The 102048-nt window shown below is 36.6% G+C and overlaps 7 protein-coding genes across 13 annotated transcripts; 6 read left to right on the top strand and 1 right to left on the bottom strand.

Annotated features, from left to right (window-relative positions):
- The first annotated feature begins 2492 nt into the window (after positions 1 to 2492).
- LOC135155241 (uncharacterized) lies at positions 2493 to 3428 on the top strand. Its single transcript, XM_064104150.1, has one exon. The coding sequence runs from the start codon at positions 2493 to 2495 to the stop codon at positions 3426 to 3428; it is 936 nt and encodes a 311-aa protein (XP_063960220.1).
- A 577-nt stretch (positions 3429 to 4005) lies between these two features.
- On the top strand, positions 4006 to 19437 carry LOC135155094 (uncharacterized). Of its 3 annotated transcripts, none has more exons than XR_010294440.1 (3): positions 4006 to 4242; positions 9841 to 10221; positions 15822 to 19437. XR_010294440.1 is itself a non-coding variant. In XM_064103721.1 (3 exons), the coding sequence occupies exons 1-3, from the start codon at positions 4209 to 4211 to the stop codon at positions 16088 to 16090; spliced, it is 516 nt and encodes a 171-aa protein (XP_063959791.1). In that variant the 5' UTR covers positions 4006 to 4208; the 3' UTR covers positions 16091 to 19437. The 3 variants fall into 3 exon arrangements, 2 of the variants coding, with proteins under 2 accessions (XP_063959791.1, XP_063959790.1); XM_064103721.1 differs by having other exon boundaries at positions 9841 to 10053; XM_064103720.1 differs by having other exon boundaries at positions 9841 to 19437.
- A 1131-nt stretch (positions 19438 to 20568) lies between these two features.
- LOC129266737 (transmembrane protein 218-like) lies at positions 20569 to 29738 on the top strand. Its single transcript, XM_054904553.2, has 4 exons — positions 20569 to 20687; positions 24726 to 24865; positions 25971 to 26070; positions 27458 to 29738. Exons 2-4 carry the CDS (start codon positions 24762 to 24764, stop codon positions 27596 to 27598), a joined length of 345 nt encoding a protein of 114 aa, XP_054760528.1. The 5' UTR covers positions 20569 to 20687; positions 24726 to 24761; the 3' UTR covers positions 27599 to 29738.
- A 1429-nt stretch (positions 29739 to 31167) lies between these two features.
- On the top strand, positions 31168 to 43767 carry LOC129267075 (succinate dehydrogenase cytochrome b560 subunit, mitochondrial-like). The gene is made up of 6 exons (XM_064103719.1): positions 31168 to 31271; positions 36072 to 36128; positions 36720 to 36818; positions 37010 to 37071; positions 39203 to 39366; positions 41946 to 43767. The coding sequence occupies exons 1-6, from the start codon at positions 31255 to 31257 to the stop codon at positions 42048 to 42050; spliced, it is 504 nt and encodes a 167-aa protein (XP_063959789.1). The 5' UTR covers positions 31168 to 31254; the 3' UTR covers positions 42051 to 43767.
- A 1987-nt stretch (positions 43768 to 45754) lies between these two features.
- LOC129266255 (cyclin-dependent kinases regulatory subunit-like) lies at positions 45755 to 54117 on the top strand. The gene is made up of 4 exons (XM_064103718.1): positions 45755 to 45904; positions 50059 to 50179; positions 51816 to 51943; positions 52718 to 54117. The coding sequence occupies exons 2-4, from the start codon at positions 50109 to 50111 to the stop codon at positions 52753 to 52755; spliced, it is 237 nt and encodes a 78-aa protein (XP_063959788.1). The 5' UTR covers positions 45755 to 45904; positions 50059 to 50108; the 3' UTR covers positions 52756 to 54117.
- Positions 54118 to 56702: 2585 nt separating this feature from the next.
- LOC129266254 (cilia- and flagella-associated protein 91-like) lies at positions 56703 to 89834 on the bottom strand. 4 transcript variants are annotated; one of them, XM_064103716.1, is made up of 21 exons: positions 89559 to 89818; positions 86456 to 86532; positions 85487 to 85644; positions 84039 to 84182; positions 83212 to 83399; positions 82695 to 82872; positions 81880 to 82037; positions 81147 to 81329; positions 80403 to 80543; positions 79916 to 79942; positions 78031 to 78057; positions 76187 to 76302; positions 75781 to 75852; positions 74865 to 75011; positions 73453 to 73674; positions 72377 to 72525; positions 71153 to 71235; positions 70313 to 70444; positions 64980 to 65155; positions 62755 to 62819; positions 56703 to 61109 (listed from the first exon to the last, which is right to left on the bottom strand). In XM_064103716.1, the coding sequence occupies exons 1-20, from the start codon at positions 89623 to 89625 to the stop codon at positions 62796 to 62798; spliced, it is 2469 nt and encodes an 822-aa protein (XP_063959786.1). In that variant the 5' UTR covers positions 89626 to 89818; the 3' UTR covers positions 56703 to 61109; positions 62755 to 62795. The 4 variants fall into 4 exon arrangements, with proteins under 4 accessions (XP_063959786.1, XP_063959783.1, XP_063959787.1 ...); XM_064103713.1 differs by lacking the exon at positions 62755 to 62819; XM_064103717.1 differs by lacking the exons at positions 78031 to 78057; positions 79916 to 79942 and having other exon boundaries at positions 89559 to 89834.
- A 171-nt stretch (positions 89835 to 90005) lies between these two features.
- Positions 90006 to 99204, top strand: LOC129266738 (uncharacterized). 2 transcript variants are annotated; one of them, XM_054904554.2, is made up of 2 exons: positions 90006 to 90142; positions 96204 to 99204. In XM_054904554.2, the coding sequence occupies exon 2, from the start codon at positions 96290 to 96292 to the stop codon at positions 96848 to 96850; it is 561 nt and encodes a 186-aa protein (XP_054760529.1). In that variant the 5' UTR covers positions 90006 to 90142; positions 96204 to 96289; the 3' UTR covers positions 96851 to 99204. The 2 variants fall into 2 exon arrangements, with proteins under 2 accessions (XP_054760529.1, XP_063959782.1); XM_064103712.1 differs by lacking the exon at positions 90006 to 90142 and adding an exon at positions 92679 to 92700.
- The last annotated feature ends 2844 nt before the right edge of the window (positions 99205 to 102048 follow it).

The raw sequence follows: 102048 nt of genomic DNA, 5'->3' as shown, positions 1-102048 counted from the left end.
TCATTTTGAGGGGGCAGATATAATTATGCATGGCGCATAAATTGGGCAAAATTTATAAAAAGTTACGATCGAGCGAAGCAAACTTCAAATTTTGGCATTAAATTTTTCAAATACAAAATATCAAATTTTGTGATAGATTTTGACACATTAAATAATATATTTCACCCTTCTCTCTTTTTTCTTGGTCGTGAAAAAATAGGGGCGGGGGAGAAGCCCCTCAACTGTACGTACGCCACTGATCCTGGGGATAAAATGGTTTTAGTACTGAAAGCAGAGAAGATTAGAGAAAAAATATTGGTTGAGGCCCGGGGTTGAGGTTAGATTCCCGGGGGGGGGGCCACTTCCATTGACGAATGGATACCATGCGCGACCATGGGGTCTCGAAAAGCACCCTAAACACGTATTTTCCATATTCTGAAAATGCACCCCTTAACAAGTATTGGCGTCTGAAACCCTCCCCCTAATAAGTATTGGAACCAAAACGATACTCTATTCCCTGAAATGAGCCCCTAAACAAGTACAGCGATATTTTATTGTTATGTCACGGGTCCGTCGGTCGTCGGATTTACCTTTACACACCATTTGGTTTAGTACGGCCCCACCTTCCACACCTCGCGCAAATTGCATGGACTCTATACACACGTAGTGTTGGGGCAAAAAGGATATCCCACTGATTCCATTTTTTTCTGACTTATGATCTTATGATTTTCATTACAGATCGAGCATACTGATCTTAAACAAATAGGAGTAATGTCGAAATTTGTTAACAAATTATAATTTCCTCCTATAAAAAGCCTCTTAATTTACTATCTATTGTCCACGGCGGACGGCATTTGAATATTAATGAGTCAGAAAGAAGAGGATCGATGGTATTTGAATTCCAGTTCTTCGTGGCTTAGCCGTGAACCAGAATAGCCTGGTGGTTGAGTCGCTGCCCGGAAAGCAGTAGATGGCAGGTTCGAATCCCACTGATTCCAATTTTTTCTGACTTATGATCTTCTGATTTCCATTTACAGATCGAGCATACTGATCTTATGATTTTCATTACAGATCGAGCATACTGATCTTAAACAAATAGGAGTAATGCCGAAATTTGTTAACAAATTATAATTTCCTCCTATAAAAGCCTCTTAATTTACTAAAAAGCATATCCTTTATAAAACATTTTAATTTTGTTTTATCATCCCCGCAAATTTGACCTTAAGCACGTAGCTTTCCTAGTGAAATAGATACCCTTTTTTCATTATTTTTGTGTTTTTGACACCCTTAACACGTTCACACGTTACGTACGTAACGTGCCCTATCTTGAAAAAGACATCCTTTTTACGTGTTTTTTTTTGGTCGCGCATGGTATCCATTCGTCAATGTAAGTGGCCCCCCGGGGTTAGATTAAAAAATAAAACTCACTATTCCAATACTAATAGGCCCAGTGTGTGGAATTCACATGTATACAACGTCGCTGGTGCAAATGTCCTGAAATTAATCATCTTGAACTGTGGAGGCTCTTATAACCAGGCATAATGAATTATTATAATAGGCTTACCTGCTGCGGTGGTATATACAAGAATTTAATAGTGAAAACGATCTTTGACCTCGCAATTTCCTTCGGGGATCTCCTGCCAAGAGTCCGAGTAATTTATGTCGTTAAACAGCCAGCCATTTAATATAGTCGCAAAATATTTCATATGTCATTGGTAATCAGGGCCTACATATACTCCAGTTCCTACGTACCCCAACAAAAACAGAATAAAGAAGATCTGAAGAAAGCTACCTAGGCAACACCGAGTTCGCCATTAAACGGCGACAGGCTCATCCTGTTTGTATAATTTATGTTCAAGATCAGTGTACGTCCACTAACTGTACCGTGGACCCTAGGGTCAATATAATATAGCAGTTCACCAGGGTCTAATCAGAGAGCTAATAGCTCTTTGGTCTAATTTAGACGCACTAAGTATACCATGTATACAGGTCTCTAGAAACTGCATGCAGAAAAGACAACCGCGTGCATGGCCAGGATATAATTTTTGGTTACACTTCGTAATTCCGAAGGTTCGTAATTCCGAAGGTTCTTTATTCCGAAGGTTCGTAATTCCGAAACACGTAAATTGCCTATATACCTCGATGTTCGTTAATCCGAAAACGTAAAAGGGTTCGTTAATCCGAACATTTGTGGCGTTATTCCGAAGGTTCGTTAATCCGAAAACGAAATGAGGTTCGTTTTTCCGAAGGTTCGTTAATCCGAAAACGAAATAAGGTTCGTTGTTCCGAAGGTTCGTTAGTCCGAAAACGAAATAAGGTTCGTTAATCATTTCGTTTTCGGACTAACGAACCTTCGGAATTTATTACGAACCTCACTCAGACCTATTGTGTCTACTAGAGGATCTCCCACGTACGCACTGGCTCAGCATTTGACTTACATCTTACAGCCTCTTGTTGGTCAGGGCGTGCATCACGTGAGAAACTCTAAACATTTCGTTGAGCATATCTGTCAGATGAACGTCTCTAACAATGACCTCCTCATCAGCTTTGATGTTGAGTCATTGTTCACAAGTGTACCAGTTAAGGATGCTTGCGCCATCATCCTTGAGAGATTGAAATTTGACAGAACTCTCCCTGACAGGACACAGTTGTCTCCTCTAGAGATCCATGACCTGCTTGAGATGTGCCTCAATTCCACCTCTTTCAGATGGAGAGACACATTCTACAGGCAAACGGAAGGGGGTGCCATGGGGTCTCCCCTGTCCCCAGTGGTAGCCAACATGTTCATGGAACATTTCGAGGAGACGGCTCTCCAGTCAGCAACCCACAAACCCAAAGTGTGGCTTAGATATGTGGACGACACTTTTGTGGTTTGGCAACACGGTGCTGAGGAAACTAGCAATTTCCTACAGCACCTCAACTCTCAACACGAGTGTATCAAGTTCACCATGGAAATGGAGAATGAGGGATCTATCCCCTTTCTTGATACAAAGATTACGAGGACGGCACAGGGATCCCTATCCCATCAGGTTTATCGGAAACCTACTCACACTGATCGGTACTTGAACTATCGTTCATTCCACCACCCATCAGTGCTAAGATCCATCAACAAGACGTTAGTCAAACGAGCGCATGAGGTTAGTGACCAGATCCACCTGAGAGGTGAGCTTGAGCATATCAAACGTGTTTTGAAATGTAACAACTACCCCTCACATAAGATCTGCACTGAGCTTCCCCCCTCGCGGAACCCTCGTGCAGGACAACCCAAGGCGAGAGTCGTTCTTCCATATCTGGGAGCAGCCTCTCACAAAATTCAGAGGATTTTGAGAGAAGCCGACATTGAGGTTCGTCATAGTTCCTCAAATAAGCTTCAATCTGCCCTCACTACACATAAGGACAAGCGCAACTCCAAGGACGTACCTCCCTGGAGTTTACCGAATTCCTTGTGAATGCGGTAAGGTTTACATCGGAGAGACGGGTCGTTCCTTCAACACTCGGATTAAGGAACACAAGGCCCATGGTAGGAGAGACGAGAGGGAAAAATCTGCAATCATCGATCATGCCCATACGCATGATCACCGGATTCTTTGGGATGAGAGTAGACTGGTCACCCGTGTCCCTTACTCGTATCAACGGAGAGTCAGAGAAGCGTTGGAGATTGAGGAACATAACACTGTTCCTCAAGACAGCGGCCTCCAACTCAGCAATATCTGGCTTACCGTTCTAGACAAAGAGGCTAATTTGCCTAATTAGCCTACCCGGACGTTCCACACACGTGTGAGCACTGCAGTGTATGGGCGGAAGTGGTGACTTTTGTCATTCATGCTAATCCTAGCGGGAATGATAACTGACAGCAATTTCCGGTCGTCGCTGGTTTTGCGCGCCCAATTTGTGTGTTGTCACCCACGTCCGCATATGTGGATGTCATGTGACCTATCTAGCCAATCAGAGACATGTACCCTGCGAGATACCCTGCATACGGCACTTCGACAGAGTATATAAGGCCTGCTTTTACAAACTTGACTCAGTACAGATATAGATCAGAGCTAGCCAGAAGAGTAGCGAGCTCTCCGATCCGGTGACTGAGCTGCACTGATCTGCACTGATCTGAGCTTTATTTTCTGTGGATTTATATGATTTCGGAACTACTCTTTCAGCAAAAGCGAAAGTCTTATAGATTTTTATCCAACAAGTGTCATTATATTTGAAAACGAGACTCTGAGAAGCTTATGAACCAACTCTTTCGATTCGGACAGCGGATTGGTAAGCCTGTCAGCGAAATTCAAAAGCACATTTACAGTAAACTAACCAACATACTAACAAAACCCAATGCTAACAGTACTTCTAATAATATTCAAACTATCCAAAAAGGGATAATGGAAACGGAAGAAACAGATATTTCTTCGGGAGAAGATGCATATTATCAAGCCGCAATTGGTAATGTAATGATGACCCCGAGCAGTAATAGAAAACATGGTATATTCCAAGCTCATCTCAATAAATCAAATGATAGAGAGAGTTCTACAGAAGTTGAGAGTGAAATGGAGTGGCGAAAAGTGGAGAGAAAAAAGAGAAAAGCAAGTACAAGAACTATAAATGAAGACGACAAGAGAGTTAGGAAAGGAAGTTTCGAAAACAAAGAAGGGTCGAGTTCAAATCGTAAAAAGCAGAATATCAGACATGTCAGAAGTGAGAATAAATCTATGATAGTAGAAATAAGAGATGTAGGCGAGAATTCAAGCATAAGCAAAATAAGCCCAGCAAAACTCATTAAAGAAATCAACTCAAAGTATGGTGAGGTGAGTAAAATTATGAAAGAAAAGGGAGGCCTGAAAGTTACTTGTATTGATGAAACACAGATGAAAAAGATTTTAGAAATGACTGAATTAATTCACACCCCTGTCAAGGTTGCACAATATATACCCATTACTCAAATCCGTGGTGTTATTCATAAAGTAGATACACTAATCACGGAGGAAGAACTCAATGAACTCTTGAAAGAACAAGGTGTGACGTATGTAAAGAGATTCAATAAAAGAATAAACGGTGTATTATCACCAACCCCTTCTGTTCTTTTAGTATTCAAAGGACCAAATCTTCCACACCATGTCTCCTTTCTATACCAAAAATATGTAGTTGATGAGTTTGTCCCTACTGTAACAAGATGCCATAAATGCCAGCAATTTGGGCACATCCAGAAGAATTGTAAGGGTCATTTAAGATGTGTAAGATGTGGTGAGGCCCACACTTTTGAAATGTGCCCCAATAAAGATAGCCCAAAATGCTTGAGATGTAACCTTAATCATTCAGCGGCCTATCAAGGATGTACCTATTATAAGGAAGCAAAAAATATTCAAAATGTCAGCCTGCAAAATAATTTAACTTATGCTCAAGCAACAAAAATATACCATCAAGAAAAAAGAGAAGAAAATCACTCGAAAGATCGTGAATCATCAAACAAGAATATTATCAAACCCCCCAAAGGAAAGAAAATCCCAGATCAACCGAATATTTTGGAAGCTAAAGTAGATCAAATACCAACGGTAAAGAGGTCGACAATAAAAACGGCGACCATATCCACTCAAACAGAAACGGCGGAAAAGTCTGTACAGACAGATGCGCAAGAATTCACTTGTAAAGAGAATAATCATAGGCCTAATGAAGCAGAAGAGTCTGGACCTGTAATTCCCGCATCCACAGAAAATGCTAGAGTCGACTTTTTGGCATTCATCACTTTTATAGTTAACAACCTTGACAAAGAAACTTCTCATTCAAACAGAATTAGATTAGTGGTTGAGGCAGCCAAGCGATGCTTAGACATCAACGAGGTGTCTCCAGAGATGATCCACGATCGTCTTCAGTAATAAAGACAGCTCAAATACAATTAACGCTCGGCCTTTAAATATTTTACAATGGAATGCCCAAAGCATGAATGCTCACGGTCCAGACTTTTACAAAGAGCTAATAGAAAATGTAGAATTAAACTCCATCCCTGCCTTGATATGTTTACAAGAAACATGGTTCACTGATTTTAATATATTAGCAATTCCAGATTTCATCCCAGTAATAAAAAATAGAGGCCAAGGAGGAAGAGGAGGAATTGCAATATATGTGCATAAAACAGTTACTTTCAAAGAAGTCAATTTGCCTCAAATCAAGGAATATCAAAGAATTGACATTTTCACTTATGACAAGGTCATTTCATTAATCAATTATTATAATCCTTGTCAAAAGATAGAATTGCGAGATTTAGAAAATTTGATTGAAAATTGTTCAAAAAACATAATAATTACAGGTGATTTCAATTCACACAACCCTCTGTGGGGTAGCATAAAGCGAGATAGTAATGGGACATTAGTTGAAAACTTTATAACAAAACATGATTTAGTAGTGTTGAACGATGGGACGCCTACAAGAATGGACATCCATACAGGGACAAGGTCTTGCCTAGACTTAACAATTGCTTCGAAGGAAATCGCCAGCAAACTAAAATGGAACGTGCTAGGAAATTTCGGGAGCGATCACAATGTTATCAAGTGCTCACTGCACGAAATAGAATTTGTAGACGATAACATCAATCCTCATGAAAAGAATTGGTCCTTCAAGCACGTAAACTGGGAAATATATCGGGAAAGATTGAAGCATAAATTTAGTAAAATAAAGATATTACATTTTTCACATGATCTGAATATTCAAGATAAGTACAATTTGATTTTGCAGATTATTAACGAAGTGGCAGAAGAAACCCTTCGCAAAGCAGGCAGAAATCGAAAAGCAAAAAACCCAGTACCTTGGTGGACACTAGAATACCAAGAAGCAATCAAAGAAAGAAATAAATATAGAAATCGATTAAATAGACATTTTAGAAAGGATGACTTGGAAATGTACAGGAAAAAGAAAGCATATGCTCAAAAAATAAAGAGACGAACACAAAAGGAATACTGGTTAAACTACTGTCAGTCTTTGAGGAGAACATCCAACTTAGGCAAAGTATGGGATATGGTGAAAGGACTACGAAATGGTTCTGTCTCCAAACATATATTTCCCAATTTATTAACAGGAAACAATACACCAATAGCTAATGCTCAAGAAAAGGCAGAATTGATTGCTAAGGCTTTTAAAACGATCGACAATCGATTAGACAATGACGAGATTATTAGAAGAAATTCATTTGAAAATTTGATACGAAATACGATCGAAGAAAGCTACTCCTCTGAAACACCTCTTAATGATGAATTCACATATAATGAATTAACAAGCGCTGTTAAGGATATGAAAAATTCTGCAGCAGGTACAGATGGTATCAAGTCAATTATGATACAACACCTACCAAAAATAGCTCTTCAGTTCATATTAGTTTTAATAAACAGTATTTGGAATTCCTCAATTCTACCCACAGATTGGCATTATTCTACCCAGATCCCTGTACTTAAACCAGGTAAAGATCCAACGAACCCTTCTTCATATCGACCCATTTCCTTGACATCAACTCTCTCCAAACTGATGGAAAGAATGGTTAAAAATAGACTCGTATGGTTCATGGAGCGATGCAGTATCCTGACACCAACACAGGCTGGATTTAGAAAAAATAGAAGTTCTTTAGATCAGCTCCTTAGATTAGAAACAGATATACAGAAAGGATTAGCTAACAAAGAGTATGTTCTAGTTATTTTCATTGACCTTGAAAAAGCATATGACCTTTTATGGAGAAAGGGAATAGTATTTAAATGTCATCAAGCTGGTATAAAAGGAAAAATGTTACAGTGGATTAATTCATTTTTACAAGATCGATATTGCAAGGTAAAAGTTGATGGTCAGTTATCTTCACAGTTTGTTCTGGAAAATGGAACGCCCCAAGGTAGTGTGATTAGTCCAATTTTGTTCAATTTAATGTTGAATGATCTAAAACTGAAAGAAAAATCTGTAAAAATCTCTATGTATGCCGATGATATTGCCATATGGTGTTCAGGCAGAAATCTTGACTTTCTACAAAAGAAAATTAAGAAAGCTTTAAAAGAGATTGAACAATGGTGCTCAACCTGGAGTATGATTATATCTCCTCAAAAGTCTGCTGTTATGATTTTTACCAATAGGCAGCAAATAGAGGTAAATATTGAGATTAAAGATAAATCTATACCACAATACAAAGAATATAAGTTTCTGGGCATTTGGTTTGATGTGAAACTCACCTGGAAAAAGCACATAGATTATATAAAACTCAAATGTTCAAAAAGAATCAATTTGTTACGGTGTATAGCAGGAACGAGTTGGGGAAATAATAAAACGATTCTTTATATTATATACAAAGGTCTTATTAGATCCATATTAGACTACGGATGTGAGTTATACGATTCGGCTAGCCTTTCACTAAAACAAGAATTAGATTCAGTCCAATATAAGTCACTGAAAATAATAACTGGTGCAGTATATAACCCTGCCCTTGAAGCACTGCAGGTTGAATGTGGTGAACGACCTTTACAACTAAGAAGAGAACTGTATGTTGATAAATACATGTTTTATCTTTTAACAAATAGAGATACTCATCATCCTACTTTAGAAATTATTGAACCTTCCTGGTATATTGATCAATTTACTTGGAAAGTAGGTCATGGACCCTTTGTAGTTAGAGCATGTAAGCCAAATGAAGAAATCCAAATTGAACAACTAAGCCAAAGAATATTACGAGAACCTTTTTGGTCATATGAAATACCAAATATATCTTACTATATCCATAATGTTATCAACAAACAACGTAACTTAGTACAAGATATGAAAAACTGTGTCTTAGAAAGGACACATACAAGATGGAAAGGTTACTTAAAGATCTACACTGATGGATCAAAACAAGAAGACAAGAGAACCGGCTCTGCTTTTTATATACCAGAACTGGACATTAAAAAATACTATAGATTAAATTCTGTAAGTATAATGAGAGCCGAATTAACAGCAATTGTAATGGCACTTGATTGGCTAGGAGATAACAAAGGAATGTCCATCATAATTTTTACAGATTCATTGTCAGCTCTTCAAGCACTCGAAAGCAATCGAATTCAAAACAATCTTATTGTTGATATCTTATATAAAATCAAAGTTTTACAATCATCAGATATTTATGTCAACTTTGAATGGATACCATCCCATTGCGGTATTCACGGGAACGAAGTGGCAGACCAATTAGCAAAAAAAGGAGCATCAAAAGAAGAAGTTGAATTACACATTCCATATATCAAAGAGGAATGGAAAAACCACATGTCTTTGATTTATAAAGAAATCTGGCAGGCTCAATGGGCATCCTCATCTAAAGGAAGACATTTATTTAGCATCCAACCCAACGTGGCAGAAACAATTAGTTATCAAGGTCTCATTCGATTTGAAGAGACTATGATTCACCGGCTAAGACTTGGAAAATGTAAATTGAATTATTATCAGTATAAATGTAATCAACATGAAAATGGTCTATGTTCACATTGTCAGGTTCCTGAGACAATAGAACATTTTTTACTACATTGTAATAAATATGAAAGAGAAAGAAGAACTATGCAAAGAAGCCTGAAATTAAATACGCCAATATCAGACCTAGCAACATTATTGGGAAGAAATGCAGATTATAAAGTAATCCTGAATTATGTGAAAAAAACAAAGAGATTCGAATAAGAATATTCCACTGATCTCTCTCCATCTCTCCCTCTCGCTTCCTTTTGTTCTGAGGATTATATTTAGTGATGTTAATTCTTATAGACTACTAAAATTGTGTTTCGACATAGCTTCTTATAAAAGTTTGCATACTATGAAGTACAAAAATGCACAATTTAATGGTGGAGGTAACTAATCTTAATTATATTGCACCTCGCTGTATGACAGGTCAGACTAGTCTAACGCCGGCCGAGGACATTGAAGCGGGAATTAAGCAACATGGAAACGACCTGGCGCAGATAATCTACCAGATTGAAGAGCGCCAACTAAACTCCAACACCAACCAACTTGATTTTAGCGCCACGTTTCTGCGACGAGAAAAGGGTCTCGGAAAGGGTGGTGCCAAGCGTCATCGCAAGGTTCTCCGAGACAACATCCAAGGTATCATTGGATCTGAGCTTTATTTTCTGTGGATTTATATGATTTCGGAACTACTCTTTCAGCAAAAGCGAAAGTCTTATAGATTTTTATCCAACAAGTGTCATTATATTTGAAAACGAGACTCTGAGAAGCTTATGAACCAACTCTTTCGATTCGGACAGCGGATTGGTAAGCCTGTCAGCGAAATTCAAAAGCACATTTACAGTAAACTAACCAACATACTAACAAAACCCAATGCTAACAGTACTTCTAATAATATTCAAACTATCCAAAAAGGGATAATGGAAACGGAAGAAACAGATATTTCTTCGGGAGAAGATGCATATTATCAAGCCGCAATTGGTAATGTAATGATGACCCCGAGCAGTAATAGAAAACACGGTATATTCCAAGCTCATCTCAATAAATCAAATGATAGAGAGAGTTCTACAGAAGTTGAGAGTGAAATGGAGTGGCGAAAAGTGGAGAGAAAAAAGAGAAAAGCAAGTACAAGAACTATAAATGAAGACGACAAGAGAGTTAGGAAAGGAAGTTTCGAAAACAAAGAAGGGTCGAGTTCAAATCGTAAAAAGCAGAATATCAGACATGTCAGAAGTGAGAATAAATCTATGATAGTAGAAATAAGAGATGTAGGCGAGAATTCAAGCATAAGCAAAATAAGCCCAGCAAAACTCATTAAAGAAATCAACTCAAAGTATGGTGAGGTGAGTAAAATTATGAAAGAAAAGGGAGGCCTGAAAGTTACTTGTATTGATGAAACACAGATGAAAAAGATTTTAGAAATGACTGAATTAATTCACACCCCTGTCAAGGTTGCACAATATATACCCATTACTCAAATCCGTGGTGTTATTCATAAAGTAGATACACTAATCACGGAGGAAGAACTCAATGAACTCTTGAAAGAACAAGGTGTGACGTATGTAAAGAGATTCAATAAAAGAATAAACGGTGAATTATCACCAACCCCTTCTGTTCTTTTAGTATTCAAAGGACCAAATCTTCCACACCATGTCTCCTTTCTATACCAAAAATATGTAGTTGATGAGTTTGTCCCTACTGTAACAAGATGCCATAAATGCCAGCAATTTGGGCACATCCAAAAGAATTGTAAGGGTCATTTAAGATGTGTAAGATGTGGTGAGACCCACACTTTTGAAATGTGCCCCAATAAAGATAGCCCAAAATGCTTGAGATGTAACCTTAATCATTCAGCGGCCTATCAAGGATGTACCTATTATAAGGAAGCAAAAAATATTCAAAATGTCAGCCTGCAAAATAATTTAACTTATGCTCAAGCAACAAAAATATACCATCAAGAAAAAAAAGAAGAAAATCACTCGAAAGATCGTGAATCATCAAACAAGAATATTATCAAACCCCCCAAAGGAAAGAAAATCCCAGATCAACCGAATATTTTGGAAGCTAAAGTAGATCAAATACCAACGGTAAAGAGGTCGACAATAAAAACGGCGACCATATCCACTCAAACAGAAACGGCGGAAAAGTCTGTACAGACAGATGCGCAAGAATTCACTTGTAAAGAGAATAATCGTAGGCCTAATGAAGCAGAAGAGTCTGGACCTGTAATTCCCGCATCCACAGAAAATGCTAGAGTCGACTTTTTGGCATTCATCACTTTTATAGTTAACAACCTTGACAAAGAAACTTCTCATTCAAACAGAATTAGATTAGTGGTTGAGGCAGCCAAGCGATGCTTAGACATCAACGAGGTGTCTCCAGAGATGATCCACGATCGTCTTTAGTAATAAAGACAGCTCAAATACAATTAACGCTCGGCCTTTAAATATTTTACAATGGAATGCCCAAAGCATGAATGCTCACGGTCCAGACTTTTACAAAGAGCTAATAGAAAATGTAGAATTAAACTCCATCCCTGCCTTGATATGTTTACAAGAAACATGGTTCACTGATTTTAATATATTAGCAATTCCAGATTTCATCCCAGTAATAAAAAATAGAGGCCAAGGAGGAAGAGGAGGAATTGCAATATATGTGCATAAAACAGTTACTTTCAAAGAAGTCAATTTGCCTCAAATCAAGGAATATCAAAGAATTGACATTTTCACTTATGACAAGGTCATTTCATTAATCAATTATTATAATCCTTGTCAAAAGATAGAATTGCGAGATTTAGAAAATTTGATTGAAAATTGTTCAAAAAACATAATAATTACAGGTGATTTCAATTCACACAACCCTCTGTGGGGTAGCATAAAGCGAGATAGTAATGGGACATTAGTTGAAAACTTTATAACAAAACATGATTTAGTAGTGTTGAACGATGGGACGCCTACAAGAATGGACATCCATACAGGGACAAGGTCTTGCCTAGACTTAACAATTGCTTCGAAGGAAATCGCCAGCAAACTAAAATGGAACGTGCTAGGAAATTTCGGGAGCGATCACAATGTTATCAAGTGCTCACTGCACGAAATAGAATTTGTAGATGATAACATCAATCCTCATGAAAAGAATTGGTCCTTCAAGCACGTAAACTGGGAAATATATCGGGAAAGATTGAAGCATAAATTTAGTAAAATAAAGATATTACATTTTTCACATGATCTGAATATTCAAGATAAGTACAATTTGATTTTGCAGATTATTAACGAAGTGGCAGAAGAAACCCTTCGCAAAGCAGGCAGAAATCGAAAAGCAAAAAAACCCAGTACCTTGGTGGACACTAGAATACCAAGAAGCAATCAAAGAAAGAAATAAATATAGAAATCGATTAAATAGACATTTTAGAAAGGATGACTTGGAAATGTACAGGAAAAAGAAAGCATATGCTCAAAAAATAAAGAGACGAACACAAAAGGAATACTGGTTAAACTACTGTCAGTCTTTGAGGAGAACATCCAACTTAGGCAAAGTATGGGATATGGTGAAAGGACTACGAAATGGTTCTGTCTCCAAACATATATTTCCCAATTTATTAACAGGAAACAATACACCAATAGCTAATGCTCAAGAAAAGGCAGAATTGATTGCTAAGGCTTTTAAAACGATCGACAATCGATTAGACAATGACGAGATTATTAGAAGAAATTCATTTGAAAATTTGATACGAAATACGATCGAAGAAAGCTACTCCTCTGAAACACCTCTTAATGATGAATTCACATATAATGAATTAACAAGCGCTGTTAAGGATATGAAAAATTCTGCAGCAGGTACAGATGGTATCAAGTCAATTATGATACAACACCTACCAAAAATAGCTCTTCAGTTCATATTAGTTTTAATAAACAGTATTTGGAATTCCTCAATTCTACCCACAGATTGGCATTATTCTACCCAGATCCCTGTACTTAAACCAGGTAAAGATCCAACGAACCCTTCTTCATATCGACCCATTTCCTTGACATCAACTCTCTCCAAACTGATGGAAAGAATGGTTAAAAATAGACTCGTATGGTTCATGGAGCGATGCAGTATCCTGACACCAACACAGGCTGGATTTAGAAAAAATAGAAGTTCTTTAGATCAGCTCCTTAGATTAGAAACAGATATACAGAAAGGATTAGCTAACAAAGAGTATGTTCTAGTTATTTTCATTGACCTTGAAAAAGCATATGACCTTTTATGGAGAAAGGGAATAGTATTTAAATGTCATCAAGCTGGTATAAAAGGAAAAATGTTACAGTGGATTAATTCATTTTTACAAGATCGATATTGCAAGGTAAAAGTTGATGGTCAGTTATCTTCACAGTTTGTTCTGGAAAATGGAACGCCCCAAGGTAGTGTGATTAGTCCAATTTTGTTCAATTTAATGTTGAATGATCTAAAACTGAAAGAAAAATCTGTAAAAAATCTCTATGTATGCCGATGATATTGCCATATGGTGTTCAGGCAGAAATCTTGACTTTCTACAAAAGAAAATTAAGAAAGCTTTAAAAGAGATTGAACAATGGTGCTCAACCTGGAGTATGATTATATCTCCTCAAAAGTCTGCTGTTATGATTTTTACCAATAGGCAGCAAATAGAGGTAAATATTGAGATTAAAGATAAATCTATACCACAATACAAAGAATATAAGTTTCTGGGCATTTGGTTTGATGTGAAACTCACCTGGAAAAAGCACATAGATTATATAAAACTCAAATGTTCAAAAAGAATCAATTTGTTACGGTGTATAGCAGGAACGAGTTGGGGAAATAATAAAACGATTCTTTATATTATATACAAAGGTCTTATTAGATCCATATTAGACTACGGATGTGAGTTATACGATTCGGCTAGCCTTTCACTAAAACAAGAATTAGATTCAGTCCAATATCAGTCACTGAAAATAATAACTGGTGCAGTATATAACCCTGCCCTTGAAGCACTGCAGGTTGAATGTGGTGAACGACCTTTACAACTAAGAAGAGAACTGTATGTTGATAAATACATGTTTTATCTTTTAACAAATAGAGATACTCATCATCCTACTTTAGAAATTATTGAACCTTCCTGGTATATTGATCAATTTACTTGGAAAGTAGGTCATGGACCCTTTGTAGTTAGAGCATGTAAGCCAAATGAAGAAATCCAAATTGAACAACTAAGCCAAAGAATATTACGAGAACCTTTTTGGTCATATGAAATACCAAATATATCTTACTATATCCATAATGTTATCAACAAACAACGTAACTTAGTACAAGATATGAAAAACTGTGTCTTAGAAAGGACACATACAAGATGGAAAGGTTACTTAAAGATCTACACTGATGGATCAAAACAAGAAGACAAGAGAACCGGCTCTGCTTTTTATATACCAGAACTGGACATTAAAAAATACTATAGATTAAATTCTGTAAGTATAATGAGAGCCGAATTAACAGCAATTGTAATGGCACTTGATTGGCTAGGAGATAACAAAGGAATGTCCATCATAATTTTTACAGATTCATTGTCAGCTCTTCAAGCACTCGAAAGCAATCGAATTCAAAACAATCTTATTGTTGATATCTTATATAAAATCAAAGTTTTACAATCATCAGATATTTATGTCAACTTTGAATGGATACCATCCCATTGCGGTATTCACGGGAACGAAGTGGCAGACCAATTAGCAAAAAAAGGAGCATCAAAAGAAGAAGTTGAATTACACATTCCATATATCAAAGAGGAATGGAAAAACCACATGTCTTTGATTTATAAAGAAATCTGGCAGGCTCAATGGGCATCCTCATCTAAAGGAAGACATTTATTTAGCATCCAACCCAACGTGGCAGAAACAATTAGTTATCAAGGTCTCATTCGATTTGAAGAGACTATGATTCACCGGCTAAGACTTGGAAAATGTAAATTGAATTATTATCAGTATAAATGTAATCAACATGAAAATGGTCTATGTTCACATTGTCAGGTTCCTGAGACAATAGAACATTTTTTACTACATTGTAATAAATATGAAAGAGAAAGAAGAACTATGCAAAGAAGCCTGAAATTAAATACGCCAATATCAGACCTAGCAACATTATTGGGAAGAAATGCAGATTATAAAGTAATCCTGAATTATGTGAAAAAAACAAAGAGATTCGAATAAGAATATTCCACTGATCTCTCTCCATCTCTCCCTCTCGCTTCCTTTTGTTCTGAGGATTATATTTAGTGATGTTAATTCTTATAGACTACTAAAATTGTGTTTCGACATAGCTTCTTATAAAAGTTTGCATACTATGAAGTACAAAAATGCACAATTTAATGGTGGAGGTAACTAATCTTAATTATATTGCACCTCGCTATATGACAGGTCAGACTAGTCTAACGCCGGCCGAGGACATTGAAGCGGGAATTAAGCAACATGGAAACGACCTGGCGCAGATAATCTACCAGATTGAAGAGCGCCAACTAAACTCCAACACCAACCAACCTTTGCTCATTCTCCTGAGGACGACAAGAACACACTTGTCGAAACGTCGAGATTGGGTGGTCCTTTTCAGGACCAACATATGCCCAAGAAAGAATACATGGTGTACCGTGAAACCTACTACACTGAACCTCATTTTGTTTTCGGACTAATGTACCTTCGGAATTACGAACCTTCGGAATAAGGAACCTTCGGAATATCCGAACCTTCGGAATAACGAAGCTTCGGAATTACGAATGTATGCGTAATTTTTGAGGGGCGGTAACGGCACGCAAAGCGTGCCAACAATTAGACAGCACGCTCCCTAGGGGGAAGGGATGACTTTTTGATATCTCATCACATTTAAATCAAAAGACAGATATTTCTTGCGTCTATACCCTTATCAACTCGAACTCAATTGACTTGCTGTGATTATAAAAACTTGTTTTCGAAAGAAATATGAGCTCCCCAAAATGGGAAAAGATTGAGGAATTTGAAATAATTCCTCTTACCGCGCGAAACGCGGAAGATAAAACCTTTTATAAAAATTGAGAACAGAAGTGGTATGAAATTCCCAGCTTGGTCACATCAGATCTGATTGCAAAAACTTTAGCCAAATTAAATTTCTTTAACTCGCAAAACAGAGTAGAAGACAGGAATATATGCAGGGATGAAATATTCCTTCCCGCGAATATGGCGTTCAAGCTCAAGTAGTAGTAGGTCCATGATGATATTAATCTAGAAGCAGCCACCCTTATTAAACAAAATCTTACTTCCCATATAACTCTGGTGGATGAGACAGCCATTAATGAAGCAATGATTTCTATTAATAATTAGATTCAGCCAAAATTACGAAATGCTATACCCATCTACTAATAATAAGCCCAGAAAAACAAAGCAGTTTTTATGAAACCATGGTACAACCACAGCTGCTATAGATTGAGAAACAGGTATCGAAATGTAAACAAAAATCCTTTAAAAAAAACAGACTGACTACAATAGGCAAAACATGATTCAATGTGGGAAAAGGTATAAAATTATAAGTATCTCAATAACAAACTATACGAACTTTGAGACCTACTAAACCGAGGGATTTTTGGAAAATTCTCCAAAGCAATAGTGTAAATAAAAATATAAAGATAGAGGCTAATTTTGCTGATCTATAGTTGACCACTTTGAGGATTTAAATCAATCTTACGATAACTTCCCCTCTCCTACAATCCAACATTTTGATAATCCGGCCATCAATGATGAATTTACTCTAAAAAATGAAAAGGATCAAAGATTATAATAGATGGAACTATAAATGAGTTCTTAACAGATACTTCGGCGGTTATTATTCCAATCCTTACTAGGTTATTCAACATTGTAATCAATAGTGGTAAAGTTCCTGATGTTTGGGGTATTGGTGTTATAACTCCTATCTTTAAAAAATAATGGTCCTGTTAAAAATACTGGAAAATTATCGAGGGGTCTCGATCCTTAGCTGCATTGGCAAACTGTTTACTTTACTTCTAAATGAGAGATTAACAAAATATATTGACGTTGGTATCTTAGGGGAGAATCAAGCAGGATTCATGCACAAATACTCAACCATTGACCATATATTCTGTTTAAAATGCATTGTTGATATTTATACAAGATTCCTAAATAAGAAACTTTTTGGTGTTTTTATTGACTAGTAATGACATTAATGGTAAAATTCTTTCTGATGTTTCGAAAGTATCCAAGTGGTTTATATCTGAAATATTCCCCATACAGGTGATAATTTGTCGTCTCTCCTCTTCTTTCTTTATCTAAAGGATCTTGAAACTGAGCTTAGTAGAAAATATAAAGGCACCTCGAACCTCTCGGACCTGATTGAGAATAAAATAGTTCATACTGTTATTCAAGGAGACTGTATAAGTTCTTCAAAAATTAATGTCAAAATTGTAAATCCGAGTATAGGCGGATTGGAAATAAAAAACACAGCACAGAGTACAGCTTTGTCGCAAAGCTGAAACAGGAGAAATACTAATTTTGAACATTAAAATCTATCCAATATTTTTATTCACGAAATGAATTCACAGCGAAAGGCTGAACTACATGAATGTGTACAGAGTAAAAAATCAGTAGGCCTAGGCCTAAACAAACAAGTAATACAAATGCCTAATATCCATTAAGTTAGGCATGGATATACAGAGAAGGTAAATTAAAGGGAATAAATTGAAAGAGGGAACATGTCTTTCGTCCAAAGGATATCTTAATAAAACATTAATTCGGGATTTGATAAGTTTGTTAACAAAGTAAGGAAATGTTGAATTTGTCCGAAAAGTGGCATTTTTTTTATTAGACAAAGCTTTCATTTCCCAATCTTTAAAAAGTAATATCACTGTATTCGGAGGAGAATTCATGAGTTAAAAGCACACTGTTAAGTGTTTTACTGCAGTCGTCAATTTAAAGAGAGTAGGTACATATCAATTATTTAACATGTTTAAAGTATAGATACAGAACCCAAATAGAAATTGGTGTATAGTTCTACAGTTAGGGTGAAGCCACAACAACCTTAAAAACAGTCAAAACGTTCCTCATAAATAATAGCAAGTGGAAAATGTAATGCAAATGAGTCAAGCATTGTCATGTGGGGCTAGTCTTGTTAAATGTTAAATGAAGTATTAAAATCCTTGCACCAGTCAAGTGCATAAGCTTTGATGAAGAAAAAACAATGCTGCAATTGTATGTGTTACAATTGTCCCACAGGCATGTTACAATAACCCCATGTTGTGGGGCAATTGTAACACTTGACCTCTTATTTTCAAATGATAGTAGCTTCTAAATTAAAGGGGAATCCAACCCAAATAAAAACTTGTTTTTATGAGAAAAAGAAAAATCAGACAAGTTGATAAGTGAAAGTTTGAACGGTATTGGACAAACAACAAGAAAGTTATGAATTTTTAAAAGTTGTAGATATTGGTAATCACTATACTCATGGCGACTTCAAATTGGCCGCATATGGGATGTCATAGTGATGTAAGGCAAGGACTACTCTTCCATGTGCTCCAATACATATTATGGCTAAAATGTCATTTTTCCCCAAAGTTTTATTTCAAATTATATTTTTCTTTCATGAGGACATTAAACAAAATACTACCTGGGTTATATTTAGATTACTGCCCCAGGGGAATGGGTACTTAGGAGAAAACCACAAATCCCTGATAATAAAGTACATGGCCTATGGAAAAGTTGTCCTTGCCCCTTGTCATAATTTACTTACCCAGTTGCCAATTTGAAATCTACATACTATTAGTGATCTCAATTTTAAAGCAGCTATAACTTTCTTATTGCTTGTCCGATTTCTTTCAAACTTTCACCATCCTGTTTAATTTATTTTTCTCCTTCCCAACACAATATTTTATGGCAAAGGTTGGATTCCCCTTTAATTGTTTAACTTAATCCAAACCTATTCGTGGTGTCAAGCCAAGATATGCATCTTCGTTTTATTTAGGTTTTTTAGCAGGCATTTAGCTTTAATAAGGTGTATGTGTGGGAGTATATATATATATATATATATAATATATATATATATATATATATATATATATATATATATATATATATATATAACGCGCTTTTGGGTAAAAGATCATTAATGACGTAAGTTACGTAATAATAAAAGAGTATGATTTAAGTTTCGTAACTCTTATTATTACGAAATCTTTTTATTGTTACGAAACTGAAATCTCACTATATATATATATATATATATATAAATACATATGTTTTGTTTATTTCTTTATTTTATCTTATCTTTTATTCATAAAATGTAAAGGAGGCCTTCACCCTACAAGCTCTGCTTTTTAATTGGTCTCCTTCCCTTTCGATTTCATGGTATTATTGTATTATAAAAAATGATTTAGATGTTATATTTTGTAAATATGTATATTGAACTATCAGTGTAAATGTAAAAAGACTGAAAGAGAAAATAAATGAATTGAATTGAATTTAGTAAATTTTGTTACAATTGTCCCCGCGGTCCCTTTACAAAATGAAGGTCATTTTGGTACCGATATTTGTTTTATAAGCCAAAAGGGGGGGGGGGTCACGGTAAATTGAAGGTAATCCTGGGTTGGCTCCAAAATGTAGGTCGTTATTTTTTTTTTACTTGGCAGCCCCAGGGGGGGGGGGTTAAACCGTTGATCCGCCTCTGCCAGCTAGAGTTTTTCTTCTTCTTTGGGTGTACTGCCCAACGCCCCGGGAGCCACTTCAACCGCGCGGGAGTTGTGAGAAGTTTCATGGTTTCCTCAGGAAACGAGATATTTCAAGTTTGCTCAAAATTTCTTTATAAAGTTAGATCATTTTTGTTGTGACATATACATGTAAATACAAAAACTTGGAAAATTTACCGCTTCCAATAGGGGCCGGGTGCTGATGGGTTATCTTGAAAAAATATATGTTTTTTTCTTTATTCATTTTCAATCCAGATACACTTACAAATAAGCTTTCGTAAAATATTATTTACAAACGGTTCATTGAACTTTAACATGATCAGTGTAAAAATGAATGATAACATTGACGACGTTAGGCAGGCCTGAATCTCGTACCCATATACCCCCATCCACTCACTTTCCCCTTCTGCTCGACGTCATAATCTCGCTTGGAAATATACGAGATCGATATCCGGATCCGAACTCTCATCTCCAGATCGGATACCGGTTTCCGTAAACAGTATAAATTTTCTGAAATTACGATTTTCTCCTGTAATTTTGCTGTTCAAATCATAATTGTAATATGGTGAGTTGGTAAATGTTTGTCGCTATTGAATAGATGATTTGAATACGAATTTTCATTCAAATGATAGTATAATACCTATTTTTCAAGATGATTGCGTTGCTGCATTTATATACAAAAATGTGTGTTTAGTCCCATTGTATGTTATGCGTGTTTGTTGTGATAGATCTAACATAACAAGTTGATTGTATTAAGTTCGAATTCGATGTTAGTCTACTCTTGCTATCCGCTTCCTTCATAGGTTCTACGATAGGGCATAGGCCTACAAATAGATCTATACTCTATACAAGTTGTATGTTACTAAATAAAGTTAAAAGAGATCAACTAAGTGTAAAATTGCAACTGAATATCCAGAGGCAGAGCTACGTCTAATTTTAAATTTGTACAAAAAATTGTAGATTTATATTTATATGAAGTTTTTTAATTTATTTTTCATAATAAATACATCTGACGCCTTGTGCGCAAACTAACACTGGCTACGAGGTGGGCGTGGCCCACTCACACTAGTACGAGGTTAGTATATATAGCCTATATACTAACCTCGTACACCGAACCGTGTTTGACCCTTGATTTCGAAGTAGTCGGCAAACATCGCTTCATTGCTGAAGTAATATTTGCCGAAACTCCTTCTCGCTACTCACCGGGGCTCTTTCCGGTAAGTAGCAATACATTAAAAAATAAAAAATGTAATTTGAATATAATAATCGGTCAAAAAGAGCAAATTTCGCTTACCTCGGCCTGGAAAGTAACTTCGCTTGTCTCTTCTACGGAAATACAAGGAGGCCCGTTGGTGGCGCTAATAAATTTCACAACCTTGATTCAGCTCCTCTGTAATTTTATAACTGTGTCTAAATCCTTTGAATGCGCAATTCTTATGATTAATTTACTAATTATGGGCACCAATAAATGAAATACCTTCAAACATGTCAAAAACATAATTCAAGATTATTATTGGCGATGATAACACTTTTCTGCAATTAATTTAAAACGATGACTAATAAAGAAAGATTGAAAAAAATATACGTGCCTGGAACAAAACCAGCAGTACAGGCTTTAACGAACATCAATAATACGGTATACCAAAGTCTTTACAATGAAAAGATTGGACACTTCACGGACTTTGCGTAATGACCTGCGTCAATTTGCGTGTAAAATAGTGTAGGTGCCTAGTCTTTCCCTTGTCGTGTCTTTGATATGAATATAAATCGCGCGCCCTCTTTAGACGAAAATTGATATCGGCGCTGACCAAATTTTATCTCCGTGAAATCTTCACTAAAGATCAAGAAAATATACATATTTTTTAGAAGAAACTTCAAGGAGAAGTCACGGAAAGATCTAAATGATTGGGTAAGTGTCATAGCAGAATGTGAAATCCCTAATTATGTGTGATGTTTTATGTGAGCGAAAGCCCAGTAGTATATTGATGTGTCGTGTGTGTCGCGTTATTATGAATGATATTCCTTCGCACGCGAGATGATATGAGCCCATGGGTGGGCGTGGCCTAGCATTTGACTGGGCTCGAGCGGCAAATTTGAATTCGAATAATAATGAGCAAAAGGTCACGCACGATCCTTGAACTTTCGACGTTTAAAAATGATCAACGACCACAATCAGCGACAATTAGCTACGGGAGAGTTACAGGGATTAAGCGGCTTATCGTTTCCTGACAAAGGCCATAGTTTGACACTTAATAATAATATCTTCACTTTTAGGAAACCTTTGGAACTGGGAGTTGGTATGTTTGTTTTGGTTTGGTTTTCTCTTTCTATTCATTGTTTATTTAAATGTAAAGACGTTCAAATAAAAATTCTAGGATTTTATTTTGTCCACCCTACTACCAAGTCTCACGCATTGTGCGTGAGACTCACGCATCCAGGGTCCGTCTCACGATCTCACGCATGGCGCCCATTTTTCTCACGCATCGGGACCCGACAGAAAAAAAAGAGAAAAAGTAGCATTATTCGTTAGATTATGCGCACTGGCCGACCGCCTTCGCACGCCGTCGCGTCTACCCCGACACGCGAGACGAATCGAGAGTGCAGTCAGCGCACAGCTAGTACGTGATACGAGGAATCGTGTGCGTGCATCGCGTGGTTTTGTAGTATGGATCAATATCATGATGAAGCCCATATCTCGCGCGCGCCTTTTCGAAACGTACAAGTGTAAGTACTGGCCGCGCGCGTGCAGAGACGCCGAGTCATGAAAATCTCACGCATAACATTTTTTTGAACTTGGCATCTCTGAATATCTGTGATTGATTGCAAATATTTTCTTGCAACGCCACCTAAGTCATTAAGTGACCTAATTCCTGACCTAAGTTCAAGTTCAATCTTCTCTCTCTCTCTCTGAGTCTCTCTCTCCTGTTTAATTGTATAATTAAACGCATTAATATAATTTATAACTTGTTAGGTCCATGTAGGTCAGGTCAGGACTTGTTAATATCAGCTGAATTGCCGGCCTTCATGATATTCTTTCATTTCAATAATAAGACATGTGATTGTGAAGAATCATTGTTTCAGCGATTTTCAAAAAAATTGATGCAAAAAATGTATTGGGTGAAAGTGTGAGACTTTTAATGCAACTCGCTGGTTTCGTCTTCTTTTTAGTGCAATATTTCCTCTGACAAAAATTTCCAGTGGTGGACTGTCGTGTACACTTTTTTAGATAACATTGGTCAAACTAAGATGATGAATCACCACCCCTCATACTTGTATGGCTTCATTTCAAATATGAAATTATTTTATTGATTAGAGGGTCGTGGGTTCGAATCCCAGCTATGGCGTAATTTCCTTCGGCAAGAAACTGATCCATAATGTGCTGCACTCAATCCAGGTGAGGTAAATGGGTACCGGTAGGAAGTAATTCCTTAAAAAGCTGTGTGCGCTATGAACGCCTAGCTTAGCCGGGTAATATAGGAGCGCCTTGAGCACCTAACAAGGTGGATATGTGCGCAATATAAATCCCCTATATCAGTGGCGTACCTAGGATTTTCCACAGGGGGGGCAAAATCGGCTGCCAAAAAATTTGACAAGCAAAAAAAAAAAAAAGGTCTTCAATAAAAAATTTTAGGTTTTCGTACCAGAAAATAATTTGACAAGCAAAAAAAAAAAAAAAAGGTCTTCAGGCTCTTCAGGGGGGGCATTAAAGGTCTTCAAGTTCGTCAGGGGGGCAAAAAAGGTCTTTTAAGCTCGTCAGGGGGGGCAGGTATATGTCTTTTGTATGGGTTGTGGCTCGTCAGGGGGGCAGAGTGCCCCCTCTGCCCCCCCTCCCCCGTAGGTACGCTAGTGCCCTATATTATTATTATTATTAATCTATAATATATCTACCCCACACTTCCCTGATCTTCAAGACCACTGAGCCAGTTCACACAGTTGAAATAAAAAGTTCAAAATCAATCCCATTCGCTGGTCCTCAATTTCACAAGAATGCTGACAAGTTAATAACTTTTAAACTTCATCATGTAGAAAATAGAGTCTGAAACTGGTACAAATTCACTGGCCTACATGTAGCCCTTTGTTTTTAATTTTCTGTGACATCAGGCTACTTAAATCATACTATGCATGCGGTGCCAAACCAAATTATATATTACATGTACGTCGTATGTGATCATTATTTAACAAATGATAGCAATAAACATATGAACATACAAATTATTTGTGAATCATTTTTAACCGATATTTATTATCAGGATATGAAAATAATAATAATTTATACTCTTTTAGTCATGAATAATTACAATCTTAATTTGTATTATTATTATTTATAAATTATTCAATCTTCTTCCATTATTTGTAAATGACTGCAATTTGTACTTCATTGTTATTTGCCTGTAATAAAGTAAATCCATCATTTATGAATAATGAAAAATATAATAATTAGTTATTTGAAAATTTCACACAAATATCACTTTGAGTGAATTCATATGATTGAATTCATAAATCTGAGCCATCATTTGTTACAGTCAATTTTATACTAGTACCCTTACAAAACACTCTTATCATAATTTCTATTTTCTTTCTATTTCTTTTTCCACTTTTTCAGAAATATATATGAAATGTCTGGTAAACACTGACCGTCATGGCTCTTATATTTGGAGTAGGAACTGGCCTCTTCGTGCTAGCGATACTCTGGGCTCTTGCCATCCTACTCTGTGCTGTCTTCTCCAGAGCAGATAAATTGAGGTGAGTTTCATTCGACCACTGAACAGGTTCATCTCATTGGTGTGATGAGATAAGACAATATTATTTTTTCCCTATCACGAAAGTTTACCTTTTTTGGGGGGGAGGTTGATAAGTTTTTACTTGGGAGGCTACAAGCTTCGTCATACCTTTGTCAAAGACTGCACAGTGAAGGGTGAAGAGAGATTAAGGACACAACGCTCTCTTTATATTATATTTTTATAGAAAACAACCTTGAAAAATATCTATGATGGCCAAAGTAGTCAAATTGACTGGTTGCCAAATAAAAAGAAGAACCCCCCCCCCCCCCCCCCCCCCGTCGACATAAATTCTGATTCTAACGCCTCAACATGATGCATCAGCATCTGCACTAGACCGATAAATGGGTCTATTTGTGTTAGGGATATGCTCCGCTGAGACTTTGTTTGGCTCCGCGCCATCCTCTCCGTCAATAGACCAATGACGGCCAAACAGATTAGGATCAGCCAGGTTCTTCTTCAGGCGCTCAATTGCCGTCAGTGCAGCTACAGCTGAGCGTACAAAACGTGTCAGCTGATACGCTGGCACGTCCGCATGCTCAGCTGTAGCTGACGGTGATTGAAGAAGAACCTGGATGATCCTTATCTGTTTGTCATCAAAATTCGCTATTTTCCGGCATATTTTTCGGAAAGGTGGTAAGCTGATTGTATTTATGGGTAATATAAATTTATCTTTATTATTTCTTCTTTTTTCCCCATCAAAAAGAAAAATTTAGGAGTAATCAATAAGGGTGCGCCAGCAACCCTTTTCTCCATAGACGCTGTAGTTGAGGCATTGGTGGAGCTCCGCCATTACAAGCTGAGCGCAATGGCCATCATCCGTTTGTAGGAGGACCAAAAAAATGTTGAAACACTCCTCCTAAACAGCGGATTTATCAGTCTACATCTGCACTATCTATGATGATTAAATCTTTGTGAAACACCCCCCCCCCCCCCCCCCCCGGTATTGTTTTAGTAGATCAGACCACTAGATAATTCAATATGGCCGTGGCATATTACCTTTAAATTTTCAATTGTTTTCTTTCATTAACAGTCTTTCTCTTTTCTCTCCCTCTTCTTCCCTATGTCAGAGGAGCAGCCTTTGGGATAGTACTTCTTGTTATCATAATCACCCTCATCCTAGTATTTATTCCTAGAGAAGATTCCTTTACACAGCCATCAGATATAAAGGTGAGTGCTGTTGGTGCATTTTTTTTGTTCATTGTAATAATGATGTAATTGTGGGATTGTTGTTTTTGCTTTTGCTTCTATTCAAATATTTAATGTATGGAATTTGTATTTATTGTAATTTATTATGTTTACCGTAGGTATTCCAGCTCTTGAATTAATAAACTTCATTGCTTTTTTTATTATTATTACTTTGTATTCAACTTTTAGTAGGCTCGTTACCAAATTTGTAATATGATAATGCTTTACACAGTACATTTTTATTCTTGTTTGTTAAATGTTCAATTATATTAATGTATTTTACTTAATCTTTTTTTGCAAAGCCCTTAGAAACATGATAAATACAATGTATTATTATTATTATCACATATAGTGCTGTTCATAAGTTACGCATAACTTTATGCTCGAATAGTGACCATTTTTTCTGCTAAATGATATATCCCTGTATAGCTGAGCACCTGAGAATGTACATGTTCTAGTTATGGGTAAACATACGTGCATATTCGTGCGTAACTAACTATACAGTTAGCTGTATGAAACACCATCCTGATTTGTGCTGTGTACAAAAATTGAGAAAATAGGCATGAAAGGACTTATCGGACGATTTATCCGACAAGTCCTGTTTTATTGACAGTTGGCATAGTAACAGTGGTCCTCAGCCAATCCAAATCAAGGAAAGTTGTCAGATTTGACAACTTGTCTGACAAAAGTGTTGATAAAATGCTCCCCAGGTCTTTTTCCAAATGAAAAAAAAGACCCTGTCCACATATGTGCTTATCTGTTTGGGTGATCTTCAGTGTGATCGTATGCAGCTTAGATTTCACAAAGGTTTAGATCCCGATGATAGAGTGAACGAATATTTACAGCCGCCAGAGGAGGTGGTTGGAACTACATTGTATGGTTCCCGAAGTGACGCCGAAATGCGACTGTTTTCCTGAGGGATGCAGCCCCAAAGGAAAATAGTCGCATTTGCGTCACTGAGGGACCATAGTTTCACCACACCTCTGACCGCAGGCCGTATATATATTTGGTTTATATCCGTCATCGGTATCATTCAGTATAACAGATAAAAAATGTAACTGAATATAGTAAATAATCCCAGTCTTCAAGTGTGAAATAATTAATGAAATTTGATAATGTTAATTGCTCACTGTGTGTGCGCGGGCATGCTCTGTTACAAGATCTCAGTGCGATTGACTTTATAGGCCATGCCCATGAAGCCGTAACCAGTTTTAAAACTATTTACGGCTCGGATTATGACGGATATGACAGTTAACCTTGGTTTTAAAGACTTTGTCATGAAGTTGTTTTTTTTTGCTGCTACTGCTCGCTCTCGGCTTTCAGCTAATTATCTTTCTCTCTCTCTCTTTCTATCCCATTCTCTCTCCAGATCACAGATCAGACGTTCATCCCACGTGTATTGATGTTGACGTTATTTGGACTGTTTGCCTTCCTCTCTCTCATCTTCATGTTTTCACTGCATTGGACAGAGCCTATACACGCCAAACCCATCAAGAGCAAAAGATTTTAGCTTTTAAAGTGACAGCATGTTGACATTCCTGCTTCCCGTGACGTGAAACGTAAAGGTCAAGTCCACCTCCCAAAAAATGTTGATTTGAATTCTGACAAGCATAACGCTGAAAATTTCATCAAAATCAGATGTAACATAAGAAAGTTATGACATTTTAAAGTCGCTTATTTTTCACAAAGCAGTTATATGCACAACTCGGTGATATGCAAATGAGACAGTCGATGATGCCCCTCCCTCACTATTTCTTTAGTTTTGCATTGTTTGAATAATACAATATTTACAATTTTTACAAATTTGAGAAAAATGACAAACTTGACTTAACCATGAAATGTTAAAACGATGGTAATTCCACATGTTCAGCGAGGAATAAAACTTCTTTTTACATGCAAAGGAAGAGAAAATTATAATATTTCATGTCTCATATAATGAAATGCAAATTAAATAGTGAGTAGGTGATTTTATCAGCCCCCTCGTTTACATACCACCTGGATGTATTGTGAATATACAATGTAACACTATTTTTTTTTTTTTAATGTCATAACTTATTATACTTCAGATTTTGATGAAATTTTCAATGTTATGCCAGTTGTATTTTTGTCTCACCTGCATAGCAGAGTGAGACTATAGGCGCCGCTTTTCCGACGGCGACGGCGGCGGCGGCGACGGCGACGGCGGCGTCAACACCAAATCTTAACCTGAGGTTAAGTTTTTGAAATGACAGCATAACTTAGAAAGTATATGGACCTAGTTCATGAAACTTGGCCATAAGGTTAATCAAGTATTACTGAACATCCTGCCTGAGTTTCATGTCACATGACCAAGGTCAAAGGTCATTTAGGGTCAATGAACTTAGACCATGTTGGGGGAATCAACATCAAAATCTTAACCTAAGGTTAAGTTTTTGAAATGTCATCATAACTTAGAAAATATATGGACCTAGTTCATGAAACTTATACATAAGGTTAATCAAGTATCACTGAACATCCTGCTTGAGTTTCACATCACATGACCAAGGTCAAAGGTCATTTAGGGTCAATGAACTTTGGCCGAATTGGGGGTATCTGTTGAATTACCATCATAACTTTGAAAGTTTATGGATCTGATTCATGAAACTTGGACATAATAGTAATCAAGTATTACTGAACATCCTGTGCAAGTTTCAGGTCACATGATCAAGGTCAAAGGTCATTTAGGGTCAATGAACTTTGGCCAAATTGGGGTATTTGTTGAATTACAGCCATAAATTTGAAAGTGTGTTGGTCTAGTTCATAAAACTTGGACATAATAGTAATCGAGTATCACTAAACATCCTGTGCGAGTTTCAGGTCACATGATCAAGGTCAAAGATCATGTAAGGTCAAAGAACTTTGGCCACGTTGGGGGTATTTGTTGAATTGCCATCATATCTCTATGAGTGTATTGGTCTAGTTCATAAAACGTGGAAATAAGAGTAACCAAGTATCACTGAACATCTTGTGCGAGTTATAGTAGTTTTCAAAATCAGCACTGCTGCTATATTGAATCGCGTGATGCAGGTGAGACGGCCAGAGGCATTCCACTTGTTCTATTCTACTTCAAATCAACTCTTTGTTTGGGTGGACTTGTCCTTTAACAATTGTTCGGGGGGGGGGGGGGGCTGGTTTCTACAATTTAATAAACTGATTGTTTATGATTTATTGTCAAACTTAGCCTCCCGATCAATCGTAAAGTTTTATTTTACAGGGCCCAGTCCATGTATTAGAAAGATATGCCGCATAGTCATGTAATTTTCCGGTTACAGCCAATTATTCCAAAGGTTCAATTACTCTGGAAACTAATAAGATTTGGATGATGTTTGAAGGATTGCATGTGGTATGAAACAATTGAGGAAGAGGTTTACTCTACATAACGCCATGTGTTACACAAGGTGTACCGCAAAAATAACATTTGTTATTTTGAAGGCTTGTTAGTCCAAAAAGGAAGTAGTAACATTCTGTATTTTTTACCTATACAGTTTTGTACATACTGGTACTTGTTGATACTGTACAAAATATTTTGGATTTTGTAAATATTGTCAGTATTGTAAATACTAATTTTTATTTGTTAATATGTAAAATAAAATTGTTATTGATTAAAAATCACTATTAGATATCTATGTGGATGTTAGTTCTCCTCATATCTTTCTTATGTAAATTTATTCCATAGGTCAGGACATGTCCAAAGTACAATGTAGTCAGCATACCTAGGATTTTCCAGAAGAAGGGCAAATTTTTTGGAGGATATTTCGTCCGCGAAAAAAAAAAAGGTCTTCAACCAAAAAAAAGGATTCCTTACCAGAAAAAATTTGACAAGCAAAAAAAAAAAAAAGGTCTTCAACCAAAAAAAAGGATTCCTTACCAGAAAAAAATTTGACAAGCAAAAAAAAAAAAAAAGGGTCTTCAGGTTCAAAAGAGGGGGTACACGTCTGTTTTTATTGCATTTTTACATTGCAAATTATTAATTTGGCTTCTCAAAAGGGGGGTGGGGGGAGACGTCCCCTGTATCAGTTGTGACTCGTCAGGGGGGGGGTAGGGATACAGTTTATGGGAGATGATGGGTTCTATAACAGCCTCAGTGGTGCAATTATCTTGTGTGTTTAACCTGTTGACCACTGAATTCTGTGATTCATACAGGCTTTGTAAAGGGATTGTGTGGTTCCAGTAGGCAATGGGTTAATATGTATTCGCAGTTGAAACAGAGGGGAAGAGAGGATGAAATGGGACTGAGGAGGGAGAGAGACGGAGAAAGAATGAGTGGAAGGAAAGATTGTGACAGAGAGACAGAAGGAAAGAGTAAGTGGAAGGCAGATGAGAGAGACAGATAGAGTGGAAGAAGAGAGAGAGAGAGGAGGGGGAGAGAAAGAAGGAGGGAAAAGGAAGAGTGCGTGTGAGAGGGCCGGAGAGAGAGAGCGTGAGATGGCAAGCATTATGTCATTGAAGGGAGACTCGGAGAGCGGAGCAGGTGGAATAAATAAGATTGCGAAGAGGAGGACGGTGTAGACAGGAAAGGAAGATTAAAGTGAGAATTTTAAAGAAATGAATAAGATTGGTAAAGCTGCTGCATCTTTCATAGGATTTTGGCATGAAAATAAATTACTTCCTATTGATATAGAGCTGTGTTATGGCAGGTGATGGAGTGAGAATATGCACCATGACACTAATATAAGCATTAAGGATGACACCACGGGGTGGGGGCAGGGGGAACCTCCCCCTATAAATCTTATAAGTATTAAAAAAAGGAGGAGAAAAGACGAAAAATGAGAAAACGAGAAAGGGGAGAAAGGAAGAAGAAAAGTATATAGGCGGAGTAGGCCCTTTAAAAAGGAAGGTCTGGATGAGGATCAAGTTGAGAAAAAAAATATTTTCCATGCTATCATAATTCATATTCTATTAGTACACATACACTCTACCCCTTGCAGTTTAATGTTTTTGTTTCTTATGCATTTACCCAATGGTCAATCAAGTATAACAAAAATTTAATAGGGCAAAATGTTTGCCATCAGTCGCGTCGAGATATGAGAAAGAAGAAGGCTTATAATGTTTTTGACGTTGATGGCGTAGTATCAATCCAGGGAAACTGGCTGTAGAGATTTGGTCCACCAAACACAACTTCCAAGAAAGTTATCACAAATCAGCGATATGGCGCTTCTTTTAAGGTAAGTGGTGCTTTAACGTTAAATGGAAATTAAATTTTAGGAGTGTGTTTCGTTTCGTGTTCACATACTAAGTTCAGTTCTTCTGTGAAACCTTTGCTTTTTCTTCGTTTTTTGTAGTCTGGATGTCTTTCTCAGCTCGGTTCCACATATTGATTTTGGTGTAACGTTGACATATTTTAGCGTAGGCCGGCGTAGCCGTAGGCGTACATGTAGGCACTCCTAGTACCAATGAGGTCCAACATTACATGTATGGACCTCATAGGCGACATCAGTAGTATTTTGTGTCAGAAATCTTTGTGAAGATGATTATTTTTGTATTTTATCAAAACTACAAGATATCGTACTGTCTAATCATTACATTTCGATCTCACTAGTTGAATACATTGTTAGCAATAAAAAAAATTGAAAGAAATGAAGGGGAACTTACATTTTCACGGCTTTTTCCTGATTTTCTGGGCAACTGCTCTTCTCTTCTGACTCGCGATCGAAGCTGATATGAAGATCACGTGATTCGCGTTCTCGTCAGCTGATCGGTTGGTTATTCTTTTCGTCAGACGTTAATAATATATATTTTATAATGCTAGCATTCATCGCTAATTTAGGTGAAAGAGATTGAAGTTAAACAGCGCCAGGTCGGAATCATAATTATTTTGGAAGAGTGTATTTATACACTCGATCTCATACCTGACGTAGACGGCGCTATTCAACAAATGCACAATCTATTTAAAAATAAAACAGAAAGAACGCCTTGAACACAGGCCAAAATGCCTAACGATTTCTCCGCGGCATTAACAACTATCGTAAAGGGCGCTCCATTTATCAATAAAGATGGATGCTAAGCTGTCTATGGCGACAAAATTTGCCGCAAATATTTACGAAGAATTGTGAGAAATGGTCTGAAAATGCAACAAAAGAACCGGTGAGTACCGATTAAACATTATCAATTTATTTAATAGAACATATTTAATTACTACAATGTAACGATTTCTAGATAATATTGCTTAGTTCTAAGCTAGGGAGGCCCAAACGCGCGTGAGCGGAGTCCCACTTTATTAGCACGGGTAAGTATTGGGGTGTCGCCTAGAGTGCATGTAGGTTTAAAGTAAGACTAAGATAACACATTTTAGATCTAATTCTGAGACAGATCTAATTCAAGTCGGTGATAAGAAGAAGTGTAATATGGATGAAATGAGATATAAGTAGAAGGAGAAAGAATAAGCTATTTTTTAGCCTGAATCGAATCATTAAATTTGGTGTTGTTCGATTTATGTCATCGACGAGAGCCGGTACAGATTTTGTAAAATGAGTGCATCGAAAAAATGACAGTGTGAAGGAAAGAAATATGGCCTGTTCTTTTGGTACACACAGTCATAAAAATGAACAGTTATGTCTAAATTAACTACTAGATCTACTTACCGTAGGCCTACTTGAATTAACATGATTATTAAAATTCTCACAAATTAAAGTTTGAAACCCCTTAATTCTTAAACCTATTGTGTAATTATGAATATATTATTTATGATGCCTATCCGCCATTAGGCATTAATTTGAACTAATGTTGTAAATCGGATCAAAAATCAGATCGAAAATCGGATCGGCAGTTAAGCTTCTAAAATCAAAATCGAATCGGCGATGTTTTAAAAACAAAGGAATAGGCCCCTACATGAAAATTTTGTTTGCGGTCTCGCGCATCTTCCTGACAAAGTCACAAAGACGAATGCATAGGAATGGAAGTCGCCAAAATGCGCGATCGTTTGGAACATGTTTTAAAGGGGTTTTGAGGTGTTATTGCTTTAAAATAAACCGAGTGATTTTTGTTAGAAAGATAAACGAAAGACGCATCTTCCGAGCAAAGGCGCAAAGGAAAAGAAAATGAAAATATTTCTCAAAGATCACAGGTTAATGAACGATCGGCGGGACATCTTTTATAAGTATTTTTAGGTGCTAGCTATTTAGAATTATTGGAATGATCTCTTGATCTCGTACGACGCATCATCTTAAAGTCGCAAGTGCAATTAAAATGTAGTAGAAGACGCAAGCACGCACCTATCTTGAGAAATGAACTTTTGATATCTAAGAAGAAATATAAAAGAAGCATCTCCCGACGAAGTTGCAAAGACAAATAAATTGAGGTTGAGAAGATGTATATCATCATAAACAATCTAAGAGAGTAACGCAATGAGCTCTGTCAGTAGCACGATCTTTAAAAGTATACGGCGGGGTCCGCTATCACCACGAGGTTGAAGAGAAGATGTCTATCATCATAAAAGAGGTAAGAGAGTAGCGCAGTGATGCCCATCGGTAATACGACCTTTAAAGTTCACGGCGGCGTCCGCTATCACCACGAGGTTGAAAATAAAATGTATATCAATTATCATCATAAACGATGTAAGAGAGTAACGCAATGAGCTCCGTCAGTAGCACGATCTTTAAAAGTATACGGCGGGGTCCGCTATCACCACGAGGTTGAAAATAGAATGTATATCTTCATAAACGATGTAAGAGAGTAACACAATGAGCTCCGTCGATAATACGACTTTTAAAAATTTACAGCGGGGTACGCTATCACCACGAGGTTGAAGAGAAGATGTCTATCATCATAAACGATGTAAGAGAGTAGCGCAGTGATCTCCATCAGTAATACGACCTTTAAAAATTTCACGGCGGCATCCGCTATCACCATGAGTTGGAAGAGAAAATATCTATCCTCTTAAACATCGTCAGAGATGATACCGCGTCTTTCTCCCTGAATAATGCGACCTCTAAATAGCTAGCACCTCAAAAACAATCTTGAAATATCTTCTGAACGATCACGCACTGTAACTAGATCTACGCCGATTTTTTATTTTCGATTTTTTCCTTCAAGGGGCATGATCGAAGATCGGCAAGTGATCGCCGATTGTGGTGAAATCGAACGGAATCGGTTGCCGATTGCAAAATCGGTTACAAGCTTAGCTTTATTTTGATCCCAGTTCGAGTCTTTCTTGTCTGTTTTATGCTGAGATAATTTATGCATGGTGAATTCATGAATAGATTGTCATCAATTTACACTTGCGCACTGTGCTCAAACCAGGCCATCCATTTAGATCTAAAAAGGGAAATTATGACACAATCAACACCCAACATAAATTATATTTTTCAAAGATAAATTACATTCCGGTAAATTGTTTCTTCTTTAATCTGGAAATTTTTTTTTCTTGAAAAGCTGGGAACCCTGTTGTTTACCTTTGTAAACAGTATTGTACATGCCAGTAGGCCTACTGTAGTAAAATTATTTTATTTGAAACCAACTGGACTTCGTTCAGATATTTGCACACTTTATTTCTGGCAGATTGTCAGATGTGTGTTTGTGCTTATAAAGTATGTGAAACGTAATCTCAATATAAATTTTATGACCAAACAGGTAAATACATGTATATTATGTACGTTTATAATTCAAACTAAATTATTAATATTCCCCTGATAGAATGTCCTTTATTATATAGCATGTCAAGGACAGAGCAGTCTATAAAAGTAGAATTAAATTCCAATATTTACTTTGATATTTTAGCTGAATTGTAATTTGTTATGTTGTCACTTGTCAGTTTGAAGGGAAGTCAGAAGTTGTTAAAACAGTCAGTGCTTTTAATTTATTTTTGCATTGCACTTGCATCTTATATTTTCTGTCTCACAAATACTGAACTATAAATATTCCATATTGTGTTCTTCTCAACTTTTCATCAACGAGTCAAAAATGCAGAAAAGTTCTAAAATATCATTGCAATAAAGAAAAAAATAGTTCATGAAATTTTAAGGCCAATGTATTAAATTGATGGTAAAGAATGTTTATTTCCTCCTCTGCTACTAATTCTCTCCTACTTCGGGTTTGCTTTTCATCTCAAGTGATAATATATTAATAGAACATTAACAAAGGTATGACTCTAAATGATTACCGGTATAATATAAATACAATGCAATAACGTTAAGATGCATACATGTAATGCCGACACATAGAAATACCTGTGAAAATACAAAGGGGAATTTATTTGAAATCCTATGTTATATTCAAGACTCACATGTAGGGCAGTTTAATGATTGATAGTGGGTGGAAAAGTCTTGCCTCAGACAGTAAATCGATTATGAATTATTAAAGGACAAGTCCACCCTAACAAAAAGTAGATTTGAATAAAAAGAGAAAAATCCAACGAGCATAGCACTGAAAATTTCATCAAAATCAGATGTAAAATAAGAAAGTTATGATATTTTAAAGTTTCGCTTAATTTCACAAAACAGTTTTATGCACATCCTTGTTGCCTTGTTGGTATGCAAATGAGGAGACCGATGACATCATCCACTCACTATTTCTTTTGTATTTCATTATATGAAATACTGAATATTCTAATTTTCACTTTATTGTCAAGTGAAACAAAGATTAATTCTTCCCTGAACATGTGGAATTAACATTATTTTAATACTATATGGGTCAGTCAAGTTGGCCCTTGTTGTCAATTCTGTAAAAAATGAAAAATTGTATAATTCAGACAATAAAAAACAAAAGAAATAGTGAGTGATGGACATCATTGACTCTCATTTTCATGTCATTAAGTTGTGCATATAACTGTTTTGTGAAAAATAAGCCAAGCTTTAAAATGCCATAACTTTTCTTATTTTACATCCGATTTTGATCAAATTTTCAGCATTATGCTGGTTTGATTTTTCTCTATTTATTCAAATCAACATTTTTCTGGGATGGACTTGACCTTTGATATTGACTCATCTTATTTTCTCCCTTTTCTTAATATTTCTTCTCTTTTTCATCAGGGGAGTATGCAGGAATCATCAGCTTCTTGCCAGGCTGCAACCCATGATGACAAGCAGGTAGGCAACAAAACAACTCTGCTTCGGGAGAGCCCTAAATATTTGGTTAATTTTCAAGGCTTTCACAGGCTTTTTAGTTGTAAAATCACTGTGATTGTTTCTTTTCTTCTGCACCTGTTTTTCGAATGTTGCAGGCCTATGCAGACCCCAAAAAAAAAGAAGTAAAAAATATGCAGATATAGACTAGGTAATGTCCATATATATGCAATTTGCTCCTTTTCTTTCATTTTATAATGTACATCAAAGGCCTATATTGCGGCTTAATATTGTTAAAATTGATTAACCTTTATGGGGGATGATAAATTTTTGTTAGAGGGCCTACATTTCTTAAATTGATGTGATATTATGTGTGTTTTCCTCTCTGAATCACTAATTCATTTGTTTATTATTAATAAGGAATGTTTGATTTCCTGGCTTACAATCCAGTTATATGTGTTTCGGGCAATGTTTATTTATTGATATATAATTCTTCCGTATATGTTATCATTTTGCAAGAGGCTGAGTCTGCCACCTTTTGATTACAACAAAGTATTATTATTACAATTATTCTTGTTACATGTGTTTCATGATCTTGTTATGTCTGAAATGCAGGGTTACCATGGCAATGACAGCCAAACAGGAGCAAGATAACTTTTGGGAGAAGAACAAGCAACTGAACCGACCCATGTCTCCTCATCTCACCATATACAGGTAATTCATCATTCTATAAATAAAATTATAAAATAATGAATAAATATATAAAATAAAAGATTTCACTTAAAACATAAAATAATTTGGTTAAAAAATTTAGAATTAAGAAAATGAATTAAAAAAATTACTGAAATGTGATTTCATACACAATTAGCCATTGCCTGTTTCCTGTTGTTTGTTTATATCTGCAGTCCCCAGGTAACATCAATGTTGTCAATTACACACAGAGGAACTGGTGTTGGACTCACTGTTGGTAAATATCACCCAAATATTCTTCTTCTTTTTATAAGCCTCCTACATGCATACTAAAAATATTGACTTTGATGAGAATACTAATATTCCATCATTTGGTTTAATTTTTTTTTTCTTCCATCCCTTCCCCCCTGCTTTGAATGGCTTTCTTCAGATGTTAAAGGTCAAGTCCACCTTAGAAAAATTCAAAAAATTGAGATAAATCAAACTAGCATAACGCTTAAAATCTCGTCAAAATCGGATGTAAAATAAGAAAGTTATGACATTTTAAAGTTTTGCTTATTTTCACAAAACAGTGATATGCACAACTCAGTGACATGCAAATGAGTCCGTCAATGATGTCCATCACTCACCATTTCTTTTGTTTTTTATTGTTTGAATAATACAATATTTCATTTTTTACAGATTTGACAACAAGGACCAAGTTGAATGAACCATGTGGTATTAAACAATGCTAATTCCACATGTTCAGGGAGGAATTAATCATTGTTTCACTTGACAATGAGGAGAAAATTAGAATATTTCATATAATAAAATACAAAAGAGATAGTGAGTGGATGACGTCATCAGTTGTCTGATTTGCATACCAACCAGGATGTACAAATAACTTGTGAAATTAAGCGAAACTTTAAAACTCTTATTTTACATCCAATTTTGATGAAATTTTCAGTGTTATGATTGTTGGATTTTTCTCTTTTTATTCAAATCAACTTTTTGTTGGGTTGGACTTGTCTTTTAAGTATTTATCACACTATCTGTGAAGTGTTCCTCCTCTGGTCCAAAAATACAATAGCTAATTAGTAATATAATACCAAACTATCATAAAATTGATTTGTAATTTTCAAAGCAATAAACTAATTCAAAATCAGCCATACGGTTAATTACTATCAAGTTTTTGTCTCACCTGCATAGCAGAGTGAGACTATAGGCGCCGCTTTTCCGATGGCGGCGGCGGCGGCGTCAACACCAAATCTTAACCTGAGGTTAAGTTTTTGAAATGACAGCATAACTTAGAAAGTATATGGACCTAGTTCATGAAACTTGGCCATAAGGTTAATCAAGTATTACTGAACATTCTGCCTGAGTTTCATGTCACATGACCAAGGTCAAAGGTCATTTAGGGTCAATGAACTTAGACCATGTTGGGGGAATCAACATCAAAATCTTAACCTAAGGTTAAGTTTTTGAAATGTCATCATAACTTAGAAAATATATGGACCTAGTTCATGAAACTTATACATAAGGTTAATCAAGTATCACTGAACATCCTGCTTGAGTTTCACATCACATGACCAAGGTCAAAGGTCATTTAGGGTCAATGAACTTTGGCCGAATTGGGGGTATCTGTTGAATTACCATCATAACTTTGAAAGTTTATGGATCTGATTCATGAAACTTGGACATAATAGTAATCAAGTATTACTGAACATCCTGTGCAAGTTTCAGGTCACATGATCAAGGTCAAAGGTCATTTAGGGTCAATGAACTTTGGCCAAATTGGGGTATTTGTTGAATTACAGCCATAAATTTGAAAGTGTGTTGGTCTAGTTCATAAAACTTGGACATAATAGTAATCAAGTATCACTGAACATCCTGTGCGAGTTTCAGGTCACATGATCAAGGTCAAAGGTCATGTAAGGTCAAAGAACTTTGGCCACGTTGGGGGTATTTGTTGAATTGCCATCATATCTCTATAAGTGTATTGGTCTAGTTCATAAAACGTGGAAATAAGAGTAACCAAGTATCACTGAACATCTTGTGCGAGTTATAGTAGTTTTCAAAATCAGCACTGCTGCTATATTGAATCGTGTGATGCAGGTGAGACGGCCAGAGGCATTCCACTTGTTGTACTATGAAGGTCATTTATTGATCTAATATGTGGACCAATTAAATATAATTTCTATCATGCATTTTGCTGGTAAATTGAAATGGCAGTGAAATGAATATACCAGGTAAGTACACCTAAGTTGACATTCTGTATGTCAAATTTGGCTAAATAGAAGCAATTTTTGGACCAGAACATGCATAGTATGTATCATTGACATCTTCTCTGCCTAACTCAATTAGAATTCTTTGTCCTTCCAAATTTGACGTAGGTAGGTTTCACCTGTATTTATCTCATTTTCTTTCAGGTATCTATGCTCTAGGTTTATCAATGAGTGTCTTGCCGCATGACTTTGCATACTACCTAGATGCCATCAAGTCTCTTTCATATGGTCCATCGCTCCTCTTTCTCACCAAGATGGCGATCGTCTGGCCAATGGCCTACCATACTCTCAACGGTGTCAGGCATCTGGTAAGTCCAAAGGTCAAAGATCATTAACATTCGGTAGAGATCCCCTTCGGCCCTTTACTTTCAACCTTTTAGGGCAAAGCCAGTTTCCAAAAGGGCACATTATATTAAAGGAGAATGAAACCAGCGGAATCCATATCAAAGAGAAAAATCAAAGAAACATATTGTTGAAAGTTTGAGGAAGATTGAATGAATAATAAGAAAGTTATGAGCATTTGAATATTGAGATCACTAATGCCATGTAGATCCTCCTATTGGCAATGCGACCAAGATCTGTGATGTCACACATGTACAACTCCCTCATTACTTTAGTACTTATTTCACTTATATTCTCACTTTTATAGAGTATATCACAAGGTGAGGTGTTCTCTTTATGAGAGGACAAGTACAGAGGTTTCACAACATTATATCATTGATGAATCGTTTGTCATATGAGAATGAGCAAAAAGAGATGTTTTGGGGTATATTTTCAGTGTCCAAAAGGGGAGAGTTGTTCATCTGTGACATCATAGATCTTGGTCGCATTGCCAATGGGAGGATCTCCATAGAATTAGTGATCTCGACATTCAAATGCTCATAACTCCTCTATTGCTAGTCCTATTTTACTCAAACTTTTGTTGATCGTATTCTTTGATTTTTCTGCTTTCACAAAAGCTAACTTGCTCCAAGAGTTTCATTCTCCTTTAAAGCACAAATAGAAAAATTGAAAAGGGTAAAAAATATCCAAAGTCAGTAAAAAGGCCAGGGGCATTGAGACCCATCGCCTGTTATCAAAGCTATAAGAATTAGCTTCTTTTTTTTTATTTCATACAATAAAATATGAAATAAATAGGAAGAGTGCATGATGCCCTTGACTCCCTTTATTTGCAGACTGACCAGGGCCTGTTGCTTCAAAGTTTTTTTCTGGGTTGGTCATTGGTGGTGGAGCAGAGGATTATCTTTTGTGTTTGGGGGGGACGTCTATTGTTGCGTCCCCCCCCCCCCCCCCCAAACACAAAAGATAATCCTCTGCTCCGCCGCCAATGGGTTTGGTAACTACAATGGTGAGAATACTCAACAGCAATTTAAAACCAAAAAGTTTAAATTGAAATTTAAAGTTATCAAGACTAACGTTATACAGTGCGTATCAAAAAAAAGTTTACACTTTGAAAAAGCCCTGGGGATTAAAAAATATACAACATGTGGGTATTTTTTTCACATATAATCTTGGTTTTGGGTCTCATCTGTCCAATGAAAGGAAAAGTTTTGACAGAATGTTACAATTGAGTGAGCACTGTCCATTTTTGTAAAGCTCGCAGAAATCTGTTTGCGCAGAAATGCTCGTTTTCACGCTGTGTCAAGGGGAAAGGGGCGAAATCAAACTTACCCTGCGAAACATTTCTCATACATGTCCCTTGCACTTTTATTCAATTGAAATTAGACGGATACATTCAAGCATTTTGTAACAATTTTGCCACCCAAATTGAAATTTCAACACTTAGTAAGCACAACCTTTACCCTTTATGTGCCAGCTGGATCTGAGGACATTTTATAACTGAATTTTTTTTTATCATTTAAAGTGGGTTTACATATCATTTTTCATTCAATACTTGTTTCTCCACTTTTTTCAAGCTTGAAAAGCTTGAAAATGATTAACAAAATGAAAATCAAGCCTAAGTCATTTCATGTAAATCACAGCTCGGTGTAAAGCAAATGTCGTCATAATGGCCTTGTTGTGTGGGGGAGTGGGGTGGGGCGCACTTATACTTAGAAGTGTTTTGGGCAAGGAAACAAGTTAAAAAAGGTAAAAGATATCTTCAAATCAATTTTACAAACTAAATTCCACGTGTTCTTCATGATTAAGGTCTACCTTTATTCGCATAAGTATTTCAAGGTTCTGCGCAAATGATTTTTCACAAACTTTTCAAAAGTAAGTGGTGCTCACTCAAGCGGAAATATTTTTCGACAGTTATATCGTCATTTGCTTAAATGGATCTGTACCAATGTTAAAATGTGGAAAAATCTTCAGTATATTACAAATGTATAATTTTAGAGGATTTTTTCAAAGTGTAATTTTTTTTTGATACGCACTGTATATATGATTTTGAAGAAATTTTCAGAGCTGAAGTCTCTGCTGTGTGTGATATTCTCTATTTTTTTTTCAAATCAATTTGTAATGTGGAGCGTTGTGGCCCAGTGGATTAGTCTCTGGACTTTCAAACAGAGGGTCGTGGGTTCGAATCCCAGCCATGGCTTAATTTCCTTCAGCAAGAAATGTATCCACACTGTGCTGCACACTCAACCCAGGGGAGGTGAATGGATACCCGGCAGGATTGATTCCTTGAATGCACTGAGCGCTGAAAGGCAGCTCGAGCTAAATAATAATAAACAATGCGCCTCGGAATAGATTATTTATAGACAGATGGCGCTATATAAATGCCTATTATTATTAATGTGGACTTGACCTTTAAGATTTTTAATTTTTTGTCCCTCCCTTTTTCTCCTCCACCTTCTCTCCTCTCTCTCCTATCCCCCGGGCCCTCCCCCCTTTACCCCTACTCTCGCACACACTCTCTCTTTCCTTTATTTCCTCTTTCACACAGGCATGGGACACTGGCTATGGCTTTGATATCAAGACACTCTACAAGACAGGCTACTTTGTGCTTGGTCTGTCATTCGTAGTTACAGCTGGAATTGCTATGTTATAAAGTATTATATATATATATATATAAGATATGAGTAATGATATAACCCATGCCCCCTCTGGGGTATACAATTTACAATTAATAGATTAAAGAGTCAGTTGCATACTTGCATAGCCACTCTGAAGAAGTCATATTATAAAACTCGGTAAGCATATTCATGAGTCGATGTTTCATGCAACCCTCTCGACTAAGTACCATCGTTACATATCAACATTCGATCAAAATGTTCACAAATCATATTCTGATGAAATATAACTTTACTAATGAGAGTGTCCCATCAGAGAAGATGAAGATGAGTCTCTGGTATTATGTCCTGTTCTGCTGGCATTTCTTATTACTTTAACCATGTACCAGTATCTTATGCACATCATCCAAATCTTTGAGTACTCTGTAGTTCTTAATACAATATTTTTGTATTAAAGTTAAACAGAAGAATGTCATCATAAATGCATCATGATGTTGCCTTGTAATATACTCAATTATTTTCATTCTTTGACATGCCGTGTTTCTGTTGAATTATATATTGCGTCTTATCCTTGTCGTATATATGAAGTTTTTGGATATGAGGGTGATGTAGCAGGACCCTCATTCACCTTTTCTGAAAGAAACAAGAGTAGAAATGTGTTGTCTGAAATGTACACATTAGATATTAAAAATTCCCCATTTTTATGCATTTAACAGGGAACTGTTGCTAATATTAATAAGATTTTAAAAAATATAGATTTATAGACCTTGGAATTACATGCTTAGCATACATAAATGTTATCACCAGGCAATTACTAAACATGTGGTTTATTTGCAGACATTAATTTATTGTACCGAACACAGAATCTTCATAAAAAAATAAAATGAAAAATTGTTTAGTCAAGAATGATAAATCTTGTCATATATATTCAGGTCGTATATGAGAATGTTTTTCTTTTTCCTTCTTTTAGTATTTTGCTTTTTTGTTTGTCATCTTTACGGAATCTTAGAAGGTATCCATTTTGTCAGTAACTATTGTTTCTTCAGGAACTTTGACATATAGATTTGTGTATATTTTTTTTTTAGAATTGAAAATATTTGAAATTCATTTTATCTGTACTGAAATGAGTAATGTGAGAATGTGTTTTCAATGAAGCCTTCTTAAAGCATTTCAAGAAATTCCATCCAAAAACATCCTGAATGTGGCCACGACAAATTTAATTCAGGCCACATTTTGGGAGTATTTTGGAGTGTATTTGGCTGGTTTGAATATTTTAAAACTTTGAGCCGAATCCCTCCACGAATGTTCCTGAATCCCTCCCGAGTTTTTTTGCTTTTTTGGGGGGGAGGCAGAATAGAATACTCCTGAATTTGTTTATTCGGATTGCTTCGCAGCTAATTCGGTTCCGATGTAACCCAGGCTTTAGGAGAAGTGTATTAATTGGAAAATCTGTCTTTTATCCTTTCTGTAACACAGTTTGGATTCTGATATACATATATTATCACCTGAATATGCAAAATGTGTTTTAGTTTGTGTTGGAAAGAAACAAAGGATCATAATTATACAATGTAATTATGGTTTATCAAACGGGCGAAATGGGTTATTAAAATTTTCCTTGGTTGATTAATAATACTGCAAACAAATTAAGCTTCAAAGGAGCATATGTGACATTACTGCATAGACTGTAAGTCTACAATGATGTATGTACACGAAAAGAAAGATACATTAAAATAATGAAATTTGTATTTCTCGAAATGAACCGTCGTTAATGATACCCAATTATTTCCTGTAATAGTCATTTGTAATATTCATGTCATGCTTTTTCATCCTTTGAAAAACTATTTGGCTTGGTCTGCTGGTGCGGATGCTTGTCGATGTGCATGGATGATGATTACGATGATGATGGCGACGATGATGGTGCTGATGGCAACCGCGTAGCCAGGATTTCATTTTGGAGGGGGCGGTAATCGCATGCGAAGCGTGCCAACACTTACAGAGCGCGCGAAGCGCGCTCCCTAGGGGGTGTGTGCAGGGAGGGGGAGTTTTCCCTTCCCGCGCGAAGCTTTTGGTGTTTCATAAATAAAAATGAAAAGGAGCCGTCTCTCTTGTCTCTAGTACCTATATCACCTCCAATTCAGTTGACAATATTGTGATTTTGAACCTTTTTTTCATGAACCTTGTTTTCAAAGGTGATTGTGAGCGAACGCATAAAAAGGGAATACAATGGAGGAAATTAAAATAATAACCCCGCGTGAAGCGCGGAAGCTAAAGCGTTTTTTCAATTTTTTTTCTGCCATGAAAAGGGTCCCGATAAAAGGTAATTTTCAAAGATATATTGAATACTTCCCTTGGAAAGATCAGATTTGATTACAAACAATTTAGCGACAGTGCATAACTCGCAAAACAGAGGAGAAGAAATGTATATGCCGGAAGGAAGATATTCCTCCCCGCGCAGAGCAATGAAACTCTGAAGTTTCAAAGGGCGGACGTTTCATCAAATGCAGATATCTCTAATACCCCATCGGGTCTAATTCGATTGATTTTCTAAGATTATTGAACTTCATTACAAGGAAAATAGTGCGCAAAAAGTTGAAACTTCTGTGATTCATTGAAATTATATAAAAAAGGATGCCTAATTTCTTTGACTTATCCTGAAGCGCTTCATTTTGAATTATAAAGAACCCTAAGTGTCATTCAAAATTTCAAACTGAGTGCGCAAAACATGAATGTGCAGGGAAATGACATGAAGTTTAATAGAATTTGATAATAAATATTGTACTTTTTTATCTAATACGACACAAATTTTATACCTTCCTCTTCTTAAATTAGGAACCTGTTTGCCCCAAAATTATGGTTGTTTAGTAATGAGCTGAAAAGCAGGAGAAGTTGACTTTATGGAGGTGACGGCAGAAATTGATATAAAGATTTTACCCGCCCAGGGCCGACCCGTCCAGAAGTTGCGCAATCAATTTAAAAAAAAAGATAACTTCATATACTTCGGCCTAACCTTACTCTAATTATATGCCCTAATGTATACATTTGAACTTTAACTGGCAAGAAACACATATAGCTGAGGTGGAAAAACAGGGTTAGAGAAAGGGTGGGGAAACAATGGAGAACTTCAATATTATCATTTAACCGCGCGGAAGCAAAATTCATATATAAATTTAGAGCAAGAGAGAAGGAGTTTCTCTTTTGAGAAAAAAAATAAAGAAAAAAAAAAACAAACACAAAGCTACCTTTCCTCCCTTCCCTTTTCCTTTTCTCCCCTCTTTTTTCCCTTCTTTTTTTTCTTTTTGGGGACGTTTTTTTGGGGGGCGACCGCCCCCACCGCCCCCCCCCCCCCTGGCTACGTGCCTGGATGATGGGGATGGTGATGACCATGATGGTGATGATGATGATGACCATGATGGTAATGGTGGTGATGATGACAATAATGATGTCCTTTTTTTTTTGCTTTGGTCATGTCATTGATGTTGATTCATGCAAACAGCAAAGATTTCCTAACTTAGCCTAAAATCTTGAGAATAGAATGCAAATAAATTAACTTGAGACAGCGGCCTATAAAACTTTTATTTACAATGATGGCATTTATACTGCATGAGAAAAAGCCAGAGGTAAATTAATCTGAAGTTTTCACATTTTAGAAATTTAGCAAATTAAAGCAGAAACGAAAGATTAGTATTTACCTTACCCCTTGTACTGCCCCCCAGCCCCCGTCCCCTCCTTCCCCTAGCCTAGCACATTCCTTTGTTTTGTTTTTATATCCGGCGGCCGTACTGCACTGGGATGGGATGTGAACCCGCGCTGGGCATTGTAACGCGCGAAAACAAGCGCTGAAACTGGGAAGAAACTCGCTTTTTCTTGACGTTGTCTTTGGCATTTGACGAAGGTATGAATTTTTACATTACATAGTTGTTAATGGGTTATGCTTTCTTGATCTTGGTAGCTTTCTTTATCATGCCATATTTTTATGCTTAGCGCTTGGGAAGTATTTGGCTGCCTTGGCAAGCCCCTTAGCCCCTGCTTGAGCTTGGGCTTTGGCTGGCTGCTGATTAGAACGCAGCTAGCCTGGCCTAGCCCGATGGAGCTGGTCAGGGATCCGGCTGGTCTTGGAGGACGCTGTACGTACTGGTGCGTGCCTCCAACCAAGATTCCCAGCTAGCTAGCTAGCGCTAGCCAGGTGACGAAGTTTAATTGGAAGGAAGGAATGAATGAATGATGAATGAATGGAGAACAAATGAATGAATGAAATGGAATGAATAGAGAACAAATGAATGAATGAATGGAGAACGAATGATCGAATCAATGAATGTCAATGAATGGATGGAAATGGAAGAAATAAAAATAAAAATAAAAATTAGGAACAGACGGGGACATTCCTTCCAGTTTGAGGTACCATCTTCCAGGCTCGATGTGTACAAGAACTCCTTCTTTCCCCGCACAATTGCATCGTGGAATGATCTCCACCCTACCCTGGCATGCCTGGTATGTCAAACTGACCCAGATAAATTTAAAGCTGCAATTCTAAAAACTCCCTAAATCCACCCTCAACCACCACAACCTCCAGTTAAAATTCCATCAGGAGTATTTTGGAGGAACCACAACCAAGTACCATCATCCATGCAAGTACCAAAGGAATGAAATTGATTGAAAATGACTGGGTGAATGAATGAAATATGAATGAGGAAGGCCGACTCGGTGGAGGGGGGGGGGGGGGGCTGTGTCCACACCCAAGTGATCTCCTACATGTAGGTATAGCTATAGCGGTCTACTCTCGGGTACATTCAGGGGAGCGTTTCAAGGACATGTCGGACGTTTCATCCGACAAGTCCCATTTTATCCGACGGTTACCATAGTGACAGTGCTTCTCAGCCAATCATAATCAATGAAAGTTGTTAGACGTGACAACTTGTCGGACAAAATGTTGATGAAACGCTCCCCAGTTGTGATATCGAGATTTTTTTTTACTGCATTTACTTTTTAGGAGGATCTTATCGGGACCATGGTTAACATATATATTTTTAAAAAGCGGCAGGCCAAAAATGCTCAAAAACATGTTTTCATGTAGGCCTAGGTCTACAGTTTCAATACAAATTGTTTGTTCAGCCAAAATTCATAAATGTGTGAATTTAAGTCTGCCAACTCAGCAGCTTCCTGCAGAGAAATATCAGGGACTGCCCTCTCAAGACAAAAGTGTTGTGCTACAAAGCACTTGTCCTTCCAGTACTGGAGTGGTCTATTGCATCATCAACAAGCTTATTAGGGCCGTCTGCACCATCCCGAGTTTTCAAATTAGCGCGCTATTTCTGATCCGGCAAATTATCCCGATCTGAACAATCTCGAGATTATTTGTAATGGAGACGCAATTATCGCGCTAGTTCGTAGGATTAATCTCGAAATTGCAATCCCAAGTCAACTTGGGATTATTTACAAAATAGCGCGCTATTTTACAAATTATCGCGCTAATTCGCAGGTGCAGATGCACTCAGGATTATTTATTCACGGCGTCAGACCATAATGCATCGATGCCTTGCTCGAGCAGGAATCGCTCTTGCGATGGTGGAGACGGGGGTTTCTTGAATCTAGATTAATCGCGAAGAGGGCCGATCTGTCTAAAATCTCGCGATTGAGCAAACTCGGGATAGTGCAGCACCGCCTATTGACATCCCGGATGACCAGTTTATCAACTGGACCATGTAGGCGTGGAAATCCTGATAAGTTCCAAATCCCATATGCCAGAACACAAATATCTCAAAAGACATTCTTTCCTGAAGCTATCAGAATATGGAACTCACTCCCAGGCCCAGCAAAGATAATCCACAGCACCTCCCTCGCGTCTTTCAAGCAGGAGGTGCAGCAAAGGAGGCTTCATTAAGGCCTTTTCTGTTTTTAGCCGCACATAGTTTTGTAGAGATTTTTACTCGCACTATTCATCTGGGCACTTGACAAGCACAACCAGTACGATAATATATGCCAACGGCAGTCTGTACTTTACAGGAAGAAGAAGAAGTAGAAATTTATTAAATTTATGCAGTTTGTGTTTTTAATTGGATGTAACCATATAAATCATTATAAAATGTTGAAAAATGAAAAGGTAAAAAAAGAGAGAACATAAGAAATTCCCTTAAACAATAGAATACTGGGTACATAATGATAAATTAATTAATTTTACTTTTGTTTTAATACCGTAAGTGAATTTGTTAAGAACATTGACAAGGCCTACCTAGACAAGAAAATCAGTGCATTTTGGCCTTCATAATGATGAAAATAAACTATTTTCTGAATTTCCCATTTACTTTGTACATTATGGTCCCATACGTAAGGCAATTGCTTCATATGTAAGCACTTTCTTGATTTGTTATAAAATAAAACACTAATTAAATTTCAAGTTTTCAACACCTAGTTTTGTTTTTTAGTTCTAAGTCAAAGTAAATAAATTAGAAAGTCTAAGAATATGACGGTCTGTGGAAACACTGGAAAGAATCACAAAAGGATGGTAATTTTTATGTTTTTGTACATAGATTTGGAAAAAAGTGGGGGGCTAAAGCCCCACCAGCCCCTTGGTTCTGCGGCCCCTGTAGCCGCGGCTTTCTAATTGAAATTTGAATGTGCAATGCTCTAATTAAATGCGAGGGATGCAAAATCACTGAAATGAAACTTAGCGATATATTTTCAGACTTTCTGAAACATTGAGATGTATTTTTTAAATTCAATATTATGATAGAAAAAAGGCAAGTATATATGGTTGGAATCAGTGGATTCAGGGGGGGGGGGCACACCTGGCCTGTGCCTCCCCCCCCATTTTTGGGAACCATAATCAAAATTTGTAATGTAAAAATACTGTTTTTACTTAGATGTGCCCCCCCCCCCTTTTTTTTTTTAAAGTGAGGACAATTTTTTCTTCCTTTCTTTTTTGCCTGTCAAATTTTTATTGGGAATATGTGACCCCTTTTTGGAAAATTATGGATCCGCCCCTGGTTGGAAGAGTACTTTGTGTTGGTAACAGGCACAGTCCCCCCCCCCCCCCCAAGATATAACATGGAAAAGACTTCAGTCTAAATCTTGAAGAACCTGTCTATAGCAGACATGCCAAGTCTTGTATCTTAGACGTGAGATTCCCACATTAGGGGACTCTTGCTCATCCCCCATATCTCTTTGTCATGCACGTATCACAGGCACAGCCTATTCTTCTGTACACTCCTGGGTCCCGTAACACAAAGATTAGCGATTAATCGCTAAATAAAATGGCCTCTCTGTCGAGATCATCGTTGCATGTGCATTTTGCTCAGAAGACTGACTAGGAAGTAGGAACCAATCAGAATTGTTCTTTCAAATTAGTGATTGATCGCTAAGCTTTGTGTTACGGGACCCGGATGATCTCATGCCGGTTGCGTGCCTAAAACCTCACGCATTGCTGGTCTTTGATAGGCATCTCTGCTCCAATGGGCATTTTTTTTTTCTGTTTCACATTTGTGGCCTTAATAGACCAGGGGGTTGTCTTACAAAAATTTGCGATTGGTCCGATCAATCACAACTATGGAAAGCCAGCAGAGTCAACATATAAAATGCATGTTTGTTTAAAAATATTTGTAGTTATGAATTTATATCCATAAATTCATTGATTTCTGGACAATTTAGTGTGTTCTCCTTTGTTTACAAAGGACAGTTTGCAAATTTCCTGTAGAAGAATTTATGACACTGATGGATTTCCATAGAGTAACGATTGATCCAATCAATCGTAACTCTTTGTAAGACAGGGCCCTATTTGTACGAGAAATGAAAATGAAAATCCATATTTTATTGTTCGAAATAGAAATCTGAAACAGAAACTCTTTGCCCAATTGACCTTGGGCCTGGCAGCCACAGTGCAGCACCAGATAATCGTTGCTCTATCCCTTCAATCGTTGAACACCAAACAAGGTAGCAGTAGCACCCATCTTAAATGAAGTTTGGTCTGATGCGGCCGGCGTTTGAAATCTCGACCTGGTTGTGAGACACGCCCAATATGTTTTTTTTTTCTTTTGTGTGTGTGTGTGTGTGCAGGTACTCTGATCACTGCTCTATTAAAGACGTATTGAAGGTCAAAGGTCATAATGCCAACTTCTGTGATGCAGCGATTGATCTCCTACTCAGACAAGTATGAAGATGATCAATTTGAATATAGGTAAGATTAGATGTCATGTTTCTTGGTAGTGTTTTTATTTTGATTTCAGATAGCTGTTTGATCACTTACTTTCCATATTTAAATAGAAAGCTACTGACAATTATCCTGTCCTGAAAATATTCAGCCCATTGCATGCTTTTACAAGACAAGAATTTTCAGGTATTTTCTTTTCATGGCCTTGCCACCCAAATTAAATTAAATTTTGATGTCAAATCCGTAAATTTATCCAATAAAACACATATTTAGTTTATTTCCTTCAGACCACAACCGTTTTGGGGCACATGCATTAATATAGGATCTAGTATATGGAATAGAATAGTGACATGTACTTTTGGGGGATTTAAAAAAACTAAAGATAGGCTTTTATTATATATGAAATAAAATGGCAACTTTCTTTCAATATTAACATGTACATGTAGTCATTATTATCACGCAACTTCAGAAAATGGATAGATCATGTTAGAACAAATGTACATGTATTTGACAAGTGTATGATGAATAAAGATTATTTGAAAAGCACTTTTTACAATCCCTTCTAACAATATCTGTTTTGACGATTAGTAATCTTAATTTTTTTCTTGATGTTTTCCTCCCTCTAAATGTACATGTATGATATATGTGACAAGTGTATGGTAAATAAAGATTATTTTAATAGCACAGTTTACAATCCCTTTTAACAATATTACATATAACTGTTTTGATGATTAGTGTAATCTTGAAATTTTTTTCTTGATGTTTCCTCCCTCTGTTTATTTCCACAGCAACGTTGTTTGTTTTGTATTTCTTTGACAGTTTGTGCATCTTTCTTTCCCATTTTCAGAATGTGTCCATGGCCCTGTAACATAAAGCTTAGCAATGGATCGGAGGCTGATTTCTGTGATTGATCATACACAATAGTCAATAAAATCAATCTTAGAAATAAAGCCCCATGATTAATCACAAAGCTTTTTGTTACCTGGGTCATTTAGGGCGAACCATTCAAGGCCTGTACCTATGTGGCTTTGTACAGTACATGTAACTCCTCCGATGGCTGGGGCACTCTTCCTGGAAAATTTCCAATTTGTCTAATGCCAATTCATCCAATTGCCACCTTGTCTACTATCATTTGGTCTACCATCATTTCATCCACTATCCACATGGTCTAATCGCCATTTCATCTAATAACCAGTTGTTCCAATAACCATTTAGTCCATACCATTTGGTCTAATTGGACTTAGTGTTTGTTGTGCAAAATGAATGAAAATGAAAAGGATTTTAGACCAACTGGTCATGAGACGAAATGGTCGGAGACGAAATGAAGATTGGACAAAGTGATGATTGGACTAAATGGTTATTGGACCAAATGGTCGCTAGACAAAATGTTGAATGGCATTAGACTAAATGAAAGTAGACCACGTGGTGATCGAGTGGACGAGTTGGCAGTAGAAGAATTGGAAATTTACCCTCTTCCGAGCGGCCTTGGTTGCCAACTGCTTTCGGGAAGCCTTCCCTCTGGTAGATTTGCGAGTCGTCTGCTTGGTGCCTGCCATGGTTGGTTATACTTGTCTGATGTTAATTTGAAATATGCTGACTTTTTTAGCAATGAAATTATTCACTTGAAATAAATTGCTTGTATGTTTTTTTTTATTGGTGCTAGACATGTTGTCCTGCCGACAGAGCTTGTGAAACAGGTCCCCAAGCTACACCTGATGACGGAGACGGAATGGAGGAATCTAGGAGTCCAGCAAAGCCCTGGATGGGTTCATTATATGATACATAACCCAGGTGAGTTAGATGTATGATAGAGTATTCAAAGTCCGATTCAATTTGTTTACATTCTCAACAGAAACATGAATAAACGTATGTAAGATATCCACAAAAAAAATCACATTAAAGAAAATTTTTTATGAGAATGAGGGGGCAGAATGAAAAAGAGCAAATAGCTTTATAAAACGTTGGAAATATTTTAGAGGTCAGTACCATTGCTTTGCGAGCGTTCTTAATCTGCAGCTGGCGTATATCTGACAACTCCATTTATGCATATTCCAATATCCTCTAAGGGAGGGCGCTAAGAGATTATGACATCATGTATTACAGGGTTCCCAGCCCATCAGGGAAAATTATTTTACTTTTTTCCAGTCAGGGAAATATCAGGGAATTTGGTAAAAGATACATGTACCTCAAATCAGGGGAAAATGCCTCAAATGAGGGAAAAATCAGGGAGTTTTGATCAGCCCAAAAGTCGAAAGCACGGTAATCGGTCAGACTCTGTTTTATTTTGTTACATATCAAAACAACATCCATTGAATGACTGGTTATGGTGGTACTGATTAGTTTTACATTATTGTTCTTATACTGAAAATACATGTAATTCACTGCAACAACTTAGAAAACCTGCTAAACTAGGAATGTGTTAAAATGATTATCAGGGAATTTAAACTTCATCAGGAAAAAATCAAGGATTTTTTTTTTCTTGAAAAGCTAAGAACCTTGTATTTGTCTTTTGAATTAAATTACAAAACTGTGTGTTCTATTTTCTCCTTTTTTCTCTCCTGTCAGAGCCACACATCTTACTATTCAGGAGACCGAAGCCTTGATAGAAACCAAGCAAGGTGCTGTTGGCTTCAACTTTGATATATAAGGAACAATGTGAACTTCTGTAATATGGACTTCAGATAGACTTTGCTTTCCTTCTTTTGGAGTTTGGTGTTCTGTAGGTTCTCTTGACTAAACTGCGCATCTTGGTATCATTTTCTATCAAATGAGGACAGTTGTACGATGGCGACTAGAAGCTTAAGATAGTTTTGCAGCATTGAAATTGAGTGAGACTATTTGCAAGTTGGTGAATCAGAGAGCAGTGAGTTTTTTTTCATGTAGCTGTTCGTAAGTTATGAATGACTTTATGAATGATTGGTGATACCTTCTTGGGTTCTTTAATCTGTTTCTCATTCATTTACATGTAGCAAAAGAAGGTATTACCAGTCGTGCATAAAGTCGTTTGTTGCTTATCATGAACATCTTAAGGAAACACCCTACTGTTCGTAAGTTACGAGTGAATTTACAAACGACTGGTTACCCTTTCTTAGGAACTAAATTGACGCGAATGGAAGTCCGGTGTGTATGGCTTACTACAAGAAAGGATCACCATTCATTTGTAAATATAACTTACAAACATCGTTATGAAACACCCACCAGATGTATAGGACAATAATTGTCATTAGCAAAATTACAATTATATGGGATCACTTTATGAGACAAACAGTGATGTTCATTTTGAGATGGCTTAGCAATTTATTCCAGAGAACCGGTTCTGCTGACTGAGAGGCACGACCTCTAAACAAACATGTTAGACATAGGTACAGTTAATTATATTCTGGATAGAAGAGCGTAAATTTCAAATTTGTTGGGATAACAGGCTATTGATTGATTTTTGTACTGAGTACTGATTAATGGCACAATCACGTGCATGAAGAAAATAAGGTGAAAATGTAGAAAATACATTGTGAGAAGGTTTTTTCAAGCTTCTATGTTATTGTAGCTGTATCATGTATGTACAAACAGAGGATATCATGTATGATTTGATAAAGTTTTTATTGCTCGAATCTTGTTCACTCACTGCACAATAGCAATATTATTTATAGGTAGTCATTGTCTACTTTATCTCTTTATTGAATTGTAAAACTTTTATGGACGAATGGGCCTTGTAGGATTTACGTGCTAGTAGTTCATGTTTTATTTCTTGATTTCAGTCACATGTTTCCTTAATGTTTTATGTATACATACATATGTAATCATGTTTATGTTCAGTGGGCCGATTTTATCAGTTTTACATCAATGACATGATTGAAATAATTATGTTTTATGCCCGGCTGATTTTATGACAAGCACTTGTTTAACCTTGAATGTAACTTCAAGAAAATTTGACTCAAAACATCAATTCTCTATATTGGAACATTGAATATATTCTAATTGTTTTTCTTTTTTTAATAGTGCAGCTCTTACCTTTTATATATTGCTCCATAATGGAAATGATGTTCATGTTGGTGTATGCAGATTTTATAATGACAAAATAATTTTTTTTTTAATATAAGTGATATTGAGAAAAGTTCATGAAATAATTGTTTGTATTGGGGTACCAGTGATGGTGAATGAGAGCCAGAATGAAAAAAAGTAAACCTTGGAATTGGAAGTACTTGTATACATTGGGAGGGAGGGGGTATGGGCTGGAGAGAGGGGAGAAGAGAAAGAGAGAGACAGACAGAGTATGAGGACTGGAGAGAGAGGTGGTGAGATAGACACAGAGGGTGGGAGAGAGATAGAGAGAAATGGGGGGGGTAAGAGAGAGAGAGAGGGGAAGAGAAATCGGCAAAGACAGGCGGAAAAGGAAAAGACAGCGCAGAAGGGAGAAGAGGGTAAAGAATAGGGGTCTTTCATCAATATTTATGGTCCGAGAAGTCGCATGTGACAACTATCCTTGATCTTGATTGGCTGAGAAGCAATGTTACTATGGTAACAGTCGGATAAAACTCCTTTCATGAAACATTCCCCAGCAAGAGTCAAACAAGTTTCCTAATCATGGGAGATGAGAAATAAAATAATAAAGCCCAATTAAAAATCTAAGCCATGCATTATTCTTTTCCATGACAGATTTCTTTCTTGACATCTCCACTCCCGAGTATTATACTGCTACTCTGTCTCTCTATTCCGCAAACTAATATATATATCTCTGGTTTCACTTGTAATTCTCTATTTTTGCTTATTCTTACCAATTACTATTTCTCCTCTTCAATTTCAAAAGTGGAGGTTCACCTCTGTTTTAATGGCACTTTTACATTACAAATTTTTAATTTTGCTTCTCAAAAGGGGGGGAGGGGAGCACATGCCCCCTGTGCCCCCCTCCCCCCTGGATCCGTGCCTGCCCCCCTAAATTTTTTTCCTTCTCATTCTTACCCATTTTCATTCTCTCTCCCCTCCCACACTCCCTCTTTTTCTTATTCTATCTCCCAGCCCCTTCCTCTCATTTCCCATTTTTCTTATTTTCACTCTCCTCTTCTCCCTCTTTTTATCATTCTCTCTCCATGCAGAGGTTGCACCTCCCCTTCACTCATACTCATTTCTATTTTTCTCTCTCTCCATTTACCATCATTACCTGCAAATTAGGAATCTAACATTTACCACTATCATTTTCCTCGGACTATAAAAGTTTGCTCTCCAGGGCTCCGTAACACAAAGATTAGCGATCAATCGCTAAATGGACTGGCCAATCAAGATTAATGTAACACGTGCATTTGGTTTGAATATTAACCAGGAACCAATCAGTGCTGCTCTTTCATATTTGCAATTCATCGCAAACTTTTGTGTTACAGAGCCCTGGTCTTTTTTTTCAAAGACATGTCATATACATCCAATTAGCCTTCATCATCCTTCTGAAAACCAGACTCACATTAAAGGGGAAGTTCACCCCAACAAAAAGTCTATTATAAAAAAGCAGTAAAATTTGAAAATATTGGTGAATGTTTGAGCAAAATCCATCAAAGATTTAAAAAGGATATTAGAAATATAATTATTTTTTGAATTGTGATGCATTGTGCATAAAAAAATCAATGAAATTTAATTTTCTCAAAAAATTGAAAACGGGTTTGTACCTTTTGTATATATCAACAAATTATTCTCATCCGCTCCTGAAAAAAGAATATTTAAGTCATCATGAACCATTAAAAAAGTGAAATTTTTGTCTTTCCTATTACATAACAAATGGGGCAGCTGCTCGTATGTGACATCAGAAACAAAAGAAACCCCTGAAAATTCTTATAACTTTCTTTTTCTTGTATGGATTTTCCTCAAACCTTCACCAATATTTTCTATTATCTTCCCTGCTATTTGTTCAATAAACTTTTCGTCAGGGTTAACTTTCCCTTTTAAACTGCTTCTGATCATTAACTTGAAGAATAGCAAAATGATCGCACACTCATTTAAAATCTTTTTTTTTTTTTTTATTCAGTCATTGAAACAGAATCATAACACATTCATACACGTTTTGTACTCATTTAGAATTGTGCAAGAAATATTGAAAAATTACAAAGGTAACCAAATATGAAAAGAACATGAAAAAAGGGCCACAAGATCGAATGAATACTAGCATATAAAAGTGGGCTTGATTGCCAAGGGAATGAATTAGGGAGTAGATTAATACTACTATATTAATGTTGCAGAAAAGTAAACAAATCTGCATGAGAGAATGTAAGCAATTTTCTGGAAAAATACATGAGGCGCAGGGTGAATTCACCCCAGAAATGCCCAGGAGAGCACTGGAAAACAAAAAAAAAGCGCCCTGGAAATTCCCATAGTGCTCAATATAAATTGGAATACACTGTAACAGAATTAGGCTAGTGAATTTGCAAAGTAGCCCAGGAAAAAAAAAAAAAAAAATTATCGTGGTTCTTCCAATAATATATCAAATTTCCCTGTATGGCTTTAACTGCTTGCATTTAGCCTTGCTTCCATACATTTCAATACACAAAAAGATTTTCAAAAGATTATACAATTCTAAAATAGAAGAATGTTAAAGTAGATATCATCTTGTTCTTGACATGATATATTTGTTTGAAATCTATTTTTCCCAGTTCACATGAATTCATTTCATTTTTTTTCATTTAAGTCAAGTTTTTCTTGTTTCCTTTCATCTTTAGCAGCTGGAGCTGTAGCCGGGGTAATATATAGTGTGCCATGGAATAGGCAGCTAGATAATCAGCGCCTCATAAATGCTTTTTACATACATCTATGAATTATAATAGAAGCATCACAACACTATTGGGCCAAATAATAGAGTATTCAGAACAAAATGTAAATCCATGGTCAAATGTTCAAATGAAAATAGTATAAACATAACAATATTTGTTTCCCAAAGACACATAATGCATAACACTTTTTTCAATAATATATATATATCTATTTACAAATTATATTTACAAAATGGATGGATTATCTGATAAATACAAATGCTGGCTTTGCCCAGGTTATATCAACTCTCAGGGCACAACACAGAGAAATAGAGGACAATAAACAAAAGACAAAATAAAGTTAAACTGAGTGGTCCGTATTCTAAAGTCGGGTTTAACCTAAACCATGGTCTAAGTCTGGTCTCAAATTATGGGAAGCCAAAAGCTAAACAATTCTGTTTATATTGTATATTTCTTATATTTACTATTTTGATTCCCTTTGCTTTCATAATAAAGAAAATATTTCAGGTGTTATCTAAGAAAGTTCTAAATGGTTTTAGTGCCATAACAGTTAATAAATACTAATATACTAAAGTACTAATAGAGATTTGTGCCCTAATTTGCTCTCCATAGTTAAACCACAACTTCAAACCAGGGTTTAATTTAAACCCGAGTTTAGAATACGGGCCAGTGAGTCAGAAAAACACTTTACACCTTGAACATTGCTAATTCAGTAAATGTCTTATTATGAACACATATATCCTGAAAGAAGAGCATCCTCTCCCAAATAATTCAAAATCATCTACAAAAGATGTATGGGCACCCGGCAGGATTAATTCCTAGAATGCACCGAGTGCTGAAAGGCAGCTCGAGCTGAAGCTGGGGTAATAATAATAATAATAAACAATGCGCCACGAAATAGAATATTTCTAGATAGATGGCACTATATAAATGCCTATCATTATTATTATTATGTTTACGCTCTGATGATCAGGATGTATTCAAGCGTAAACACATGCCACATAAAAATGATTTCAAAATATTTGAGAGAAGATACTCTTTCAAGATATATAGTTTAGTGTTCATGGAATAATTTTTTTTTTATTTGAAATTTTTCAGGTGTAAATTTTTACTGACTCACTTGATAGACAAATAGACAACTACAGGAAAAGTTGAGAAAGTGAGTTCCAAGTTTGTGATTTTTTTCCCTTTTTTTAAGAAAAAATATGTAAGCTTAAGAATTTCCCCATTGCCATCAACTTGCAGATGAGTTAATTGCTAACTTCTCCCTTAGAGCTTGGTATCAATGACAGATGCTAGAATTCTATGATAAAGTTTCTCTAGGACAATCAGCTATCAGAATTTCAGTAGCTTACAACAGCTTCTCGTAACTTGTGATTGTAGAACGAGTGACATGTCTGGGTCCCGTTTTACAAAGATTTGCGATTGATCCCATCAATCTCAACTATATGGAAATCCATCATTGTCATAATTTTTCCTACAGAAAATTAGCACAATATCCTTTGTAAACTAAGAGTAAAAACACTGAATTGTTAAAACAACAACAATAATAATAGCTGGATTTATATAGCGCTCTTTGCCTGAGCATACAGAGCGCTTGCTATTGATACCCCGGCTTTAGCTCTAGTTACCATCACCGGCGCTCAGTGCATGCAAGGAATTAATCCTGCTGGGCACCCATTCACCTCACCTGGGTCGGGTGCAGCACAGTGTGGATAAATTTCTTGCTGTACATGGCTAGGATTTGAACCCACGACCCTCTGTTTGAAAGGCGAGATTCAGAACCACTAGACCACGATGCGCCGACGCAATGAATGTGTGAGTATACATCATCATCTCGAAAAGATTTGAGCAAACATGCATTTTAGATGTTGGCCTTGCTGGCTTTCCATAGTTGTGGTTGATTGGATCAATAGTGACTTTTTGTAAGACGGTGTCCTGATAGCACTTTGGCTTGAACACTAGCTTAACATCGACTGAAATAAGTTTCTGACATTTGCTTGTAACATGTTCATAACACATCAATTGTAAACTGGAAACGCATGTATGCTTAGCAATGTGTTCCAAGATGCAAAAATGTGCAGTGTATAGAATCAATTACATAACTGTAATGAAGGTAAGCCTGCCTGATTCAAATCTATTTGGCCCACACTTTGTGGTTCATCTTGGACGAAACTCGACTTTGGATAAATAAATAACACATGCTTTGCATCTGGGAAGCGCTTCATGAAACAAATAGTGATTTTCATCGACTATTGTTATAAGCTACTGAAATCCTTGCATCTGATTGGCACAATGCAATTTTGTCAGTGAAAATCATTGAAGAGTTGCTTTGTGAAACACTCCCCTGTTTGAAAATTTCTAAAGTGCCATACAATGAACCAGCCGATAAGCAGACAACACTACAAATCTATATAGATACTAGATAATTTACATCACACAGACATTCTTCAAATTTTTGTACAGCTCTATAGACAAATCAAGGTGAAGCTGTGATGACTATTTTTTGCTGCAGTGATTGGTGAAATACACTATCCAGCGGTTATAAGTACAATTTCTATCAGTGAAAATACACTATCAGGCAGTCATTAGTACATTATATTACCTACTACAATCAGTGAAATACATTAAACCAGCGGTCATTAGTACATTATATTGCCTACTGCAATGGTTGGTGAATACACTATTCAGCAGTCATCAGTACATTATATTACCTACTGCAATTAGTAAAATACACTAACCAGCAGTCATTAGTACATTATATTACCTACTACAATGAGTGAAATACACTTTTCAGCAGTTATTAGATCTTTTTAATACCTACTGCAGTGATCAGGGGAATGCAATTTTCAACAGTCATTAGTACAATCTATTTCATACCACATCTTGCGACTGGTGAAATAGTGAATTTAATCATACACGTATGTCTAAGTCTACCAAAACAGATCTATCTGTTTAAACTGAGAGAACTCCAATATGCCTGAGAATTATCAACATTTCATCACACGATGATATGAATTTTGCTATCAAATCCAACATTGTTTTAATCTTAATCCAATGTAAGTGAGCATTGTAAATGAATCTTATGAAATGTAAGAAATATCTTATTATTTTCTTTTAATTTTGTTTTCTGTCTTCACTTTTTTGTCTGTAAGAATTTGTTATTGGGGTGTCTTCCCATCCATTTGAAAATGGAGGATGTATGAAATCTCTTTTCAACTCCAGCATCTGGTCTCATTAATATACAAAAGGCAGCACCACAATTTCTGAAATATATACCAACCTGACAAAACTTGCAATGAAAATGTGTCATATTCATATATCTGCATTCTTTATTCAATTCCCAACGTCAAGTTTGTGGATTCCCTTTATCGTATTATAAAAAATAGGAGGGTTTAATCGGGTAAATAGAACTCCTGTATATAGTTGATATTTCTTCATTGTGACTTTGCAAAGATACCTGAAATCAGGTAAGTAATTAAAATCAAAATTGAGGGACGTAAACAAAGTTTTACAGATAATTCTTAGTGAAAACATGGACACCAAAAGATTTAGCGCTCTCCTTGTGTAGCAGAATCAGTTTTCTGTCTAACTTCAGCTTGAACTTCTTCCCCTTCCTTGCTGCCTTGCTGATCTTCAGATGGTGGCTTTGCTGCTTCCTCCACTGGTACTGCTGCTGGTTCTGCGGTGCCTTCGCCCTGAGCTGGTGCTTCCGGTGCTTGCACAGTGTCTTCTTCTGGTGCAGCTGGGGTCTCAGTGGGTACACCAGCCTGATCTTCATTGGTGTCTGGTTCTTGCTTCTGCTCGGTACCCGTGGTGCCACCTTCGTTACTATCTTGTTGCATCTCTGATGGTGATTCTCCCTGCTGAGCTGCTTCGGCTGGTGTCCCTTCTCCCTCAATCGGTGCCTGTTGCTGGTCAGGCATGCCCTCTGGAGGAGCTTCGCTGCTGGTCGGTTCCTGTGATTGTTCAGATACACCCTCCATTGGTGCCTCTTCACTACTAGCCGGTGCCTGTGGCTGATTAGATGTGTCCATTGGTGCATCTACAGGTGGTGCTTGGTCATCTGCTTGTGGTACTTGGTCATCTGCTGGTGGTGCTGGTGAGCTGGATGGTGGTGCTTGTGTTGGTTCCTGACTCTCCATGGTTGGTTTGCTATCTTGCTGTGGTGATGATGGTGGAGCTGGTGATGATGATGGTGATTTCTTAACCTGTTTTTAACAGAAAGTGCAAAAACAAATCATGACATATATGTATATAAAAATTGTAAATCAGCCAAATTAATAATTGTGATCATAGAAAGATCAATTAAAAAGAGTGGATTTTTCTTCCTACGAAAAAAAAACATTGTAAAGATGATTGTACACATAAATGATGAGTGAGGTAAGATAAACAGAACAAAAATAAAAAGGGAGTCTAGGAAATAAAAAGGTATTAACTAATTGGAAAGGAACGAATATTTAGACTGTCTCTATAAATCAATAAGTTAGTCACAGATATACTATCATGAAAAAAAATCAAAGTTTACTATTAGTAGAAACATAAGTCAAAACATAGATATTATACTTCATTCTTTTAATTTCAGGCTGAAATATTTGTGTCATACCAAGACATTGCTGGTATGAATAGCCTGCATGTAAAACAGGAATTATTTTATTTTTAGAATTTATGAAGAAAGACAAGCAGGTATTTCATCAACATTCATAATCATCTGTCCAAGGTGTTACTATTGTAACTGTCAGATGCAGGTGATGACAATATGTCAGCGCCGACAACTGAAAAAGTCCCCTGGTGCCCCATAAATAAAAGAACAAATAATCTCATGATTGATATAAGTGAGAATGGATTTCACGGTGCTCTGAAACGTTTTGCAAAGGGCCTGAATGTGAAAAAAAAATTGGCAAAGTCTTAAAATCACATTTCATGTGACAAAAAATTGCCACACATGTGCTTAGATTCAGAAGCTTCACAAATTGTATAAGCAAAGTTGTTGTTCTTTTGATGCAAATTTGTAAATTGTAACTACTTGCAAATGTTTTTTGCATCCCAACAAAATTAACACAAACTTTGTAAGAACTTAGAGCTAAGCACTTGTTCACTGCAACCACCCTGCCTGTGGGGAATCTACAGGTTGGACTATGGCATGCCAATGCTGTACAGAGCACACACTTTAAAAAATGATTAAAATATCACTATTGTGACCAAAATTACTAATTTCCATACAGTTGCAATTTATTTTTCATTAGTAACTTGGGAATAATTTTTGTATTCACTAGAGCGCTCAAAAACTTGAATTTTGGGCATATTCTTGTGTACGCCCTCTATTGGTGGAAAATAATATGGCAAGAAAATTTTCATTTTTTTAATCTCTATTTTTAATGAAGAAAAAAATAATTTAAAGAATCAAATTTACTTAAGGGCCAAGTTGTATGAAAAATAGGTGTAATGGAAACTGTCAGTGTAAAAAAATCAAGCATTTGTCCCAAAGAAAAAGAGAAAATAAGCCAAACATTGCCATCCTTATGTTGCCACACATGGAGATATAACTGAGAACAAGGTTATATCATAACCTTGTTCATTGAATGAGTGGAGCTAAGTTCCTACTATGTGTTATTAATGTAACACTATATCCTGTCAATATATTTTTATTTTGCATGGAGAAAAATAAAACAAACAAAATTCAAGCACCATGCACACAAATTGTTCTAAGATGCAATTGTCCTGAGAGATTTGTAGAAAACTTCTCTGAATTTGGACTCCGCCATTTTTTCGACATTCGGGTCCTTCGCAAACCGTTCTTGAGCCCCTTGAAAACCATTTTATATTCATTGTTAGAAGGCACAGAAGAATACTCACGCTATACAAACTTGAAGAAAGGAGAATTTGAAGAATAAACGCTAGTGTTGTTGAGAGGTAGGAGGCTGTTAAAACCACGGCAAATCAAACAATTAGAAAGCAGAGAAGAAACAAAAACACAATTACCATTTCAGAGATTTCAGCAAGGGTTTAGACAGAAATCAGAGTGGTGTATTGAACAGAAGGAAGGTTTTCAGTGCTATTCAAACATTCACGGTGATATCTACATGTACTTGCAACAGGAGCTGCAACAGGATTGACCACTTTACTGTTTCAGGGTTCCCAGCTTTCAAGAAAACAAAATTCCCTGATTTTTCCCTGATGAAGTTTAAAAATACCCTGATAATTATTCAAACCCATTCCCAGTTTTGCATGTTTTCTAAGTTGTTACAGTGAATAACATGTATTTTCAGTATAAAAACAATAATGTCAAACTAATTAGTACCACCATAACCAGCCATTCAATGGATGTTGTTTCGATATGCAACAAAATACAACAGAGTCTGACTGACTACCGTGCTTTGGACTTTGGGACTGATCAAAATTGCTTGATTTGTCCCTCATTAGAGGCATTTTTCCCTGATTTGAGGTATTTTTTTAATAAAAAAATTCCTGATTTTTCCCTGACTGAAAAAAAGTAAAATAATTTTCCCTGATGGGCTGGGAACCCTGTGTTTGGATTTTTCTCTCCTGCTCCCCAACCCCTTTCGTCTGCTCTCTTCTCTCCAAAGTCTCTCTTTCACTTCTTCTCACCTCCTTTCCCCATTCCACCTATTTTTTTCTCCTCTTCCCCCCCCCCCCCTCTCCTTTTCTCTCTTTCTCTTTCTCCCTCTCGCTTTGTCGCTCTCTTCTCTGTGCAGAGATCAATCTATTTTCATTAACATAAATCCTTGATTAAATTAAAGAAAGGGGGTTAGACTGATGAAAAACACATGAATAGTGCCCCTGAAAATACACAAGTAGGATACCGTAATACATAAGTAAGAGATTAAAAGAACACACCCCACAGCAAAACTCGACACGGCCATTTTCTAGGTGGGTCAAACATGTAGTCTTTGAGATCGAAACAAAGATAAAAAGTTGTCACAAAATATGGCTTATACATCAGGAAGGCCACTTTGAACTGATGAGGAAAACCATCTTAACTTCCCGTATTTTAAACACAGCTGTTTTCTATGCCAAATATCATGGTGTTGGGTACAAATTCCTCTTGGGGCTCATTTCATAAGGAATTACGATTATGATCAACTTTACCAGTATGATAATTGTAAGTCTTAATGAAATGGGCCCCTTGTATGACAAGTATCACTGATACATTAAACTTGACCAGCTTTAAAAGAGTGAATTTGTTCAAGACTTGACAATGTCACTGGGTGATTTCAGTTTCGGTGTTGATCTTTTTTTGGTACTAGTTTTGGGCTGATGTTTACTTTTACATCAGCTGAGTACCCAATGTGAAAAGAAGTTGGTCTAGGGGGGGTGTTTCACAAAGATTTAAGTATGACTTAGAGCCGCACTTAAATGCATAGTTGCGCTCGGTATAAAAGGCTTGACCGCATTGGTCAGATCATGCCAAGAGGACGCGCACTACTGCGTATTGATCAATAAGATTGCGCGTTGCATATCATGTACGCGTAGGGATTTAAGTGCGATTTAAGTCATACTTAAATCTTTGTGAAACATCCCCCTGGAATGAATTACACTAGGTGTTGAGCTGAGCTATCATAATGTGATTTGGATCATTTTTGTCAACTCAGATTAGGTGTTGGGGCTAGAAAAAGGCGATCCTAATTGTGCTGTTAACACCAACATCTCCACCAACGCTGAATCCAGTGATTAGGGGTGAGGGCTAGGGAAGACAATCTAAATTGTGCTTTTAACACCAACATCTCCACCAACACTGAATCCAGTGATTAGGGGTGAGGGCTAGGGAAGACAATCTAAATTGTGCTTTTAACACCAACAACAGCACTTACACTGAACTTGACATCATCCAGTGATTTAGGTGTTTGGGCTATATTCTAGGGAAGACAATCTAAATTTTGCTTGTAACACCAACATCAGCACTCATGCTGAACTTGAAATGATCCAGTGATTAGGTGATGGGGCTAGGGAACACAATATAACTTGTGCTTCTAACACCAACACCAAACTTGAAGTCATCCAGTGTTTCGAGTATCAAGCGTGCTGATAGAGATGATGCAAAAACAAGAGGCTTTCCTTACCTTTGGGGAACCCGCCCTGCTTCCTTTCTGGGATCCGCCAGCCGATCCCTTCCTGCCGCTACTAGGTCGCGACCCCTTTGATGACCCTTGACCTATTCCTGAACCGCTGGGCGGCCGAGAGCTGACCTTTTGACCCGTTGGAGAGGGCGTCTTCCTTGCAGTCTTGGAGGCAGAGGCTGGTGAGAAACAAAGAGATTAAAAAAATATGAATAGGATGAATATTTGGCAATACTTCAACAATGAAGTTGGATGATTTGTATAAACAGCAAAATTGATGCTATAGTCACACCCAACGAAACCCGACTCCAAACCGACCGATGATATGCCATTGGTAGTAATGTAATAGCATTCGTCGGTCTGGTGTTCAGTTTCAACGGTGTGACTGTCCTATTAGAACGCATCCATAGCTGTCAACCCTGATACCCAGGAGAGTTGGACAAATGGGATGACAAAGGCTGCAAAAAGGGACATTCTAGAGATTTCGATTTAGTACATACAGATTTTTTTCTAAAAAATAAGGGGGTAGTGGTTGAAATGGCTCCTCCTTGACCAGAAATAGGAAATATCCTTATTACATCTAGGGACATTGGCCAGAGGGCTGTTTCATAAAGCTGTTCGGAAGTTAAGAGCAATTTTCAGAACGACTGGTGAACCTTTCTTACGCGCTAAACCATCGCCAATGAATATACCATTTACCACAAGAAAGGATCACCAGTCATCTTTAAAGTCGCTCTTAACTTACGAACAGCTTTATGAAACACCCACCAAGTTTAAGCAGGAAGATCTAGTTCTCTACTTTTTCAAATCAAGTATACTGCAGAAACACACTCACTACACTGACGGAGAGAGTTTCTATGAAGGGAAATCTGCATAAGAATGCAAAAAATGAAATATGACAAGCTGATGTAGAGAGCACTCACAGGAATCTGAAATTTTCAAACCAAGGCACTGCAGGTGATGCAAACTAGCGAATGAAATAAGACCTTCGTTTTCACAAAGACGACACAGTGGAGCATAATACAAAATACATCCTCCCTGAGTGGGTTGTAATCTACCAGCTGTATGTAGATTTCGAAATGAGTTGTAGATTACATATTTGAGAGATTTGTCCACTGCGTCATAAGACGAAGCCATATACTGATTGCCGATGTACATGTAGTTAACCAACAATCTTTAATTAGGGGCGCATTAAATGAAGAGTTCTGTCAGTGATTTTCCACTGACTAACATCCTCTCAGCCAATCAGATACAAGGATTGCCAGTAGCTTCTAACATCTGTTGGTGAAAATCACTGACTAGTAGTAACATGTTCCTGAAATACTCCAAAGGTTTCTTTCGTATATACATGTAAAGATCAAGTTGAAATTGAAAAATACAATACAGATTGACAGAAACACCTCTTTTAAAGTTTTACAGGAAAAGCAGGAGTCAGAAAAGTTCAAAACCAGTAAATTCAAAGTTGAATTTAGAGTTTTTAAAGGAATCACAGCAATGATAAAGGTTCACATCTACAGTAGTGCAATTTTTTTTTGTTCTTCTGCATGAAATAGTAGAAACTCTGCTATTGTATTTACATGCAGGCAAGTTGAATGGCCTTATCAGACCCCCAAGATTTTATTTCCTGTTATCGAATCGCAATCGCCACACATTTTTTCATGACTGGCACTGCGACACAAAATAGCAATTTTTTTACATTAGGATAGTTGAGAGCTTTTTTTTACAATAAGAAACCGACTTCTCAAATTTGAGAAGCAAAATTTTTTTTAATATGAGTAAATCATACATGAACATACATGTAGCAGATCCATATTAAAATTTAAAAACAAATTACTCTCTTATGAAACATCTAGGTGATCATTAAGATTTCTAATGATATGAAATTTTACTTTCGTAAGACTTTATTAAAACAGAAGCCCTACAAAAACAAGGTTGGTTCTCGTGCCGTCTTCCCGTATTCCCCCAACTTGGGAAGCCATTTAACCATAAGAACCTTCCTCTCCACTACCTTATTAGCTGTTCATCCTTAATTTCATATTCACAAAGAAAATATTATAAGTTAGACAGTTCTTGTTAACTTGTTGACTTCTGATATCTGTAATCTTCATTTTCAATCTTCACTTTCCATTTTCATTTCAAAACAGGGTTGTTGATTTTTTTGATTTTTTTAAAAAAAATCAAAAAAATCTGATTTTTTTTATTTAAATCGGATTTTTATGATTTAAATCAGATTTTTTTTATTTTTTTCCAACGAAAAATAATGGTCACACTTAACAAGTTTTAAATTATATTTAAACTGTTTTACACCAATAATAGTGGTCAAGTAGTCTTTTGAACATTGTGTATTGTACTATTTGACACAATAATCCACTTATAGGTAATTTTTTTTTTTTAAATACTTTTTTGGAGTGCTTCTCTAAATGATAACACTTTAAAGCATTTTTTGCTCTGTTTCATTTCTATATTCCCATAGACATGTTAGCATACACGTGAGAACATGCAACTCAGATTTTTAAAACTGAACACAATGTTAACCAATGCCTTTAAGCCATTGTAAAGCTTTATCATATTAAGACTTGTTTCCACAGAAATAGGGTTTGCAACTCTAGAGCTACATCTGGTATACAAAGCATTCGCAAGTCACAACTGTACGTTAACATCTAATTTGAATGTAATATTTAACCAGATTTGCAATAGGCACTTCCTGATATGCTTGTAACAAAATACACATTTTATGTTTTCATTACAGTGTAACCTCAGGTCCAAATAAAACTTCAATAAATTTCGTTGCAAGATGCAGGATAAGCACCACTGTCCACCACATCATTGATGTGCTGTTTTTTTTCTTCAAACTATTACATGAACAAGCAAGCACAGCAGTTGTATTGCTGCATACAGTAACACTTGCCCAGCAACTTTCCCATTTTTAAATTCTTACTTATTAAGTATACATGTGTACTTTGAAATTGTGTATGGGTATTGATAAGAAAATACACAAGCATGCAAATATACATGTAATTCTTATCAAATGTACACATATGCCTTCTAATTAAATAATTGAAAGAATGGGTATTAATAGTAACAAGAAGGAGGTACATACAAGTAGTTCAGCTGTTTTGTAAAAGTATCCAAGTTGTGGACTTTGAGCACCTTTGTAGATTTTATATATTATTTTATTGAAGATTTAACAGTTTGGTGTACATACATAGAGTTATTTATCATTACTTCGTTAGAAACTTGTTGTTTTCATCAGTTTTGCTTGTTTTACAATTTGAAAATAAAACAGTGGTGTTAAATCAGACTCCATGAGGGTGTATCATTCTTTAAGTCTCTAAAGCATGTGGAACAGAAATGAAAATGATTACATTGAAAGTATCTGTTAAGAAGAAGAGAAAATAGAGAAAACTAATTTTTTTCATAAAAGTTGATTTAAATCAGTGATTTTTTTGAAAAAAATCAAGTGATTTAAATCGCGATTTAAATCATGATTTAAATCGACATGATTTAAATCAAACAACCCTGTTTCAAAACTTCATTTTCAATCTTCATTTTCAATCTTAATTTCCAATTTTCATTTTCAATCCTTAATTTCCAATTTTCATTTTCAATCTTCATTTCCAATCTTCATTTCCAATCTTCATTTTAAATATTCATTTTCTATCTTCATTTTCAATCTTTATATTAAATTTTTTTTCAATCTTCATTTTTAATCTTCATTTCCAATCTTCATTTCCAATCTTCATTTTCAATCTTCATTTCCTATCTTCATTTTCAATTTTCATTCTCAATCTTCATTTCCAGTCTTCATTTCCAATCTTCATTTTCAATTTTCATTTCCAATCTTTATTTTCAATCTTCATTTCCAATCTTTATTTTCAATCTTCATTTCTTCCTCTCTTGCTGTTCATCCTTAGTTACATATTCACCACGGAAAAAATAGATGGGGGCTCTGGGCTAATATGCCCCGAAAAAATATGAAAGAGCCCTGAAAATTTTTAAAATTCCCATAGGGTCCCCTGTAAATTATTGTAATACAATGTAGTATAAATATACAATATCATAATACATTTTCCTTCAACCTGTGAGTTGTGAATTCTGTAATTCTTGGCTACTATTGCTTCAAGAAGTTTTGTGCTTGAAATAGCTGGCCCCTGTATTTTACTCAACTTACTACATCACATGTTTTATATATAAATTAAATTATCAGTCATTGTCAGCACTATTTATTCCTTCGATTGTCACATCTAAACTTTCTTCATTTATATCTTTGTTATTATGTGAACATGTTAATTTAGTATTGGTTCTTGAATAAAATGCAAAAAATTCTGAAAAAAATACATTATTGATTTCCCCCCTTTTCTTACGGCTCATCGTTATTACAAAGCCATGGAGCAAACAGATATTTATATAGTTCTTTTTCCTGTTTACTACTGAATTCTATAATTCCAATAAGTTTTACAATCTTCTTTTCTCAAGGCTTTCTTCATAGCTCATCCTTATTTCAAAGGCAAGACACAAACCAAAATCCTACAATTGTGCCTTCCAGTTGATCATGAATTCTGTAATTCCCATAAACTAATAACAAAATTTTCATTTCCCCCCTCAATATTGTTAATCCTCTATTATATGACCATGAAATCATACAATTCTTCTTCCTCTTGACTAATGAATCCGAAAATTCACAAACACTCTTTTTGCGTTGGAATTATCATATGTACAGTATATATTGTACTGTATTCTCTAATACCATCTTTACACTGTTTGTATTGATCATTTTATGAAGTGTGGAAATAAATGAATGAATGAATCAATCAATCAATGACCATCTCGTTAGTAATTCACTACATGAAACTCCAATCAGTTTCATTATGAAGCAAGAGGGCATACAAAGCACTGGACAACTAATGCTGAACTCAGTTGCCTGTACACTGGGAATTCTGAGAACATGACACTCAAATATCAATTCACTATACTATGAGGAATTGTAAGATAAGATGAACTTGAAATATCTAACAACTAACACTGAACTCGCTTGGTTGCACACTGAAGCTTTCCAACTAACACTCCCATCCATTCAACACTACACTCATTTTGTAATACACAACGGTGTTTCACCATGTTACACTACTTCTTAACAGAGCACTAATACTAGGGATAAGTGCCAAAGACACTCCCACCAATTCACTCTGCAAAAATGTTAAAGAAGACACCTAACACTAACTTATCATCGACAGAGGTTTTTGCACACAAAAAATTCTCACATGACATTTTGATCGCTTCACAATGAAAAAAACAAAATGAGAAACCTTACACTGAACACCTAACACCGTACTTACTTGGCCTAGAAGGAGGTTTTTCATCAGTGCTTGGTGCTCTAAGAGGCTTAGAGTGTAAACCAATGACGGACTCGGCTTCTTTGTGTATGGTGCCATGTGCTGCTAGAAGGTGCTTGCGTTGCTCCTGTTTCACTGCATGGGAAGTTCAATTCAAACGTTTTAATTTCATCATTCATGACAAAAAAATAATAATTTCCAACAAGTCTCAAGAACTTTTTTTTTTTAATCATGACTTTGGGATTTGCTTTAAATTCTGTCATCCAATTGGAAATGCACTATTGTTGGGTGCTACTTGGTTTTACTGTTATTACTAAATTATTGGTTGTGCCACCTGAGCCCCGTCTTACAAAGAGTTGCAATTGATGCCATCAACCACAACTATGGACGGCCAGCAACGTCAACATCTAAAATGCAACTTTGTTCAATATATTTTCTAGATATGATGTATACTTATTCATTCATCATTACTTTGAGAATCCAGTGTGCTTCTCTTTGTTTATGAAGGACATTGTGCAAATTTCCTGAAGAAAAAAATTATGGTATGGATGGATTTCCATACAGTTGATATTGATATAATCAATCGTAACTCTTTGTAAGATGGGGCCCAGATTCACTTTATTCACAAACAATACAATCATTGCCAAGTAAGATGGGGAGGATGATGGCTGAGGACAGCCACACACTAAAAAAAAAACACAAATAAAAGCCAATGGTTATGAAATATTTGGACGTTATTATAGTGTCAGACGATTATCAAATAATTTGAAAAATATTGCTTTTAAAACTCGTCTACTTTCATGGTCCAACTTGAAACGAAAGGGATAGCATGAGAAACCTCACCTTTTTCTCTGATAGTGATTTTCTGGACTTCAGGCAGAAGGAACATCTGGACCAGTTCAGCGACGGTCTCTCTCTGCTCACCTCTGTACATATATAAAATAAATAATAATTATGATAATATTTCATTCTTGTTTAAAATTATTAACAGTAATAAAAGTAGATGGATTCTTGAATGCACACAGAGAGAATCAATTTGTCCATCATTGACCAATCACACATATCACACATTTTCATACAACTCTGAAATTTTCTAATAATGACATATATGACCTTTGACCTCGTGACCCAAAATCTAATCTTGGCCCGGTAACACAAACATTAGCGATTAATCGCTAATTGAATGAACGAGTCTGATTGATTCCTAATCAGTCTACTGAGCAACATGTGTATGCAACAATATTGATAGGCCATTCCATTTAGCGATTAATCGCTAACCTTTGTGTTGTGTTACGGGGCCAAGATCATCATCATTAACATCATATTATGCATACTGTACACGAGTCCAGTTTGAAATTAACCTCCCACGCAATTTTTAGAGTTTTTGAGAGAATTATATATTTTAAGGCATAAAATAACCCTGTGACCCTTGACCTCATGAAACCAAAATCTTATCAAATCATCATCCTCTAATATGCATACATGAACCAATTGAAGATGAGCCCTCAAACGGTCGTCCAGCCATTGCGAGTACGAGACAATCAAATGTATTGAATGACCTCTGAACTAATGACCCCAAAATCTAATCATTTCATTGCCACTCCCGTATATATACAAGACCCAGTTTGAAATTGAACCCTGAAGTGTTTTAGTTATCACAAGATATTGTGGGGTACATGACCTCTGTGATCTTTGAAGTTTGACCTTGCGACCCCAAAATTTAATTAGATCTGTCCTTCAAACATACAATGAAAAATATGAGCCCAGTTTGAAATTGGACCCTGTGACGGTTCTGTAGTTATCACAAGAACAAGATATTGTGGGGTATATATTACTTCTGATCAGTGATCTTTGAAGTTTGACCTTGCGACCCCAAAATCTAATTAGATCTCTGTCCCTCAAAAATGCATACATGTACATGAAACTAGAGGACTATTGATCACTTAAACGTTTCTTCATTTATTGCAAGAACAAGATATTCCAAAGAAGATAATGACCTCTGTGACCTTTAATTCATTATTGACTTAATTCACTGTGATTGAAACTATCACATCCTGGTGAACCTACCTCTGTTCCGATAGGTAAGCCATCTCATTGACCTGCTCCGCCCTCTCTTGTACCTCCATCCTGGCTTGGTCATCGGCCGTCTTGTCCAGTGAGGTTAGGATGATGTCCTCAAGGTAAGTGTCAACGGTGTTCTGATGAACCTTGACCAACTTTAGAAGAGATTGAAAAGATAAATGATTGCCAATAACAGTATAGCAGTTTTCATTACGTATCCTAGATATTGAGGGTTGTTCCCCCCCCCAAAAAAAAAAAAGATTCACAGCAGAGACTTTATGCATATGACATCATGATCACATAGTGCCCTCTTTCAGAGGCTATAGGAATACAGGTAAATGGAGTTGTCAGAGATGCGCCAGCTGCTGATCACCAACACATGCAAGGCAATGGCTTCAACCTCTAATATAATTCCACTCATCCTCACGTTACTGAAGATCTCATCCTCCTTCTCTCCTCCATCTGTCTCTTGCCCAACTTCTCCATCTCGCTGACCCTGCAGCCTTTCTCAGTGTTATCTTCTCTTCATCACCACTACCATCAAATCAACCTGAACAACTATCCCGATCCCTCCCATCCTCACCTGTTTGAAGATCTCATCCTCCTTGCGTCCCCTTCACTCCTCGACCTGTCTCCTACCCGACTCTGCACGATCACTACTATCAAATCAATTACCATAATCCCTCTCCTCACCTGTTTGAAAATCTTCTTCCTCCTTGCGTCCCATTCTCTCCTTGACCCGTCTCCTACCCGACTCCTGTGCCTCCCGGACCCTGCACGATCACTACCATCAGATTAACTATCATAATCCCTCTCCTCCTCACCCATTTGAAAATCTTCTTCCTCCTTGCGTCCCATTCTCTCCTCAACCCGTCTCCTACCCGACTTCTGTGCCTCCCGGACCCTGCACGATCATTCCTATCAAATCAATTATCATAATCCCTCTCCTCCTCACCTGTTTGAAGATCTTATCCTCCTTGCGTCCCATTCTCTCCTCAACCTGTCTCCTACCCGACTACTGTGCCTCTCGGACCCTGCAGGAGCACTACCATAAAATCAACTATCATAATCCCTCTCCTCACCTGTTTGAAGATCTCATCTTCTTCCCGTCTCCTTCTCTCCTCAACCTGTCTCCTGCCGGACTCCTCAGCCTCCCTGACCCTGCGTCGTCTCTCAGCCAGCATGGCGAAGGCATGGATCCTCCTCTCCTCCTGGAGCCGGACTAACTCCTTGCTCAGGAAGTCGAGCATGTCACCCAGTGCGGCGCCCTCTAGCTTCGACATGGCCTCATCGATGAAGGATTCCTGATACAGTAATAATAAAAGCAATGTGACATAGAGCGCCAAATCCTCTCTGTAGAGTACTCAAGGTGCCAAGAGAATTAGAAAGTGCTTCTGTGATAACTATCATCTCATGTCTCAATATTCGTAAAGCATAGAATTACTGTGTCATCAGCATATTTGAGGATTTTTAGATGCGCTGACAGGAGGCCGCTTAGAGGTGTGGACTTAAGATAATCTTTAGTAGACATACTATTCTGAACTAGAACATGTTGGGTTCTATTAGTTTTAAAAAAATCTACTAGCTTTAGGGTGAAGGTTCATATCATTCAGTTTTCCAAGAATGTGTGTCTGTATCGTATTGAATGCCAAGGAAAAATCTACAAAAAAGGCCCTAAAATAACATCTCAATTTGTTTGTACATTGAGCTCCCTCATGTACTATTGTCAGCACAACATCCGTACCCGATTTCTTCAGTTAGTAGACAAATTGTTGTGATTCTATGATTTCAAGAATATCAATATTCTGTAAAACAGTCAAGCATTATTCAAAGAGATACATTTATGTAAACCTAGTAGATCTAAATCTATGATAATATGGCAACAATTGGCCTTCATCTTACAGATTTAAGCATGTAATTATTATTTGCTGTGACTTCTCGGCCCATATTCTGAAGTCTTGTTTAACTTGGACCATGGTCTAACTTTGTGTTAAAATTATGGGAAGCCGATAGTTTCAAAATTACATTTACAAAATATGTTTCCCCATCTTTGCATGGCTCTGTACTCTCATGTTTTAATGATGAAGAGAATTATTTCAGTAATCATTCTGAGTCCATTATGAATGAGTTATGAACTTGAGTATCAAATGAGCTGACAAATTGAATTTGTTGTGTTTGAGATACCTGCCTCAATTGGCTATCCATAGTTAAACCACAACTTTAAACCAGAGTTTGAAACAAACCAGGTGGGTGTTTCATAAAACTGTTCGTAAAGTTACGCACAACTTAACGCACGACTGGAACATGATCTTAGGTGCTAAGTGAGCTACATAGGGATAGTGTGGCACAAGAAAGGTCACCAGTAGTGCGTAAAGTCTTGCGTAACTTTACGAACAGCTTTATGAAACACCCACCGGAGTTCAGAATACAAGCTGTTGAGTTCAGCTTTAAATAAGCACAATAAAATTGTCATGGAAACAGAAAAGGTCCTTACCCTATGATCATGTACTTGTCTCTGTCTCTGGATATTGAGGGTGGCTTGTCTATCTTGTTTCTTTATCTGTTGTTCAGCTTCCTGTAAGGCGTGTGTGCTTCTCAGTTCATTGATTAGCTCCTGTCGCTTCTCTTTGCCTTCAAACATCTGAAATTAAGAATAAACAACCATTAGAATATATTAAGAATGTGATAACGGGGTTGCCCTACATAACAATATTCATATTGTACACAGTAAACATAGAGCTCTCAATTATCCAGGATAGACACTTTAGCTATAATAAAGCTGATCTTCCAGCAGGCTCTGCAAAACACTGCATCATCGTGTCCGTGCAAGAACCCCCTTCGCAAAATATTTTCGCGCACCACATCAGTGCAGAAACGCCCTAACGCAATGCACTTACATGTACGCGCCCTGCTAAGGGCATTTTTGCGTGCATGCGATGCCCGAAAGTGTAATGTTCAGGGTGTTCTTGCACCAACACAACGATTAATGATTTCTCCACTCTATTATGCTGAGCAAAAAAAGCAGAAGGTCCCATTTTACAAAGTCTGGTATGACTCAATAGGGTATCTAACCTAGTATATCCCAATTAACTTAGGAACGCACTCTTCCACAAATTGTGTTTACAAGAAATTAAAGGTGACAATACATGATTTCCATATATGTGGCCTGAATTTCATTGACAATGGTTAAAAAAATTGTATAATTAATGAAATTTCCACCAGATTGCAACATCCATAATCACCAAAAGAGTTGTGACAAAAGAAATTAAAGGTGACAATACATGATTTCCATATATGTGGCCTGAATTTCACTGACATTGCTAAAAAAAATGTGTACACTCAATGAAATTTCCACCCGATTGCAACATCCATAATCACCAAAAGAGTTGTGACAAATGAAAATGACTCACCATGTTTTGGGTAGCTCTACCTCGGATAACTTGTTGAAGGAAGATGATGGCTAGTTCTCTCTCCTCTTCAATCTAAGAAGACAAAAATAAAGACCAAATTTAAAAAAGATGAATAGCTTAGTATTTTTTAAATCAAGAGTAAATTTTTTTTACATACATGTATATACATGTAGACTTATTAATTGAATTGGGCAGAGATATAGCAAAGTTATTCACAATGATCAAATTTAGAAACTGAATGCATTTTATACTCAAACTAACTACCTGAAGCTTGAATATATTGTTCCCCCATTTATTAATTGGTGACGATATATCACCATATTGTCCAGACTTAGCTCATTTATCCATTTCCCCCTCCCACTTTCTCTGTGTCTCTGGTTAATATCTCATTTACAAAGACACATACCAAATCAGGTACTTCAACGGATGGTGTAGGCGGTCTCGGGATTGGTTTCTCAATCTTTTGAAGGAACTTGAGCGGTTTAGGAGACTCCACCCCCTTGTTCTTCTGATCCTTAATTCCTGAGGATAAAGGAACAAAAGCAATGTGTTACATATTTACATAATCTATGAATATTTGGTCATTCATGAAGACACTATTCAGGGGAGCTTTCCAGGAAGTTGTGTCAGTGATTTTCAGAGACTCACTTGAAGTCGGCCAATCAGATGCAATTTTTTCAGTAGCTTGTAACAGTTGTCAGTGGAAATCACTGACATAACTCTTCAAGAAATGCTCCCTACACTAATCAACTGCAAACCAATCATCTTGAAAGTTCGTAAGTCCATGACAGTTTTAGTCCATCTTGAGACAACTGATTATTTCTTCTACCCCATCTATCACCACGATGAACCTCTTCCACATCAATTCAGGGGCCCGTTTCATAAAGTACTTACAACTTTTGTAACTTCGCTGCTATGGCATCTACCACGGTAACAGGGCTCATCAGCCAATCAGAATCAAGGTTACCATGGTAGTTGCCATAATGGCAAAGTTGCAACAGTTGCAAGTCCTTTATGAAACGGGCCCCAGGTTTTTAACAAGGAAACCCATGCAATGGATTCTGGGCAGATCATTAATTATTAGCTGACTATGCAGCGCATTTTTTTGTTTGTTTAGCTGTGGTATGGTTACCACAGTGATATTTAATGTTTGGAACCTGCAATTTGGAAAAGAATATATTTTATGACATCATACTTTGGTACTACGAAACAGAGCAAGACGGATACTGACGTACACAAATGTACAAAGCACATATTTCTGCAAATGCTCTCAAGCAAAAAGTGGTCATAATATTACAAATATTTAAAAACAAAGAATGATTAAAGATCCAAATCTGGTTTTCCATACGATTGAAGCTGAAATAAGACACAAGCACATCATGGCTGGTTGAGCCATTGACAAACTCAGCATAACATTTACAAACTTGCTACAAAATAAAACCTCATTAAGTCTTGCACAAAAGATGATCATGAAAGGGGTGAATGAAATCTACATTTCAAAGTTCTTCAGATATTAAATTTCTCCCAAAATATCAAAGCAACAATCACTTCCATCGTGATAAGAACAAACTGCAATTTCATTGACAACATTATAACACAAACAACTTCTAAAGAACCCCTTAATACCATTCTTAATCCCTCATGAAATGAACCTCTGAAATGATTTGTGTAATCTCTTCAGAAATTGCAATATAAGAAATACAGTGAATCCTGTCTATGGTGACCATTTAAAGGGAAACACAGAATGTGGCCTTTAAAGACAGTAATTTAACTGCTATTAATAGACGGGTTCTTAATTATACACATAAAGTGCCTCCATAAGAATCAGTTTTAGTGGTCATTATAGGCAGGTGGATGCTATAGAGAGGTGGCTACGAAGACATGTTTTACTGCAACTTACAATGTAATCTGAAAAAATACAAAATTCTAATAAATTTTTGGATGAATTCCGAAACCTGACATTATTAAATCAATCAGCAAACCCCATTCATAACTCATCATAAAGAACGACATCAGCAACCTGATTAAAACCTCCCCTCAATAATTTACAATTGTAACAAACAAACAGATTGTGCAACCCCAATTGTGGCACATTAGTCATTAACATAAAAATCTGCAGCCGTTCGTGTAGCAAAAGAAAAAATGTGCAACCTCATTCTGAACAGAACATAAATTACAATACAAAATTCCCAGCCAATGACGATGCACATGGACATCTTTAATACTGCAAACTACATACAATTCACATACCTTTAGTGCTTTTCACTTTTCTTAAGTCTAAAAAAATATAAATAAATAACGGTGGGAAAATGACTTTATATGTAAACCAAAATACATCCAACAACATAAATTATATTTGTCCATAAAGTTTTTTTAAGGAATTTTGATATTCTTTCCCCTTTACAGTTTCCTATTCATGAATTGATCTCTTTGAATGCGTTTCCTTCTTATTCTTCAGAAAGTCACCTTCATATCTTCTTTCTTCTTTTGATTTTTCTTGAAAGGTATTTAATCATTTCCAATCTCTTAATAGTTTCATTTCCTTTCCATTTCCAATTTCCTTCTAAATTCTCTCATCTTCATATAACACTGAAAGTTTATTAGACTTTGGCAACCTAGTCAACTCAGTACATAGTTGTTGAAATGCTTTTTTTTTCTCTCTCTCTCTCTCTATCTTCAATATTCTTTTAATAAATATAATCATGAAACATTTTCTCATAATGAGATAAGAAGAGTATGGATCTATAATCGACATTAACCATCACAGCAGAAACAAAACAAAAAAATGAAGAAAATCAACCACTACAGGAGGAGACAATTTTAAAAATCATAAGAAAAGACAAATTGTAGTTTTTAATGTCTTTGCATATTTGTTCAAGTGATATTCTAAAAAAATAATGAGGCCAGAGCATTTTCAGTCTTGTTTAATCAATAATTCAAACTTGAGTTGAGTATAAGAACAAACAAAGCCCATCTTTTGGCCAGATTGTTGCTAATAGTAAAATATACATGAGCTCATCTTGTGTATAATTTACATCCTGAAATTCCACACACAAGTGTGGACTATCATGAACTATTATAAGCTTGAGTTATTCTGATATTCTTCTACTAAAATGAGTACATTAAGGATTACCAAAGTCCATGGATAGTTCATTTCGAATACATAAAAGGATATTTTAATTTATGTTTGGGTTAGTCCAATGAAGATTTTGGTCAGTTTTCCATTCATTGCAACCACTTCTATGGAACTTCAGGGTATTGCACACAAGATGGGCTTATGAGCAACATTTCCCATTTTTAAACTAAAGTTAGCCAAGAGATGGACTCGGGTCATATACTCAATTGAATCCCGAGAATATCAACCTACACAGAGCACACATAAACAATTTTCTCTTGAAACCACCCTCCTTTCACAAGCACATAAACATACATGAACGACACCTGTCTTCAGTGTCCATCCAGGGGAAACACAAAACATGGCCTATATAGTCATGTGGCTGCAATAGAAGGGTTCTCAGTAAGGCGACCGCACACCTTACGATTGGTCTGCGACCGGATTTAGGAACGAAATGTAGTAGAATTTGATGCTAATATTGAGACTTGGAATATCTTACTGTGTAATGTTCTAAATCATCGTACGAATACCTACGTTCAAATCTGTGACTATGCTATAATCCTTCTTAGAATAAAAACAAATTTAATATCTAGTCGTAATGACGTCACAGCAGTCGTACGATTGGCTACGATTTAAAATTAATTTGGCCTTTACTCCGAAATAAAAGCTTGCAATCTTTCAAGATGGTTATATTAGTATTCTTTCAATTAATTTTAACTTAAATAAAATGATATGTTCCATTCACATTTTCAGAAAATGAGCAAAATGTGATTTGTTCCAAAATCAGATCGCTAACAGTCGTAAGGTGTGCGGTGGCCTTTACACACAATCTACCTCCATGCAAACCAGTTGCAGTTGCACTATAGGCAGGTGGCTGCTATACAAAGGTGGCCACTAGAACAGGTTTGACTGCACGTACTAGAAACATAACAAATACATTTGTACTCGAAGCCCTAGAACAAAATGACAGAAACAACTGCAGCGAATCACAGGAACTGCAAAATTCACCCCAAAACCTACCTTTGGCAACGGGTTTACTTTGTATGCCTATGGGCAACAATGTCATCAATGAAAAGAATTTGTATATTAGAGGTTGAATTATTAAAGCATATTTGTCTGTATTCTCAAGAGGTTCAAAATGTAGTATGGTAAAAAAAATCATGGACTAATTGCTTCTTTCATTGCATAAACTATACAATTCCAGTAATAAATGCGAACATTTTGCAGTTTTGTACCATGGTACAATTGAAACCTATTTTGAGAATACATAAAGTTTAAATACAATGGAGAGAAAATGTCATGAAAAAAATATGAGTATTATCTGCAATATGTAACATTTTAATATCATTGAATATTACCCACGAAAAATGTCCTTATATGAGATTCTATCTTTCATTTGTGTTGAAAATTTGCAAAATTTCTCTAAATGTAGTCAGAAATGTATTAACAATTACTGACTATTCATTCCGTGTGCAGAGTGTTTATTCTTAAGAGTCAGCATTCTTACCTTTGTAGATTTCATTGAGTTCATTCTGTCTCCGTTGCTGTCGCTTAATGAACCCAGCCTTGCCCGAGGATTTAGGTTTTGGTGCAATCACTCTCGGCTGGGTCACAAAGTCTGGGAGGGAGTTCTCTAGCTCCAATAAACCTAATCAAATATATCATTTTAGGTTTAGAAATGATAATGATTTCAGATCATAAAAATGTTGTCAAGTGCATAAAAAAAAATTATAAAGTTATGTAAACAGATGGAACCTTATCTACAAGCATTCTGCCAAAGTCTTCCCCGTTATGTTTGCTATCCTCAAATAAAAAATACTAATTTGTTCAATAAAAGTGCTATTTCCCTCACAACTGGTCGATACAATGGTCATTTGTTGTTTACCAGGATATCTATGTAGTGAAAAGGGGACAATCATACCGTTAAGAATTCTTACAGAAAGCAGTTCTGCCCCCACACTGGCCGATATTCCCCAAGGTTATGTTTGCTACCATCAATCGAAAAAAGTGTAATAAAAATGCTATATCCCTCAAAATTGGTCGATATAATGGTCAGTTGTTCACCAGAATACCTATGATGTAGTGAAGGGGTATACCATAAAGACCATAAAGAACTATTCTGCAAAGCCCTACTGCCCCCATACTAACTAATATTACCCTTATGTTTGCAGCCACAAATTATAAGACAAGTTTGTGTAATAAAAGTGTTATTTCCCTCACAACTGGTCACTATAATAAAACTATTACATACCTTGATAGGTAGTGATATATTTGCTTTTGACTGTATACTGTTCAGAGCCTTTGTCCAGGAACACGCCATGCCTGGTCCTGGGAGCGTAGGCCTCGGAAGCGAAGGCAGAATAATCCTTGGTGATATCACGTCTCTCAAGCTTGCCTTCAACATTCCTTCTCTTCTCGGTGAGCTTACGTATAGCTGTGTGAGGATGGTGACAAAAATGTATTATAGAATGATTTAGAGAGAAAAGTCAGGCCTTGGTGTAAGCGCAAAAATTTATGGCACAATCATGTACTATTTCTACTATCAGTTATATTTACCATTATCACTGCCAAAAGCCCCACCATTATTACGATCACTGTCATCACCATCATCGTCCCCCATCATCTTCATTGTCATCAACGTCCCTATCATTATCACCATATCAGCATCTTCATCATTTATATAGTTATCAGCAGCAGCAATATCATCATTATCATCACCACCATCACCATATCATCTTCATCATCAACATTATCATCAGAAGCATCATCATCATCCTCGTCATCATCATCATCATCATCATCATCCCCATCATCATCACCATATCATCTTCAACATCATCATAATCATTATCATTATCATCCTCATCATCATCAACGTCCCCATCATCATCATCATATCATCATCTTTATCATCATATTCATCATCATCCCCATCATCATCATTCTTAACACCATCACCACCTCTCTCGAGATCTAAATCTTACATTTGACATGCTCCTTTCTGATCCAAGCCACCTTCCTTTCCCTCTCCTGCTGCTTCTTAGCCCATAGTTTATCCAATCTCTTCGCACTCAGCTTGGCATGGTTCTCTTCCCGTTCCTTCAAGATCTTCTGCAGAAGCTGCAGTCTGGCTTCCTGCAATCTGAATTTAAAAAAAGTAAACAATAATAAATACATTTATATAACATTTATATATTACTTTACATTGTTTTGCGTAATTGTTTTACAGGCAAATGGCATGGTAGAACATCATCAAGACATAAGAACAAAAAAAATAATCAAAACCAAGAAAACAACTAACAGACCCATTATTTTAACCTCCGTTATGGCAAACCTTTTTTTTTTAGGCCTCATTTCAAAATATTTAAATAAATAATATCGCATTCTTTATAGCGCAAGTCTCCACCTTGTTATATATTACCCTGGCTAGGCTAGTCTCCCGATTCCTGTGCTCACTGCTTTTTGGGAAAGTACTTCCTGCCGGTACCCATTTACCTCACCTGGGTTGAGTGCAGCACAATGTGGGTAAATTTCTTGCTGAAGGAAAACATAGTCTGCAGACGCAGACCCTGATTGGAACTTTGATCAACAAGTGTGCCTCCACGCAAAGACTAGCACATACAAAACTTGCTGCCTTCAGTACACAAGGCATGAGTAGGCTGCACATTCAGACCCTTAACTCGAGTGAAGGGTTTGCCCAGCAGACTAAGGAAAACATGCCATGGCTGGGAATCGAACCCACGTCCCTCAGATTGAAAGACGAGAGTCTTAACCACTAGACCATGACGCATCTACTTACTTTTCAATCTCTTGTTCCCTGAGAGTCCACTCTTTCCTTTCCATCTCATCCATCATTTGTTTCCTCTTCTCCAGCTGGGTGACATCACTCAGAGGTGGTAAGGTAGCTTCCCATTCTCTCTTGGCCCTGGCCCTCTCGATCATCTCAACCTCAGCGAGACCAGCCGGTAAACCATGACCTGAACAAAAAATATACCATTACCATGGCAACTCAACTTCCAACACTTTGCCCCAAGACCAATGTGTGTTCCAAATTTTATGAGAATTGGTTTATAACTAAGTTAGTAATAACGAAGCAAATTATCTGAGAATATATGAACGATAAATCATCATTGCTGGCATACTCCCAAGATAATGGAGACAATAGCGGTAATAAAACATCTGTAGAGTACTTAAAGATGCTATTAAATATTATCATTATTCTTTATACAAAAATATTGACAAAGAGCATTATCCATTATTGGTAATTCAAAAATCTTATCAAATAACATCACCCAATGTATTCACGAGATTCTTACCGAAGGAGAGAGTTGCCAATGTGAGAAGCTCGGGCTGAGATCCAGGCCTAACAACGTACTCCGGGGTGTAAGGATCCGTCTGAGTCTCACTCTCCCTGTAGTCTGTCTGGATCTCAATGGTCCGATGGAGCGGGGTCGGGGCTCGCTCTTGAATCACCTGGTCGGTCTGGCCACCCATGCGTGCCAATCTAATCAGGAAATGTGCAGGGAAAAACATATATCAGCGATGAGCCAAAGGCTGGTCCCATTAATAAAATGTATCGGAGAGTCATTAACATTCACACAATATACACTAACATATCCACATTTATAACTGGTGAGTTGGCCCAGTTGGAAAAGCGTCCGTCTCACAACTGAGAGGTTGGGGGTTCAAGCCCCGTCGCATCAGACCAAAAAGACCTTAAAGGATGGGAGTTACTGCTACCCTGTTTGGCATTCACCAATCGTCAATCTGGCACTTTACAATAAATTTTTGCCCCTTATTTCAAACAATAAAATATGGATATGGATATTTCCATATCTGAATCATCATCCCCAATGAATAATTTTGAAGCCATATCATGGAATGTTCATGTGTGGGATTAGAAATTTTTCACATGGAAAATTTCTTTTCTGAAAGACAATAAAGCCTTGACTGCATACAATATCCTGACATACGATATATCATGCACCCGATACCGTCAATTAATTGAAGTTTCACTAAAATACATGTACATGTATTTCAGTGATATTGTCATAATATGATGCAGCCTAACTTACTGTAGGTAATTATGAACTCTGAACTGCAATGGTTTATAAGTAAAATACTCAAATTGATTTTCTCTTACGAGTTGTCCATGACGAATTCCGGTGGCACTTGCTGAAGGAATGGAATGATGGGACGCCTGAAATACTTGTAGCGATTCTGACCTCCGACATCAGCATTGGCATGGTGAACGGTGGGGATCTTCAGGTCCGGAGCATAGTTGAATCTGCAAAAGAATAACACAAGGTTATGAAACTCATCATTTTTTATATCTCTTAATGTATTATTTGTAAACTATATATATCTGTGAACCACTTCGTTCGAATGTATTAAGCACTATGCAGATTTTTTTTTCTAATTTGATACCTTCTTCTACCTTACCAAATTGAGTGAGGTAAAACCGAAAGGGAGAACAAAGTATTTGACTTGGTTCTTTAAATTTTGTTCATATCTTAGAGTTTACAGTTTTTATGTCACACACTTCCTCTAAGGATTATTAATGGGTGCAATACAATTAGTTAAGTATGAAATCATTTCAACTTTAACAATTACCACCACGTCGAATCTATGTTTACTTTCAATAAACTCCCACTTTAAGCAGGAAAGGGGTGCATATCGAATAGGTGTGAAGGTGAAATTAGTTTGATTCTGCACTAACTTTTTGTGTAGGGTTTACAATTATATGTAGATCATCCAAGTTGAATTGTGTACTGAGAACTGATGAAGCTTTTCTTTTGAGGAAATACTTATAAATAACAAATAAATGAATGTATCTAAAAAAAAATTGTCTACATTTCATTTAGTTTTATCCCAAATGGTCTAGTGCAAGTTCATCTACAACTGTTTCAGCTTTTACCATTTCATCTATTTTCCAGTTAGACTATACCCATCTTGGCTAATATCCACTTGGGTCTAACAGCACTTAGTCTATATGATCGGATGGACAGCTCATGAACTGAATTTGACAAAGTGCAAAAATAATAAACAAAGTGGAATATAAATCATCTAAGCATTAGTCTAATGATAATTGCACAAAGTAGGTATTAGACCAATCATAGTTTATACCAAATAGCAATTACCGGTAGACCAAATTGATAGTAGATCAAATGGTTTTAGTCCCTGTGGAACTAGACTATTTGAGAAGTAGATCAAATACTTATACGTGTAGACCTGGGGCCCGTTTCATAAAGGACTTGCAACTGTTGTAACTTTGCCATTATGGCAACTACCATGGTAACCTTGATTTTGATTGGCTGCTGAGCCCTTTTGCCATGATAGTTAATACCATTATGGCAAAGTCACAACAGTTGCAAGTCCTTTGTGAAATGGGCCCCAGGGGTCTATTTCATAAAGATTTGTTATAATAACAAATGTATAAAAAGTTTACGATCAGCCTCTCAAATTAATGAAATCATATCCCATTCACTGCCATGTTCAAGCTTATCCAATATTGCAGATTTGAAAACGAGGCGCTAAAAATACCCCCCCCCCCCAAAAAAAAAAACCCTAATTTTTCCCTGCATCACTCACGTCTTGTATCTGACAAGCGCCTCCTTGGCCTGATCAGCATAGCCTCTCCATTGCCTGGAGACAAATCGAGGTACCGGGTCGGTGGGATCCAGACGTACGTTGAACCTCGGGAAGTGACGTAATGAACTGAACATGGTGTTGAACTGGGGGACACGGCCCTGAAGATAAGATACAAAAAATATCATTTTACTAATAAAGAAAACATGTAATGAAGCTTGAAAGGATGAATGCAACATGACACGATAAGAAAATTTTTATTTATTTATTTTTATTTATTTTTATTTATTTTTTTATTTATTATTTATTTATTTATTATTATTTTTTTTTTTATTATTATTATTATTATTATTTTTATTTTTATTTTTTTTCCGGGAAAGGAGCCCTTAAAGAGAATCCTGTGTGAAACGAGCATTATACAGTTAACCAGATTCATGAAAAAATAAACAATTTACAATAAAATTAACATTCCTGTTTCTCTTTTAATAGTCTACTAAAGCAGATTTGATTCAAAAATAAAACCTACGATTACTAAGAAATAGAACTTTGTTATCATGGTTCTTGCATGAATATTGATTTTATTAAAATATCTTTTTTCTGTTGAAATTATTTTGCTTTTTACTCACACTCCAATAATTGATTAACAAAATTTCCAAATTTTAACCAAATTACGTAAGTCACAATGAACTCCACTAATAAAGATCATAACAGGCAATGATATTCTTATGATTATGGTAAGGTCAAAATATGGTATTATGGTATTTGCCTGCAAAATGACTTTGATTTTTCCCTTCATGCTTTGCTTCTTTGTGAATACCATCCAATGTCTCTTGGCAGAGCCAACCCGGCAGGATTGGGTTGTGTTGAAAGTTAGTCTTCGAGTATATGTTTTGTTTGCCCGAGTTCTTTTTTTCTTCTTAATTTCTTGTTTAATATATATGGTTTGTTTGTTATTTTCAATGAAAAACTTACCACTCTTTCCACAGTTGTATTAGCTTTGAATGTAGCTCTGCCATGGTCCCTCTCACTAGACAATGTGTAAATGGGATCTGTGAAAGAGCAATATATATATATTATAAACATGTTTTTTTCTCCAAATAATTTTTCTCCATCTTTCTTCTCTTACAGAACTTGATCTGTCTGGCCTTTTTCTATTTCTCCACACACTAAATTGGGGGAAGTATAGTACATTCTAGCCAGTTTATACTGACTTTATCTAGATTTAATTCAACACACAAGAAAATATTATTAAAGATAAATGAAAGTAGTTGCACAGTAAACACTGATTTCATGAGAAAGTAAGTAAAACCAGGCTTAAGTGTCACTATATCATCGAGGATCTATATCTGGTACAGTTACATAAACTGAACTTTGTGAAATCTTGAAATCTACGCTAAAAAAGTTCACACTGGAGATCACCAACACAGATAAGCGCATGTGGGACAGTGCATTATTATTGCTTTGAATGTCGGCCCAACGCTTGACCCGAATCCCATGCTTATTAGCCAATTTCTCAGCAATTACACAATTTCTTCCAGAATCCTTTGGCACATGTTTTTTTATACAAACAGACACTTTGCTGGTCATTTCATTGGATTCTGTACGAACTCATTTTGAAGTCGTCACCACCACTGGCATTTATCTTTAAATCTGAAAAGTAGGAGGAAAGCATTAAAATTAGAAATTGACATTTGTGCAAAGGTTTTTGTGGCGTCTCTTAAAAAACACTTTGACACCCAGATCTCTTGTTAATTTTAGAAATCAAAAATTCAATCTGATTTTTATCACAAACATCCGGTCTTGAGCCACACTGCACTATAAGTTTGATAGTAATTGGCAAGCCATAATGATAATGATGATGATGACAATTGGTTGTTTTACCTCCTCCCCAAAATCTTACTAACAAATTGCCAAAATAAAGGGGATGAATAGTCAACAATTTAATACTTCTTTTAACTTAAAAACTTTTGGAGCTTGTTTTCTTTTTTTTTTTTTTTTGGGGGGGGGGGGGTATGTCTCTTGTAAGAGCTAATGTTAGAGACAATATGACCCATTCTACTACTATGCCTGGTCAACCATTTTCGTTCACAAGTACCACAACTAAAAAAAGACACCGCAAGAGGATTTCTGATGTAGACTACATGTTTTCAAAATTTCATTCTCACAACTCATCTGACTAACTTTAGTACTAGCGACTCTGTCTCTCTGACTCTGACTTGTCTGAGTAAAAAGATTCAATTTTCAACTTTCTTTTTTCATTTTCAAGAAACTTGTAGGCTAGTCTACTATAGCAGTGAGTCCAAAGTTCAAACTTCGCGTGTATCCATACTTCGCGGACGGTCATTATCTAAAAAACTAGACAATATTCTTAAAATCTGACATCATCAACGTGAAAAGCGACTTAAAATTACCCTTTGGCGTAATTTTTTTAAGGATGAGTTCAGTATTCATGAAAATATTGACAATAGATCGGCAAATTTGTCGCCGTTAGCGCCCATTCCAAAGAAATCTGATATTCTCAACAAGCATCACGATATCATCATTTGCAAGCAGATATCATCAGAAATGTGAGTTAAATGTGGTAGAATTTTATCGTCAATCTGATATAAATATCTCACTTTTTGAGCTTGAGTTTTTGTTTAAATCTCCTCAAAAACTTCGGTCCGCGAAGTTAGGTCACACTTTTTCAGAACGGTTTTCCAGCACAGCGCGCATTCGTCGATGGGAAGGGAATTTTGATATCGCGATACCGGCGAAACCTATATTGATCTAGGCTAGACTACAGTCCTACTTCATATTATCGTCAATGATTTTATAGTTTACGATCTTGCCGTCAATGTGGTAAATATTTCTTAAATTGGTTTTGTATAAATTGTGAATATTTTGTGAACAAAATTAAGCCTGAATAATATTTTTGAAAAGTCCGCAAAGTTTGGACACCCCAGTCCCCATCATGCCCATCATAATCATATTATCATTATTAGTATTACACTTGTCTTAGGCATCACACAATTGTCAATGAATAATTCATCATAACTATGACACATGGACCACTTAACAAAACAGATCAAATGACAAAGAAATTTCAATCTCTCTTCTCGCTATCTCTCCCCATCCCCTGCCTGCGTAGACCAAAAGCTTCAGTCTCTGTATTTTGGTTGTTCCGCTGAACTACGTTGACTCCACTCACCATACATAGACTGAAGGGGATGGGGCCCCGTACCTACACAGCCAACGTATAGTGAACTAGCGTTTTATAGATCGCGATTTAAAACTGTTTTTTAAGCAAAATTGAAAGTTTCATGGTTTCCATTATCAGGGAAATATATATAACTTAAGTAATTGCATACCTTGGGCCGGAGTTATTGAAAAAAATCCTCTGGATGATTGAGAAATCTGTCATCTAAGACATTTTCACCTGACCTGACGGTTTTTCTTGCAAGTTGCCATCTTGAATGACGTCATTGTCGTTATTAACTTAATGTCTCGAATCGATATATCGCGATTATAACTAGTACTCGTACTAGTATAACTAGTATCGTTTATCTTCGGTTTCGTTCGCATATGGAGCAGATCGTATAATATCGAAAGCAATATCGATATCACATTCGTGATTGTTGACGTTCGTTTGTAAATATTTTATAGTTTGGCTGCCATTTTGACCATTTTTATCGTGTTCAACCCAATTAAACATCGGTAAAGTATATTTTTCATGCCTTTTTCATCTATATCGTTTAAAGTATTTAAATGTTGGAATATCATCAATTAAAAGTTTGTTGTCCTTAGATTGTAAATTCGATGTGTAAAATTACATCAAACTTTGGACTGTGAATTGACAAAAGGGAGGGAATGAGAACACATGCGAGCCCACACGTACACCCTACCGTCGGTAAATGGGGATTACAGTAAAATGTCAGAAATTGTTGAATAAATCCCCAGAAACGACGGTTATTCCTGTCTACTGCCTGCGCAGTCAGCCGCTATTCCACGCACATTCACCATGCCCATGCCTATGCTATGCCACAGGGCGCGGCGCGATAGCAGCTGGCAAATCGCAATTTTTTGGTCGACTTACCATACAAATAATCGTGCGTTCTCGCCTGCTGGATGCGGGGTCGGCGAACCGCTTGGGCTGCAGACATCTTGGAAGTCTACTTTATCAGAATAAAGGTTTGATTTGTCTTTATTTTTTTCTTATAACAAAAAAAATGTGAAGTTATAAAATATCTTCGTAACCAATCGTCAATGCAATGGAGGTGTTCAATCCAGATACGTCAATCACATATCTTGATTACCCGATTGGGAACCATAGTAACGTGCGTACATTGCTTGAAATAGTATTGTTTTCATTATAATATTAGTCATTTAACAAATTATTATTGATATAAATTATATTTAAAATCTTTAATAATTATTTTTACAATTAATGATGGTAAAATTTATATTTTCAATATATATAAACTGAACAAAAGTATTTTTATTAGTCCAACAAATTGGCCATAATATTTACTTCGCGATTGTGACTAATGTACGAACACAATTTCAGTCTAATGTCACCGCAGAACACCATATTTTCACGCATTACGTATAGTAAGAATATACACCATTCTTGTATATGTTTTTCGAAAAGCATTAACAGTGCAAGTGATGTATTACAAGGTAAATATATATATGTTCTATTTCACTTTTTTTCAATTTAGATGATAGTATGTTGTATATGATTAGCAAGGATTGCATGTTTATATAAGATAATATCACTTGAATTTCCAGGTAAAAACGGGCTTAAATGGTTGTTTCTAACGTAAAAAAACATATTGAGTATTGTGATACTTGAGTGTGTTTTCTATTCGGAGCGCCGCGGCGCCACGCATTTGATCAGTTGTCATTCTGAAAAGCTAAAATGCCGTGTTGGGAAATTAACAATGAGTAAACATGCACTAAAAACTGAAGGTAAAGCGAAGTCTTACCATTTGTTCAATCAAACTAAATCTTTGCCAAATCTTTCGATTCGGAATAGACCGGCCGTACATGTATATGCCTACAACTTTCTAAATCGTCACAAACAATCGTCACAAACAAAGTCTCGTCTCATCTCAATGATAAAGAATATACACCTATGTATAATTCATATAGAATTTATAGATGGTCAAACCAAATGTTATGTTGGCCTACGATGACGACAAAATCATAAGTGTATATTTAAAGAGTAAAGATATGTTTTTTAATTTTGGGATTAGTAGAGTCAAAGATGTTTATAATGTGTACATTAAGTGCGTTCCACAAAAAACTTAAGCCTTAGGTTTCATAAATTAAGGCCTATTTCTTATTTAGCATTGGCAAATTGTTTATGATCTATCTCGATCATCAAGTTCTCCCCCCCCCCCCTCTTTTTTGTATAATACCTTTATGGCACATAAAGTTTATGCATTTGATAAATTGATGAAGAATTTTACATTTCAATGCCAAAACCATATGTTGCACATAAAAGCATGGGTCAATATTTATTTCGAGGTATACGAGAGTGAGTGAGAAGAGGATGACTGAATGGATCATTAGCATTTCTGGGGGATTTTTTAAAATATTCTGTTCATTAGAATTGTACATGAGAATGAGGACGGATTCAAACGTCAATATGAATTTCTTCCCAAATTGTTTGTGTTTTTATATAGGTCATAATATCTGCTATGCGCGACGCGGCGAGATTGGGTCTCAGGATTCCACTCATTCTATCAATGTCAGATCCAAAATGCATTTCATGACTGGGATACAGGCTCTCAAAAATGAGTTTCCCTTCTCTGGGACGCACTGTGTTGAGGCTGTTGTCATATACTTTGAAAGGTCATGCTAGTTCACATTTGAAAAGTGTTTTATCTAGCATAATCATTTGCTGTGCCAATTTTGTAATATTGTTAATGCTGGATAATTTTAGTCCGATTTAGCTTATATTGCCCCCTATTGTTTCATTAATGATGACGATTGTTCAGCAACTGTTCCGCATTTCAGGAAATCTAAAATGAGCAAAATTTAGTCTTTTCAATTTGAACTAAAAATATGTGAAATATTATGATCAAAGATGGGAAAAATACATTGGTAAGGCCTGAAACAATTTCCTATCATATTTAAATTTTCATTTAGTGAAAAACAAGAAGTTGCCAAGATTTATCGAAATTATATTCTCAAATTGTCTTTACATAGGGCCTGTTTCGTATGTTATTTATATTCTTAAACCATCTCTTTATTTCGGCTATTAAGTCAGTCATTATGTTATATGATGCAACTGCCAGGGCTCTTATGACCGCAAATGCCCCGTATCGATAATAAATCATATAGAATTCCTCCCACCAATTGACTTGAACCTATTTTTCCGGACATCAAAATCATTTTCTCTCGTACAAGAGCAAACAAGGAATCGTTCCTTAATATCACTCACTTGGAAGCTTATGATACTTTCTCCTTTTATATTGTAAGTTTCATTCAGTTCCATTAAACATTGAGCAATGGAATATTTTCTGCATAACTATTAAAATGTGCTTTTGTGAATTTTCAGTGGTTATAAATGGCTAATGTTTCCCCCTTTTTTGGTTACGAATGATTATCCGCCTGTATGAATTAAAAGTACTAAGATTTTTCCCATTTTCCGTATTAAGAATAGTTATTTGTTTTTATGAACAGTGTTTTTGTTGATTTTCATTGTAACATTTTGCAATGTACCATTACTTGTATGATTTGAACTGAATGAAATAAATATTACTATTACAAAACAAAATCACATTTTCTATAAATAAGGCAAGTAAACCGACGCCATGATTTTAGTGGGTACAGATATCTTGTTTGAATACCCGGCGAAATCAATGGACCATAACTCTCATCAACATTGTTTGAGCCGTCTATTGAATTAGAAATATTGCCACCCAGCAATGTCATTTTTTAAATCACCACGGTAACCAACTTTATACATATTTTTGTGAATTTTTTTTTCTATTGAGTTAAAATGACTCAATGACGGAATTGTATGCTTTTGTGACGTAATTGAATGATCACTGACAATAAAAAAACAGTCAACTTCAATTCAATGCAAACGAAGGTCATAAACGTTTCTATGTCTGTGTGTATTGAAGCATGAGTATAACTCACACTATACTGATATTATTTCGGGCTAACCATAATGATTTCAAATGTGATTGATGTGCCCTGCTTATAGGCGTCATCATTTCAGGGTGAGTAGCATATTTTGATTTCTGTTTTTCGCAACTGATGTGGAAAGTGTCAGCCAGCAAATCGTGTTAATGATAAAGACGGGGGTATACTTTCAATTGATAACATAATTGAAGGGGGCATTTTTGTCAGCAACTGTCAACATTTCATCTTCTTATATACATAACTTTGAAAATACTCCACCCCCCGAAAGTTTTTTTTTTTATGTATAGAGCTGTATTTATCAGGTTGTTTTCGTCGTAAAATTGATTTTAAAAATTCCATCAAATTCACAATCTAAAAAAAAATTATCGATTTCTACAAATGCAAATACTAATAGTCAAAGCTCAGTTTACATAATATCATTCATGGCGTGTAATTGTACAAATTCAGTACGGTGATAAGCGCAGCAAAGCGCATTTTCAAAACTCATGAATTTGAGCGTTTCTAAAGTAATATACACCATGGTGTCTACAAAACAATAATGGGTAATCATGACAATGAATGGAACTTGAATTGTTGTGTTAGTGTTATACCTCGTCTTATCTTTCAAATAATGTATATTTTGGGCTTCTGTCGTTGTCTTTAAAGACAAGGTAGGACGCATTTTATTTGTGTGCAGGTTTGTCATGTTTGTAATGATTTTTGTAAAGTCATGCTGCGTGTGCCGATGTCAATTTTTTTTTTCTATGTGTAGGCCTATCACTTTATTAATATGAACTATTTTATTTAATGCTTGCTTTAATTGAACACTGACGGAGATTGAGTACTCACCTCCATAGTTTCTAAACGTTGTGTACTATGTATGGCGAGGGCGGCGTCAGGGGAGAGGGGTGGGCAGAGGGGCCACCGCCTTATGATATTTCAAGTAATGAAAAAAGAGGATATAGAGTATAAAAACAGAGATCAGCAGGGCCGTGTTAACTTTATAATATAGTCACCCTTGCACACCCCCCCCCCTCCTCCGCCAATCCATCACAATAGGAATTCTAGCGTGGCCGCCTATGGTGTCAGGGGGCGGCGATCCTGGGGTTCGGGGGGGGGGACAAAGTGCCCCCCCCCCCCCACTTTTTGAAGCACTGAAAAGGTGACCTTTTTACGCAAGAAAAATGCCCCCTCATGAACGTGTGCAGTGCCTCTTTCATTGGAAGAGGACCCGTTTTAGGTGTTTCCAAGTGCCCTTTCTCGTATAAGTGCCATTTTTTTCTCCAAAAAAGCCCTCCTCATTGCCGACGTGTTCTGTGTCCTTTTCACCTGAGAAGGACCCGTTTCATGTGTTAGCATGTACCATAATCTTGTATCAGTGTGCCAAAGTTTACCCCAAAATCCCCCTCACGATCGTGTTCTGTGCCCCTTTCACCTGAGAAGAACCCGTTTTATGTCTGAGCAAGTGCCCTCTTGCCATCTTATAGGTGTCTTTTCTCGTATCAGTGCCCCTTTTTACCCAAGAAAAGTGCCCCTCACGAACATGTCCTGTGCCCGTCTCACCTGAGAAGGGCCCGTTTTATGCCGTTAGCAAGTGCCCCGTTGCCTTCTTATAGGTGCCCTTTCTCTTATCAGTGCCCCTTTTTACCTAAGAAAAAGCACACACGGACGTGTTCTGTCCCTTTCACCTGAGAAGGACCTGGTTTATGTGTTGACGAGTGTCCCATTGCCTTCTCGTAGTCGTCTGTTCTTCATATCCTGAAAAAAAACACTCTTTTCGTGCCCGATGAGCGCCCGGTTTCTTTATTTAGCGCCGTTCTGCTTCTTTCTACGAGTGCATATGAAATGAAAAAAACTTGTAAAAATTAACCTACATATGCCCTAAGTTTTATGAGGCATGTCAGTGCGGTAGAGAAGCATATCGAAAACTTGTATGCAGTGTACCGGACATGTAAAAACATAGCAGACGACGTTTGCAGACCTCGCGATCATCGTATGACTAGTGGTGCGGAATGTTCCATTGCGGCTTTATGGGGGAAATAGCATTACAGAGGGATAAAATGTATACACAGATAATGTTTTAGCATTGATTCGCAATATTTTGAGTCAATTTTCATGAATTATCGTTGTTTGAACATTTAAACATCATTATAAAATGAAAGAAATAAGTAAAACTTAATTTTCAGACTTAGCTATGCAGTGGTAAGCTAGGATGCACCCCTCGTATACATAATGGACCCGTCACGAGTGTAGGTTTGCTCTTCGGACATCACTATCACAAAGAAAATCTCCTCTGATTTGATGATAAAAGTGCCCTATTTCCTTATTAACCAATCTCCATGGTTCTTTCATGAGTATTTGCCTTACAATGTGCCCTTTATTATAATCTGGGCGGAAATTCATGATACCACCACCCAGCGATGTGACGACGGATATAATCCACCCGGGTACTATAAAAATGTCCCCCAAACCCATTATCCCAATACATATTCCTGACTATGGATGGTTTTGAGTGATTTTAGTGTAGTAAAGTGCCATATTTCCCACCAACTGAATGTAAAAAAAATTATGGTCATCTGATAGAAGAAGTTGTTACCATTCATTTCAGGGGGGCGGAAATTCTATCTGAATCAACGCTTGTCCTTGATACACATTTGTTTGTGAAAAAAGGGTATAATGCAAGGGAATTCTGCGTGTTATAAGGGTGCGCGCGTGCAGCGAGGACCTTCTGTCCGCTAGTTTTCCATATGCATTTGTTTTAAGAGTTATCATGGCCGTATGCAGCGGGGGGGGGGGGCAGATACCCCCCTCCCCGAAATTTTGAAAACACACATATTTTTTTTACTGTATAGATTTTCACAAAATTCACCAAAAATATGCACAAAATCCAACAATTTCACTTTACAAAAATTCAAAAGTGCCTCAATGATAAGCTCGCTACTTCACTCCCTCGCTTTCGATTCCCCCCCCCCAAATGTTTATGCATGCTGCCCCCCCCCCCTCTCCCCAGCGAAAAATTTCTGCATACGGCCATGTTTAAGATAGTACCCTTTTCGAAAGAATAGGTGCCGTTTTTTCACTGTGCCCCAACACTTTCAATTTCGCTCCGCCGCCTCTGCAAGGTGTATTTTGTGGACTCGTCTGATCTTATCATGATTATGGCGACTCTAGTTTAAATGAAGTACATTGTGTTTTAAAATCCCTATTTTTTAGGGGAAGTGTAGGCATGGTGCATGAGAACGCATGATGATCGGTTCAATCACTTTATTTCCGCCCTTTCACACGGTAAAAAGAAAGTAATTTGAATGATGATTCCAGTGGAAAATAAGGCTAATGACGAATATTTAGCACGTATGAAACAAAACTAGAATCACGAACGCTAATCACATATTCAAATTCTACTCCGGAGGTGAATTCCAGTTAAGTTTCACTCAAATTACGGTACAAATTTTCCGTGTGAAAGGTCTGATGATTCTAAAAACGAATTGCAATCATCATTACAATGATGATTCAAGATTCACGTGTGAAAAGGCCCTTTTGGTTGTTAATTTGTGTTTGCATTGCTTATTTTGCCCATTTTTTCTGACTTTCTCACTTGCAGATCATTCCGTCCAATTTGAAAGTCAATAGGCCTATTTTCACAATCGTCGCAGCTTCGACAGAACTTTGGAGGTCACGTGAAAGAAGATGGACGTCCGGTACAAAGAAAAGCTCCAGCAGAATGCAGACATCATCGCTGAGGAGATCGATGCCGAACAAGTATGCCTTTACCTCAACGGAACCGTCCTGACGTCATTCGAAGTCGACAAGATCTACGCCGTCAAATCCCGCCAGGAGCGCGCACGACGTCTTCTCAACCTCATCATGACCAAAGACACCATGGCATATCAGCATTTCCGGTACGCGCTCCGCGAGCGATATGCGCACATCGTCCGCAAGCTGGACGATACCGCCGTGTGCGCGTCGGACAAAGAGAACGGGGAGTTTGAACGGAACCGCGTCCTGAAGCGCCGAGATTCGCTCATTCTGAACATCCAGACTGAAGATCTTGTGGATTACATGAAGCAAGAGGGCACCCTAACCAGCAATGACTGTAACAGAATAAGGGCAGGTGCTAGTAAAGAGGACAAGGCAAGGATTATGGTGGATTCATTATCGGACAAAGGACCACAAGCCTACAAGACATTGTCCCTGGCTATCAGAGCTAGGCAGCCTCAACTCGCTAAGATATTTGAGAAAACAGACTGAAGCATTTAAAGTTGCAACATATTTTATGACACATTCCAGAGCCATCTCCTCATAAATTCAGACAACTTGACCTGCAACGAAGACGTTATGTTCCTTTAATCCTGGGGTCCGTTTCATAAAGCTGTTCGTAAGTTAAGAGCGACTTTAAGAACGACTGGTGATCCTTTCTTACGCGCTAAACCATCGCCAATGAACATTTTGGTATATACTCTACCACAAGAAAGGATCACCAGTCGTTCTTAAAGTCGCTCTTAACTTACGAACAGCTTTATGAAACACCCACCTGGACCTACTACTCTGAGGTCCATGCTTTAATCCAAATTATGCCAGACGAAAAGGTAACTACTACTTTCCTGTACAAAAAAAAACGACCTATCATTGTTATAATTATATTCGTTGTTGTTATGGTAAGTTAAAGTTGAAATATAATAGTTTATGTTTACCAAAGATGCCGGCTGAATAAATTTCGAAACCTGTATTTCGAAATACAGCCAACCTATTGGACTTGTGACAATATGCTGCTTATAGACACTGCAATAACCGTTAGTTGAGGTGTATACATCTCCGTTAATTTACAGTCTTTACCTGCATGTTTACTGCCATAGTTAATCAACTATTAAAGTAGACTGGCGGAGACACAAAATAAAATTGAACACACTATAATTATATATTAGTTGTAAATGGTTGCAATCAATTTTAGCATTTTAATACATGTTGCTTAAAATACAAATTCCATAGTACTTCGTAATGCCATTCACAAAGCAATCGTAGTATCAGTTATGTGTCTAAATGTGTAATTTATAGTATGCTTGCACGGAATTGATAAAGCTACACACCCGTATCGGGCAAAGTTGATTAAGTGACTTTTAGGTGCATAACATTTGACAATTCACACAACTACCCAAAACGAGGTTATAATGATGAGTGTATCGATTAATATTGAAATAGTTTGTTTGAAATTTGGAACATTCCCAAATGGCAAAGTAAATGAATGCGTTTATGTTGTATATTATCTTTTTAAAGCCATACTTACAATCACGTACACAATTTAGAAATGAACTATTAGCGAATGCCTAAATGTGCATGACGTGATATAATTTTGAAAACCTTTGATACCCTAAAATTTACACGTTACGCGTCTCACTTTACGAGACTTTTCAAAATCAGCGAACCCAAGTTCACTAATGTGATGTCACTTGATTCAATTATGACGTCATAAAGAAACGAGACTGTTCAAAATCAGGGAACACAAGTTCACTAATCATTTATTGTGACGTCACTTGATTCAAGTATGACGTCATAATGACAGGGCGAGCCTCGGCGATCTATACGCGCATGCCAATGCCGTCATCGCCTTACGTGCGCCGACTGTGACCTTTCAATTTGCCCTACTTCAGGCTGAATGTCAACAAACGGGCAATGCATTCTGGGATTTGTTTTCAATATGGCTTTACGTTCTCCTTTTAGTGTAGAGAGCGATTAATTTGAAGAGGTACTCAAAAACTATTCAGTATACAAGTAACGAATGTTTATAAGTGCAATGTACAGAATACTTCATGCGGTGAAAGACGAAATTATCCATTCGACGAGGCGATGAATGGATCCAAAATTGCAAGGATGATGACAACATTAAAAAATGGGCTGAATGATCGACATCAAACAACCAATCATATGACAAGTATCTTTACAGGTGTCATATAATTCATACTATTATCCGAAACTTTTCAGATTAATTAAGAATAAGATGTTTATAAATTCATATCAGCACAAGTTTGGTATGATAATTTGGTTTAAAGTCAAGTTACATTTGTCATTCCGCCTCGGCATTCGCGCATACAGAATGTCTCCAAAACGGCAAAGTTGATAAGTGAATGTTAGAGTATTTATTTGAAGATGAGTTTGATACATGTGAAATAAAAAAGAGCTGCTACACAGAGACATTCTTAAACATTCCATTGTTGTAGATATGAAGATTTATATAGGGATATCTCTAATTCATGATGACATGTATAACTTATTTTAATGATATATATTGCTATTAATGTATGAATATTTTTTCTACGCAATGATCGCTATTACGAAATATTCCATATTTCAACTATTTTCCTTTTTTAAAGAGTTTGTCCCAACACTTACATATATTTCAAAACCATGATTCATATGCAACAATTCCACCCATTAATCATATTTTGTTTATATTTTCTGATATTTTTGCTTCAATTGACATTAGATTTTAAGTTGCCGTCCTGTGTGATGCAATTTTTACACGTTTGATATTTAGACTAAAGTGTAAATGTGCGAAAAATAGGGCTAAAGTATAGCTAAATAAATAATACAAAAGTAGAAAAAAAATATATATACAAATGGCCAATCGCTTCGTATCTTTTCACAAAATAAGTCAATATCATGGAAAGAGAGAGAGAGGGGAGGTAAGAGCATGGAGAGAAAGGGGGTGGGGTCGGGTGAGAAAGGGGAGAGAGAAAATATAGCGGATGGTGATTAAGTGCTAGAGAATGAGATCGTAGGGGGCACGGAGCATTACCCCCCCCCCCTCAAAATACTCTGGCGCTTCCCCTAAATATAACAAATAGTTATAATGCCTAACAATGGCAGAGATTGAGGGATAATTTTTATAAATCAACATTGTCGTCTCAGTTCCTTCTCTCTCCTTCCCTCGTTTCTCAATATATTCTTCTCCCTAGCTTCCTCTCTTTTTGTAGTCGATCCATCATACAATAATGAATGATGAGTCATATTTTCTTCTTATCATTCCCAGACACTCGCATTCTCGTCCATGCAGCTGATATCTCCCCATGAACATTATCTATTTAAAAAGAGGGGGTTCTAATTGTGTCTAAATTCACTCTGCTAATTTCAAAGTTTCTTTTGTATGACAAAAAATAAATGTTATGTTTTCTTATGCTCCTCAAACTCGTTTTTTTAGATGGTGCATGTTTTCCCCCATCCTCTCTGTCTTCCTGCCTTTCCCCCTCCCCCTCTCCACCCCCTCCTCTGTATGTCTATATGTATGCCCCCCCCCTCTCTCTCTCTATCCCACGGTCCACCAATGCTTTATTTGCCTATGCAACCTCCATCTCCGATCTTGACCCTTTAGGATCCAAGCCCACATCCCTGCATGGATGATATAATTTTCGACAATTCGCTATAATCGGTTAGCATACATATAAACGTACATTACTATACCCAAACTGTATCCGTCTCTTCCAGCTCCTCCTCTTTTACCTCTCTCCGAACGCTCATATTTTTCATTACAAATAAATTATATTTATGATATTCCTGTTGCTACCCTCTGACTGAATCATAAGTAGGTCACTTTGCCTGAGGTTGAATGAACAAAAAGAAAATTCATGGATGGAATTCATTTATTCTTTGTTATTCTTCTCATGTTTCATTTTATTTGTTTCTTTCTCATCTTCATTTTTCCTTGAAGGACTTTAATTTTTTCGCCGTCGCCTCTCATTGCATTCGCTTAAAGTCCCTTTATAATCTGTGTATCACCATTTTATTTCACAATTTGTTCTTTATTTTTCTTGAATAATAGTCATCCTTGAAATGGATAAACGTCCTTTATCTACTTTTATTTCGCAATTCCCAACTTACATTTGACCTTGTCTGTGGACTTTGCATGGACGGATAAAGTAATGTAATTTTTCACTCTATACTAATTTCACTTTACTTTTTGGAAAAAATAATTTTCTTGTTATATAGACACGTATTTTAATTTCACTTTCATGTACATGTATTAACCTCTTGCAAATCTTCTTTAAAAAACACGAGGGTTAAATTGGTTGTGTAGGATAAAATAGAAAACAGTGTTAGGGAACAATATCGAGTTATTATTATTATTTTTTAATGAGGAAGATTCTGAGCTTGAAGTGGTTGTAAAAAAACTTATCATTCCAAACAAAAATTATCTATTATCAAATCTGTTGGTGAAAGATTGCCATCTTAAACAAATTACTTTAAAAATGGCAGCCCGGGTGAAAACACATTAAAAAATCAAATTAACTTATACGTTTATCATGTTTTAAAGCAGAATTTGTCGTTTTCTTAACTCTTTTTAAGAGTTAACTTTCAACTACGCTGAATTAAATCTGGTGGCCTTTTGGGATAATGACAATAATACCTACGTTGTAGTTAATCTAGATTCCCATATCAGTGGTACTATTGATAATGTTGTTTGTTACTTAATAACTATAGTTTATCATATTTTGACGTAAGGACATGAAGGGAGATAACTAATTATTACGATTGTTTAATTTTATTGATAAGAATGTATTATACAAATTTAGCGTTTCAAGAAAAAAAAGTTGGGGAATAACCGCCCTTTTTTGTTTGGTTGTTTTTATTTTCTTTTGGAGTTTGAGTTTTTGGAGGTGGTATGCTTGAAAATAATTTATACTTTTAGATTGGCAAATGTGCGAATATCAAGGAAATATCACTTTTTCGTGTTAAAAATGTGAGATAATAGCTCTGCAGTAATTAAACAAATTGTACAATTCTTTATAGTAAAGCCCCCCCCCCCCCCCCACCAGCCCACTCCCGACACACGGGAAAAAAGATGACACAAAATCGAAATGAACGTATGAAAGAGAGAAAGAGTGGAGGAGGAATGCCACGTGTAATGAGATAAGGATAACGCTATCATGGCAAAGGAACTGGGAAGGAGAGAGATGGAGAGAAAGAGAGAGAGAACGAAAGAGACCGAAACATAATTGGTGAGAGAGCGAAAGAGAAATCGAGGACAACATCAATGCAGTATACTAGTATTCCAACTGAACGTACAATCATTGTATGATACCGGTATATATATATGCATATCTAGTATTGCCCCCCCCCCCCTCTCTATTTTCTTTATGGCCCTTGCTACGCCACAGTTCAGTGACGTCACTCGGAGCCCCTGTGAAAACGATCGCCTCGCGCGCCCACCAACCTAATTTGCATATCAAGGCCAGTCTCGATTCTGATTGGCCGTTCATCTTTATTGCAGAGCCTTGTGACGTCACGCTTGTGACTGGTAAGCATTATGGGATGTCAGTTGACTGAATAAAGCGGGGGCGAGGGGAGGCCGTTTGCAGAGATAATGATTGATAAAGAAAAAAATTGTATCCTCTTCTCTCTTACAAATCTCTCATCTAGTTATCTACAACAATGGTGGTTCAGTGGATAAAATAATC

This window comes from Lytechinus pictus, chromosome 8 (genome assembly GCF_037042905.1).
Source record: "Lytechinus pictus isolate F3 Inbred chromosome 8, Lp3.0, whole genome shotgun sequence".
Lineage (NCBI taxonomy): Eukaryota > Metazoa > Echinodermata > Echinoidea > Temnopleuroida > Toxopneustidae > Lytechinus > Lytechinus pictus.
The sequence above is the reverse complement of the archived record's forward strand: the minus strand, read 5'-3'. Positions and strand labels throughout refer to the sequence as shown.

Bases quoted from the DNA above. Each gene is read 5' to 3' on its own strand.
- LOC129267075 (XM_064103719.1), top strand. The intron at 36,129-36,719 runs GTAGGCAACAAA...TCTGAAATGCAG, and splicing joins CAACCCATGATGACAAGCAG to GGTTACCATGGCAATGACAG. The intron at 39,367-41,945 runs GTAAGTCCAAAG...TCTTTCACACAG, and splicing joins TCAACGGTGTCAGGCATCTG to GCATGGGACACTGGCTATGG.
- LOC129266737 (XM_054904553.2), top strand. From the start codon at position 24,762: ATGGCTCTTATATTTGGAGTAGGAACTGGCCTCTTCGTGCTAGCGATA. The intron at 24,866-25,970 runs GTGAGTTTCATT...TCCCTATGTCAG, and splicing joins TCCAGAGCAGATAAATTGAG to AGGAGCAGCCTTTGGGATAG. The intron at 26,071-27,457 runs GTGAGTGCTGTT...TTCTCTCTCCAG, and splicing joins CACAGCCATCAGATATAAAG to ATCACAGATCAGACGTTCAT.
- LOC129266254 (XM_064103713.1), bottom strand. From the start codon at position 89,625: ATGTCTGCAGCCCAAGCGGTTCGCCGACCCCGCATCCAGCAGGCGAGA. The intron at 78,058-79,915 runs GTAGGTTTTGGG...ATATTTTTTTAG, and splicing joins AAGTAAACCCGTTGCCAAAG to ACTTAAGAAAAGTGAAAAGC. The intron at 75,853-76,186 runs GTATGTGTCTTT...TTGTCTTCTTAG, and splicing joins CCGTTGAAGTACCTGATTTG to ATTGAAGAGGAGAGAGAACT.
- LOC129266738 (XM_054904554.2), top strand. From the start codon at position 96,290: ATGGACGTCCGGTACAAAGAAAAGCTCCAGCAGAATGCAGACATCATC.
- LOC135155241 (XM_064104150.1), top strand. From the start codon at position 2,493: ATGAACGTCTCTAACAATGACCTCCTCATCAGCTTTGATGTTGAGTCA.
- LOC129266255 (XM_064103718.1), top strand. From the start codon at position 50,109: ATGCCAACTTCTGTGATGCAGCGATTGATCTCCTACTCAGACAAGTAT. The intron at 50,180-51,815 runs GTAAGATTAGAT...TATTGGTGCTAG, and splicing joins GATGATCAATTTGAATATAG to ACATGTTGTCCTGCCGACAG. The intron at 51,944-52,717 runs GTGAGTTAGATG...CTCTCCTGTCAG, and splicing joins TTATATGATACATAACCCAG to AGCCACACATCTTACTATTC.
- LOC135155094 (XM_064103720.1), top strand. From the start codon at position 10,188: ATGAACCAACTCTTTCGATTCGGACAGCGGATTGGTAAGCCTGTCAGC.